A 143,743-nucleotide genomic window follows, 5' to 3' on the forward strand; every position below is an offset into this window, starting at 1 on the left:
TCCACCAACATTGAAGGAGTGTTCCTCTTTCTCTACATCCTCGACAGCATCTGCTGTCACCTGAATTTTTGATCTTAGCCATTCTGGCTGGTATGAGGTGGAATCTCACTGACTGCTTATTTTTAAAATTATATGTCTATGTGTATATTTGAATGTGGGTTTATGCACTTAAGTACCCACGAAGGCCAAAAAAGATCATTGAATCTCCTGGAGCTGTTACAGATGGTTGTGAGTCATGCCATGTGGTTGCTGTGGTTAAAACTCAGGTCCCCTCCAAGAGCAGTGAGTGACCTTAGCCACTGAGCCATTTCTCTAGTATACAAGATAAGTCATTTTCTTTAACAAATGTGATGGATTGGGTAGTTTAAAATAATAGAAAAATTAATTAAATGTATTATGTATGTATTTATGTATGTATGGTTACAGTTGTCAGAGACAAGGGGCAGACGATGGCACCCTGCGGGCTGAGGGGCAGCAATAAACCATGATGGCAATAGAGGATCTGAGATGATGAGGACAGACACTTGAGCTGAGGAAGCAGTGCTATCCACTGTGTTTCTCCTCTCAAGGATGTAGGTAATGTGGGAAGATGGAGGGCTGACAGGAGATGCTTGTAGGAGATTCCCAGGGAGGTGTCCTAGAAACACTTTCAGCTACTTTCCCAAAGCTAAGTGTTTCCAAAGATGCTTGAAACAGTTGTGTAGAGAACAGGATGGACCAAACTGGGAGATGACTGAGCACCGGATGTCCCTTGTGATTCTCAGAGTGCCATGAAGTGAGCCCTCTGTGACATCACAGGGTAAATCCCTGCCTTAGTAACTGCAGAGTGCTTAGCCTGAGGATAACTCAGAGTCCAGCAAGGAGGTCTGGGATTCACACTGAGCACGTGTGTCTGCCTAGGCTTGGGCTGTTTTCTGGGATGGACTACCTGAAATTCATCACGTGAGTAGCTCACTCAGTGCAAGGCACTTCTTCACTGGGGTCTTAAGCGGGGGAGGCAGAAATAGGGAGAGGAACTTAAAATGTTTCTGAGTGAAGACAGCTCTAAGACTTTCTTCAAGAGAGCTAAGGAGAGCTAGAAACAGAAGTCTCACAGTAGTGGGAATGGCCACTCAAGACTGTAGGAAGAAGAACCCCTCACTCACCAGGAGGAGAGGCCTTGGAAAGAAGATACACACACACACACACACACACACACACACACACACACACACACACACATATATATGGACCTGGACTTGAGCCCCCAGCCTAGGCCAGGAAGGACGGAACAGTGCTTTTGCCATGCCCACATTTGACCATTTAACCATCATACATAGCTTGTCCAGGGAAGGAGGCAGAGCATCCCTGACACTGGTGTCTGATCTTCCCTGGTGATTTCAGTCCCTGGCAGTAACAATCTTTGCATGTGTACTCAGAGAGCTGCCACGATGAGTCAAACATCAATGCCAGTATCACGGGAAATGCCATGACAGCACCTTCCCCTCTCATTCTGTATATAAATACATATTTTCACTTTGTAGGTGTGTTGTATATGTTCTTATGTATGTGCTCATGTCTGCAGGTCCACCTCCATATGTGTGAAAGTGCATGAGGAGGACATGGAATTATGCCACATATCTTGCTACAAATATGTATAAACAGTTGCTGTATCAGCAAGGTGTGTGTGTGTGTGTGTGTGTGTGTGTGTGTGTGTGTGTGCATATGCGCATGCTAAAGACCTTGCCAAACAAGTACTCAGGGAGACAACACCTACAGCTCACCACTTGTAGTTACACAAGTCGGGGTACTTTATGTTAAGAGAGAAAGCATGGTCGTTCCCCATGTTACATCTAGGCACATGGGAAGAAGCTGGAGAGAGGTGTGGTCAGCTCTGTTACCTCATATAGCCTGTTGCCATGGTTAAAGGCTGTGGTGTTGGTGTGAGGGAGCTCAGGGATGGGCTGGGATCTGGAAGGAACTGCAGGTTTGTTGGGCTGTATGTTGGGAGAATATATACAGATCTCCATGATGAAGTCCTGCCTAAACCTCAGTGTGCTATACTGGGAGATAGGAGTGAGGAAGTGTATGAAGCCTAATGTGGTCCTTGAAGTGACCTTTAGCAGGGCCTGTGCTAAAGCAGTAGAAACTGTTGCAGTAAGTATTAGCAGGTGTGTGTGTGTGTGTTTGTGCATATGCACATGAACATGCTAAAGAACTTGCCAAACAAGTACTCAGGGAAACAACACCAATAAGCCTAGGGAATGGTCACACCCAGCTTGTACCACATGGAAAGACTCCAGGCGCCAGACTAGTGCAGGATGAAGCTCTGCTGTTGTGCCCTAAGCCATGGACAACTATCAGCTATGGCAGCCCATTGTGTCCAGGGCAGGTAGGAGATGGTACAGAGTCCTACTGTCTGGGCTTCTGAAGGGACTTTGCTTCTTCACAGTAATAATCTTGTCTTGTATGTCCAGGGGTTGTCTCCAGCATGACCGAAAGCAGGTACTCAACAGGTGTGGGAACTAAAAGGGAGGCTGGGGAAGAGGGGGAGGGAGGATAGCCCACGTCCAGCCAGAGTTCCACCTATGCTCTGGGCAAGCAGACATGGGAGGGCTGCCAGACGCTTTCCACTCAGCCCCGGGTAGGCATCTAAGCCACTGACCCCACTCAATGGGGGGCGGACAAGGGGCAGCCCCCAACCGGGAGCCCTGGAATGACACCCTGTAGCCCCGGGGTTATGGGAGTGAGGGCTGAGGGAGAGAGGTTCCCACACAGGTGAGAGTCTGTGCAGTGGGCCTTGATGAGCAGAGATAGTCTATGGTTTAAGAGCTAGAGGGTAAGAGGGAGAGAGACGAAAAGAGAGGAAATGAGAGAGGATAGTAAGGGGATTAAGAGCAAGAGGAGTGAGAGAGTGAGGAGAGGTCAAACAGCCCTTTTTATGGTATGCTGTTATCTTTACTGTTGCTAGGTAACTGGGGAGGAGTCTAGCCTGAAGGTCAGAAGCTTGGGACATTGCCTATATGACTACTAACCATGCTTCTCCTGTGGGGGCTGAGGGGAAGGTAACTTTGACAGGAGCCATAGTTCCAGGAGACATGAGAGAACTCCTTCCGTCCCATGTAGGTGAATTATCACCACTGGGTCTCAGAGTTCAGACCTCAGCTTGACTGGAGACCAGACTGTCTGTGTATAGCCCATTGCCCCACAAACAGGACATATTATTCTAGCACTCTACCTAACCCTGCACACTATACATAATTATATTTAAATTGTATGTTTAGTGTGCATGGTCTGGGAGTGTATATATGGGAGTACATGTGCCTTCAGGTATAAAGGCATGCAGGAAAGTGCAGGAGCAAGGACCTGAATGGCAGTGACAGGGGCTCTGTGAAGTTCTTGAGGTGTTCCTTATTTAACACAACAGGAGTTCTGTTAAGCCAGAACAGCAGTAAATACAAGGGTGCCTGCCGAATGGCATGCTATACATAGACTCAGGAAGAAGACACCATACACGTGCCAGGAAGGGAGGCCTCTGGAAGAAACTGTCAAGTCAGTGCCTGCTTTTAAGACTCAAAACTCACGCAAGTGATCAACTACTTACACTGCCCCCTATGTCATTATTTCAGGGAACATATGCTACACAGGTTCATAAGGAAGTGCTTTCCCAGGACCTTCTCTGTGTTTTCTTTTAAACATGAACCTTCCTAGAAATCTTTATTTTCAACTCAAAGGCCCTTTCCTGCATGGCCACAGACATTGATATCACATCCCTTCTTCATCTACTTAACATATTTATATTTATGGCTGTTAATGTTTTTGTGAATGAATGTGTGTGTGTGTGTGTGTGTGTGTGTGTGTGTGTGTGTGTGTGTGTAGGATCATATCAGTTGTTTCTTTAGTGACATTCTCAGAAGTCATCGACTATCATGATGAGGCCAGGGAGGGAAACTTCCTGAAATGCTGCTTGCTGGGAAATCTTACTACAAGTTGTGTTTAAAGGTGGTGAAGAGACAGGTTAGAGGCCAAAATTTCAATCAATTTGATACCAGTCCAAAAGGCACCTGTGTGCCTGGACACCCTTTGAGCTTTCCTAAAAAGAGTGAGGCTTGGCCTCTGTGACCTCACAGAAGGGGTCACTGTCATGGTTGTGGGTGTACCCTAGTTCTGAGGGCAGCAGAGTCCATGATAGGAGAAGGTGGCAGAGATCCTTTCTAGGTAAGTCAATGTAGGAAAATCTTTGGGTAAAGACCTGATCTCACATCAGGACATGTACTTGACAGAGGGCTTTTTGTGAAAGGGGTGACTAAGGCACAGTTCAGTATCTGAGGGCTTTTGATGGACAGGACAGACGTGGTAATAGCAAGGACTAGAGGAATATCCTCACAGAGCATGGCCATGTACAACACATAGAAAGAAAACCCATCCCATATAGGAAATTGTGAAGATCTGCACAGCCTTCAGTGCCTTAGCAAGACATTTGGAGGACTAACCTCTATTGTTTCCCCTAACTTTCTGTGATATTAAGTCATGAGACCTCCGGAAGGAGGGTTATGCATCATGGGGCCTTGGTGAGACTCTCCTGTGGCTCTCACAACTTAGAAGCAACAATCTTTCCACATGAGTTCATGGGTACTCTCTACCACAGGCATGGACAGCTATGCAACAGGGATCTTTTTTTATTAATCTTTCTAATTGTATAGTGTATAATGTGTTTTACCTGGACTGTACGTAAGCTATGAGTGTAAAGTCTGAGCATGTTTCCTAGTGGATAGGTCAATGATGATCTGAGTGTATTTGAGATGCCAGAGAAGAATACTAAATATATCAATCAATATCTGTCTCCTTTTTCCCCAAAATATTGACCAAGATCAAGGCTAAAAACAAAGAAGCTTTGGACAAATTTGAACTCAAAAGAATCCAGTACTTCAAACATAAAAAGAATCATATACCCTGATAGTGAGGTTTTCTGGACCTAGATAAGTAGGACTGAAAAGAAAGAGGCCTGGCCAAACAAACAGGAAAAAAAAAAGAGTGTGGGCAATGGGAAAATCTGACCTGGAAGGAAGTCAGGTCCAAACCAAATAGAGATATGGGCCTAGGCCTAACCCTGCCCCAGAAGAGGGCCCAGGCCAAAAGCAAAAAAAGTGATGTGGGCCTGGGCCTGTCCCTGAACCTTGAAGAGGCCTGGAACAAAAGCAAGAAGTGATGTTGACCTGGGCAAATCCCTGACCTTTGAAGAGACCTAGCATAAAGAAAGAAGTAATGTGGGCTGGGCCTATACCTAACTTTGAGAGGCTCAGGCCAAAAGCAAGAATTGATGAGGGCCTGGGCTTATCCCAGACAATTGAAGAGGGCCGGGCTGAAAAACAAAAAATAATGTGGGCCTGGACCTAACCCTGACCCTTGAAGAGGCTGGGGCTAAAAGCAAAATGTGATGTGGGCCTGGGCCTATCCCTGAAATTTAAAGAGGCCTGGGCACAATACAAGTTATGAAGAGGGTCTGGGCCTATGCCTGACCTTTGAAGAGGCCCAGACAAAAAGCAAAAAAATGAGGGACTGAGCCAAAGGCAAGAAGTGATGTGGGCCTGGGGCTATCCCTGTAATATGCCTGACCCTAGAAGAGCCTTGGGACAAATGGAAGAAGTGATATGGGTATTGGCCTATCCTCCCGATCCATGAAGAGGCCTATCCCTGACATATGAAGAGGCCCGGGCCACAAGAGAGAAGTTAAAAGTGCCTGATCCTATCCCTGAAGTTTGAAGAGGCCCAGGCCTAAAGAAAAAAGTTTTATGTTCCCGGGCCTATCCCTGAACATTAAAGAGGCCCAGGCCAAAGTAAATAAAAGATGAGGGCCTGGGCCTAACCCTGACCCTTGAAGAGGCCCAGGCCAAAAAGAAGAAGAGATGTGGGCCTAGGCCTATCCCTGACATATGAAGAGGCCCGGGCCACAAGAAAGAAGTTAAAGTGCCTGGTCCTGTCCCTGAAGTTTGAAGAGGCCCGGGCCCAAAGAAAGAAGTGATATGAGCCCGGGCCTACTCCTGCACATTGAAGAGGCCCGGACTAGAAGCAAAAAAATTGAGTTCCAGGGTCAAAATCAAGAAGTAATGGGGGGCTGGGCCTATCCCTAAAGTTTGAAGAGGCCCGGGCCTAAAGCAAGAAGTGATGTAGGCCTGGGCCTATCCCTGACAGTTAAAGAGGCCTGGGCTCAACACAAGAAGTGAAGAGGGCCTGGGCCTATGCCTGACCCTTGAAGACAAAAGGGACAAAAGGAAGAAATGATGGGGGCATTGGCCTATCCCCAACACTTAAAGAGGTCTAGGCCTAAAGAAAGAAGCGATATGTGCCCAGGCCTATTCCTGAACATTGAAGATCCCGGGCCAAAAGCAAGGAGTGATGTGGGCCTGTGCCTATTCCTAAAATTTAAAGTGGCCTGGGCCTAATGCAAAACGAGAAGAGGGCCTGGGCCTATGTCAGACCCTTGAAGAGGTCCGGGCCTAAAGAAAGAAGTGATGAGGGTCTGGGCCTATCCCTGACCCTTGATTGAAGAGGCCTGGGCCAAAAGCAAGAAGTGATGTGGGCATGGTCATCTACTTACCTTTGAGAGGCCTGGGGAAAGGGAAAAGGGGAAAGGGGGAAGGGGGAAGGGGGAAGGGGGAGGGGGGAAGGGGGAGGGGGAAGGGGGAGGGGAAGGGAAGGAAAGGAAAAAGGAAACTTCAGGGATAGGCCCAGGCCCCTTTCACTTCTTGCTTTAGGCCTGGGCCTCTTCAAGTGTCTGGGAAAGGGGGGAGGGGGAAAGGGGGAAAGTGGGAAGAGAAGGAAAGGCACATCACTTTTTGTTTTTTGGCCTGGGCCTATCCCTGACCCTTGAAGAGGCCTGGGCCAAAGGCAAAATATGAAGTGGGCATGGGCCCATCCCTGACCCTTGAAGAGACCCCAGGCCAAAAGCAAGAAGTGATGTGGGCCTGGGTCTATCCCTGAAATTTAAAGAGGCCTGGGACCAATGCAAGATGTGAAGAGGGCCTGGGCTTATGCCTGACCCTTGAAGAGGCCCAGGCCTAAAGAAAGTAGTGATATGTCCCCAGGCCTATTCCTGAACATTCAAGAGGCCTGGACCAAAAGTAAAAAAGATGAAGGCCTGGGCCAAAAGCAAGAAGTGATGTGGGCCTGGGCCTAACCTTGACCCATGAAATGGCCCAGGCCAAATGCAAGGAGTGATGTGGGCCTGGGCCTAACCCTGAACGTTGAAGAGGCCCTGGCCAAAAGAAGTGATGTGGGCCTAGGCCTATCCCTGACCCTTGACGTGGCCCTGGCCAAAATGAAGAAGTGAAGTGTGCCTGGGCCTATCCCTGACATTACAAGAGGCCTGGATTAAAAGCAAAAAGTGATGTAGGCCTTGATAATCACTGGCCCTGGAAGAGGCACAGGCCAATAGAATGAAGTGATGTGGGCCTGGGCCTATCCCTGACATTTAAAGAGGCCTGGGCCTAACAAAAGTGAAGAGGACCTGGGCCTATGCCTGATCCTAGAAGAGCCTTGGGACAAAAGGAATAAGTAATGTGGGCATTGGCCTATCACTGACCCATGAAGAGGCCCAGGCCTAAAGAAAGTAGTGATATGTGCCCAGGCCTATTCGTGAACACTGAAGAGGGCCTGACCAAAAGCAAAGATGAAAGCCTGGGCCAAAAGAAAGAAGTTATGTGGGAATGGGCCTCTCCCTGAACTTTGAAGAGGCCTGGGCCTAAAGAAAGAAGTGATGTGTGCCCGGGCCTATTCCTGAACATTGAAGAGGCCCGGACCAAAGGCAAAAAAGATAAGGGCCAGGACCAAAAGCAAGAAGTAATGTGGGCCTGGGCCTAACCCTAACCCTTGAAGAGGCCCTGGACAAAAGCAAGAAGTGATGGGGGCCTGGGCCTATTCCTGGAGTTTGAAGAGGACTGGGCCTAAAGAAAGAAGTGATGTGGGCCTGGGCCTATCCGTGATATTTAACGAGGCCTGTGCCCAACACAAGAAGTGAAGAGGGCCTGGGCCTATGCCTGACCCTTGAAGAGCCTTGGGACAAAAGGAATAAGTAATGTGGGCATTGGACTATCCCTGACCCTTGAAGAGGCCCAGACCTAAAGCAAGAAGTAATGGGTTCCTGGGCCTATCCCTGAAGTTTGAAGAAGCCAGGGTCTAAAGAAAAAAAGTGACATGTGCCAGGGTCTATGCCTGACCCTTGAAAAGGCCCGGTCCTAAAGAAAGAAGTGATATGTGCCCAGGACTACTCCTGAACATTGAAGAATCCCGGACAGAAACTAAAAAAAAAATGAGGGCCTGGGCCAAAAGAAATAAGTGATGTGTACCTGGACCTATCCTTGAAATTGAAAGAGGCCTGGGTCCAATACAACAAGTGAAGAGGGCCTGTTCCTGTGCCTGACCCTTGAAGAGGCCCGGGCCAAAAGTAAAAAGTGATGTAGGCCTTGCTCATCACTGATCCTAGAAGACACCCGGGCCAAAAGCAAGAAGTGATGTAGGCCTGGGCCTATCCCTGAAATATGAAGAGGCCTGGGCCCATCCCTGAAATTTGAAGAGGGCCTGGGCCTACGCCTAACCCTTGAAGCAGCCCGGGCCTAAAGAAAGAAATATGTGCCCAGGCCTATTCCTGAACATTGAAGAGACCTGAGACTAAAAGCAAGGAGTGATATTGGCCTGGGCCTATTCCTGATCCTTGAAAACACCCTTGCCAAAAGCAAATTTGTTGTGGGCCTGGGCCTGTGACCCTTGAAGTGGTCCGGGCCAAAAGCAAAGAGTGATGTGGGCCTGGGACTATCCCTGACGTTTGAAGAGGCCCGGGACAAAAGGTAGAAGTGAAAGAGCCTGGGTATATACCGAGCTTTGAAGAGGCCCTGGCATAAAGAAAGAAGTGATGTGGGCCTGGTCCTATCCCTGACCGTTGAAGAGGCCTGGGCACTAAGCAAAAAGTGATGTGGGCCTGAGCCTTGAAGAGCCTTGGGACAAAAGCAAGAAGTTATGTGGGCCTGGGCCTCTCCCTGAACTTTGAAGAGGCCTGGGCCTAAAGAAAGAAGTGATGTGTGCCCAGGCTTATTCCTGAACATTGAAGAGGACCGGACCAAAAGCAAAAAAGATGAGGGCCTGGGCCCTTATGCAAGAAGTGATGAGGGCCTGGGCCTATCCATGAGGCTTGAAGAGGCGTGTCCAAAGCAAGAAGTGATGTGGGCCTGAGACTATCCCTGAAATTTAAAGAGGCCTGGGCCCAATGCAAGACATGCAAGCCTATGCCTGACTCATGAAGCAGCCTGACTCTTGAAGCAGCCTGGGCCTAAAGAAAGGAGTGATGTGGGCCTGGGCCTAAACCTTATTCTTGAATGTGGGGCAATGGGCTATGTACAGACAGCCTGGTTTCCAGTCGAGGCTAGATCTTGAACCCCGGGACCCGGTAGTGACAATTCACTTACATGGGATGGAAGTTCTCTCATGGCTCCTGGACCCTCCTCCACAACCCCCACCAGAGAGGCGTGGCTATCAGCCACTTAAGAACAGCACGAAGCCCTCTCACATGCAAATAAGGTTTCCCCCAAACTCTCAGCCCAAGCCAATGAGAGGGGCTTGCTGTCAAACTCTAAATCACTGCCAGAACTGTGTATAGGAGAGCCATGCAGGGAATTAAAGGAATGTGAGAACTATTCCTTTGTCTGACCCTTTTGTTCCAAGAGCTGTAACACTTGGGAAGAGATCTCTCCCGAAGAGCTGTGCCTGAGTTCTGCTGCATTCCTCACTGGATTGTAGGCTTTTCACAGACCCAGGCTCAGAGTTACTGAGCAACCCAGAAGGCATGGCAGAGGCTTCGTCTGTCTCCCTGCCTCCACTCACTTCCCTTGCTGTGGCCTTCCCACCTTGCTTGGAGAGGGGTCTCCGTGGAAAACTTCTGGTACTTAGGCCCACATCTGGAGACCAAAGTGGGGCAAGAGTGAACAAAACGACCACACAGAACTAATACTCCGGGAAGGTGATCACATGGATTTAGACAAGCTAAAGGGACAACTGAAGCCTTCTGGCCAGAGCTACTCTCTGGTGTTGGCCGAAGGTTCCTCTGGCCTCTGTCTAAATCCAATGGCGTTGGCAAAGACTCTTAACTTCTCCTTAAAACAAAGAAAACCTGGTAATGCAGCAGCCAATTAAGAGCCACAGGGTGGCTGCCAGTTCTTAAATCTGCAGAAAGGCTTAGCATTTGGACCAATAGGCCAAGGGAACATTCCCATTGGACAAGCGTTTTTCATCTTTTCTACCATGTGAAACTCACCATCATATAAAAAAAAACCACCCCAGCTCAGGGAAATATGTGCCCTACTAAAACACAGAGGGATAAAGATAGACAAAAAAAAAAAAAAAAAAAAAAAAACCCAAGCCTCCTTATTTTGGGAGGAAGTCCTTCAGATAGCACCATGTATGGCCAATGATAATATTTATAGCCCAGACTCATGGATCAGAGTCGATTCTCTTATCAAAAACAAAGATACCCGAGAGGGTAAAACGCCCTCCCATGAGTTTTTGCCAATCTTAACCACAATTAGTTAGTGCATAGGGCCATCTAAAATAGGACAAACTGACAGCAACTCAGCTGCTGAGCCCCCTCAGTCAGATGAACCCAAAGGTCAAGGTCCTAAAAACCACTCCATTTCAGATCTCACAGTCCTTACTCAATAAGAGATAAAATCCATCTATCCACCCTATGCTTCAAAGGAAAACTAATTAAACCACCACCTTAGAGACTCTAGAGGGTCCACCCTCAAAATAGTCAGACCAGAAAGGATGCTACACAAATCCAATTAGAAGGGTGTGACAGGAGACTGAACTAGGGCTTTACTGCCGTGTGTAAGGTACAAACTTGAGACTAGCATCTGTTTTTAAATGGTGGACTATTAGTATCTTAGATAGCGTTTTATTGCTACAAAGAAACACCATGATCAAGGCAACTCTTATAAAGGCAAACATTTAGTTGGAACTGGCTTACAGTTTCAAAGGTTCAAATCCATTATCATCATGGTGGGAAGCATGGCAGTGTGCAGGCAAACATGGTGCTGGACAAGGAACTGAGAACTCTACATGGTGAACCAAAGGTGTCCAGGAGGAGACTCTGATCCCACTGACCAGACTTGAGCATATGTATGAGACCTCAAAGTCCCAACTCCACAGTGGCACACTTCCTCTAAAAGGCCACATCTCCTCCAATAAAGGCCACACCTTCTAATAGTGCCACTTGCCCTGGGGCAAACACATTCAAACCACCACAGCAAGCTACCTTTACTATGATAAAAGATCACTGGCAATCAACTTTAAAAAGGAAATTTTATTGTGGGTCACAGTTTCAAAGGTTTCAGTCAAAGGACTCTTAGTCTTGTTGCTTTGAGACACAGCAGATAGTTCATCATGTCAATGGTACATGACAGAGGATGTCTGTTCATATCTGGGCAGCCATGAAGCAGAGAGAAATAGGAGGGGGCAGGGTCCCGATATCCTCCTTCAAAGGCACACCTGCAGTGATCTAACTTCTTTTCAGCTGCAGTAAAGAACACGGACTGCTCTTCCAGAAGACTTAGGTTCAATTCCCAGCACCCACCTGGTGGCCCACGACTGTAACTCCAGGGCTAGGGATCTGAAACCCTCTTCTGACCTCTGTGGACATCAGGCACATGTGTAGTACACGTATATACATGCAGGTAAAACATCCAAAGACATAAAATTAAATTTTAAAATATTTTTTAAGGAGTTAAGGCTATACTAAGCTAGCTCCTTAAAGAAGTAGTTCTGGCAGAAGAGACAGCTCAGTGGTAAAGAGCACTTACTGCTCCATCAGAGGGCCCACAGTGGATGTTACCAAGCTCTGATACCACCAACTCCAAGGAATCTCATATCCCCTGCTAGCCTTCCTGGACCACACACACACACATACACACACACACACACACACACACACAAATAAATAAATAAATATTTTCAAAGAGAGAACGATAGATGTTCTGAAACAGAGCCCAACCTTCATCAGTCCCCACCAGCTCCTGATGATGGGCTGTTTCTAAGTCTTCAGTGAACACAGCAACACCTCTCTGACTACACTTCTACTGTTAGTGTTCATGCTAATTCCCCAAGCTTCCTTTTCAGTGATGGAGATGGAACCCCAGATTCCGTTGTGGCTAGACTCTCTCTACCTTCTGAAGGAAGCATGTTCACATACCTGTATTCAGCCATATCTTAGGAATCAGGTAGTAAAAAGAACATGCTTCCAGCTCCACTTCTGGAGTGAGAAGTTTAACCCTCTGAGAAGTCAGGCTGTCCTTGAGAACTTTGCTAAGAGTAGGTACTTCACTGTGAGAGGTAGGGAGAACATCTGGATAACTGTAGGCATGACAAAGACCGGGGAACAACTGAGTCGGAGAAAGATCTCTATGGAAGATAAGGAAGGAGCAAAGGGGAGCACGGAGCTGAGTTAGGAGAGAACACCACGGTCTTGTAGGTTCGAGGTAGTGAAGAACTCAGCCTAGCCAGAGAACGAATTAGGGAAGGAAACACAAAACTGTTAGGGTCACCAGTAGGCCTTAGGAAGTGATGGAAAGAGCACCCTGGGACTCCAAAGTGACAGAATAAGAAAAAATGTACAGATAAAGAAACAAAACAAAACAAAACAAAACAACTAGCGTATATGGTATATATGTTTGTATATGCATATGCATTCACACCCCCTTGTATATATATATGTATGTAATGGTCAATGCAGTGTCTCCCTTGATCACTCTCCATGTTACTTTCTGAGACAGGGTTTCAGCAAACCTGAAGAAGCTCCTTGGTTTAGCTAGGCTAGCTGACCGACAAGCCTATGGGATGTCCCTGTCTGCACCTCCCAGCTCTGGGGCTCTGGGTTTTCACTGTGATGTGTAGCTTTTATGTGTGAGTTTCTGTGCATGCAAACTGAAGTCCTAATGCTTGTACAGCAAGCACTTGACCCCCTGAGCCATCACCCTGATAGAGGGAAAGTGTTGGGGACTGTATGTATAGTGCATCCGAGGGTCCCAAGACCATAGGGTATGAACATTAATACAAAGTTCTGGAATTTGGGAGTGAAGTTGGGGCTACAGACATAAACTCTCAAAACTGCCACATGTGACCAGAGGCTACATGCTGGTGTGCAAATGAGGGCTGTAGAAAGTGAAGTGGGGAGAGCCATCACAGTAGCCTCTGCTCTCAGGTACAGATGACCACCCTACAAGGACAGAGTCCCCACTCCCAGGCGGCAGAAAACTGCCTCTTGTGTTGGCTTTTATAGGTCCTGTGACACAGAATAATTTAGTTTCTTCAGATCTTAAACTGATGAAATGAGGTTGTTTTAATTACTGATATGCCTGTTACTCCAGGCAAAGTTTCACTGGTAGCCATGCAGAAACAACTATTCTGAGTACTCACATATGCAGAGGACACATTGCTAAAATTAAAGATTCAGCTGTGAGGCTACCAAAAAAAAAAAAAAAAAAAAAAAGAACAGCTCAAGCTTGAATAGGATTAGAAACTCAAGGGCAGGCGTACCAAAGCCTTGAAGGTCACACATAAAAACGTCAGGCTAGATGGCTTGGTGTGTGGGTTGATGGGTAAAGTGTGCTTACACAGCCTCAAAGAGCTCTGCGTAAGCCAGCTATGGTGGCACATGCCTGTAATCCCAGCACTAAGAAGGTTGAGATAGAAGGATGAGAAAATCAAGGTTATCCTTGGCTACATAGTGAGCAATGAGGCTAGCCTGGGCTACATGATAACGGGGTGTGGGGGTAGATTTTTTTTAAAGAAGGAAAAATGGTGACTGGGATTAGAAGTCCTAGGAAAATTGGTCCCTAGGATGCCACTGAGCTGGTCTCTAGTTCCCATTTTCTCTCTCTGCACTCCAGATTCCCGCACCATAAATACTAATACAGCAGCCTTGAGTAGAAACTTCAGTGCTTCTGGCTGTGGGAAGGAAAGCATGCCCCACCCCCACCCCCCACCCCCACCCTGAGGTTACTATGAGGAACATGCTAGCAGTAAGAATGGTTTTCCTCAGGCTAGCCCAGCTCAATGCCCTTCAATGCTTCCAAGAACTTTCACATCCTGGCCTCCTGCGTTTAGACTCCACATTCTCCAAGGAACCCTCTCCTACTTACTTGCCTTCCTCAGAGAGGTCCATCTGCAGTGGAAGGATGTGAGAGCTCAGAGAGAAGGATGAGAGCACTCCAGTCACACATGGTCCCAGTGCCCTCAGGATTCCATAGATTGGCATGGTGGTTTCATGCATCAGCTCCCATAGCGTAATTAATTAGAGAAAAAGCTGCAGATGGATCTGTGTCTGCTGTGCTGAAAGACTCGGTTCTTAAACTCCAGAGACCTAGACCCGGGCAGAGGCAGTGTAACCCCGTGCGGTCCCTGAGATAAGTCAAATGCTTGTTGCCTGATACCCCACCCGGCCTTAGGCAATGGGGTTCCTCTAAGCTTTCTATGTCTCTGATGACTCTGAGAGTGTTAGATTCTAGAGATAGGATGATGTGGACTGGCAAAGCTCTGATCCTAATTAGAGAGAAGGAAAAGCCATAAATCAGGGAAGCAGCTTCCCTTTCTGGCCAGACTGACTGACGACTTTTGTGTGTAGTCTGTGGCTGAAGGTAGTATTTGGTCCCAATCCACTTTCAATTATCTCTAGTCCTGGAAACGCCATTTGTGTCCCAGGCTGATTAAGTGTGTGTTCATAGCTGTCTGGACTCTCCGATTCACAGTGAGTTAAAAGTCTCCATCCTGTCAATGACTTATTAATCACTCACACCTGCAAGGTGAGATTCACCACGTCAGGCACACTGGTACTTGGGGACACTAAGATGAAGAGCTTTGCCTTTTAATTGGGGAAAAGAAAATGTAAATCAACTGCATGAGTGTATTTTGCTACTATGACAAAATATCAGAGGTTGGGAAATGTCAACAATAGTTTGAAAGGCCAGTGAGTTCAGAGTCAAGACGCTAGCTGATCTGGTTCAGGTGAGGACCCCCCTTTCTTGTTGTGCTTTCTCAGAAGAAATGGGAAAGATTTGAGCTAGCCCTATAAGTCCTAATCCTTTAGGAACAAGGTTCTACTCATAAAATCCCTCATCTGACCTTAATTCCTAGAAGTATAAAATTTACCACCGAGGATAGTCAATTGAGGGTTGGCATTCCAACATATAAATTGAGAAGAGAGGGCACACACGCTGTGGTGATGGCAAGAGATTCATTAGTATGCTACAAGGTGCTCTGAGATGCAGAGAAGCAAAGAAAATTCTTTCTGGGGTAGGATTCAATGAGATTCCCTCCCTGGTTCGTTACCCACTGTAGTGGGCCATTTTGAAAGTCCAGGCGATGCACAGAACTGTCTCCCACGAACTTACTTAATTTGTTCTTCCGAACTTTCTATTCTTTCCCATAAACTTAATTCCCAGCCAAACCTGCAAGTAGAGCTCCCCGTTGGGATACAAATTTGATCCCAGAGACTCCTGCAGTGTGCGCATCCTGTAGAGAGGCTCCTGCACTTCTAATTTGAGAACCCACCAACTCCACTGTGTCCCAGCTGATCCCGGAAAAGAGTAACCAGGGCAACCGTGGCCTCTGGAGCTGCGCACCAGCCGCTCTGGCTGCTAACGGAAGTCAAGTCCGCAAGGTATTGTTCCTTCGGTGACGTCAATCTCAGAGTTTTGGGGTTTTTTGTTTTGTTTTGTTTTTTGTTTTTATTTTATTGTCTTCCCGGTTTGAGGAACCTCGGAATAAATCCACTTAGACCACCTAGGTCTTCCCATCTAGGGAAGAAGTGCAGACTCATTCTACTCAAAAGGGGTTGTTTATCTATTCAGAATGTTTATCTATTTAAAACTATCCAGAACGTTCGGCACTGCGGAGGGCACTCTCACCTCTCGCCTAGCTTCTCAGCCAACAGTAAGCAAGCAGTTGTGGACTGAATTGTATCCCCCCCCCCCACCCAAAAATATTCAGAATGAAGTTTATATCAGAAGTGTATAATTTGCTTTTTTGTTTTATTTTGAATCTTACAGAGGGTTACAGTTAAGGCTCAGAAAAGATCTGGACCTTGGGCTTTTCAAAAAAGTTGTGAAGTTGGATTAAATGCATTTGCATTATGTTGTGATCAAGAGACTAGGGGACCAAGAAGTGGAATGTGGTGGCTTGAATGTCCCCATAGTCTAGGACATTTGAATACTTGACCCCTAGCCAGTGTTGCTATTTGAGCAGTTAGGAGGTGTGGCCTTGCTGGTGGAAGTGTGTCCACTCCCTGTGGGCTTTTAGAGTTTAAAGACTCCACTTCTTCTAGTTTTCTCTCTCTGCTTTGTCAGCTGCTGCTCCACCCGCCATGCCTGCTGCCTGCCCCTCTCTGCTCCTGCTTCCACCTCCACCTCCTGCCCCCTACCCCGCTGGCCCTGCCTCCACTCCACCATCATGGAATCTAACTCACTAGAACCATAAGCATAAAACCTCTTTTCTCCATAAGTTGCTTTAGTCCTGGTGTTTAGTCACAGCAACAGAAAAGTAACTACTACAAACTTAACTTTGTTCCTTAGCATGTGATCTTCCTTGGAAATGGGCTGTTTGAGGGGAGCTTAGGTTAAAATGAAGCCATTAAGATGTTCAGCAAATAATCAACGTCTCAATAAAAGGGGCAACTGTGGAGACAGACGTGGGAAGATGAACAAGGCTACAAGAGCAAGATGATGACCACGTGCAAAAGGAACCCATTCCCTCAGTCCTCAGACACAGCCAGCCCTCCCAACACCTCCACCTCAGATGTCTAAACCCTAGAACTCTGAGTCAACTCAGTCCTATGGTTTAAGCCACCAAGTTTGTGGTATGTTCTTACAGAAGCCCCAGTAAGTGAACGTGCCCGTGTTCCAAGCCCAACTTTACCAGTAGTGTACAATCTGCCAGTTGTCCCTGTGTACCTAGGATGTCTGATATGCCAGGATTCCTGAAATGTTCCCAAGGGTTGCCCCAGTAACTACAGGAAAGCCACTCTTCCCCTAGGGACTAAAGATCAAATTTGAGTCTTTGGAGAGACCCAGTGATTCTTCATTTCCCAAAGGCTGATTAGTCATAGAACATCTCAATTTGAAGAACTTGAGAAATGTCTGGAATTGCAGAAATTCAGATCTAGAGGGGCCTAAAGCATCATTTAGATAATTCTTTCTTAACTCTTCTTTTCCAAATCTCTCTTCATCCCATAATATTCCCAGCTCTGGTCTCCCTCCTTCTCGCCCGGTCTTCCTCAGCCTCTTTGGAAGCTTCCCTCTCTTCCCAGAACTCTGTCTTCACAGGATTTGCTCACTGCCATTTCTCCTCAGGTGACATCACCCTTGGCTTTGCAGACTGTCTCTATACTGATAACTCCCAGATTTATATCTCTGGCCCCAGAAACATTTCATTAGGGCTGGCTTATAGGTTCTGAGGTTCAGTCTGTCGTCATCAAGCCTGCAACAAGGCAGTGTCCAGGCAGGGCGCAGGAGTAGCTGAGAGTTCTACATCTTCATCTGAAAGCTGATAGGGAAAGATTGATTGTCTTCCAGGAAGCTAGGAGGAGGGTCTCAAAGCCCACTCCCACAGTGTCACACTTCCTCCAACAAGGCTACACCTCCTATTAGTGCCACTCCCCAGGGCCAAGCATATTCAAACCACTGCACCCAGGGACATACTTTTTCCAGCAAGGTCACACCTTCTAATTGTGCCACTCCTTATGAGCCCCTGGGGGCCATTTTCATTAAACCATCACACCAGTCCATCCTCTTTATCTCTGAGGCCAACATCCTTGTCCAAGCCATCACCGGCTTCTTTTTGAACCACTCCATTCATGTCCTTACCGGGGTTTTGGTCTCATCTCAAGTCTAAGGGCAGCAGCTGGAACAGTCCTACCAGGATACGAATGGAGGGCAGAGAGAAGGCTCAGGGATTAAATGTTTGTCGCCCAGGAATGGAGGCCTAAGTTTGGAACCCCAGAACCTATGTAAATGCCTGGTGTGTTATGGCAGCCCATCTGTAATTCCAGAGACAGGAGACCCCAGAGTAAGCTGACTAATGAGACAAGCCATATTGGTGAGCTCTGGTTTCGTTGAAAGACTCTGCCTCAGTGAGTAAGGTGGAAGAGCCACGAGGGAGGATGATTCCAGACATCAACCTTGGGCCTCCACATTCTAACCATATAGCGCTCCACAATCGCTAACAAGTTTCCATACACGGGCAAAAACAAATGCCATATACAATGAATATACAAACAGAAAGATACAAATATATAAACCTTAAATCTTGCAATATCCCATCTCCTCCCCCCAACACACACACATACACACACACACACACAGAGAGAGAGAGAGAGAGAGAGAGAGAGAGAGAGAGAGAGAGAGAGCACAAAATAAAATCCAGGCTCCTGTAACTACCTGATAACAGCTTCCAGCTACCTCTAACATGATCTCAGATGTTCCTCTTAGCTTGCTGTATATGACAGGATTTTCCCTGTCCAATTACATTAAATTATTAGTGCAGCAGGAGGCCTGTGTTAGGACAGAGTAAAGGGAAGCGGAGCTAAGAGTTGGGGTGACAGCATCTTGGAAGAGAAGGGAAGCCAAGATGGAGGCAGATGGACAGGAAGAAGATCCTGATCCCATGTGGTTTTAAATAGCCACAGGTAGTTATGACCATCATGTCGGGATAGAATAATTGCAATTACTTGTCTGATCTAGGTGGGCAGCTTGTATCATTATCAATTGGCTCCGAAATTATTGTGTAGGCATCTTGAGAATTGGGAATTTATTGATATATAAATCTGACTTGTTAATTATAAGCTTCTAGAGTTTTGTTTTACTGGGTTCCTGGAAGGTGGGACCACCAACCACAGGGGGATTATGGCTGAGACGGTATGGGCAGCTATGAGACAAGGGAACCAGAGTTGGGTAGATGGCGATTGGTCGCTGGTGAGGCTACTCTAGAGGCAGAGATGGTGGGAACGCACCGAAGCAGAGTTGCCAGCAGGAGTGCAGGAACTCACTGGTCTTTTTTAATATTTCCGGCAACAGCTGTATTGCACCCTTAGTGCCCTTTTCTTCCTTAAACACATCACTCATTGCCTACCTTCAGAGACTTTATTTAGCATCTCTCCCTGAAATGGTATCACACACACACACACACACACACACACACACACACACCCCTTCTCCTTTAGATCATAGACAAAAGGCTTTAAAATATGTCCTCACATCCCTTGAATTTATTCTACCAAAAGGTAGCTTCTAGTTCCTTTCCCCTCAATGATGCAGTGTCTTGAGTGAGTTCGTGAATAAAATACTGTGTGACTTCTAAGACTAAAAGCTGCTATGGCTTCCATCTGGCTCTTTTATTGGAAGACCCACGCCTACAACTCAGCCACCATGCTGTGACAAAAACAAGAAGCTGCTTGCAGGTGTCTCAATTGACTCTTCAGCCTAAGATCCCTATTAATAGGCCACCACCAATGGACTCAACATACCAAGGAGAAAGCCCTTGGATGTTTTGAGTTCCCCCATCAGTTGACTCTGTCACTCTGTACCCTCCCCTCTTCCCACCTAAGCTGAAAATTCTTGGAGAGAATAATAACCATGATTACCTGAAGTCATTATGTGTCGGGGTGGATTGCTAAGGAGCAATAAATAACTAGAACACAGCCAATGAGTCCTCATCGCAAGAACTGCCCTCTCCCCCACATGCCCTCTAATGACTCCTTGACTTCATCTACAACCAGTGAATTACTATCTCTAGTAACCTCAACACTTAGCCTACTACTTCCTGGCAAACAAGAAGCACTCAATGGATATTTGTAGACTGTACAAATGAATGAATCCTCTTGTCACATTAGACTCATTAATGAGCTGGGGGGGGGGAGTATTTAAAATTTTTGTAATGATATTTAATTTAATAAAATTTTGCAATTTATATTTAATGCAATGATAGTAACAAATACCAGTTCAAGCCAGATATGAGATTATTTACCTGTAATCTCAGCACTTGGGAGATAGAGGCAGGAAAATCATGAATATAAGACCTCTCTTGGTTATATAGCAGGTTCGAGGCCAGCCTGGGTTACATGAGACCCTATCCCAAAGAAACAAAGCAGAATTGACTGGAGGGATGGCTCAGCACTTAGGAGCCCATGCTGTTCTGGCAAAGCACCCCAGCTCACTTCCCAGCACCCATGTCCAACAGGCTACAACCCCCTGTAATTCTAGCTCCTGAGGACCCTCTTCTGGCATCCTCAGACACACACACTCACACACACACACACACTCATAAAATAGAAATAAAGACAATACTTTGAAGAGAAACAGAACGGAAAGGGGCATGAGAGACAGGGAGGGAAGGAGGGAGGGAAGAAGGGTAAAGAGTAGTTATGGAACAAGCTTCCTCATTATCACTGCCCAGAGATGTTGGGCAGACTCGGTGACCACTGTCTGGGAGCCAGAAGACACTAGGACCTGGGAAGGTGGATTGGTATCCCCCCACCCCCAAAGGATTTGAGTCCCAGGACCAGCACAGCAGACAGCCTGTCTTATTTGTTGGGAAATAAGCAAGCACTCTTCCTGCTGTTGGTCACACCTGCCAGAACACGTCTCTCTGGGGTGAGCAGATTTTCAATGGGGGAAGCTGCAGACGGCAGGGGGTTGGGCCGGGGAAGTTGTGGAGAATTGTTCCTTCTACACTTGGGCCCAGTTGCAAATGACAGACTTGTCAGGCAACTGAGTTTGTAGCTGGTTCCTGGGGGCTCTTTTCACTGATGCGTGGTTTCCTTGGTGACTGGATGGGCTGCTGTGCACATACACACAGCAGCTTTTTGGGAGACACTTGACTGGTTCTGATGCTAACTAGCTCTGACAGCTTTGATTGGGGTAAGAAGAAAAACGGTCTCTACTGGCTTTCTCAAATTAAACATTCCTTCCATGCTCATATACACTGTTTCCTTTACCTGGGAGACTAACAGGCTGAGCATACCAGCAAGGATTCTGAGACTGGGCACCCTGAAGCACCCCAGAGAAGCAGCACCGTGGTTCTCAGGTGATGCCTTCGGGGGCTGCATTAGCCATAAGTCTATCGGGGTTAGGAAAGCAAGAATGGCCTGCGTTACTTCAATAAAAAGGATTTAATCTAGGCTGTTGTTTGAGCAGGCGCTGGAAAGGCAAAAAAGGGGAAATCAAGATAAAGAGAGTCTGGGGAGATGCTCAGCTGGTAAAGTGCTTTCCTTGTAAGCATTAAATAGATGTAAGCATCTATATTTGAAGTCCAGAACCCATGGGAAAGGGACAGCAGCCACAGAGGGGCTCACCCACAACAGACTCTGTCTACCATGCCACGTTCCAGGTAACAGGGCAGGCACTCTGATCTTCCCGAAAGATGGCAAGCAAAGCTTGGGAAGCAGGAAGAAGCCAAAAGAGCTGGGAACAGTGATGGTGATGGGCTCATGGAGAGGGCCAAGGGGACAGCAGATGACCCTGGAAACTGTGCGAAAATTCAAATGCACCTTTAGGATCAGAGACTGTGACCTGGGTGTGTGGCCTTTCTGGGTGTGTGACCTGAGCTATTAACAGGCTTTCTCCAGCAGGAAAGTCTCAAAAGTGTGAGTGGCTAGGGGGAGGTGGGTAGGTGTGTGTGGATTAAAGTGGGGTTTTGGGTTCTGGGGTGTGTTGGGGGGGGAGGAGTTGGTTTACATAGGCATGTGTGCAATCGCACAGCTGTGGATGGCAGATGTCAACCTCACAAGTCCCTTAGTTACTTGCCACCTTGGGATTGCTGTGATCTGTCTTTACATTTATTTGTTGTGAGCACCTATACTCAGCAGTCAGAGTCAGTTCTTTCCTTCCATTGTGTGGGCTCTAGAAATAGAACTCGTGCTGTCAGGCTTGGTGGCAAGCCCTGTTACCTCCTGTGCCATCTCAAAGGCCTCACTGTGGTTGTTTGTTTGTTTGTTTGTTTGTTTGTTTTGAGACAGTTTCTCACTGGTTTGGGGAACACCAAGTTGGCTAGAATGAGTAGCCTCTAAGTGGCAAAGATTCACCTGTCTCTACCTCCGCAGTACTGGGATTACAGGTGAAAAGGTCAGCTCAGAAACTTTGGGAACGTCATGAAACACTTGCCCCTCTGGAAGGAAAAGGCTAATTAACATTTCTCAGACCACGGGGGTGGGGGGCACATTCCACATGGCTAACCCTGCTCACCTTCAGACAGGGAAGTCCTTGTCACCTCATTCCCTAAAGACCAATCAGTTTAAAGGGTGCACTGTTCCACCAATCATATTGTGCCTAGTTGCTGATGCTCTATTTTGGCCCTGGAAACCATATAAAAACTGGCCGAACTGCTGCTGGTGGTCGCTGCCTCTCCTTCAGGTCTGGGACGACCCCAGTGCACTGGAACAATAAGTTCCTCTTGCTTTTTGCATCAACCCCAGCTCCACATGGTTCACTCAGGGGGTCCCCAGTAAGCTAAGCTTCCCCAGAGTTTTATGCAAGCATGTGTCACCACATCAGGCTACAGATTCTGAAACATTTATTTATTTGTTTGTTTGTTTTTCGAGACAGGGCTTCTCTGTATAGCTCTGGCTGTCCTCACTCTGTAGACCAGGCTGTCCTCGAAACTCAGAAATCCGCCTGCTTCTGCCTCCCAAGCACTGGGATTAAAGGTGTGTGCCACCACTGCCTGGCTCCGAAACATTTTTTTAAAGATTTGTTTTAGGGCTGAAGAGATGACTCAGCAGTTAAGAGCAATTGCTATTCTTCCAGAGGACTCAGGTTCAACTCCTGGCAACCACATGGTGGCTCACATTTGCAGGGATCTGCCACGTATACACTATATATATGTGGCTGGTGCACATACATACATACATACATACAGGCAAATCACTCATATGCAAAAATACATTTTTAAAAAAGGTCTATTTGTGTGTTGAGTAGGGGTGGCTGCACACGTGTAGTTGCTGAGAGAATCCAGAAGAAAGTGTCAGGTCCCCTGTAGCTGGAGTTACAGTGGTTATAAAGCTATCCACTGAGGGAAGAGAACTTTGGTCTAGTGCAAGAGAAGTAATGCTCTTACCCCTGAGCCATCTCTCCAGCTCGAACTTTTTAAACGTTCTAATCAAGGACCCTGAATGTTAGTTTCACACTGGCCTCTGTCCTCCCGGCACAACCAGCCAACTGAATTCCAGGAGGCGTCCAGGGCAAGCCAAGAGAAGACAGAGGCAGCTGATGGAGAGGTTGAGGGGCTTATAAGAAAGGGCATGTGGCTTCTCCCCCTCTATCCGACCCCACTCCGGTAACTGTCAGCTGAAACAGCTACCTCGTAAAAGACTGGCAGGTGTACCACCATCATCACCACCATCACCCGGGCCCCCGGCCCCCATCCCTGCTTCCCTACTTCCCTGCCCCCAAGGAACAATCCTAACACACCTGCAGAATACAGTCAAAGGAGGTGCAACCGGAACATAAACTGCGCATCAGTCAGCCAGTCATGTCTGGCCCGTGGTTCCCAAGGGCTGGTTTCTAGCGCCTGTGACACTGCACAACACGTGTAGCTCCGCAGAGCTCTTTCAGCACCTCCGAGGGGCGGGCGCCACCTGGTGGTCACTCTGAGATCTACTCGAGGCCACGTGCTCTTAAGAGCAGGGGAGCTAGGAAGGCCAATTCAGCACTGGGGAGGTGGAGGCAGGAGAATCAAGAATGCAAGGCTAGCTTTGGCTACACAGCGAGCTTGAGGGCAGCTTAAGCTACACAAGACCCTGTCTGAAAAATAAAACAAAACCATCAAACAAAAAACCAAACCCAGTAGCTAGGGAGATGGCAGAACTTGTTAAATTGGGCTAACATGAGGACTTGCATTGAGATTCCCAGCATCCATATAAAAGCCAAACAGCCATGGCTGCCTATATAAATCAGCTAGACCCCAAAGCTAGCTGGCCCACCACATTAGCCTAACCAGTGCCTTCTAGGCACTGAATAGTGAGGCTAGTGCCCTGCTGCAATATTCAAGATGGAGAGCAAGAAGTTCCCAGGGCAGACATACACACAGCCACACACACCCACATACCTGTGCACACACATGGATGTGAAGAAAGAGAGGAGGGAGGAAGAAAGAGAAAAGAGGAAGAGGGAGCCAGTGGTGGAGCAGAGATGGTGAAAGTGAGGCACCAGGTGTGGATGAGCGAACTTCCCTCAGTTCTGCATTTGCCCAGGAGGAACAGCTTCATTGAAGAAGCACAAAGAAAAGGCAGCCGTTGAGAAAGGGAGTCTGTGTCTGCCGTGAGAGGATCAGAGACCTGCGGGGACACAGAGCAAGGCAGGAGTTCGGGGCCAGCAGAGAAGAGCTTGCTCTCACCGGTGAACAATGTGGCCTTGTTGGGGCTGGAGGAATAACTCAGAGGGTGAAAGGCAAACCTGACAACCTGCGTTCATCAAATATCCCCCAACCACAGATTTGCACATACATAGGCCCTCACCCATCCACAGGTAAATCATTGGGTTTTTTATAATAGTTTGACCTTGTTCACCAGCACAGGGAACAATACTGAGGCTCTAGAGTATAGACTTGAGACCCTTGTTGCACTGGGTACTTAATACCTGTTGTCCTGCTAATTAAGGTCAAAGTCTACCGTTGTCCAGATAGCCTTCTGAGCTCAGCACAAAATGGGAGACTCCCTTTACCAGCAGAGATTCTCCTTCTCTGACCTTGTCTGAGGAGTTCAGAGCCCCCACCCTCTACCAAAGGTTTGTCACATTCGTAGCCTTGATTAGCTCACAGTTTCAGCTGCCTTTCTTCCACCACAGAACCCATTCAGCAAGCACCTGAAATCCCCCAAAAGCCTCTCCATGCTAATGAGGCGTCTCAGTTCCTTATCCTTCAGCCAATGACCTTTGCCCACCCTCGATATTCCTACAACCTTCCCCAAAACTATACAACCCAAGAAAAGTTGATCTGTCTCCCTGAAGCTGATCCCGGAGATAAGTCTGCTATTTCTGTTGTACTCACAGGCTCTTCCAAACCTGCCTGTTGACTCTGCTTCCCCCAGGAGAAGGGAGACCCAGACACCCACTTTATTTATTTAATTTTGAGACAGGGTCCCTCTGTGTGTCCCTGGCTGGCCCACAACTCACTGTATAGACCAGGCTGAACTCATTCACAGAGATTCTCCTGCCTCTGCCTCTCGAGTGTCACCAATCCTGATTAATTTTTTTTGCCCTTGCTGTTTTTGAAGCAATGTCTTATGAAGCCGGGTGGACTTAGTCAGGGTTTCTATTGCTGCAACAAAACACCATGACCAAAAGCAAGTTGGGAAGGAACGGGTTTACTTGTCCTACACTTCCAGATCACAGTCCATCATTGGAGGAAGTCAGGACAGGAACTCAAGCAGGGCTGGAACCTGGAGGCAGGGGCCGATGCAGAAGCCTTGGAGGGGTGCTGCTTGCTGACTTGCTTCCCCAGGCTTCTGAAGCCTACCTTCTTATAGAACCCAGGACCACAAGCCACAAGATGGCATCCCCGGCAATGCGCTGGGCCCTCCCCTCATTGATCACTAATGAGAAAATGCCTTACAGCTGGATCTCATAGAGGCATTTACCCAACGAAGGCTCCTTCCTCTGATGACTCTGGCTTGTGTCAAGTTGGCACACAAAACCAGCCAATACCCAGGCTGTCCTGGAACTTAGTACGTAACTGCTAAGGCCTACTTTGAATTCCCAGTTCTCCTGCCTCCACTTCCCAAAAGCTGGAATGACAGGCACGCACCTCCACACTAGAACCATCCACTATTACTTTAATACTCTAAATGGGTCAGGAAATAAGAAACTATTAGCCCCGTCTTAGCAAGGGACAGTACAACCTAAGTCAGTCACTTACCTGCCAACTTTGGAACAGGCGGTCATCAAATTCCCACCAGACTCTACTCAGTTCGAGTCTGGTCAGCCAGGAGCCATGCAGGCGCCCTTTGCAGGACAAAGCAGAACCGCTCAGCAGTGAGGTGAACCTGACTAAAGGGAAGCCCGTATTGGTCAGCAGCCCCTGTGACTTGATGCAGAAAAGGCTGCTTCACTACTGTGGAGAGTGTTTTATTGTCTTGCAGTGCTGGAGAGCAAACAGGAAGTCCTCGCCATGCAGGGGGAGCACACTGCCATTGAGCTGTACTCTCCACCACCACCCCACCCCCTTTGTTTAAAGATAGTTTAAGACAGGAGTTGTGTTGAGGCTAGCTTTATTCACTCAGTAGCATAGGTAGACTAGGGGCTACAGGGCTGTGTCACTAGTCCCAGTTTGACAAGATTATTATTGAATTAATAAATTTTGGGACCTGAGAAATATCTGCACCTTCCATAATCCCCCTCCTACCCAGGATCACGGGGTCCTAGTGGGCCAAGGACGTTTCTTCTCATAACTCTGCTTGCTGGGAAAAAGAGCTGTGGTTCTCCATATATGCCCTGCACCTTGACCTGGATCACTGGAGGGCATGGTTTCCTTAGCTAGTCCCTTTCGGCTTTTCTCATGGCTGTGAGACCACCTGACAGAACTGGCTTAAGGATAGGAGAGTTTATCTGGGCTTGTGCTTGCAGGGCACCATCCACCGTGCTGAGAAGGCACAGTGACAGGAGTGTGAGGTGGCCATGTTGCATCTGCAGTAGGAAGCTGGGCAAGACGGATGCTGGTCCTCAGTTCGCTTCTTCCTTTTCATTCAGTTTGGAACCCCAGTCCGTGGAAGGATGCTGCCCACATGCAGCATAGGCCTTCCCTCCTTGGTTAGTTCTCTTTAGAAACTCTTTCCTAGACTTACCTGATGCTGTATCTCCTAGGTGACTTCCAAATCTACTCAGGCTGACAATCGAGATGAACCCTCAGGACGTCTCGTATTTATGAACATTCTTCTATCTACTGGATCATTCTCATAAACATGTGTGGCACGTGCTACAGTTTTGCCGTCCTACAATAAATAAATATCTGGGAAGATGACTCAGTTGGCAAAGTGGTTCAAGTTTGAGGACCTGAGTCCATAAAAAGGTGCACACAGTGGCACGTGCTCACAAACCCAGGACAGGGGTGGCACGGGCAGGAGGATCCCTCCAGTTCTCTGGCCAGCCAGTCTAGCTGAACTAGTGGACTCCATGATTATCAAAAAGCTGTCTCCAAATGTAAGGTGACTGTGGGACCCTGAAAGGTAGCATGGTTCCTGGTTGAGCTAAGGCTAGAAGCCCCGGAGACCCTGAAGGGACGGTAGGAGCTCTGCCTGCTCCCAGGCACAAGGCCCCTGTCACTAGACACAGCTCCCACACCCCAGATTTGTGGCCATCAGTCACGTAAGCCCCTCCACACATGGAGGACACGTAGGCTCAAGATAGAGATCGACATTCTAATGAGGTACCTAAAAGGCTGAAGGGCTTAGCTGATAAGCTTTCCTTCCAAGACATCCTTCCCTGCAAAAGGCATTTAATCTCAGGCCCACCCGGAGAAGTGGGGTACGACTTTACACAATCACTTTCTGCCATAACAATAAACGCCTTAAAACCATGGACTGCCTCTTTTCAACACAACCATCGGTGGGGAGCCACGGAGATGGCCTTCGCCTACAAAGCTTCTGTCTAATCTCCCGTAGAAAGCCTCTCTGTGTCCCAACCACAGCTGCCACCAAGCCAAGTTCAAGCCCTCTACTGTCCAGCCAAGGCCTCTTTCCCATGGCACCAGCTGGAGCTCCCCAAGGCCCCGGGCTAGATCCAGCCCTCGGGCCCCCACTTTGTTCTCAGCTTCCTCAGCATCCAGTGGCACCTGGATGGCCAAGAGCCTGAGGACCAGATGGCCACCACCCTCTTTACAGGCCTGGGGACTCACAAGCCAGCTCTGGCTGTCCCATACCTCAGACTGTGCTTTCCCAAACCCGGAGCAGTGCCCCAGGGCTTCCCTACAGCCCAACACCTATCTGAGCAGCCGTGCCCTGTGGCAGAGCGGACCCAAAAAGCATAGGACTCTTAATCCCAGGGTCAGGGGTTTGCCCCACGGTGCTGATGGAAAGAGACAGTAGCTGTGCTCCATCTGTGTTTCGGTAGCCCGCTAGCCAGTGCAAGAGGGGATCTAGCTTTTTGGCCCACAGAGACCTTGGTCTAGGGTTGGCAGTCAAAAGAAGCAGAGAGCTCGAGGCAGTGGCCATCTGCCATGCAGCTCTGTTAGCTGTGTAGTAGGCAAAGCTCCCACCGTCCTTCAAGGTCTCCAGGGCTTCTAGCCTTAGCGCAACTGGGGACTACACTCGTTTTCACGGTCCCACAGGTGACAGTATCTGAAAAGACAACCAACATCTCTGGCTTCCACATTCATTCATATGTACAGGTACCTACATACACATGCACGCTCGCTCACACACACACACACACACACACACACACACACACACACACCAGTAAATACCTCCTTGATGTGTTCTTCCCTCTCCCTGTCAGCTCCACAGCTCTCCTCAGAAGGGTTCTTTATCCAGACACTCTCTCTCCTCCCGAACCGTCTCAAGCACACTTTGATTTTATGCTCTCCATTCTGCCACAATTGCTCTCCACCTTCTCTTTGCATCACTACACTTAGGACCAAAACAAAGGCCAAGGACACACACACACCCAGAGGTGACCTATAGGCTTTGTTCTCTCCTGAGTTTCTTGCCTGATAGCTGCTGTGCCTACTTTGTGGTGTTCCCACCAACTCTCACACACTTCTTTTCTGCCTGCCCTCTCTGAACATCAAGCCGTCAATCCAGCATGTGCCTGTGTGCCTGGCCTCAGCCCATCATTCTGTTCTCTGTCACTGACAGCCTTAGCTGTGAGGATGGTGTTGGGAACCACGGGCCCACACTCCTGATGGCACCAGAATTGCCTTTCTGACCGCCAGTGAGAGGAGGTGAGGAATTTGCTGAGAAAGTGTGAGAGTTGCCCAAGAATGTGATTTTGTGTGAACTTGTCCTGGGCCAGCATGGACCTTACCAAGTGCCTTGTGCGGGTCCTTGAGCACCACACCCAGTGGGCCTTAACCTCATTTCCCTTGCTACTCCCAGAATGGCCATGAGGGCATCAAGGCTGTACCAATGTTTCAAATGCTAAAGAGACCACAGACAGCCTCTCTCCTCTGTCTTCCAGAGACCCCACTTCTCGGGGTTCTTCTCTGGACTACCTAAAACATTTCTGGTCCAGGTGACCAGTGATCTAACCCACACGCATGTCAAAGGCACCAGCTCTCAGCATGAGAACATCTGACCCTACAGCACTTGACATGGGAGCCACATTGTCCCGTGTGCCAGTGTAACCTCAGAGTGCCACTCTCTCTCCTCTCACTTCCTGGGGACACTCTCCCCTTTCTGCCTCTCACTTCCTGGAGACACTCTCCCCTTTCTTCCTCTCACTTCCTGGAGACACTCTCCCCTCTCTTCCTCTCACTTCCTGGAGACACTGTCCCCTCTCTTCCTCTCACTTCATGGGGACACTCTCCCCTCTCTTCCTCTCACTTCATGGGGACACTCTCCCCTTTCTGCTTCTCACTTCCTGGAGACACTGTCCCCTTCCTTCCTCTCACTTCCTGGAGACACTGTCCCCTCTCTTCCTCTTACTTCCTAGAGACACTGTCCCCTCTCTTCCTCTCACTTCCTAGAGACACTGTCCCCTCTCTTCCTCTCACTTCCTGGAGACACTGTCCCCTCCCTTCCTCTCACTTCCTGGAGACACTGTCCCCTCTCTTCCTCTCACTTCTTGGAGACACTCTCCCCTTCCTTCCTCTCACTTCCTGGAGACACTGTCCCCTTTCTTCCTCTCACTTCCTGGAGACACTGTCCCCTCTCTTCCTCTCACTTCCTGGAGACACTGTCCCCTCTCTTCCTCTCACTTCTTGGAGACACTCTCCCCTTCCTTCCTCTCACTTCCTGGAGACACTGTCCCCTTTCTTCCTCTCACTTCCTGGAGACACTGTCCCCTCTCTTCCTCTCACTTCCTAGAGACACTGTCCCCTCTCTTCCTCTCACTTCCTGGAGACACTCTCCCCTCTCTTCCTCTCACTTCCTGGAGACACTGTCCCCTCTCTTCCTCTCACTTCCTGGAGACACTGTCCCCTTTCTTCCTCTTACTTCCTGGAGACACTCTCCCCTCTCTTCCTCTCACTTCCTGGAGACACTGTCCCCTTTCTTCCTCTCACTTCCTGGAGACACTGTCCCCTCTCTTCCTCTCACTTCCTGGGGACACTCTCCCCTTTCTGCCTCTTCTTCCTCCCTTTTTCAGTTTTGAGGACCTTCACAGTTTAGTCTGTAATGTATAAAGTTCTCATTTCACACATATGTCAATTTTACATTTTCATACATGTAAATAGCATGTTTTGATCATGCTCACCCCATTATCCTCCTTCTTCTTATAACGGTCCTCGTTCTACTTTCATATCTGTTTTTAGACCCAGTGAGTTTCCTTAGGGTTGCTCACAGGACCATGGGCACCTAACCTACATCGCTGACAAAAATGCTTTTCCCTCTCACAGCAACAAGCTACCTGGAGGTCCCCAGGAAGGACCCCCTACCTCCCCGTGTGACACAGAGAAGTCCCATCTTGGTTGTCTGGGTTTTTGAGACAGAGTCTCAACCCAGGCTGCCCTCAAACTCACTGCATAGACAAGGATGATCATGTTGGCTTGCATGCTAAATGCCTCCCATAGTCTCCAATGTCTGAGGACTTGCTCCCCTACGGACAGCATTGTTTGGATGAGTTTAGGAAGTGCGGCCTTGATGGAGGAAGGATGGTGGGCTTTGAGTGTAAAGATCCTTGCCTACTTCTGGGCTGCTCTCTCTCTCTGCGTCTCTTGCTTGTAATTCAAGATCTGCACCCCACACCTCTGCTCCAGGGGCTGTGCCTGCTGCCTTGGGTGGAGCCTCCCTGCCATGATGGGCTCTCATCCCTCAGGAACTGTAAACCCTCATAAACTTTTCTCATGAAGTGTCCCCTAGCCTTGGATTTAGCTGAATGTGTCCCGTGGCTCCCTGGAGCCAAGCCCATCCTCCTCTAAGTCATCTGCAAGATGGTCTTTGGACTCTTGGTGGGGGTGTAGCTTCTTGTCGGGGGGAACTGTGTATGCTTGTCTCTGTCGAATGCAGGGTTCTTTCTGCTCCCCGCCTGAGCCCATCACCTCAGTAAGACTGCCAAACATCATGGTGGTGACCAGCAAACTGCATTCCCCTCCTCTCACTCATTGGCAGGGGTACCACAGTCAAGATAAATGTCTGATGTCAGCTGTTTCTCTCCCTTCTGCACAGTATGCATAGCAAAAGCAAAATAAATGTTTATTCTTTCCCTCTAAACCACTAGCCTATTTTCTGAATAATGAGCCCTACCCCTGTAATTCTGCAACAGAGGCTAATTACAAGATTAATTTTAATGTCATCAGAAACTCTTGGGATTCAACACATATGGTGATGACGTGGTCTCCTGTAATTTATCTTCATCCAGGACCAGATCCTGGCATCTTTAGCAGGCCAGGGACAGGGATTGAGGAGCTGCAGGCACCATAACCGTCTTTGATTGCTTCCTTGGCTGTGTGGGTGGGATACCAAGCAGACCATCTTCAGGTTCCTGCTTGAGTTCTCGTCCTGACTTTCTTCAGTGGTGACTGCAACCTGTACACTGCGATCAATCTTTCCACCTCAATGTGTCCAAGTGTGTTATCACACTAACAGATAGGAAGCCAGAATACCAGCTATTCCATAGTTTGCTTTGTGTCGTCTCCATCACTCCAGGATGCCCAGCAGAAGTGCGTCCACTTCATTGATACCCAGCAGAAGTGCATCCATTTTATTCACCAGAAGTCCTGAAGAGTTTCTCAGCCAAGATTTGCTGAACCAATGGGTGCTTTGGAGCAAAGACAGAGTAAGGATCAAGTAGAGAAGATAGGTGCTGGGTTTCCAACCCTGTAACAAACACTCATCTCACAGGTGATCAAGCCTATAGCACATAAACATGAACTGAAGATCTCCGAGGGAGAGAAAACTCACACCAAAGTTTAAAAAATTGTACAAAGCTGACTGACTGACTGACTGACTGACTGGATGAATGAATGAATAGAAAAAAAAAACCCTCTATGTTTTCAAACATAGTTGGAATGTCGCAGGTCTAGAGCTGAATTATCTTGGGATACATTTAATAAGCACGCATTGACCATTCTGTATCTGATCCTTGTGACCAGATAAGAGCCTTTGGAATAATGTAATAAGCTACTAACTTCTACCAACCCCAAACACTAAGAATGCCATCAGACAGCATCTGTAACCCATGCCAGAGAGCATCCCACTTTTCTAAAGCCCGCTGTTATGATTTGAATGTGAAATATACACACAACACACACACACACACACACATGTGTTTTAGCATTTGGCTTCCATCTGCTAGTGCATGTCTGTGGGGTCATCTCTGCTGTTAACTGATATAGGAGGGCCCAGTTCACTGTGGGCAGCACCATTCCCTAAGCACACAGTGCTGGACTGTATAAGAAAGCTAGCTGAGCCAGAGCCCATGAGCAAGCTGGCAAGCAGTGTTTCCCCACAGCTTCTGCCTTGAGTTCCTGCTTGAGCTCCTCCCCTGACCCCCCCGAAGCTGCTTCTGGTCAGGCTTTTGATCATAGCAACAGCAACAAAGTAACTAATACACTAGCCTACCTGGTATTTCTACCAATGTATTAGAAAACCACCTTGATGTATGACTTTCTTTACTCTAAACTATTAAAACTTCATGAAATACTTCCTCGTGGGAAAACATCATCTGGGGAAACCTGAATCTGTGTTCCTAGGCCATGGTCACTCTTATTTGGCTCAAGAATAAACCATCTCTTATTCCCTGTGACTTGAGAGCTGAGTCTTTACTCAACAAGCCTTTGGGGGCTTTATAGAGCCACACCACAGCAGGACTGGGCTTCTGAGGTGCTTTGTGGCGTTCCCAGGGAAGGCTGAGGGGAGGAGAGGTGTGTGATGAGATCAGGGAAGAAAATACAATAGACTGTGATGTGGCTCCTCGGGCAGAGCACGTGCCTAGTTGCACCAAACCCTGGGTTCAATCGCCAGCACCACATAACACAGACACAGTTATACATGCTTGTAATCCTGGAACTCCAGAGGTAGGGGCAGGAGGATCAGGAGTTCAAGATTAACCTCGGCTATGCTGTAAGTTTAAGGCCACTCTGGGGCTACGTGAGACACTGGATGAGGAAAAGAAATCTACATTTCAGTCTGAGGATTCCTATGCTGTAAGAAAGGAGAGAACTTTGGGTCTCCTGAGGATGCTAAGCAGGGCCAGGCACTGGCCCCAGTGGTCTGAAGCCTGAGCTCAGCTGTGGAACAGGCCTTCTGCCCAAATATGGGCAACTTCCAGGACAGCCAGGGGCCCAGAGACCTCTTATTAAGCTTCAAAGGGTGGTTTGGATCTCTGGTTCCACTCACCTGGCAAGGCATCACAGACATTGTTCCAGACTGTGCTAGTGATCGATCACCTCCTAGTCCCCCACAAAGCCTGTTTCATCCGATCTACAGTCAAGTCAGGAGGCTGCCCTGGATCCTATGCCCTGGAACGGCTCTTCCCGAGAGCCAGAGAGAGACATGAGAAAACAAATGCTCAGAAGCCTGGGCAGCTGCTAAGATGCCTAGCCCAGCCAGCCTGACCTCTTCTCCCACAGCAGGGCTTAGGCAGAGACAGACATGACTGCTTTCCGGTGAGCCTACCAGACAGCTTGCTTTCCAGTCAGATGGACAACTTACCTGGAGAAGTCTGGCCATCTCTTTAGGCTATGAGCTCCTTCTAAGGGTAGACTGGAACTCTGTGTGTGTTCGCATGTGGTCACATGTGAACATGCAGGTGTACGTGGGGCTCAGAGACGGATATCAAGTATCCTCCTCAACAGATCTACATCTTGGGGTTTTTTAGACAAGGCTGTCCATTGAACTGGAGTTCACTAGCTGAGCTTGTTTGGCCTTTATTATTCCCACATCTCCAGTGCTGGGATGTTGGTTTGGATGATCCAGCCTTTAGAATGGGTGATGGGGATTTGAACTTGGGTCCTCATGCTTTTGTGCCTGTCTCCTCTACCAACTGTGCCCAGCCACTAGATTAGGACTTTAGAGGGTAAAGAAGTGCAAAGAGAAACGGGACGGGCAGCCAGGAAAGAGGTTGAAGTGAATGATGGCATTCACTCACAGCAGCCGGCCCCTGTTGCTGGGATGAAACCTCACTGCGCTCAGCTATCTTCCTGAACCAAGAACAACTCCATCCTAGGAGATGGAGTCATGGGAGGAGGGACTTGGGAAAGAAAAGGGGGATCAAAAGAGGAGAGACTCCAGGGACCCTGTGCATACCAGCCTGGAGTCCACCAGACAGCTTTGGAGACCCCCACTTTCCCCAACAGGATGTTTCTGCTCTTCGCTTTCTGCCACATTAAATGCCTGTTTTTACCTCGGTGAGTCTTGTATAACTCTGGGAACAATGCCCACACCTGAGCAGGTGGCACACAGCACTGGCAGTCCTATTATGTAATATGACAGAAGAGCCATCAGGTGTAGTCTAGACACACCCACCAATGCACTGGTTCCTGCCCCTCCCTCTAGAACAACGGTTCTTAGGTTCTCAGCTTGTAGATCACAACCCCTTTGGGGGTCAAATGACTCTTTCACAATGGTCGCCTAAAAGCATTGGAAAGCATAGATATTTACATTACAATACATAACATTAGCAAAATTGCAGTTATGAAGTAGCAGTGAAAACAAGGAACTGTATTAAAGGGTCACAACTTTAGGAAGACTGAGAACCACTCCTCTAGAAGGATGTCAGCCATCTTAGCAACTTATATTTCTCCTCCCCGCCCACCCCATTGCCTTCCTACTTTCAGTTTTTCTTTTCTCCATTTTCCCTCTTTTTCCTTCCTCTTCCCTTCAAATATTACATAACCTTAGGAAACACACATGGCTTTAAACGAATATATTTGTTTTAAGAATCAAAAAAAAAAAAAAAAAGGAAGGATCTAGTAATAGCTAAGACTAGGACAGCCTTCTCTGTTTTCTCAGCAACATGGGTTGCAGTGTCCACCAGAGGCCACTGGAGGGAGCCTCTGAGTCAGAGCTACTGAAGGGCACCGAGAAGGGAATTTATTTGCCTTATGCAGTGTTGAGGGCTGCCTGCAGGGCACCATCTCTCCAAATCTCTAGGCTAACAATTGGGTGAGTACCAACTCCTGATGAGCCAGAGAGGATGGGGCACAAAAGCTGGCAAGCGTGGGGAGCTCTCTAACATCTGGCCTTGGGAAGTGGTGGGGGCCATAATAGGTTCTGGACTAGAGTTCCATCCTCAAGTGCCATGTCATTTGGCAGTGGGGGGGGGGGGCTACCTGCTCCACCGTGAAGAATCTGTTGGACTTACCTTCCCCGTGGTGAAGAAGGCCTCAAAACTCGATTTAACCAGATCTCTTCATTGTCACGTTCCTTGCAGCCAATTGTTTATGCAGGAGTTTCATAGTCACCTCATGTGTAATATATACAAACTGAATAAAGCATGCGCCCTTTCTCAATACTTTCCTTCTAGGGCCTTTGGTTAAATGCTCTACAGACAACATTGGAGCTTAGAAATATGTAGACCACTGCCAAGAAAGGAGTCGTCTGGTCCTGCCAGAAGTAGGACTCAGCACAGTAGAACACCTGGTGCTGGCCTCCTAGGGCAACTCCGCAGTCTCAGGCCAAAGACATTTCAAGCACCACTGAGCAGTGGGGAAACTGAACCATTCAGAGGCCCCAAGTGCTTGCCTTCGTAAGTCCCCCGGGTTAGCAGGAAGTACAGGTGGTTCTGGCATTTTCCAGTGCTTATTAAGACAGAAAACATTTAATAAAACACAATAGATGTTTGTCCCTCAGAGAACCCAAAGTCCAGAAGCCACTGGGGATTCAAATTTTCTATTTATTTCGACACTATGATTGGTGTGTTTCTTGCCTGCTTTCCCTGGAAATGGGTTCTCAGCCTGGAGAGCAGAGTGTGAAGAGAGAGTTGTGGCTATTGCTCCACAAGGCAGGGAGAGGCATGTCAGCTCCTGAGCACACAATGGAGAAAGTCTCACTCCCATCTGCTTGGACAGCACCACCAACTGCACCTGGAGCCAGCTCTGTGAGCAGTCCCGGCCTGCCGGCACACCGCTGGCCCACATCCCAGAATTCCCCGATTTTCAGGTAAGTATTCCAGCAGCAGATGGAGTTTACAACTAGCAGAAGGGTGGATGTTCAAGCTAGGCCTCTCAAATCCCCTTGTTCTTACAGTGCAGGGTAGCAGGCTTGGAAAGGCTGATGTCGCACTTTGGAAATGGTTAATGGTCTGTGTCGGAAGCTTGCCCCCCAAAGAAATGGCGCAGAAAAATGGAGGAGCTTTAAGAGAGGGGATTAGGTCATTGGAGAAGCACCAGCAGAAGGGATTAGCTTCCCTCATATCTAGCAGACTGGCAGAAAAGAGCAAATGCAGCTTCTCCCCGCCCCCTTACTTCCTCTTTCTCCATCTTACCCTTTGTACAAGCTCCTACTATATGATGACATCACTGTGCCATGACCCAGCAGAGCCCCTTGGCAGGTGTGGTCACTCAGTCTAGCTGTCAGGACTGTGTGCTGAATAAACCTTTTCTCTATATAAGGTGTCTTGACTCTGGTATTAATCACAAGGGCAGAAATGAACTAAGCCAGCTGTAGACTGAGCTTTTTCTAAACTTTTATTTAGAAACTTTGTTTAGAGTTCTAAAATGCTTCAACCTCCCTTCTAGCCCACAGACCAAAGGTAGGGGGAAAAGAAGGTTTATAGGAAAAGGGAGTTGTGGACCTGTTTAGAAATAGTTCCTTGGAACGGTTTCACTCTTCACTCTCAGAACACCAGCAGTCTACTCCAATAGCAAACACCAAACATGAATTAGCAGCAGCAGTCTGATCCAGCAGAAACCACAAAGTTCTGCCAGATTGGCATGAGTCAGCAAAAATGGCAAGAATCAGCCAGAATATCACGAGAAGTTCCCTGGCATGTCTCTCTCTCTACACAGTGAAGACCAGCAAAGAAACAGTAAAGAAGAAAGTCTGGCAAAATGTCGCAAGGCATAGCAATGTAAGAATGCTGTTCGTTGTCTGTGGGGTTGTATTTATAGTCTTTCCAAACATCACACACCCTCTCACATGTCTCCTTCAGCAAAACATCTTCTCACGAGTCTGCTTGAGCAAAACATTCTCTCACAAGACAACTTCCAGAAAAATACCACATGACACAACTGAGTTTCCAAAGAACCCAAAACTTTCGACTTCAGTCAGCCATCAGAGTGCTCTGCAATGGTGCATGTTAGCCCTGGTCCAGATCATTCCTTTCAAATTTTCTGAGATAATTCTCAAAAGCATTTGCAGACATAGGTAAGTAAAGACTATGTCTATCGGGGCCAGGGAGATGACTCAGTGGGTAGAGCGCTCGATGTACAAACATGAGGACCTGAGTTCAAATCCCCAATACCCATAAAAGTCAGGCTCTGTGGCAGGTATCTGTAACCTCAGTGTTGGGGAGTGGAGACAGGAGGATTCCAGGAGCTGGTCAGCCAGTTTTGCTAACCCAGTGAACTTCAGGTTCACAGGGAAATCCATCTCAAAACAAAGAAAGATATCCCAACATCAACCCAGGGCCCACATAAGTGCCTGCACAAACACCCTTGCATTTGCATACACCATGTGCACACATGTGATGGGCACACTCACATGCAGCAAAACACTACTGCCACCAAAAATAATGCAATAAGTTTTTATCTTATTATATTTTATTTCCTTGTATTTTGTTATTATCTCTCAGTAGTCTGTTTTTTCCTAATGATAGAGAGAAGAAAAGCAGATCAGGATGGGAGGGGAGGTGGGGAGGAATTGGGAGTAGCAGGAGGAGAAATGGCAATCAGGATACGTTATCTGAGGAAGTAATCTATTTCAGTAAAAGGAAAAAAAAATACAATAAATTATCTGGAATTCCAGTGTTAAGAAACTCAGAAATAATTTGTTAACAGTCCAGAGTACGGCCACTGCCCCGGGGCTTGTCCTTCCCTCTTTCTCTAACACTGTGCCCATGGTGGTCTTCAAGTACACACAGTAGGACTACACAATAGGGATTGGAAGGGGCTCAGCAGTTAAGAGCACTGGCTGCAATTCCCACAGACCTGGGTCTGCTTTCCAGCACCACCTTGGGCAGTTCACAATTGCTCAGGGGATCAAATGGTCTTTTGGACAAGTACCCACACAGATGTGGCATACACACACACACACACACACACACACACACACACACATCTTCTTTTAAGGTTTGCAATGCATTCCATGTACCAAGCTACAAAAGAGTACCTGATCAGTTCCTGGAGATCAATGTGGATCATTTCCTTGGAACAAATGCCAAAAAGTGAGACATGCATAGCAAACTAGTTAATAGGACATCTGTCAGAAACAAAGTGGGAGAATATTAAATTTAAGAAAGGAAGACAAAGAAGGAGGAGGGAACACCAAGTTATAAATTGTTGTGTGTTTAGAACAACCACAAAATGGCTGCCTATCCCACAAGATGGGCGTGAATGCGAATCACTGAAACAGAGCGACAGAGGGCCAGAGGCTGTAACTTTCCGTGTGAGTTCCAGAAAGTGAGACAGGTGCAAGGAAGCAAAGTAACAAAACACCAGGAAGGAAAAAATAAAAGTAATAAACTAGCCAGCTGGTGACGGCATAGCACTCAGGAGGCAGAGGCAGGGGGATCTCTGATTTCCAGGACAACCAGGGCTACACAGAAAAACTCTGAGTAATAATAATAATAATTAATAATAATAGTAACTTATTTTTAAAGACTGACATGGAGAAAGAAAAGGAAAACAGACAAATGACAATCAAAAACAGGTTTTATGAAAAGATTAATGAGATACTATTCTGGCAGGATTGGCCAAGAAGAGAGGACAGAAAGGAGTCGGGGCTAGTACACCACAAAATGGGAGAAAGAGCTACAGACAGACAGATGAAGGGTAATGTCACTAAAACACCCTTCCTCAGGGAAAGACATCATTCGAGTGTCACCCAAAATCTGATCAGACTCCAGACCTGAGTACCGACTTATGGAAAGCAGGAGGCAGAAGAGCAGAAAATGTCACTAGAGATGTCACCCAGGGCAACTCCAGGCAAGTAATCCAGTTTCCTCAGAGGAAGAGACAGCTGGAGGGGACCAGAGGGCATGAGAGATGAGAAAGCCCCAGAAAGCCCCTCTGGCCACTGACCCAGTCAAGGAGGAAGCCCCTCTGGGCACTGACCCAGTCAAGGAGGAAGCCCCACTGGGTGCTGATCCAGTCAAGGAGGAAGCCCCACTGGGTGCTGACCCAGTCAAGAAGGAAGCCCCACTGGGTGCTGACCCAGACAAGGAAGCCCCACTGGGTGCTGACCCAGTCAAGAAGGAAGCCCCACTGGGTGCTGACCCAGTCAAGGCTTTTCAAGGAGACTTCATTTTGAAGTGAGCAGATGCTTAAACACCTTGGGGGCTCTGGACCTTGAGCAGCAGTTCTCAGTAGGAGATAACTACATGGCAGACAGGGTCTGCTCTGACAGTGTAGTATGAATCAGGTGAGGTTTCCCAACCAATGCAAGGACGATTCATAAGAGGCAAGGTTATAGGCCGCCATAGAGAGTAAAGAGGAAGGGCATGCATTACTGCAGTAAGTACAGACAAGTCACCCTTCCTCAGGGAAAGACATCATTCGAGTGTCACCCAAAATCTGATCAGACTCCAGACCTGAGTACCGACTTATGGAAAGCAGGAGGCAGAAGAGCAGAAAATGTCACTAGAGATGTCACCCAGGGCAACTCCAGGCAAGTAATCCAGTTTCCTCAGAGGAAGAGACAGCTGGAGGGGACCAGAGGGCATGAGAGATGAGAAAGCCCCAGAAAGCCCCTCTGGCCACTGACCCAGTCAAGGAGGAAGCCCCTCTGGGCACTGACCCAGTCAAGGAGGAAGCCCCACTGGGTGCTGATCCAGTCAAGGAGGAAGCCCCACTGGGTGCTGACCCAGTCAAGAAGGAAGCCCCACTGGGTGCTGACCCAGACAAGGAAGCCCCACTGGGTGCTGACCCAGTCAAGAAGGAAGCCCCACTGGGTGCTGACCCAGTCAAGGCTTTTCAAGGAGACTTCATTTTGAAGTGAGCAGATGCTTAAACACCTTGGGGGCTCTGGACCTTGAGCAGCAGTTCTCAGTAGGAGATAACTACATGGCAGACAGGGTCTGCTCTGACAGTGTAGTATGAATCAGGTGAGGTTTCCCAACCAATGCAAGGACGATTCATAAGAGGCAAGGTTATAGGCCGCCATAGAGAGTAAAGAGGAAGGGCATGCATTACTGCAGTAAGTACAGACAAGTCATTTATCAAAATCTAGCAGCTCGGGAGAGACTTTGGCTAAATATTCAACAACACTAAATGCTGTAGACTCAATGTGTGCCTCTTCCCAGCCCTGTTCCAAATTCGTACATTGAAACCTAACTCCCAGTGTGATGGAGTTAGGAGGTGGACCTTTAGAAGGTGGTTAGTTAGTTCAGTCCTCGATGGGACTGAGAGACCAGAGTTCCTTTCCCCACATAAGGACAAAGAGATGATGTTGGGTGTGAATCTGGGAGGGAGCCTACACCAGTGGGTTCTAATCAGATCTAAACAGCAGCTTGACCTTGGTTTTCTCACTAGAACGGTAAAAAAGAAAGTGGGTGTTCAAGCATCCTGTACAATGGTTCGGGGACATTCACCAGCCTCTCCTGGCCTTTAGGGACACTCACATACATACATACATACATACATACATACATACATACATACATACATACATGCATACATAAAATAAAAATGGCCACACAGACACACATGTATTTTAAAATGGTAAAATATAAATCTAAAAAAGAAATTCCAATTGTTTTTAGGAAGGAGTCAAGGCAGCGCAGCCTACCTTCAAACTCACAATACTTCTGTTTCAACTTCCAGAATGCTGGAATTAAACACCCAAGCCACCACGCCTGGCTTAGCTGATAGTCGCCTCATAAAGGGAAGGGAGGCATATTCCCTTCAAGATTAGGAATGAGACAAAATGTGTTATTACCACTTCCACCTGACCTGGCACTGAAGACCCCAGTAAATGTGGTAAGCTAAGTAGGAAAAGGTAGGGGCTTTGTTTGTTTGTCTGTCTGTTTTTTGTTTCGTTTCTTTGTTTGACTTGAACCAGGGTCTTACTAAGTAAGTAGCCTAGGGCATCCAGGAACTCAATTTGTAGACAAAACTGGCTTCAAACTCATGGAGATCTGCCTGCCCCTGCCCTTGCCCTTGCCCCTGCCCCTGCCCCTGCCCCTGCCCCTGCCCCTGCCCCTGCCTCCCCAGTGCAGAGTCTAAAGGCATGCACCACCACCACCCGACAAAAGGGCAGGTTTAATGATTTAAAAGTTAAAACTTGCATTCGTTGTAGAACTATGACCACCTACATGCAAAACCCAAGAGAACAAACTACCTATTGCAATAATAGAGGTCATCAGGGCATGACAGCTAGTGCTCATAATCTCCGGAGTCTGAGGCAGGACCTTGCTGTGAGGCTAAGCTGTAACATCATGAGTTCTAGGTCAGCGTGGGACACATAGTGACACCGTGTCAACACAACCCATGGCCCAAAATATAGTTTTAAAATCAATTTCAAATGTTTAATATTTCTCTGCAATAGCAGTTCTTGACCTGGAGTGATTTTCCCTTATAATATATTTGACTTAGTTAGTAAATAAATATGATAGATTCAGGGGGCCAGAGAGATGGCGCAGTGGTTAAGAGTACTTGCTGCTCTTACAGAAAACCTAAGTTCAGTTTTCAGCACCCACAAAGAGCAGCTCACAACCACCTCGAACTCCAGATCCAAGGGGATTGGATGTCTTCTGAGGGCTGCTGAGGGCCATGCACACACATGGTATCTCTCTCTCTCTCTCACATACACACACACACACACACACACACACACACACACACACACACACACACACACACACATCCCCAATGTACCATTAGCAAGTTAACAATGGTTAGAAAACTAGATACTGTCAGGGTATTTGCTGCTCAGGGAAGTCTGGACAGGGGCAGCCTGTCATCACAAGAGCCCAGTATAGCACACATGTGCCCCATTAGCCATAGTGAAGTTTTGAGTGGATGCCCAGAGAAGTGATTACAAAGACATTTGAGGGACATCCTGGTTAGGGCAAAGGGGCTGGCGGTGTCCCTCCCTTCACATCACTCCGCCTCCCTTCGCATCTCTTTCCCTTTGTGATTGTCCTCTGCTCAGCTCCAGCATGGCTGGAGTGGGGCTGGGCAGAAAGGGGATCTTGAGAGGCAGGCAAGTATGTACCTGGTGAACCTTTGCTAAAAAAAAAAAAAAAAAAAAAAAAATCTCTTCTGATGAAGTTCTTTGCCCTGAACAGTCATCAGAAGAAAGGCTTATCCAGGACTTCAGCAGGGTTCCAGAGTGTTAGATCAGAGTCTATCATGACAGGGACACCACAGCAGCAGGCAGCCAAAGCATGAAGCCAGGAGACCACACTTTCAAATAGCATAGCTCAGGTAGTCTAACAATGCCGGTCTTACAGCGGAAAGACCGATACTCTGGAATTGCTCAGACCACAAGAGTAGATGTCTTAGCAGATCCAGGCTGTGCTGGAGTCCTGGGAGACTCCTGGAGAGCTGCTGAGTTCCAGCCTACATTGGAAGAAGTTGAGCTTAGTCCTGGCTGTAGCGACTGCGTAGATGGGCATCTCGGTGAGAATGGGGCAAGCTGGCCAAAGGGAAAGCTTCCCTGCACCCAGTCCTGGACTAGAAGGTGGGATTTCCTCCTTCAACTAATCTGATGAAGAAAACCCTTCACAGGAGAGTGCTGGACTCTTGGGGTCTAGTTGGTTCTAGATGTAGCAGAGTTGACAACCAAGATTAGCCATTACAAGGGGCTTAAAGCCACGGTATCTGTGTAGCCATTGTTGAGTCAATAGTACATCTTCACCCATGAGAAAACAAATGGGCAGACAGGACATACACAGAACAAGACATTTGTAGCTACTAGAAGTAATGAAATAGATGCAAACACAGCAATGTCTATGGGCCTTAAAATGTGCCAGACAAGTAGGGAGCCCAGTGGGTGGAGATACCTGCCTATGACTCGAACAACATGAGTTTGATCCCAAGACCCACAGGATGGAAGAAGGAAGCTGATTCTAGGTTTTCTTCTGGCCTCCCCATGTACGTACACACACACACACACACACACACACACACGATAGATAGATAGATAGATAGATAGATAGATAGATAGATAGAGATAGATAGATAGAAATATGTAAACAAACCCTGCTTTGAGAGAGGACACAAGACTCTAGCCAACTATGTTTTGTGTGTTTTTATTAAAGCATCACAGAGAGCTAAGGATCTATCATTTAGTTTAGAGCACACAGCATTTTCAGGCCCCTGTATTTCATCCATGTCCTTAGAAAAGGAAATAAAGAAAACCAGAGACGGCACGAAACAATGTATGCCTCATCCAGACTCGTACAGAAACGAGGTGGCGTCAAGCAGGGTGCTCAGACTGCCGATGGTGAGGGAAGAACAAAAGAGACATGGCTCAGAGGGAAATTGGAAAACAGAAAAGCAAAAGCGGATTGTGCAAAGGCTAGAAAATGCTCTCAACACCGGAGTGCCTGTGTTCCAGCCTGTGGCACCTGGGGCCCAGCCGAAGAAAACAAAACAGGGAGACAGGCTGCCTGGGGTTTGGCTGGGAAACTGCTTTCCAAGCTGGGAGCAGTGTGAGTGCAGTCTGCTTGCTTGGAGGAAACTAATTTTTCCTTGGGAGGATGGGGAGTCAGCCTAGGAAAGAGATACACGTGCTATCCGGGACATTGAGGGCCTCACCGCAGGTAAATGTACCCTAAATCGCACTAAAATATTCCCTGCTAGTCCAATGTTAGGGTCTGTGCGGAGCTGTCTGTGCCCCAGCCCCATCCATGGGACATAACGAATGTAGCTTTTCCATCCCGCTGCCAGAGGCCAAAGTGACCTGGGGAAAGAGGTGCCCACACTGTGCTGAGCAGTATGGCTGATGTTACAGACAGGAACAAGCCAGCTGCAAAACTCAAGAGGCCCAGAGTGGGGAATCTGTAAGAATCTGCTTTGAGGCAGAAAAGCCAAAGAGGCCTCTAAGCTGGGGGGTGGTGGCACATGCCTGGAATTCCAGCGCCTGGAGGCAGGAGAGTCACTTCAAGGCCATCCTCATATACTTAAGTCAGTGGAATGAGCTTTAGAAAGCCAGGCTGGAAGGGAAAACAAAGGACCCACGTGTGCACCAAGAAACGCAGTCCCGCTTGATCATGGACTCAGATTCAGTGTAGGATAAAACTGGACCTCCATGTGTGAGTGGATGTGTGTGTTGTGTAGATCAGAGGACAACTTGTGAGAAACCAATCCTCCCCTTCTGTGGTGGGCTCCAGGGATCAAATCAGATTTGCATATCAAGTTCCTTTATGCTCTTAACTATCTTGCCAATCTTATCACTTTTTTAAGGCAGTGTTTTCTGAAATGTAAAGGCTAGAAAAGTCCCAGACATGCACTCACGGGTGCATGTGAGAAAGTGAAAGGATGGGCTTGGCTGTTTTTCCTCAGCTGTCCACCTTGTTTCTCAAGACATGGTCTCTTATGGCCTGGAACCTGTTGGGTAAGCTAGGCTTGCAGACCAGTGACCTCCAGGGATCCACCTGCCTCAGCCTCCCCAGCCCTGGGATCACAAGGGCAGACCGTCTGGACCTAGTCTCACCGTCCTGCTCCTGTCACTTCTTTAGCTTGTAGTGGCTCCTACCTGTAGCTCCAAGTTCTTGGAAGGATAAAGAGGCCTGCCAGGTTTATGACCAGCCTGATCTACATAGCAAGATGCGGGTCAGCCTGGGGGTACATAGTGAGCCTGTCTCACAAAAGGACTGTCTATAAATGCATCCTCACAGGAGGGTTAAGAGTGCAAGACCAAAGAGCGCAGAGCATGCTGGGCTACAAGGGGTTCAAGTCTACACACTGAGCAACCCAGTGTTTTATACTCAAAAAAGTATAAAACAAGTGTGGTCAGGTGTGGTGGCACATGCCTGTAACCCCAGCATATGGAAGGCTAAAACTGGTCCAGGAGTCTGAGGCCAATCTGGGCTACATGAGACCCCATCTGAAAGTGGTGTTGGGAGAACCAGGGGTGAAGTCCACTGAACAGGTGGCCCTGGGTTCAAGGCTCAACACTAGTCCCATTCTCTCTCTCCCATCTCATGAGTATTTGGTCCCCGGTTAGTGCTGCTGTTTGGAGGGGCTTAGGGGGTGTGCCTTTGTTGGAGGAATGTGTCACTGGGAGCTGCAGAGGGTTTAAGGACTCACACCACTCTGTCTTTACTGCTTGAGGCTCAGCTTCTGCTCTCAGCATCTGATCGTTCACGGCGCTTATCTCCGCCATAGAAAGCAATCACAGGATCCGACCCCCACAGGCTTCAGAATTCCAGAATCCGTCTCCACGGACACTGAAAGATAACAGGCCACTCCAAATGTATCGACCCCATCAGTGATTGATCAGACTGACCAGGAAGTCCTAACTTGCCCCACTTAAAAGATCCAATCACACACTGAATATTTTGAAAAAAAAAAGTTAAAATTTATTAATAATAGTTAACATCACATGGTTAATTCAACTAGTTCTCTACTGTACATGATGACAAAACGCTCACTAGACCGAGTGCCCAGGGATATGAGATGAGTCAAAGGTTCACTGAAGATCACACAAAGCAGCATTAGCAGAGAGAGCTGTCAACCTAGTGCTGGCAGTAGCCAGCCTAGTACTAGGAACACAGCACACTGTCTCATGCTCTGGATTGAAAGCCAACTTCCTTAAAAGTTAGACACACACACACACACACACACATACACACACACCCCTTTTTAAAAAAAAGTCCTTTCCTAGATGGTGCTTGATTTTAAAGTTTAAAATTCAAGATTCGAAAATTTAGTCAGAATCCATTTGTACTCCGTGGCTACCCTCTAGTGCTGCACACATCTATAGGTGGCTACCCCCTAGTGCTGCACACATCTATAGGTGGCTTCGGCTTTCAGTGGTCTGCTTCGGTAACTGCAGGTTGAGGGAGCTACACCAGACAGGCAGTATCAGGCAGGAATCACTCGACCTTCCCTCTGGGCATCCCGGGAGGACCTGGGCAGCCTTCATTTCACTGTACACCAGCTTGTTCGGTTGTAACTAGGCTCTGCTCAGCACAAGTCTGAAAGATGTTCAAAACATGGCTGCCACGATGCTGAGCTTTCTCTTGGTCTTTCTCTTTTGACCCCCGTATCTTGTTTATTAGTGTTACAAGGCTGTTTCCTCTTTATTAAACCTATCCAGGTTTAACATTGGTGGTCAATTTAATATTTTGAAGGGAGAAGTGAACTTTTGAATTCAGAGCGAACCGTGTTGGTAGAGCAGAGAACAGGACATTGGTGTCTTCCCGTTCTTCAAACAGTCTGGAATAAATAACTCGTATAAAAAGGCTAGTCGGCAGCTCGATGCAGCTCAGTCCAAGGAAGCAGACAGACAGCGTGCATCTCGTGTAAAACACGAGACACACCGGAGGTGGGATCTGCTAGGAGGGCAAATAAATGTACAAACACCCCGAGACGCCCCTGAGGTTTGGTCGAGTTCTCTCGATGCTTCATGTGGTCTGCTCCAACGATCTGATGTGACTTTAAAAACATTTTCGCTGGCTTCCTGTAACTTGTCAAACCATTCTGAAACGCCGACTGACCTAAAAATCACATCTTCTATGCAGTGAGAACTTGAAACAAATCCTTTGGTTTTCTTTGCCTAACATCCCGGGTGAGACCTCACTCAGGAAAGCTTCTGGACGGAGCAGCCAGGTGTTGTGGCTTCTTTCCCTCAGCGAACCACCCTGTCTCCATCCCTGCCTCGCATACACCTCACGGAGCAGAGGAAGGTGAAGCCCGGAGGCTGGTGGCGCTCTGCCCATCACTCACCAAGAGATTCCGAGTCTCTCTTCTTCCCGCGGGTGAATGAGGTATTTCTAGAGCCAGTCAGTGTCTCCACCTCATATCCTGAACTACAATGATCTATCTACTCACAAGGCCGAGTCAGAGGAGACCCTGGCCAGCTATATACAGAACAAAGGAACATATAAATACATTACTTACATAATTAACCATTACACAATGAAGGAGAGGACCTGCTTCAAACTAAATAAATTTCAAACATAAATTAAAAAAAAAAAAAAAAAAGAAATTGAAAAGCTACCAAAGCCACCCCTAGCCCCAAGGTCTGCTGCTCATAGATGACCCGTTCAGCCGTGTGAGGTAAAGCCACAGACACTTGAAGGGGGTGTCGAGTCTAGCTTTGGTTTGGGTTCCTCTATTCCAGGACAGCAAATGTTTAGAACCAGCAGGGTGATGCCTACAGGTTGAGCTGAAGAGGGACAGCCATGTAGGCCAGGGGACGTTCCATACTGCTCCTCCTCCTCCTCCTCTTCCTCCTCCTCCTCCCTCCCTCCCAATGCCTGATCTGATGACAGAAGTATCAACATTTCAAGATGTTCTCCACCTATAAATGTCGCATTCAGCTCCAAGATGAGGCAACCATATTCGCAAGACTGTCCCCATCCCATAGGACTGTACAGGAAGTAGAACAGGGGAGGGAACATGCCAGGAAGTGACCAGCAGGAACAACTTGTGAACAATTCCTTACTTCTGATTCTCAGGAAGGCCAAGGATTGGGTATCAAACTCTACAGTGAATATCGGGACAAAAGTCCCAGTCTCTCGGGGTCCTCTCTGCCAAGGAAATGCCAAGAGGTCCATCTCCTCATAATTTAAAACAGGGAAGTGAGGAAGCAGGGAAGTCCCGTCTGCTCCAAGGTTCTATCTCTGCCCGGCCTCCCGGATGCGACAGGCCACAGCAGTGATGAGAGCCGCTCCCTTCCCACTGCCGTCCTCGGATTCCAGGAAGGACACGTCACATTTCGGAGCCAGATCTCTCACCGTCTCATGCATGACTTTGGCAAAGCTGGAAAGATAGAAAAAGGGGATGTGAGTGGCTGGTGTCCTCAAGCAAAGCTTGGAATGAGGAATGAGACGTGGAGCACGGCACCTACAAACTAACAAACAGACAGGCTTGCAGGGGCTAGGACCACACCCAAGCCTTATACCACACCACAGTGGCCAATCGCAAGAGTAGAAACCTCAAGTTTTGGCACAAATGTCTTGAGATGCTGGTGAATTTTCTTCAAAACAAATCAGTTGGTCTGGGGATGTACCTCAGTTGATAATACTTGCCTAGCAGCATAAGTGAGGACCTTGGGTTCACCCCCCGCCCTGCCCTCCCGCCCCAGCATCTACCGAGCACCGTAGCCCACCCATGTCTGTAATCCCAGCAAACAAGAAGCAGGGGAATCAAAAGCTCAAGGTTACCCTTGGCTACATAGCAAGGATGTGCTATGTTGTTAAAGGCCAGTGTGGGATACAAGAGACTCTAGTTTAAAAAACAAAGCAAGGGGTGGGATAGATGGCTCAACACCGGCTCAACACCGAGAAGTACAAAACCCCTTCCTTGCAGGGGACCAAGATTCAGTTGCCAGCCCCTACATGGTGTTCACACAAACAATGTTCACAATACCCTGCAACTCCAGCTCCAGAAAACCCAATGCCATCTTCTGCCCTCCGTAGGCACTGTACCCGTGTCCACGACTTCCCTACCCCCCCACACCTCTACCAAATAATTCAAGTAACCTTTAAAGGGAAACTTTGGGCTAGAGAGATGGCTCTGCGGTTAAGAGCATCTATTGTTCTTTCAGGAGCCAAGTTTGATCGCCAGTAACAGGTCAGGCTGCTCACAACTGACCAGTGCCAGGCAATCAGGCTGCAAGGGTACCATCACTCTTGTGTAATACCCACCACAGAGACGAAAACATATCAAAACGACTAGGCATCACATCATTACAGAAACATCAGTGATACGATCACTGAGAAATACGATCTCTGGTAGTAGTGAACTCCCGTGGTCCCACCCCAAGAGACAGATGATTTGGAATCAGCTACATAATGAATTCAAGGCTATCTTGGCTCAAAACCAAAAGAGTTGTGATCCAGCCTTGAAATTAGCTAACTACACCTGCACAGAAACTCTCAAGCCAGCAAAAGGGTCATCACCACTAATCTAGAAACTAAGCACTAAACCCTCTTTGGAGTGGCTGAGAGAAGGGCGAGAAGAGAAATATACAAGGAGAAGAAGGAAGACAGGACAGCCCCAAGGTCAGGCACTCACTGAGGATGAAGCTTGTACAGTGTCCCGTCCACGCCCACCGTCACTTTGAGGTTGTCCAGTCCACGGTTCTCTCTTATCTTGTCCACCACGGCGGCCATGCCTGCGCCACAGAGCTGGGCCGCGCGCCGGGCGACCACAGTGCACACCTCCTTCACAATGATGCTGTCGTCACACGTGCTCTCCAGCCCTAGGTGGCGCAAGATGGCTCGGACCTGTAGCAGGGCCAGGCAGTCACTGCGTGGGAGATGGACAGTGCACGGTGAATAATGCGCAGAGAGGCTTAGTGGCCTGCAATCCCTAAGGCCCCTCTGGTTCCACGGGGGTCAGCAGGGCAGGGGTGGGGGTGGGGCGGGAGTGGGGTTGGGGAGGGGGTCTCATTCAGTTGCTCTTCCTACAAACTACTTCCTACTGAGCTACAAACAAGCGGCCCTTCATTCAATTTTACATCCGAGGTAGGGCATTGTTACTACAGGCTGAGGCTCACAGGCATGGTGAGTCAGTCACTCTGTAATCTCAGCTGTCAGGAGCCTCAAGCAGGAAGATTGCAACCAATTCAAGGGCAACCTTAGTTAGCTACACAGTGAGACCCGCCTCAAGAAAGCCAACACCAAACTATACTGAAAACAAAAGACAATCCACATCCTACATGGAGACCACCCCCATCCTCAGAGTGGGTCTTTGGGGAGTGTCAGTTAGGAATGGGTCACTCACTAGGGACAGACCTGCATCTGCATCCTGGCTTCAGAGGAGCTGCAGAAACCCTTCAGCTTGCCTACTCATTATAGAAGAATAAAGGCCATGGCTCACCTCCCTCCCAAGCCTCTCATCCTTACCTCTCGATCTGAGACAGGAACTTAGTTTCGAAGATTCCCCTTGTCTTGAGGCGCTCTGAGATGCGGCCACGGAAGAGCAGCCCCCGCTTTGTGAAATCGATCAGGATGTTGCGCACAATCTCGCCCAAGTACATGCCGCTGATCATCTTCTCAAACCTGCAACGGGACGTTGTCCACGGAGGTTATGTCCAGGCTGGGGGCGGGGACTTTGCAGGGGTGGGGGGAGGGGCCGGGAGAGTCATGCAGGCAACATTCAAGAATCTTCTCAATCATTCAGCAAAACTCACCACCTGATATCTGAGGCCCACAAGGCTTAATGTTAGGAAAACACACACACACACAGAGACACACACACAACCAATTCTAGGAGCAGGGGAGGATAACTGAGTCTTCCTTAATTCCTTAACTCCACTGGGCAGCTTACGTTTTCTCTTGGACCTTAAGTAACAACAGCAGAACCCACCCCCACCCCCCACCCCCACCCACCATCCTCACTTCTGGAACCAACCATGACTATGACATAACCTGGAGACCTCTGGAATACGCACAATGCCTTTTTGCAAAGCCAAGGGTCCAAGGTGCACTGAAGACACTGTAATTGTCCTGCCTCTTTTTGTAGCCTGCTTCCTTCATTAATGCTGCCTGCCTGACTTGCAGAGGTATCTCAGTCTGGGAGATATTCTCTAATTAAGAATAATCATAGACTGCCAAGTGTATTCTGAAAATCCATGTCTTTGGCTACAAACTCAGTCTGGTAACACTAGTATAGCATCTTAAACCTTCCTACCAGGCAGATCTTAGGTCTCTGTTCAGCTCCAAGCCCCTCCGCTGTATGAGGCTCTGTAACACTCGGATGCTTGTCCCTTCTGACGATAGAGATGCTGGATGCTGAGTAACCAGAAAGGGTTCCCTCCTGTCAGAGCCACAACAGTGCTTCTTCACACTGGGAGGGGTGTGTGTGTGTGTGTGTGTGTGTGTGTGTGTGTTGTGTGTGTGTGTGTGTGTGTGTGTTTCCAGTTCCCACCCGGTTTTCCTCAATATCAGACCTAGCTTCTAATACACTCTCCAACACCTTGAGGCATGTTTAAGAAGACCCTCTTTGAAGGAGAAGCCCATTAGGCTCCTAAGAGAACAGGCATTCTGAGGAAAGCCAAGGTGACGGAGAGCCCAGTCAACTGAAGTCCCGTTCTGGGACTTAGCTCCAAACACAGGTGATTGCTTACCTCTGTTTGCCAGGGTTGAGAGAGAGCTCGTCCACAGCGACGTCAAACACTGTGCGCAGGTCATCCAGGCAGCCGTTGTCCCCGAACGCTCCCCACTCCATGTTGACACACATCCGCCCCTCCTCTCCGTCCACCAGTTCCACATTACGCATCTCCTCCATGTAGCAGGCATTGCTTCCAGTGCCTGTCAATCGGAGGCCACCAATGCTCATTTAACACCAGCCTTCCACCCATCCAGAGCCATGCAAGCCCACCAGGGGAGGATCAATAGTCTCCTTACCAACAATGAGGCCAACTTCACAGTGAGGGTCTTCATAGCCACAAGTCATCATAGTCCCAACTGTGTCATTTACCACGGCCACCACATCCAGGTCAAACTCCTGATGGCAAGAGGAAGATGTCTACTCCACAAGTCCCAATCTTCAAGACACATACGCGCACATGCAGGTGCAGACACACACGCATCCCCAAATGGTACATGCCGTGGCCCGTTCCTCATTTCACCTGCCCCAGCTCAGGCTGAGACCTACACTTCCACTGGCCAGGACATTAAGATCACCACTTCCGAGCAGAGAGGACAGATCAGTCGGCAGAGAACAGTGTTTGCTTTCCTTACAAGCATGACAACCCGAGTTTGATCTTCAGAACCCATAACAAGAGACAGACATGGTCATGCATGCTTGCAATCCCTGCACTGGGGAAATGGAGACCAAGAGACTCCTGGGGCTTGCTGGCTAGCCAACCTAGTCTAACCATTCCATCCCAGGCCAATGAGAGAATCTGTCTCAAAAACCAAGATAAGTGGGGGGCTGGAGAGATGGCTCAGAAGTGAAGAGCACTGACTGTTCTGGTCCTGAGTTCAATTCCCAGCAACCACACATGGTGGCTTACAACCATCTGTAATGAGATCTGATTCCCTCTTCTGGTGGGTCTGAGGATAGCTACAGAGTACTCATATAAATAAAATAAATCTTCAAACAAACAAACAAACAAAACAAAAACAGCCAAGCATGGTGGCATATACCTTTGATTCCAGCCTTTCAGAGGCTGAGGAAGTCCCTAAGGACTACCATCTAAGGCTGCCCTCTGGCTACACACACACACACACTGGCTACACACACACACACACGCTGCCACTTATCTGCTCACCCTTCTTTGCTCTTCCCCATTCCTCAAAGCTCTTACAGCAGCACCTGCCGCTGGAGCATGGCCTTCTTCTAGCAGTTAACCAACCACCGCTGAGTGATAAAGTTATTTAACCCCAACAAAGCAGTAACACGTGGTAATCCTCCCAGATTCCAAGATACACCAAGCCTTGCACCACGCCTCCCACCTCTCGCCGGCGAATGGCTTCCTTCAGCAAGGTGACCACATCTTCACCCTCGCAGCCGGATGCCTTGAATCCCTTTGTCCACTTGAGGAGGATGCTCTGAAAATAAATAAAACAGAAAAAAATAAAAATCACACAAAGGAGGAACATCCACCCTGGGTCATCCCTGGAGCCTGGCTCTTCTGCGTCTAGCTCTCAGCCTCGCAGAGCAGATTACCCACAAATGATCCTGAGCCTGCATCTAAGGTACTACTTACTGACTTGGTTACATCACTTGATCCTCACCACCACTTGTGAGAGCTTTATCATGATCACAGTTACTTGGTGGGAAATCAAGGCACTGAAGGGATTTGCCCAAGGTCTAGATTACACCCTGGCCCAGTGACTCATGGCTCAAGCACCATGTAAATGCTCCAACAATTATTTCCTTCAGCGGGCCAGAGTGTATGCCTTAATTCCATAGTTCAATGAACAGTGGTCTCGGTGACAACCTTGAAAGGTCCTCGGAGCTAAACACATGAAACTCAAGGAGAATGAAGACTGAAGTGTGGACACTATGCCCCTCCTTAGATTTGGGAACAAAACACCCATGGAAGGAGTTACAGAGACGGAGTTTGGAGCTGAGATGAAAGGATGGACCATGTAGAGACTGCCATAGCCAGGGATCCACCCCATAATCAGCATCCAAACGCTGACACCATTGCATACACTAGCAAGATTTTATTGAAAGGACGCAGATGTAGCTGTCTCTTGTGAGACTATGCCGGGGCCCAGCAAACACAGAAGTGGATGCTCACAGTCAGCTAATGGATGGATCATAGGGCTCCCAATGGAGGAGCTAGAGAAAGTAGCCAAGGAGCTAAAGGGATCTGCAACCCTATAGGTGGAACAACATTATGAGCTAACCAGTACCCCGGAGCTCTTGACTCTAGCTGCATATATATCAAAAGATGGCCTAGTCGGCCATCACTGGAAAGAGAGGCCCATTGGACTTGCAAACTTTATATGCCCCAGTACAGGGGAATACCAGGGCCAAAAAGGGGGAGTGGGTGGGCAGGGGAGTGGGGGTGGGTGGATATGGGGGACTTTTGGTATAGCATTGGAAATGTAAATGAGTTAAATACCTAATAAAAAATGGAAAAAAAAAAAAAAAAAAAAAAGAAAAGAAAGGTCCTCGGAGTCTTCTACAGACCCTGAGAGGGGGAAGAGAAGGGAAAGGGGTTGGAGGGGGGGGGGGGGGCAGGGTTTCTGTTCACATCTGCGCACATGCACAAAACTGTGCACATGGCTTGTGTGTGGAGGCCAGAGGCTGATGTCACACACCTTCCCCATTTGCTGTCCTCTGTATTCTTTGAGGGAATCTGCCATTATATCTGGAACTCACTGAGTTAAGCCTGGCTGGCAGGGAGCACCCAGGACCTGCCTGCCTGACTCTCCTTCCGCAGTGCTGGTGTTCCAGGCACAGCACCGCACCCAGCTTTTATATGGGTGCTGGAGATCTGAGCCCAGATCCTCATTATTACAAAGCAATCAATTTACCATCTGAGCCAGCCCCCTGCGCCCCGCTCTAGGGCATCCTCCCCTATGTGGTGGCACATCTAGGCACAGGTGCCCATTTGCTTTGTACATGGGAGAAAGAGGGTTTGTTCCTTGTTGCTCTTGATACGATAGCAGCCAGGACAAACCAGTATCCTCAGCTCCCTTTCACAAAAGGCTGGAATCGAGACCACCCACATGCATGGTGTCTCCAAGTCTTGCTCATGGTATATGCCCATCACCTGGGTATCCCATAAACCTGGGTGTGTCCCACTGTGGTGAGAGATCCCGAGAGATTTCGAACAAAACACAGCAGCACGGAGGCCTGGCTAATTACACCCACACAGCGACAAAGGCAGGCTTGTCTCTTCTACTCCTCTCTCATCTACTGCTAAGCCCTGCGCCTCTGGCAAAAGTGTTTATAACCTCATTCCAGATGATCACTATAACAAGACAACACTGGGCTTCAACAACCAGAGACTTGCCCAAGGCCAGTGGTGAATAAATGTGGCCAAAGACCTCTGGGCCTCCAGGTGTCCTTAACACCCACTGAAACCTCATCAAAAAGGTGATGTCACCAGAGCCAGGGCCACTGCTGGCTCCTGCTTTGCTTACTCTTTATACCAAACTGCACATGTTGGCATGAAAAGAGAGGGTCTACTCATGTGCACAAGGACCTCCATTGTATATTCAGCACCCACATAAAAGTTGGGGAGGTAGAGACAAGAGGATCTCTAGGGTTTGGTGGCCAGACAGGTACATAATGAGTGAGTTCCAGGCTAATGAGAGACCTTGTCTCAAAAACAAAATTGATAACTTCTACCTGAACATATATGCATGTGGCAGCGCACACACACAAATGAGTTAATATTCTTGATTGTTATCATTATTTGTGTACCCAAACTGGTACCCAATTTCTTCCAAGGTCTCCACCCAAGCTTACTCATACCCTCTTTCTCTCTTCTTCTTTTTTTTTTTTAGGTTTTTGAGACAGGGTTTCTCTGTGTAGTCCTGGAACTCACTCTGTTGACCAGGCTGGCCTCGAACTCAGAAATTCTCTTGCCTCTGCCTCCCAAGTGCTGGGATTAAAGGCATGTGCCACCACACCCGGCTCTCTCTCTCCCTCTTCTAAGAGCAACTCTCTTCCCTGTAAACTGGAGTGAGCTTAGGGTTGAGGAAGCCCATAGGAGAGCCCTCCCAGAAGGTGGCCATACCTGGTCCAGGCTGTTCTGCTGGCAAGGGAAGGAGAAGGTGAAACCCAAAGGTAGGGACACGCCCTTCATGCCCATGTACTCAAGGAAGTCCGCGATGCACTGGACAATGTGGTCGAAAAGCTGTGAAAACAAAGGGCATTGAGAGAGGTGCCCTCGACAGAGGGGGATGCCCCAAGCATTGAGAAATGCAAGCTCAGGCAGCACCAACCCAGAGCAACTCTGCCAGGGCCCTGAATCACTGCCCTCCTCAAGCCAGGGGTGAGCCGAGAAAGGCTGGGGTCTTTGAAATTCGGGAGGTCGCTGAATCATCCCAGAAGCACAACCCATCATGTCCTCCCCTCCTCCCTAATGTATCACCTCTGCCACCACCACCCCTTTTTCTCCGGCCCCTCGCCTCACCTCTTCTCCAGTGCCATGCATGACTTCCTGTGGGATGGAGTAGATCTTGTTATGCATCTCTACGCCCCTTCGCTTGCCATTACGCACGCGCACCAGCAGGACCCGGAAGTTTGTTCCTCCAAGATCCAAGGCCAGGAAGTCTCCTTTCTCTGGAAAATGAACCCCGAATAATGAGTTGGGGTGACAGAATATAGCTCCCTTCGTGGGTTGTGGAAGACACATTGTGAAACTCAAGTCTTGGGAGAAGATGGAGTGTGAGCGCCACCTGGCAGTTAAGAAAGCAACATCTTCATCACCAGATCCGAATGGGCCCATCTGGTGGAACGCCACAAGTCGGCCCTTCAGAACATGAGGAATGCCAATACAGTATACTTAAAACTCTCTAAATGTCACATCTGAGCCAAGACAAATGCCACCTAGGGTACAATTCTGGAAGAGAAGCAGAAGTAGAGGGACTCTTCAAAGAAAACTGAAGTCAGGGAAAGTGGAATGCCTGCAGTCCCAGAACCTGGGATGTGGAACTTGGGAAGAGGATCAGGAGTTCAAGGCCAGCTTTAGCCACACTGTGAGTTTAAACCCAACCTGGGCTATATATAAGACCCTGAGGCAACCGAACACGTTCCTTTTCCCTCTTAAAGGTGATCTTTGAGGGGTGCTTGAATGGAGCTAGGCCCCATATTAACAGGCTACCTAACCCTAGCTTCTGCCTCGAGAGCCGGTGCCAACCATGAACCATCACGGACCAGAAATTTTTTATATGGAGCCAAACAGGAAATACATGTAGACCCAACTAATGTAGTATTTGAGAGCTGCCTCTGGAATGCAGATTCCTAGGTCTGAATGTCAGCTGACACTGGTTGTATGAACTTGAGCGAGGCTCTCTTGGTTTCAGTTCTCAGCCAAAGAGCAAATTTTTAATAGACAAAAAAATTGGTTGGTCTGAATGTCTGCACACACGAACAATCCTAGCATAGGTTGATTCAAGGTGGTCCTGTACAGCATCCTGGACTACATTTGAGGCCAGCCTGAGCTACATTAGACCCATTTCATAAAGCAAAACTAATGGGGCTGAAGAGAAACTTTAGCAGTTTAGAGCTCACACTGTTCTTGCAGAGGTTCCAAGTTAAGCTCCTAATAAGCACATCAGGGGTTTCCCAACTCCCCCTAACTTCAGCTCCAGGGGGACTGGATATCTTTTGGCTCACGACACACAGCACACACACACACACACACACACACACACACACACACACACACACACACGGGGCGTCGATGCCACGTACCTGTACCGTCTGGAGTGGCACACACATAAGTGGGCAACATCTTCACAGGGGCGGCCTCATGCGTCTCCTTGCTCAGACCCTGCTCCATTTCCACCTTCATCCTTCTCTTAACCTCCAGCAGCTGTTCATGGCTCAGCTTCAGAGACTCCAGGGTCTTCTGGCGGGCCCGGTGTTGGTCAGCCAGACGGTAAGCCACCGCCGTCACCATAGCCGCCCCCTTGCCGCTGCCATCCTCAGAGCGGAGGAAGCGGACATCACAATCGGGCACCAGCCTCCTCACTGCCTTATGGAGACGCTTGGCAAAACTGTGACACACAGAGAAAGAGACGGGTGTCCATGGTTACAGTCTGTGGTACAAATGGCCGCAGAGCTGACCATGGCCCCTGCAGAAGCAAGTGGTGTCTGTATCTCCTCTCTCCATCCCTCCCCCACCCCCATCTTAGGGTGACTAATATAAAGGCCCAGCTATTCAATCATGGCTGCCCTAGCTGGCTTCCCCCGTGAACGCAGTCACACAGACCCACTCTTTCTCATGGAACAAGCCTCAGCTCCTCTGCTTAGCAGATGGAGCCAGCCCCTGCCAGGGCAGACGACGGGAATCAAATGTTTCTGATGCCCCTGGAGATCCAGGCTCACTTCATCTGATGGCCCCCAGGAAAACACTCAACAATGACAACAAAAGCCTACGAGTATCTTTCTCTGGACTCTGGCCTTTCTCTTTCCAGTTCCTGCCAATGGCCTCAGAAGCATCTGAACAACTGGAGACAGTGAGAATGTTTAATTAGGGAGAAGCTCTTGGGTGGCGGCCCCCTGCAGCTTCCACGGAGCGCAGACTGCTGCGGACAGCACAGCCCAGCCCAGCAATTCCAAGGCTCCTCTCCCAGACCACCCACACCCACACAGATAGCAAGCAGCCTCGCGGCAGGCCAGTCACTGTAAAAGTCAGCCTCACCCAGTCACTGAGCCAGAACCGGCCTCTTAACCACATTCCCAGGTTATCCATGTTCCTACAGCCCTGGGCTAGAATGCTGAAGATGGATCTCAGAGCCAGATGGCAGCCACCAGCTCAGTTAAAGGTGCCCTGACCTGGCACTCACACTGAGAAAATGACAGAAAAATACGGGAACACAAAAGACCTCTTCTGGATCTCAGGTGAGATATGAACAGTTTGGAATAGACGAACAAAGGGACATGACAGGGCGGGAACAATCCGACACTAAAATCAGGAGAGGCTGGCGTCTTCAAGGTTGGATGGCCACTAACAGAGGGCATGGTACCCACATGAACCAGTCAGAGTAATGGAAGAACAAGGAATGAATCAGTAACTCATAAAAAGAGGGAGGTGGCCCGGGATGATGTTGGGTTGTGAGGACGTGCTTGCCTGCCATGCACAGAGCATTCAATGGCAAACTCTGCAGAAAGGTGGTACACACCTGTGATCCTAGAACTTGGGAGGCGGGGACAGACAAGAGGATCAGAATTTAAGTTCGCCATGGGCACAGATTGAGTCTAAGGCCAGCCTGGGAGGGACTAGAGGACAAGCCTGTCTCAAAACAGAGCGGAAGAGGAGGCAGCAAGCCAAGGACTCAGCAACCAGGAGCTCTAAACAGAGGGCAAGCCATCAGCTGCCTTCAGAAAGCAATCCCACTCATACCAAGTGACTGGAGAACACTTATGCTGTCTGGAAAGCAATACAGAGCTGCCTCATGGAGTCTCCAGGGGACCCTTCTGTTCCCAGCCCCGGCTTGCTCACTCACTGGGGATGTTTCTTGTAGACAGAGCCATCCACGCCGATGGTGGAGCGGAGTCGCTCCTCGCCCTTGTTCTCTTTGATCCGCCACAGCACCGCGGCCAGGGTGGCTGCACACAGGCTGGCTGAGCGCGTGGACACAATCTGGCAGATTCGGTGCGTGGCCACACAGTCCTCCTGCAGCGGGCTCAGACCCAGGCGCACCAGGATCTGGTAGGCCTTCTGAATTCCGTCCTTATCGCTGGGAAACAGATAGGGTGTGAGCAGTGTTGAATTCACTGTGGCCAGCAGTTCAAGGCTCCTCTCCCAGACCACCCACACCCGAGTATACACACACACACACACACACACACACAGAGGGAGGTCTGCTTTCTGTCGGCACTCTTTTATTTTCCACAAGGAAAACCTCGAAGTTCCTTTGTGTGTATCTTATAAAGACAAGACCCTGGTTTCGCCGCTGCAAATGGGGAGCAAGCGAGCATGTGGGTTCCTGCTCTCTGTTCCCCTCAAAGTATATGAATGGCAACCTTTGAGTACTTGAAGCCAGTGTGGACCCTACCTGTTGGCTCTCTGCAACGGCAAAAGCCAGTCTATGTCTGAAGACACGGGAAAAGGCTGGAGGTAGGGCCTGAGCCTCTCCTTGAGGAGCCCCATGCCTCTATATCACGCGCCTTCATCTCCCTTTGGGCTTAACAAAGGGCAGGCAGAACTGCTCCGAGGGTCCTCGTTAGCAAAGTTCTTTGAACTATTTCATTGCCCTTCTTTGCCACTAAAACTACTTCCTCGCTCCATCACGTCCCTGAAACTATAAGACCCCCTTCAATCAAGTAGAAATCTCAAGCGAGAACAGCAGATCTAAATCTTTGGAACATTGTTTAGTGAAAGCCTTTGCTCCCATTCCCGAGCTCACTGGGAAAAGCAAACCCTTGGCAAACACAAGAGCCCGAGTTCAATCCCCACAATTTATGTCTAAAAGAGGAGGTGGAGGCCGGTGGGCCCTTGGAGGCTCAGTAGTCAGTTAGCCTAGCTTACTTAGTAAATTCCAGGCCAGTGAGAAGTCTGTCTTAAAGGTAGACACTTTGCAGAACACATACCCAAGGCTTAACACACACACACACACACACACACACACACACACACACACACACACCTCCAAGCCATGCCTCTTATTTCCCTCCCAGTTCCTGCCCTACTCATGGAGACTTGGTAAGCAGAGAGGCAGTGGGCCCAGACACTTACTCTTCAATATCCGAGACATCTTTGGTCTCGAAGGAGCCAGTGGTAAGGAGCTCTGGGCTGAGTTTCCCTTGGAACAGCAGCTCGGCCTTGGCCATCTTCACCAGGATGAGTCTGACCAGCTCCCCCATGTACATCCCGCTGATCATCTTCTCAAACCTGCAGAGACAGACCAGTGACGTCCCACCATCAACAGATGTACACCCTCTCTCCTCCAGAGGAGGGCAAACACGCATAGCGAGACTCTGTCTCAAGAAAAAATGTATCAAAGCAACAACAACAAGGCTTACAGAGGTTCCCAATAGGAAACAAGGTGGCTATAAGTAGATCAAGGTACAGATCTTCCCACTCATCCACTGACACTGCCTTCCCCAATTGTGAATTCAAGAAAATGGGTGACAATAACCTGGCAGAGGCTAGGAGGTGGTCAGGCACGTCTTTAATCAGCATTTGGGAGGCAGAGGCAGTTCAAGGCTAGCCTGGTCTTTAAAAAAAAAAAAAAAAGCCAGTAAGTAACCTGGACAGAGATTGGGGTAAAGTTCCAGGGCAGGCTAAAAGAGGGCTCAAAAATCTTGTGGTGAGCCGGGCGGTGGTGGTGCATGCCTTTAGTGCCAGCACTTGGGAGGCAGAGGCAGGTGGATTTCTGAGTTCGAGGCCAGCCTGGTCTACAGAGTGAGTTCCAGGACAGTCAGGGCTACACAGAGAAACCCTGTCTCAAAAAACAAAACAAAAAACAAAAAGAATCTAGTGGTGAACGGGTTGAAAGCCAAAGGAAGAAATCAGGGCCAGCACTTAAGGAAGTCCAGTAGTTTAATTTTCCACCACTAGGTGGCACTCTTCTTTAGCGATTGCTCTTTTTGCCTGGGCCCACGTGACAGAAGAAACCAAGCCCTTCGGAATATCTTCTGGGTAAAGAAAACCCCTTGATGTCTCATAAAGGATCAGAGTCTAACAGACAGGAAGCATAATGGGCTGTGTACTAACTAGGATGGGCCACACCACCCAGGAGGCCCAGCAGGGGTGTGGCACAGAACACCTAACAGAAACTGAAAACCGGGCCCTCAATCAGCAAGATGGGACTTGCTCATAGTAAAGGAGCACTGGCAACGTGGTTCCAGACACCAGCTATGCCAACATTTAGGAGGTTGAGGCAAGAGGATCAAGTTTCAGGCTAGCCTAGGCTACACGGTGAGACCCTATCTCAAACATTAGAGAAATGGTTCTACGGTTCAGAGTGAGGACCACTCTGGCAGAACAAAATTTGATTCCCAGCACTCAGGACTATGTGTAATTCTAGTTTCAGGGGCCCTCTTCTGGCCTCCCCAACATGCATACAGCGCACTTAAAGACATGCAAAAAAGTCACTGATGCTCATAACGTGAATAGATAAATGGGAGACAGGGGACGCATGCCTTTAATCCCAGCACTAAGGAGGCAAAGGCAGGCAGATCTCTGGGAATTGAGGCCAGCCTGGTCTACAAATTGAGTTCCAGCACAGCCAGGGCTACACAGAGAAACCCTGTCTCAGAAGGAAAAAAAAAAAAAGTCAAGGTCATCTCAGAAAGTGAGTCCAAAATCAGCTAGGGTCACAGGAGAAGCTGTCTCAAAAAGCAAAAACCCAAAGTTCCAACACAGCAACTATTTCTGATAAGTAGCAACCCGGCTTCAGGCTTCAGCACTGCAGAATTCCAACGTCTACATGACGCTGTCCTTCGTCAGTGGCTCTTTACAACAATGACTGCCCAGCAGGACTTCAGGGTCACCCCAGTGGATAGTTTGGAAGACTCCCTTCCAATCACTGTCAGTCATCTATGGCTAAGCCAGTGCGGTTGCTCATTTTATCTTTGGACTCTCCCAAGGACACGTGGCTCCTCACAGGGACTTGGGTTCATCCCACTGAGGGAAGAGGCACTGAGTGAATGGCTTCCCAGCTAATCTCTCAGCACCCACAGCAGACACAACCACAGGATCCTAAAGGAAGTGAAAGAGCAGAGACTCACATCTCAACACGGAGGGGAGAAGCCTGTGACTTAAGGGAAGGCTCCCCATCTCCTTTTCCAAATAGAGATCAGAACTAAGTTTTTCTAAAACACTCACGGCACCACGAGAACCACAGAGATAAATGGTTCATTGCTCAAAATGGTTTTGCAACTGCTGTTTAGCCCTTGCAGCAGCTGCCAATCCTGTTTCAAGATCTTCCACAGAGAAGTTTTGCAAATTCGAGAAAATAAGGTTGTGTAAGAGTCGAAAGGAGGGCCAGTGAGATGGCTCAGCAGGGGCTGCTCTTGAAAAGAACCCAGATCCAATCAATACCCAGCACACACATGGTGGTTCACAACCATGTGTGACTCCAGTTCCAGGGGAGCCAATGCCCTCTTCAAAATCTCCAGTCACCAAGTACACATGAAGAAGAAAAGAAATACAAAGCCTTAAAAAAAAGAGCCAAAAGTAACAAAAAATAAGACTGGTGCATATAAGATTCAGGGTACAAAATGCTAAGCTTTTGCCTCCAATTTTCCCTAGGTCATAACTGGCCCAGAGGCCTAGTGTGAATGAAGACACAAGGCCTGGGACTCTGAATAAGCGGTGATTTAAAAAAAAAAAAAAAGTCAACACAGGGTAGCACATCTTTAATCCCAGCACTTAGGAAGCAGAGGCAGGTGGGTGTCTGTGAGTTTGAATCCAGCTTTCGTCTACCTAGTCAGCTCCAGGCCACCAGAAACTAAACAGTGAGACCCCGTCTCAAACAAAACAAAAAGCCAAATCAAGGCCAGGCTTGTAACTCCCTTGGTAGTGTTTGCTCAGGGTTCAATTCCCATCATCAAATAATACCAGCTACTTGCTGCAATCTTGGCATCCAGGCAGTGATGGGCCAAAAGCCACAAAACAGTGCCTTTAAGAGCCTCATCTTGCCGGGCAGTGGTGGCACATACCTTTAATCCCAGTACTTGGGAGGCAGAGGCAGCAGAACTCTGAGTTTGAGACTAGTTTGGTCTACAGAGTGAGTTCCAGAACATCCAGGGCTACCCAGAGGGCTGCTGACCAAGACTCTGTATTGAGAAGAACCCAAGCAAAAGCATGACCACCCGAAGGGCTTCTCTCTGCTTTCAGCCCCTTTGCAGTCTTATGATCATGACCATTCCCACAACTCGTGTGCCTCCACAACCCTTTGGGGATAATGCAAAGGAAGCGTGGAGACAAGCCCTTGCTGTGTGTGGCAGTCCCCCCTCAGCTCCACACCCTATCCACTCACCCACCCACTCACCCCAAAGGAAGATGCTACTTACAGCTGCTTCCCAGGGTTCAGTGAGCCCATGTCGATCTCTCTGTCAAACTCAGTTCGGATGTCATTGAGTGTACCGTCGTCCCCAAAGGCCCCCCACTCCATGTTGATGCACATCCGTCCCTCGTCGCCCTCCACCATGTCAATGTGACGCATCTCCTCCATGTAGCAGGCATTACTGCCAGTACCTGATCAAAGGAAGAAACTGTTCAGTGCCAAGTGGGCTATCTATCGTCTTAGCAGCCTCCCTCTTCACTGCTTGTAGAAGTCTGCCTAGGGGCTGAGATTCCTCACGGCAGCCTCCTGGGACAACACAACATGATGGCCAGATCTCTTGTACACTGCTTAACCCTGTAAGTCCCGGCATGGCCTAAAGTAGCTGCATCGCTATCTTCGCACATCAGGAGAAAACACCCAAGCTAATGATTAGTTCAAACAACTATGGCCCTCACACCAGGGTCTCACTCACCCACAATGAGACCAATCTCGCAGTTCTGATCATCATAACCACAAGTCATCATGGTCCCAACCGTGTCATTCACCACAGCCACAATGTCAATGTCAAAGTCCTGCAGGGGAATCAAAGGGCCTTCATCATCACCAGGGGAAGACGGGTATGAAGACAAGTGTGAAGATGGAGAAAGAGCAAGACACACCATGCAAGTATGCTACTAACCCAATCCATGGCCACGCATGGATAGCAGTGGGGATCACCCAGGTGCCCCATCCACCTATTCTCCATTTGTCTTCACCAATAAGGACCATTTTCCAGACAGCAGAATGGATTGAATTCATCTTATTGCTTTCTCCCCCTCACACACAACTGACAGACCTAGCCTACCATCCCCTGCTTCATTCCCCACTCATGTCAATCATGCCGACATCCCTACTTGACAAGGAGAATCCTGAGGCTAAGGACCAAAGTGTGTTTCTTGCACCAAAGGCCAAAGGCCAAAGTTACTGTCCATCAAGCAAATTTCAAATCCCCAAAGGTATCTGATCACATACAAAAGTCACAGGCCAACATGGCAGGGATACTGAATACATATCCTTAAGCTCTACAAAACCATGTCCTATAGAGTCCAGAGACAGACAGGGAAGGATCTCAGATAGCCTGGGGACCCTGAGCTCCCACCCACTACTCACCCCTCTGCGCTGGATGGCCTTCCGGATCAGATCCACCACATCTCTGCCTTCCACGCCACTGGACTTGAACCCCTTAGTCCATGAGACCAAGAAACTCTAGAAGAGGGCCAAAAAATAATGATTTCCCACAGCTGCGACAGCAACATTCTAACAAGTCCTCAGCAGAGCCCTCTACCTCAGGCCTAAAGTCATGATTAAATTTATACATTGTCTCCTAACTAGCCCAGGAAGGAGGAAACTCAGCACACACACACACCCCAACCCCGCCCAAACTCCAGGACAGAAGAGTGCATATATGAGTTTTACTGTGATTCCCTGCCCAAGAAGTAGAAAGAAGCAGTAAATAGTGTGTGTGTGTGTATGTGTGTGTGTATGTATAGTGTGTGTGTGTGTGTGTGTGTGTGTGTGTGTGTGTGTGTGTATGTATAGTGTGTGTGTGTGTGTGTGTGTGTGTGTGTGTGTGTGTATCCTTGTATTTCTGCTCCTCCTGCCTCTACCTCCTGAGGCAGGGGTTTCAGTAGGTACTACTGTGGCCAGTTTATGTTGTGCTGGGGACAGCCCCCTCGGCTCTGTGTGCGCTAGGCAAGCACTCTACCAAATGAACACAGCCCCAGCTTCTTGGGTATCTTCCTTTCATCCGTGGGTCTTTCTCATAGCACTTTAGATCAAAGAAGATCTTAATTCTGCCAACATGGACAGGATACCACAAAGTATGTGGGGGAGGGGCAGAACACCACAGCCTCTCCTACTCCATCACCACCCTCCACACCTACACATAGCACATACATATAGCTTCCCAGAAGGACGTAAGTCTCAGTACTGAAAGCTCACATGCAAAATCCCCTCATCGCCACTGCCCCCACAGCTGCAGGTGGCTCAGGAGTCCCCTTCCGAGAAAGCATCTCGACCCGCCATACCTCATCCAGTTTCGTCTGGTGGCAGGGGAACGAGAAGGTGAAACCCAGCGGGAGCTTCTTCTCTTTGATCTGTAGCTTGTCCATGAAGTTGGCCAGGCATTCGGCAATGTGGTCAAACAGCTACGGGCACAAAGAGGAAGGTGAGCAGGGCGGCAGGAGAGTGGGAGACAGACTTAGGGTGAAGGGTTCTATCGACCGCCAACTTAACACAGTCTAAACAGTCTAACATGACCTAGAAGACAAACCTCTAAGCATGCCTGTGTGGGAGTGGGAAGATCTCCCCATGTATCGGTGACAGCCTTCCAAAGGCTGGAGCCACGGATCGATTAAAAAGGAGTTAACTGAGCCGAGCACCACATCTCTCTGCTTCCGGACTGTGGACACAGTCATGACCTCAGACCCCTGCTGCCATGTCTGTCCTCTTCCTTCTATGACAGACTATACCCTCCAAGTGTGAGCCAAAATAAATGCCCCCTTTCTAGTGTTACTTCAGTTACAGAAACAAGTGACTTATAAAGATGAGCTGGTAGAACTTATGTCATCTTTTGCTCTCCCAATGAAAAGGAAACGACATCGGAACTGACACTCAAAATGACATCTGGACTCAGTCATGCAATGTGTACAAAGGCATAAATAATGCTAATTAGTGCTCATTAGAGGGCATCTTCCACTTAAGACTTTTAAATTAATCTTGCTCAAAAGAACCCCCTAAATCATTGGGCGTCGTGGTTATCACAAGGTTCGAGTACATCAGAGAACAGAGCATCCTCTGCTGGCAGTCATGTTAGCCCAGCTCATCCTCCTAAACAGAAGCCCATCTCACTCCCAAGAAGTTCTTTGGCAGCCCTGACTCTTGATGGAGACTGACAGGATTCCTTCCCTTGGCGCTCTATGAACCAACTCAAGCAAAATAAACAACCTTTTTATTTTTCCTCTGTAAAAGAAAAAAAATTCCCTGAAGGCAATTCAAGGAAATTATTTTTTGGTTTGTTGTTTATCTTATTCTATTTTTTTTTAAATATGTGTGTGTGTGTGTGTGTGTGTGTGTGTGTGTGTGCGTGTGCACGCGCGCACAGGTGTATACATGCAGTCACACTTGCGGCCATGGAGAACTGCAGTTACTAGTTCTCCGTTGTGTTGTGAGTTGCTTGATCTGATCCCTGGTATACAAACTCTTGTCCCCTAATAAAACAGCAATTGCTTTTAACTAGCAAGTCATCTCCAGTCTCTATTTTTGATGTCCAGTTTCAAAACAAAAGACAGGGCAATGGCTGCAGGACCCACATAGCCACCTCAACATGCAGAGAGGTGCACTCCTGATAACTCAGGCTTCCAGTCAAGCCAGAGCCCACCAACCGAGAGGTCCCCTGTCACCTACTCCATACCCTCAAAGAGAAGCTTAGCTCTCTAGATGTTGAGAGACAGAGGGCAGGGCACGAGATATAGCGAGTAAGCAGAGGCTGGAGAGGGTAAACAGAGTCCACGGAAAGAGGGCCAAGTGGCAAGATGGAAAAGCGTGGAAGAAGGAGTGGAAGAATGGAAGACAAACAAGTGTGTTCCTTCCCAGAAAGGAGCAAAGGGCCAGCGACACGGCTCAGAGGGTTGGCATTTGGTGCCAAGCATACAACTTGAATTTAATTCCTAGAGAGAAAGCCGACTGCTCCATGCTCTCCTGAAGCCTTCACACACCCCTCAAGAGACCCAGCAAGCTCTCGAAAATCTCTCCAGATCTCAACAATAAGGGATGGGGCTAACAGGCCCACCGGCTCCCTGATGTCTGGGCGATGAGCAGCTGGTGGAGTCAGGAAGGAAGGCAGCCTAATCTAGGAGGAGGCAGTGCTGGCTGAGCCCCCATCCTGGGTCCTGCCCATCTGTCTCATCCGAAGCACGGTTACCCACAGTTGATGCTGAACTTTGAACCTCCAGTCCAAGGCAAGAGCGGTGTTTGTTAGTTTTTCTTTATTCTTTCCCTTTTTTCCCAGCGCTGAAGACTGAACCCAAGGCCTTACACATGGTATGTGAGCTCTTTGTCACCTTACAGCCTTTAGGGTGAATATCTTTATCCAAAGGAAACAAGTCACAGAAACATCAAGCAGTCACGGGAATTGGGGGGACCTTAATCTAAGGCAAGGAACAAAATATATCTTCCTAGTCCCCAGCCCTTACCTCTGTTCCTTCCCCAGCCGCCTTCCCCACAGAAGGCAAGAAAAAAAAAGCCCCTACATTCAGGAGGCTGAGACAGGAAAATGGGGAATTTGGCAGCCTAGGCTACCTCTTGAGAGCCTGATATCAAGTCAAACTAAATTCAGCTGGCTGGTCACATTTTCAGTTTGCCAGGCTTCATGTGACTCGTGGTTTCCCACAGGGCAAGTCCACTGAGAAAAGGTCTGAGTAAGCGGCAAGATCAAAAGCCTACACGCTTCCTAGAAGGAAGAGAGGAGACAGCTGCTCCCCTGAGTTGGAGGACCAACCCTCTCTTCCTGCTATCTGAGGACGGGGCATGAGATGCTAGAGAACTCAACACCTTCCTGCCATAAAAAGGCTCAAAGGGCATCGGTCTGCCAGCTCTGTGCTCCACACATTTCCTTTTCCTTATTGACAGGAGGATGTCTCACTCCTCTTGTCCTGAGATAGACCTAAAAAACCTCAGCAGGGTGTGCGGGCGCCCGCCGGGGCCAGCATCAAGAAGCTGAGGAAGAAGGGGCACCAAGTTCTCTGAGATAGAAACCAGTGAGCAGAAGATAGAGTTCTCTCCCGACAGGTTCACAGCTCTTAAGGACTGTTGCAAGTCTGAGGCTTGATAATTTAGCTTTTGATCTAATAAAACTGCATTTTAAAAATCTACTTCTTCCCCCTTTTAAAAAACTGGGCTGGTAAGATGACACTTAACAACAAGCCTGACCACCGGTGTGTGAACCCCAGAATCTACATAGTAGAGAGAATTGATTCCCACAAATTATCCTCTGACCTTCTCTCTCTCTCTCTCTCTCTCTCTCTCTCTCTCTCTCTCTCTCAATGTAGCTAAAAGAAAAAGAATAGAAATGATTTTCTTTAATTTTGGTGGTTTGAGATGTTTTCACTATTAGGTATTTTATTATCAGGTGTCACATTTTAATTATTTTCATAGGTTTGACTTTCATTTGGAAACAAGGTCACACTATATATAGCCCAGGCTGGCCTTGAACTCTCAATCCTCCAGGCTCAGTCTCTCAAATGCTAGGATTACAGATGTGTACCTGGCCCCGACAGTCTGAGATATTTCAAGGTAAATTTGAACTTTTGGGATCATGAGTGTTAGAAACAGATTCTCTTTCTAGGTGGACAGACACACTGCAAATGTCAACTCAAGTGGCAAGCCCTGGCCAGGCTCTGCAGGGAAAGCTGCCAGGACCATGGGATGCCTGTGACCTTCCTATTATAGAAGAAAGAGGTCTACGGAGACGAGATTCGCCCAACACATTGCACACACATCGCAATGTGGTTTTTCACAACCACAGCCAAACTTCTGGTGTGTTTTTGGCATTGTCTTACTTGGTTCTCAAATATTTGTCATCTGGTAGCAGGGCCCAGAACGAGACAGAAGCAATACGGAGAAAAGGCTAGCACATTCTTCATGAGGGGGAACAACACCGATGAGGTACAATACAGAGCAGGAAGACAATCTGAAGACTGGGCACGCTCCTGTGTAGAGCAGCAGGCCCCAGCAAGCCTGCCAGGTGTTGAAGTCACCACAGCTCCCCTCTCAGCCCATGACCTAACTAGCACCCTACCACCCTTCTCTACAAACAGACGACTAGGGTACTCCTGGCTGGTACCCTTTAGCTCAGAATCATACAGCGAGATCATCCCAAAACAAGATCCAGTCTTTTATGCAAACACCCCACCATGGTGCCTCGACAGTGTTCCTCCTGACATCACACAACGACCATGAGACATCTTCAGGAGAACTAAAATGCCCACAATCCCAGATACCCAGCCTCCAAAGGAGGCAAGCTGACCCTCAGGGCAAGCAAAGGATCTGATGATATCTCCCTTGCTGGCTCAGCTCACAATCAACACTCCTTTTTCCAGGACTAACCTGGTTGGTGGGAGAAGGTCAATTAGGCTGTTGAGGTCCCACCTCTTTCAAAATGTGCACGTAAACTTATTTTATTGCCAAGTGCCCTCTGGGCACAAAATATGGCAGGAATAGTCAAGGCTCCCACCACGGGAAACCTTACAGCTGGAACAGTGTCCAGGATGTCCTAGTGACTGTCCTGTGGTGGGAGAAGATGCAGGGTGTCCCACAGGCATTGGTAGCTCAGTGGCTACAACAGCAAAGCTGTACCTGGGTTCCACTGCCCCGCATGATGTCCTCGGGAATGGCGTAGATCTGGTTCTCCATCTCCACCCTCTGGAGACCATTGTCTGTCACCCTTACTCGGAGCACACGGAAGTTGGTTCCTCCAAGGTCCAGAGCCAGGAACTCGCCATGTTCTGTAGACAGACAAAGGAGGGCCACTGTCAATTTGGAAAAAGACAAGATCAAACTGACTCATGAGAAGCAGTTAAGACTTCAGAACCAGTCACTCGTGTCACTCGTGGGTGAGGGTGGGCAACTGGCTCACTTTTTCTCGATACACTTGGTCCTTCCTTCCTTCCTTCCATTCTCTTCTTTCTTTCTTTCTTTCTTTCTTTCTTTCTTTCTTTCTTTCTTTCTTTCTTTCTTTCCTTCCTTCCTTCCTTCCTTTCTTTCTGTCTGTCTGTCTGTCTGTCTGTCTGTCAGACAGTCTCCATGTAACCCAGGCTTGCCTCCAGAGTCCTAGGATTATCGGCATGTCTTATCACACCCAGCTTTATGTCTGGCTTCCTCGATGATAAGATATTTTTATTACTTTGTAATTCACATGAATCATGAGATAGTTTCATCATTCAGCTGTTCCTTTTGGCTTGTCAATGACTAAAACTAGAGTTATCTGGGAAGAAAAAACTCCACAGAGAAAACACCACCAATCAGATTAGCCTGTAGGCTTTTATCCTACCAGGAGGCTAGGCATGGGACGGGAAGCACCTACGGGAAGCACCCAGATGCGGGAAGCACCCAGATGCTCGTCCTACCACAGCTGGCTGTGGGAAGTCACAGAAAGAAAGTAAGTGCTGAAGAGCCCTGCTGCCCACAGGAAGGCCAGGATGGCAGGCTTCAGGAGCCAGAAGAGATAGCACTCACCCCATTGTGGCCTCTCCCAGCCCCCTTCTACCCTCTTCACCTTCTCTTAAGAGGAGAGGGTTCAGGCTGAAGAGATGGCTCAGTGGTTAAGAGCACTGACTGCTCCTTCCAGAGGTCTTGAGTTCAATTCCCAGCAACCACATAATGGCTCACAACCATCTGTGATGTGATTTTGGCGCCCTCTTCTGGCATACAGGCATATATGCAGGCTGAACACTATACATAATAAATCTTTTTTAAAAAGTTAAAAAAAAAAAAAGAGGATAGGGTTCATTTCTAGGTAGAGGAGAAGGGACTCACTAGTGTGCTGGCCAACACTGAGCCTCTTGTCTGGTTGGGAGGATCAAAGGTATGTTCTGACTAAAGGATTTCATCCGTGCCCAGGTCTCTTGGACTCTCCTCCCCCCACCCTACTCCCAGCACCTTGCCCCACTCCCACCCTCAAAGGCCAGTTCTTATGAGCTCCCTGAACAGTGTCCATGGTCTCTTCAATGCAAAGCAGAAACTTTGGGGTATGCATCAACCAATTGAGGTTCCTCAAGACTCACCCGTACACATTTAGTGAGGTGCAGTGCTGGTCTAAATAACGTTCATCTGAAACCCATGTTAAGTATGTGAGAATCCTTGCCTAGAGCCTCTTCTACCTCAGGCACATAAAATTTGGTTTGACCTCTGTTCTCTTTAAACAGGAGCATCATACTTCCCAGGATTGTCATGAGAGAATTGAGTAATGTTCTTGAATCACCCAGAATTAGAGCAAGAACTTAAAAGACACCGTAAGCACCAGGCCCGTGGCAAACAGTCTCACACCTATTCAGGCCAGCCTCCCAAATAGCAAGGGAAACAATAGATACCTTTCCAGGAAAGGCCTCTGCAATCAGGCCAGGTGACTTAGCATTCCTCCTGCAGATACAAATTTTCCACTCCCTACTGGGCTTCTGAAGGAGTCACCACTACTCACTCCAAATGCCTGTTCACTAAAGGCTTGCTACAGCAACACCAGCCTCGACTCAGGGACACTGTCCACCCCCTCTCCATGGCCTCAGATGACTTTTCTAGACACTCGAGGTCCAAACCTCCACGGGCCATGGGGCCTCAGCCAGATTCTAGGAAATGCTATGTGGTGGTTGTCAGGGGGATGAAAGAGAAAATCAAGGGGAAGCTGCCTCATCAGCACTCTGAGGCCCGGGACACACACGATCCGCTGAATCAGTGACCATGAGGAACGGAGGTGGCCGGCACTGCCTCTGGCTGGTTATCATCCAAGACCAGCCCAGCTGGACTCGGCCCAGCATGGTCGGTCCATCAGGAATGTGGTTCGGCTGTACTTTCTGGTGGACCAAAGGGGACTGTAAATAATGAGTGCTAGCAGGAACTGGGGGTGCGCTCCCCATTCCTTCAGAATGCACCTAACTCCTCAGCGCATATTCCACACATCCTCACGGCTCCAAGGACTGACCCTGAGACGGTGACTCCAGAAATCCTAAGATGAGCCCACAGGGCAAGGGAGGGATCCTTCTAGGCCCAATCTCTATGGCATAAGACCACTCCCCACAGAGCAGGGGTTAGGTGACAGACTTTACACATGGTGACCAGGACTCACGGATTCTGGCTCAGCAGTGGCTGGGCACTTCACCTGGCTCCCTAGCCGTGCTGCCTCACCTGCAGAGCGCACAGCTCATCCTGCTGACCTGCCACGGCACTTGCGAGGTTTCGATGGAATACAGACTAAGTTACACATGCATCGTCATCAGTAAAGTGCCACCGTCCTTGTCATCCTTCATTGTCACCGTTCCTTGGCCCGAAAGGTCTTCTAACTCTTGTTGGCCACTCTGAATCTACATGCTATCACTAGTCATAGCTCAAGCCCTACCTCCACTGGGCTTCTTCCAAGACATTCCAGAATCCCAGAATAGCTTTCATGGGAGCATGTGACAGACCATGACTGCGAAGGGCAAAAGCATCTGTGGGTAGGGCAGGAGAAAGGTTCTGATGCAAGAAAATACACCAAGAGCAGGCGTCTTAGCCCAGCTCCCAGGTGCTCCTGCAATCCCACTGGTTAGGAGGCTGAGACTGGAGTCAATCTCACCACGTAGTAAGTTTCAGTCTAATAGGGGAGAAGGAAGTTTCTTAAGAAATCATACAAGATGGGTTGAAGAGAGACCCTACTTCTGGGTTAAAACAGAAAATGAGGTGGGTTCCCAGCACCCACCCCACCTTAGAACTCCAGTTCTAAGGGAGCAGACACCGTCTTCTAGGACCCATGAGCACTATATTTACATGGTGCACATGCATACAAGCAGGCATACATACAAAGAAATAAAAGTACATTTTAAGCTGGGCTTAGTGGCACGTGCCTTAAATCGGAAGAGGCAGGCAGATTCTCTGTGAGTTTCAGGACAGCCTGGTCTAAATGGTGAATTCAGAGACTGTCAGTTACAGAGAGACCCTACTTCAACATTTAAAATAATAATAATAATAATAATAATAATAATAATAACAATATAAATTTTAAAATAATACACAATAAAATACACTTTAAAAAAGATATATCAAACACTACAGGTAAAGAACCCAGTAGGTTCACAGAGACTGCTTCTCTAAGTAACTACAGTTGGAATGTGATGCAACTTACCACCTCGTGTTGAATCTGTTCTCTAATAGATCACTCAGTAAATAAGACGTCTGACTGGGTTTTATATGATCACGTCTCATGACTTTTTCTTACTGCTAACCGTGCGGTTATCACTGGATCCTAACTTTCGATCTTTAAAAAATAAAATATGAGAGCTGATGAGTTAGCTAACTGGGCAAAGGTGACTGACACCCCGTCTGACAACCCGAGTTTGATTCCTGGAACCCACATGATAGAAGGAAAGACACTCCTGCAAGTTTTCCCCGGATTTCCATATTTGCTCTGACACACACACACACACCAAACAAACAATAAATGTAATAAAAACTTTAACATATGATGGGAGTGGTGTCAAGCGCCTTCGATCACAGGAAGACTCAGATGCAGGGCTGGCTAGCCAAAGGAGTTTTCTGTTGAGCAATGAGGACTGGAAAGCTGTAAGCCCTGAGAGGGGAAATTCTTCTCTTACAAGGCCAAGAGTGAAAAACCCGGAGGCGACAGCACCCCCGAGCTGGGCTGGGTGTCTGGAAGTGATCCCTCTGAAGTTGAGTCATTTGGTTAGGGTCACAAAGGGGTGAGAGCGCTAGGGTTTGACGCCAAGGCTCCTGACTCTAAAGCCCGAGGAACCACAGTTTCCTCTCCGTGGCTCCCATTCCTGGAAACCACGGAGCAATGAGAAAGAAAAGCAAAGACAACCTCATGTGTGCCGGGATCCCCAGCCCACGGCTTGGAAACTACATCTACCATATTGAGTGGAGGGATGGAGGCACGAGAGCGTGAAGAGTGGAAGCCCTCCGCACAGTAGAGTCTGCTGATGAAGCTTGCTGATGCGGGCTGTGTGCATAGGCCCAGAATAAACTGGCACTCTCCTGTAACTATATATATCAAGCCCCTGTACCCACCTTACAGGCCTCTCTAAGAAAGACACTCTTCATTTAAAAACACCCACACACATAAAATAATACATACAAAATAAATCAGAAAATGCTTCTGTCCACAGCTCAGATACTGGGGACAGAGGGACAGGGTGGTGGCACCCTTCAACCAATCTCCCGACAGGGAAGGGCGAAGCTGCTCCCTCCAGCGGTGTATTTGCAGACTCACTTCTCATTCCACACGACCAGCAGCACACTTTCAGTTTGCCTCTTATCAGATACATAAGGTCAGTGAGATAAAGCATTCCAACTTCTCCTGGGAACTCACCTGTCACAGGGAAAGACTGGGCACTGAGTGGCAGTGAGCCATCTAAACATGGTAGTCAGTGTCACCTGAGGTAACACGACACGGGGAATTCATCACTCCTGGGTTGTTTAAAAGCTTCTATGAGGTGATCTGGTAACTGGCGACAGCAGCTGGGTTGGTTTGATTTTTGGCTGTGTGTGTGTGTGTGTGTGTGTGTGTGTGTGTGTGTGTGTGTGTGTGTGCCCCCGCCCGCACGCATACATGCACACATACTTCGTTCTGTCTGGTTTTTAAGGTTGAGGGACAGGGGCCTGTTGAATGTCCTTGCAGGTTCTATTTTCAACCATTAGGTACTTGCCACTAATTAAAATAGATCACCACCTGCTCCTCCCATCAGGAGCTCAGCGCAGTAGGCCGGGCCAGCCCTCTTACAAATATCTTGCAATAAAAAGGTGATTGGCCTTGTATTTCGAAGCTACCTTGCCCATTCTTCTGAGGAAAGTATGTTGAGAAATGGAAGTGTCCTCCTGGGTTGGGGTTCGGGCTGGAGCATGGCTCTAAGCCCCCAACAGTAGATAATTATACAAGTGATTTACAAATGATGGGTTCTGGGAACCCCTTCTAAATAAGGGGCATCCCACAGAGCTCCCATGGTTCTAAGCAAGGTCTGTGTGGGGCAAGGGCTAGGGGAAGGCCAAATAACAAACAGCTCACCTCCTGTGCCCTTGGCTCTAGCTTTACTTCTTCTCATTCTGCGCCCTAAGATTTCATTCAGTTACAGTTAACACTGAGGTGCACCCATCAAAAACTGAGGTGGGGGTCACCCCAAGAGATGCTTGTTTTACATTTACTTATACTGTGTGGATATGGTCTTCAGAGGACAGCTGTGGGAGTGTCTGTCTTTTCCTTCCATGGTGCTGCTCTCAGGAAGCGAACTCAGTTTGATGGGCTGGGCTGCCCGTACGGACTGAGCCACCTGCCTTGGTTTTAGATTTTTGAGATGAGGCCTCCTCACTCTCTAGGCCAAGTTGGCCTCAAACTCACGGCAATCCTCCTGCTTCAGCACCTCCCCCCAAGCACCTGAGTACAGAAATTACTCAAGAGTAATGGGTATGGTGTGAGCCTCACTACCTTAACAGTCAAAAAAGCTGGGGATCATCCAGGCCCCTAGCTTTGCCCTCTTACAATGCCTCTCAGCCTGTTTAGACTCTGCTCCGCTCGCTTTGTCAATGCTCTGGGGCAACCAACAAGCCTTTTGTTATATCACTAAGAGGAAGGCAACACCTTTGTGTTTTCTGCTTTGCATATACTATTTTATGTTAGTAAAAGACTTTACAGTCATTTGTATAAAATGTACGATTAAAACTTATTTTGAGGGACTGGAGAGATGGCTCGGTGGTTAAGAGCACTGACTGCTCTTCTGAAGGTCCTGAGTTCATATCCCAGCAACCACATGGTGGCTCACAACCATCTGTAATGAGCTCTGACGCCCTCTTCTGGTGTGTCTGAAGACAGCTACAGTGTACTTACAAAACAAAACACCCCAGGGGATTATTAGAAGGTGAATGGTTAAGGGCATGCACTGCTTTCTTCCAGGGGACCTGAGTTTGGTTCCCAGCATCCACACTGCACAGCTCACAGCTACCTTTCACTGCAGTTCCAGGAACAGCGCCCTCTAGTGGCCTTCCAGAGCACTGCTCTCATGTGCTCAAACTCACACTCTAAAGCATATACATAATTATTAAAAAATAAATAAATAGAAGGGACAGGAGTAGTAGAATGTGCTATAATCCTAGCACTTGAGAGGCAGAGGCAGCCTGATCTACATAGCACATTCCAGGCCAGCCAGGGCTACTCAGTCTTAAAAAATAAACACACAAAAATGAAATTTGGAAAGAACTAACTAAATCCATCATGAATAGGCGAAATCATGTCATCCCCTGCCATCGGTTGCTACAGCAGTGAGAATGGAAGACGACCCCTAAAAGCGCCACAGTTGTTCTGATTGCCACCCAGCCACACATTGACCCAAGAAGAAAGAGAATGGTACGAGTCATTTCTGCTCTACAAGAATACCTTTCAGGTACAGGCAACAGGAGTTAGCATGAATCTTCTGGATGGAGAGAGGGTCAGCATACATGGAAGTTCACAGCATAGTTAAGTGTCAGCGTGTCGGTCTAGCATAACTATATAACATGGTACCAATTTATAGCTGCCAAAATATGTCACGTCAAAGTCAGCTACAGCATAGAGCTGATGCAATGGGGGCTACAGGCACCTAGCGAGTGTCATTGTCAAAGTTGTCACTGGGAGGGAACTGTCTGGTTCCTAGGCAGATAAGATTGTGCGTGAGTAACCTGGAGGGGATGGATGTGTCTGGGGCCAAGGAGATGCTGCAGCCCAGCCAAACAGCAGCAGGGGCCTAGGTTCAAGGGCCAGACAAGAGCGTCACCCTCCTGCATTGGATTACTCAGTGTACAGGGATAATGGGACTTCCAGTGGTGACGCTGGGGAAATCTTAACCTTAACTAAACTAGCCAAGTGGATTGCATTGGGCTGACTCACAGGACTCCCAGACCTCCTGGCCACCGAATGCTGGAAGCAGCAAACGGCCACGTGCTTCCAGCTCACCCACTAATACACAAGTAGATTCCCACATTCAGTTTCTGAACTGTCGCTTTAACAAAATCTATGCCCCTAGAAAGGGGCCTGCCCATATCTGCCCTACAGAATTATTTATTGCCAGTAGCCTCTGGGGACTGCACGAGAGCTGTGTGAGACTCTTATCTTTAAAAAAAAAAAAATCAATACAACAACAATCAGGTGTTTGACCCAACATACGTAAATGCCACCCACTATAGAGGGTATCAGTACAATCTCTGCTTAGGTCGCCAGCACCACATCATAAACCCCCTTAATTAGCTCGCTTGTGTGCTGCAGTTCACTCAAGCCTCTACTGCGTAGATGTTGGTAAAATACACAGCAACCAAGATAAGGGGCAGCTTGCACACAACCAGCCTATCACAGAGCTGGGCTCCCTTTATCACACCTCATGCTTGCATTATATGGCCCAGGATCACGCTCTAAGTGTATCATCTGCGTAAGCGTTATCTCCCTAAGGACAATTCTCACTCTTCAAAGGCAGGCCATGGGAGCTTGGCACACCACGGCCTCACAGATGGCTGAACCTAGGAGAGGATTTTGTGGATCAAACCCAATCAGAGTTCCCAAAAGAAGAATGAAGGCATTGTGTTAGTCATGTGGGAGGTACAAGGAAAATAAAACATGCTGTTGGCGGTGTGCTTCGGGGCTGGGCATTGGTTCGGGCCAGCCCGAGTTGACTGTCTCACCGCCTGCTTGCTACGGGACTGTTCTCTGAAAATTGACTCTCCTTTTCTGTAGAGTATCTACCACTGAGACCCTGAGAGGGCTTTAGCACAGAACTGTCTGTTGTCTGGTACACACGGTCTAGTTTCTGTTTCAATGGCCGTACCTAGTGCAAGGATGCTTGGAGTTTCATTTGTATCCAGTGACTTGGGGGGGTTGTGTCTTTCTCACAACTCATCATGTTGTGAGATCTGTACTTCAGTATGCTTATGTATGTAAGGGGGCATGCAGGACACCTCAGGCAAAGGTACACTTCCAGTATGGCGGCACTGTAAACAGGTGTAGAGCTGAACTGTCATATACACCACTTGTCACCTGTCACACAACCTATACCACCCAGATCTGCATGCACATGCTCACACTCGCACACCTGGTAACTTTGGCATCTTCATGTTTGACTCCTGGCCTCAGCCTATCATCAGTTGTGTGAACTTGGGCATATTATTTGACCATCCCAGCTTCATATTTTAAAAAAGGAGGATAAAAATCTCTTTAGGGGCTGGTGAGATGAGTCTGAGGAAAATGTACTTGCTGCTAAACCTGACAAGCTGAGTTCCACCGCCCAGGACTCCCATGGTAAAAGGAGGAAGCTATTCCAGCAAGTTGGCTTCCAGACTCATTGAAGTGCACACATACACACACACAAGGAAAGAAACGGAAACATATACCTCATCAAAGTTCTGTTTAAGTAAATGAATTGGAGCTAGAGATGTGGCTCGGCACTAATGCGTTCTTACTGCTCTTATTTATAGAGGACCCAGGTTCGATTCTCAGTACCCACTGTGTGGGTCACAGTCTGTAACTCCAGTTCAAGTGGACCCAACGCCCTCTTCTGACCTCTCAGAGCTCCTAGATACACACGGCATACAGGCAGGCATGCAAGCAAAAAAATACTCACACATAAAAACATAAATAAATCTTTTAAGCTTACGAGGTAGGTAGGTGCTCAGGGCAAGCCCTGGCTCCCACAATGCACTTTTTCAACATTTGAGGTGCTTACTTAGTGAGATACAGGCTGCCCTTCAGAAGTTGATACATTTATCAGAATGTCACACTGAAACACAGATGTGGTATGGCTTCCAGTCAGAATGAGACAGAGCCAATCTAGAGGGCACTGCAGAGCTCACAGGGTCCCCTCTCCCCACTTCAGGGGACTCTTTGAAGGTCTGGGAACACACACATTCATGAACAAGGACACATGCTAAGTGCTGGGCCAAACAGGCCACAAGGCTTCAACAAATATTCTTTCTTTAGGAACTGTACAACGTCTTGTTAAACCAGATCCCAGAGACTCTCAAAAGTTGTTCCTCAAGGGCACGCAGGGATCCAAGGTCAGGTTCCAACACAGACCCGCCTTCCACAGCCCCTGGCCGGCTGCTCAGCCCATCCCTCAGGCTCTCAGTCTGCTTCTTGAATCTTCCACTGGCCTGAGCTCACTCTCTCCCTTTCTCCCCAGATAAAGACCTCACACTAGTGCCCCCCACTGCTATGGACCCCACAAATGCCAGTCTAGAACATGGTTGTCGCTGTGGCAAATGAATAGGCTCTACCAATAACAGGTTGCACCTCTACCTCCAGGGATGCTACCAAAGCCACTGTGCAGGTTCAACCTCCTGGCATTCGCTTTGAGAGTTCCCTGTCCATCAAAACCCCCACCCCACCCCACCCCACTAGGCCATGACTATGTCTCCCATGTACCCAACCTGTGCTGATGAACTCACATGGGTGTGGAGATTCTGTTCATGCCCTCAGACACTTCCATCACCTCCACCATATTAGCGAAAGGTCCACGTGAAAGGCTTTCTGGGATTTAGTCCTCATTTAAGGGAGACCAGGAAGGCACAAATTCAAAAGCCTCTCCCCAAGGCTATGTAAACACTAGCAAATGCTGTGTGTGTGTGGGGGGGGGGGGGTACTCTGCAGCTCTCTGCAGTTTGGGCACCAGGCAGGCTGGATGTTTGTCTTCCCCAAAAAGTCAAATAACACTCTTTCCAATGTCAATCTTTTGCTTGGTGGCATCATAAGAGAGACTATCCAAATAGGAGATTAGACAAACCTCAACCAACAGCATCTTGCTTTAGTCTTAGGGGCTGGAGAGATGGCTCGGCACGGAAGAGTAATAATGGCTCCTCTTCCAGAGGACCTGGATTCAATTCCCAGCGCCCACCCACAGGGCAGCTCATAACCATCTGTTCCAGGGAATCTGGTGCCTTCTGGCCTCTTTGGGCAGACACCTATGTGGTGTACAGATATACACGCAGGCAAAACACTCACACACATAAGAATAAAACGAATATTTTAAAGAACTGTTACTGGAATGGACACAATGGTTCTTCACATCCTTCCCAGTTTAGTTTAACTTATAGGACTTTTCAACGGAGCCCATGAAACAATCAAAACACTATGAACGGCACTGACCAATATGCCTACAGAACGTGCCCATCAACCATGGTCGACATGGTTAACCACCACTGTGTGTTATCTATGTGGGACTGGGAAACCCGAACTGAGGCAAAAAGCTCTGCTCAGCACAAGAGCAGAAAACAAATGGCTGTCAGCGGTACACAGAGAAGGCTGGCTGACAAAGAAGAGTTTTGACTCTGGCTGCAGTCAGAAGCAGCTGTGGTAGCTTCCAAGCAGTCAGACGGCCATCCCCTCCCATCCCATAGCCTTCCATTCATCTCCCAGTGTTTGCATCAGCTTTCGTTGACTAAGGGTTAAACCTTGCAAGAGGCCTTGACTGAGATTAGTTTTATGTCTCAGTGGACTTTCAGTTCAGAGATTCTTGGGACAGTTAACACACACACACACACACACACACACACACAATACCTGTCCCATCCGGAGTTGACCTCACAAAGGTGGGCAGCATCTTCACAGCTGCTGTAGGGTGTGTGGTAGCTCCTAGCCCCTTCTCCATCTCCTTCCGGAACCGCCTAGAAATCTCCAGAAGGGTCTCATCTGAGAGACGCATGTGGTAGAGATACTGGTCAACCTGAAAGGGGGCAGGGGACAAGAATAGGTTCTATGTTATTAAATATAACCCAGCCTTGCAAAAAACTCTAGTCAGGCTTGTAACCCTAGCACTCAGGTGGCTGAGGCAGGAGGATTGCAAGTTCTAAGGCAGCCTGGGCAACACCGTAAGACCCTGTCTTTTTTGTGTTCTCTTGAGCCAGCAGTTGAATGTCCCTGTGCTGGAGCACTTCCTACCACGTACAAGATTATCTGAACCCCAGCAGTTCAAGAAACAAGACAGCCCAACAAAACCTGCCAGGCCTGGCACATTCCTAAATTCTAGAACTTTGGAGGCAAAGGCAGGATCAATTCTAAGTCATCCTTCTGACAGGTAAGTCCAATGTAGGTTACATTGGGCTGATATACAAACAAACAGACAGACAGACAGACAGACAGACAGACAGACATTTAAGTTAACTACTAGAGAATAGAGAACTGGAGGAAGACAGTGGGGAATAGGAGATTTTCAAAGTTAAATTAAAACGCCCATAAGCATCCTGTAACAGAGGCTCATGGCCTCCCTCCTCTCTTGTTGCCTAAACTGGCCTTCACCTGGCATGGCTAGTCCTGTCAGTGAGGTCACCCTCACCCCAGGGCCAGCAGCCATCACCTCCTCCCCACATTTTACACAATCCCCCGGTCTATTTTTAACTCTTCTATCAGTTTCCCAACCCCCACCCCAGACTCTTGGATTCCTGAGTTTAAAATCTGTTAGTTGTTTCCCACTCTGGTAGTTTGAATAAGAATGGTCCTCTTAGGGTCAAATATTGGAAAGCTTAGTCACCAGGGAGTGGAAGATTAGGAAGTGCAGCCTTGTAGGAGCAGATGAGGTATTATAGGAGGAATTCTGTCACTGGAGGTGGCCTTTGAGGCTTCAAAAGTCCACACCAGGCCCAGTGCCTCTTCTCTCAGCCCCGCCCTCTCTCCCTCCCTCCCTCCCTCCCTCCCTCCTTCCCTCCCTCTCTCTCTCTCTCTCTCTCTCTCTCTCTCTCTCTCTCTCTCTCTCTCTCTCTCTCTTCTCCCTCCCTCCTACTCCAGTGCCATGCCTGTCTGATTCACATCATGATGATCATGGACTAAACCTCTGAAACTGTAAGCCAAGTCCCCAATTAAATGCTTTCTTTTATAAGAGTTGCCTTGGTCAAGGACTCTTCATAGCAACAGAACAGTGACTAAGACACCATTAAACATCCTAAGCCTCACATAAGCTAACCTCTGCCCCCTCCTAACCATAGGGCACGTCTCCGGTCTTTGTGACATTCTTTCTCTGGTGTAAGTCCAAGCTGTCCTCCCTAGCATTGAGAATCCTGAATCTATAGGTACATCCCATCCTGCCAGCCCTGAAGACCCATTTCCAGAACCTGCCCTGGCCCTCCTGAAGATAACAAGTTAGGCCTCCCGGCTATTCCAAGGACTCCAGCTTTTTCTTGCCCCATACCTAGTCCACAATTTGGAAATAATGTTACTGGCCTCCCAACTTAGTTACACTCTGATAAACCTACCCAACTGGCATTTAACCCTAACTTCCTGATCACCATAACTAGGAAAAACTAGTCACATTTTGTGACTTGGGGCTGCCTAGGAGCTGACTTCCCAGAAGGGAGAGAATATCAGAATCCCTCCAACACAGACACAAACAGTTGGCCTGGCAGGTCAAAGGGGCAGTTGATCCTTTCCTGGACTTGCCACAAATGTTCAATTAGAGCCCTTACTTTATTAATTCCTAGGAGACGGGAGATCCAGAAATCTCCCAGACACCTCCTCTCCACCATTTGCCAAGGAGGAAGATGAAATGCCAAAGAGGTAGAGGAAAGCCTGCACGGCCCTGTGATGAGTCCCTCTGCCGCTTCCAAATTCTACAGAAGAGCTAATTCCCCAGCAATCTCTCTGCTTGCAGGGGAAGTAAGTGTTTTACCAACCAAGCTGTCCCCAGCGCCATCTTTGAGGTTTTAATTGCTAATTGTTCTCTCTTAACTCCAAGAAAGAAGTTAAAAGGCTGCTCTTTATTGGAGGCCCGTTACCCTTTGCTCAGCGGATCATACCTTTCAGTAGCAGATACAAATGATAAGGGCGATGTAGCCATTAACAGTAGGTAAACATTTTTAGCATAGCTTCACCTCAGGACCCACCTGACTTGCTGGCCATTGTCTTTGGTCTAGGGGTCCACAGACCTGGGTTAGAGATCCTAGGGCCACAACTTCCTAAGCATGCCACAGGTGCCCATTCATTGCTTGGCAGGTGCCCTGCACTGGATAAATGGCAACCAAGAGAAATGGAAATGGGAAACTAGGTGCAGCCTCTAGAAGTGAATGCAGATTCCAGAATCCTTCCACGTGTCCCCCAGCGCTCAGCCACGGGGAAGAAATGCATATCTGCCTGGAGTCATGGAAGGCCTGCTCCCTACCCACACACACACCTAGATTTTACTTTTACACACAGCAGTGAGACTCCAACCAGTCAAAACACATCCTTAGAAAGGGGTGCCCTAGTAGGTTGACCAGTCATTAGACTGTGTCTCTTTTACCCCAAGAGTTCCCTAACCTCACACTGAGTGCTTTCCAGTCTGCCCTGAGCCCGCTATGTCCCTCAGTCCCACTCTGGGTCAGTTTAGAGCCCTGTCTTCAATCACAGCTAATTCCGTCTCTGATTTTCTGCTTAGTCTCCATCCTGCCACTGGAGATAAGAGTTCCCAAACTTGGCTGCAATCCAGAATCATGTGAGATGCTCTCAGAAGCTTTTTTTTTGGGGGGGGGGGGGCACCAGAGGCAGGGGAGGGAAGGGTTAATTTTTTTTTTTAAACTTATATTAGTTTGGTGGGGTTTTTGTTTTGATTTTGTTTGGGGGAGAGAAAACAAAATGGGTAAGGAGGTGGGGAGGATCTGGGAGTATTATTATTATTATTATTATTATTAAAGAGGTCATAAGTGCAGGTGGTGCCAGCCTGTGATCCCTGCACTTGGGAGGCATAGGCAGGAGGAACAGACATTCCAGGTCATCCTTGGCTACATTGCAAGTTTGAGAATGGCCCAGGCTCTAAACATTCGTTCCAGGCTGACCAAATGGACACCCTAGGGTTGAGGGTTCCAGTATCCTCTCCCTTCTCGTGGGCGGGTTCCTGCCGCATCAATAAGTGATCATGGCTGGACAGGTTCTTCTAGTCAGTGTTGCTTTAGGTCATTTTCTTCTATTTTGCCAAGTCTTTTTGGCTCAAGCCTGTAATCCCAGCAGCACCCAGGAAACTAAAGCAGGAAAACCTGCAGCAAGCTGGAAGCTAGCCCCAGCTGCAGAGTAAGTTCTAGGCCAGCCTAGGCTAGAGAGTAAGAACTTGCCTTTTCAAAAGAGGAGCAGGCAAGGGGGGGGTCAGAGATAACTCCACCAGAAAAAGTGCTCTCCTTGTAAAGAGAGGACCTGAATTCCACCCCCAAGAACCCATATTTTAAACAGCCAGGGGATGTTGCACAATTCTGGCTGCAAGGCACACAGATCCTATAACATTGAGACGTGTGACAGCATTTTCACTATAAAATGGGGAGCAGAGACCCCCCGCAGCCAAGACAGAATGGAGGTGCCAAGCATAAAGCTCCCCAACTATCCCCTTTCCTCTTCAAGAAACCTCTGCCAAGCGGCACGCTGAGAGGGCCAAAGGCAATTCTCAGCACTGCTTAACCAAACTCAAGGTTTAAAATAGCAGGGCTTGTTCCCCCAGACTGTCCTCTTCTCCTTCTGTGTTGATAGGCTGGGGGGAGGGGGGAGGACAGAGGGAAGGGGGAGGTGCTTCCCTTTAGGTCTCTATCTAAATAGGAGGCGGAAAACAGAAGGCTTGCTTGCTGATGGGGGAGTCACAGGCAGGCCTGAGCAAAGCTGGCTGGGGTCAGGGAAGAAAAGGTTGCCAGGTTACCCAAGGCAAGGGCGTGTTAGAGATAGCACTTCTAACTGATAGCTGTGCAGCAAGGCTAAAGAGATTAGAACTTCCTCCTCGTTGGGCAATACAGGTCAGTTTCATTTCTCCCACGACAGGAGCCTGACATGACTCTTCCTCCAGAGTTAGAGGTGGAGCCAGGACGAACTCTAAAGAAAAGAAACCCCAACCAAAAAGGGAAGCTGGTATCATCCAACCTTTAAATTAGTCCACATCCCTCCAGAGCCACGCCAACGGAAGAGGAAGCCTGGAGCAGGCAGGGCCCTTCACATCTAGAATACCAGCACCAAGGAGGCTGAGCCAGGAGAATTACAAATTCAAGGCCAGCCTTGGCTACCTAGCGGGTCTCCTCAAAACAAAACAGAAATCTTGGGAAGGAAGAAACACAAAGATCGCTGGAGCATTTTAAATTAGCCGCATGGTTAACAGGTCTTCCTTCGGCCACTCGATCCCTGGTGTCAGGGCATTTGGCTGCCAGGGTCACCATATTTTTTGGTATGTGAGATGAAAACCTGATTCCTGAAGGGCTCTGTCCATTTTGCCTTGATTGTCAAGAAGCTCAGAGTTCTGCACTCAACTCCTGCTGATACCTCCTTGGTCAAGAAATCCTTTGACCAAAGCTAACCTAAGTCACCAAATCCTCTGAGGGCACTCCTTCCTGGCAGAGACTTGAGGAGATCAAACAGGATAAGTGACTGCACCATCTCAGGACATCAGAGCAAAGCCAGGAAAGGAGCCAGAAACACAGCCGACGCCCCCCACCCCACTCCACTCTCCAGTCCTTGGCTATTTCCATTAACATCTAGAACATTTTCCTCCAGCGGTCCTAGAAGGACCACTTCAAGTTCAAGGCCTACCTGACTTCTTATCACTTAGGCTCCTCCTGAAGAAAAAACTACATCAGCTATCTCCAACCTCAACTCCAGCCTGGCCTCCTACAGGACAGTTAGGATAGGCCCTGCCTTTTGTGAGTGGCTCGGTCTTGCTTATTTGAGATCAACAACAAAGGGATATGAGGCAGTATCACACAGCATGAGAACGTGCCACCAGCCACCACCTACCTACACAGACACAAATGTGTATCACAAGATGATCAGTGAAAGAAGCAGGCTCAGGAGGGAACAACCCACCCTGGGAGTCCACTCGCCTGAATCCAAAAGCCAGGTCTGTGGTGTTGATACAAGTCATACCGGTCCCAGGTTCAGTGGTGCCTGCCTGGAATCCTGGCACTTAGGAGTTGGAGGAGGAGGAGAATCAGTGTTTAAGGTCATCCTTACTTAGGTAAGCCTGGGTATATATAGTGAGAAGCTTGCCTAAGACCAAAGACAGTGATAGCCCTTTCAGGGTGGGGGAGGGGAAGGGGTGCCAGACAATGGGGTGATTCTGGTGATGATGAACAGATGGAGGTGTTATCCAGACCATATTTAGTTTCATATGTGTATCATACTTCAGTTTAGAAAGTTAGGAAGACTGAGACTGGTGGCACAGGCCTACAATGGCATCCAATCTCAGAGTCCTAGGTTCGATCCCCAGTACAGTACAAAAATAATTTAAAATACACCATGCTTGTAAGATAGCTTTAGTGGATAAAGGAGCTTGCTGGCGTGCCGAATGGCCAGAGTATGACCCGAGGAACCCATATAGTAAGTAAGGTGTCCTGACTCCCAAGTATGCACCACAGCATGCATACACACACACACAAGAAAATGTAAAATACATACATGCTATGTACATTAATTTTACATATAATCAATACTGTTTTATATGGCACATATTTGTAATCCTAGCACTCAGGAAGCTCAGACAGGAAGAGCTCAAGTTCAGGGCCGGCCTGGGCTACATAGAAAGAAAGACAGTATAAGACAGTAGGAGAAACAGAAGGATTTGTCCCTAGCCTACCTGCTATGCACAGTCAAAGCACCCAGGAGAATGGAGGGGTCAAGAGGACAGTTGAGAGAGGGTGCCCTACTTTAAACCTAAACACACATACACACACACACACACACACACACACACCATTTGTGTTTGCATTATTCCTTTGGCAATGTTTTATCATCAGGCTTTGACGAGGAAACCACGGCTTGGAGACATTTCCCCAGACCACAAGCCTAGTCCCTGGCAAGGCCCACATCCTCAGGTGGTCAGTTGGTCCACTAGGCACCCCAACCTGGGGCAGGCACAGGTATGTCCACCCTGGAAAAGCTGGCAAATGGTATCCATGTCCTCATTAATTACAGTGCTCACAACTCCTCCAGCAGGACCAAGGCTGTGCACACAGGGAACAGCAAATGTATGCCATGCTGTGGTCGAGGGAAGACCAAGTGTCTAATCGAGGAGGAAGGGGTGAGCCAGGGAAGACGCTGAAAGCGTTAGCTGCATCCCCAGTCTTCTAAACGCAGCTGATGGAAAATAACAGATCTGCTGAACAAACGCTTTCCTCAAACGGGGAAGAGGAGGTTCTTTGCTGGGGCAGCCCTGCCATCTTGGGGAAGACTCCAGCTCTGACTGCTCATGAATGTGGAAGAGTAGGGAGCATGCAGGCCACTCCTCCAAGATCCTGTTGCCCCATTGTGAGTCACAGGCCTTCCTGTTCATCCAGTTCTTACTCTCAACCACGTGGAATGAGACAGACCAGGTGGCAGCACTTGCCAGGAGCCAAGAGATGGGCATTGGGAATACCCAGCCTGAGCCCGCCAGTCCCTGGATTAGATATTTCATCCTGGAGGGAGGGAGTGTTGCAACAAACAACAGGTCCCAGGTGTATCTGACACTGGCTTGGTCCATTTACCCATGAACTGACTGAATAGTAGACCAAGTGTGCCAGGGCTGGGCACAGAAGACACCAGGGTAAAGGAGACGGCAGACTCTGCCAACAAGAAGCTCAGTCCATAGCAAGAGGCCTTACAAACCCAAGGTGACACACACCAGTAGTTTCTCTTCCAAGGACCACTTTTTGTTTGTTTATTCACTTGTTTGCCTGGGTTTTGAGATGGTAGCCCAGGTTACCCCTCAAACCAAAGGCAATCCCCATGCACTGGTCACTCAAGTGCTAGTATTTCGAGTGGGTGGCACATTTAGCTTCTTTAAAAAAAAAAAAAAGTGTATATTAAATCATCTTAAGAAATGTTGGGCCAGAGGTAGAGTTCAAGGTCTCAACCCTAGAAGAATTACAGCAACTAGAGAACACTGAAGTGTGGGAGATAGTATCTACCCTAGGAAAAGCACACCAAATGGTTATCCAATCCCACATGGTCAGCCCTGAAAACACACATACAGATAACAACACTATACAGGCTGAGCACGTTGTATTTGTACATTTAGGAAAATATATGTATATATCTATATACACACATAGGCACATTTACACATACATATATTTGCATGCATATATAAATATATACAAGAAAATTCATGTATAAGAAAAAAGCCATGAATCTGAAAGAAAGGGGAGGTACAAAGGGACTGGAGGGAGAAAAGCAAAGGGGAAAATGATGTGTGTGTGTGTGTGTGTGTGTGTGTGTGTGTGTGTGTGTGTGTATGATGCTCAGCTTCTATGAGTAGTTCCCGCAATAAAGGTGAATGCACAGACATCTCGGTTCCAAGCTGACCAGACATCTGTCCCTCATTCTCACTAGATCCAGAAGACCATGAGCACCAACTCAGCCTTTGCCATATTTGTGATGTAAGCAGCACTTAGTACTCATGAGCTGGTATTCAAGAAGGCTTGGCTACGGTTACCAGCGTGGGACTATGACATTAGGAAAATGAAGAGCTAGCTACTCCAGACTGACCCTGCTCTTCAGGTCACTACTCACTATTTCCTGACACCATTTCCTACGTGTTCATCTACCTACAATGCTTGGTTCTCTAGGTGACACAGAGGTGACTTTACCCTCTCTGGACAGCCCCAGGCCAGGGACCACAATCTGCCATGCAGCTTGTGACTGGGAAACTGAGTTCCAGATTCGGGGATTTGGGAGAGTTTAGACGTGTCTCCTAGTACGCAGCAGCTGGTGTCTTCTCCATAAAAGGGCTTAGATGATATCATCCCAAAGGTCCCTTTCCAACTAACACCTGACTCATAACCCAATAAAACAGCCAACCATCTCCAGTTGTCCCCGGCTGTGCCGGGAGTTAAGTGCTTGGTTCTGGAGTGAGGCTGCCTGCCTGAGTTTAAGCTCTGCCTTGGCCTTGGGCAAGGTACTGACCTGGTGTCTTCACCTGAATGACATAACAGTATCTCCTCTGCAGTAAAGCTAGAGGGTGGCCTGAGATATTTCAGTGCACTGTGTCCGACATGCCAACTTCTACTAAGTACAAATGACGTTTATCTAGAAGATCTTCATTGGAGAGCAAGCACAGGTGGCTCACACATAAAATATCCCAGGTCTCCAGAGGGAGGCTGAGGCAAAGGGATTGCGTGCCTGAATCACATAGTGGGTTCCAGGCCAGCCTGGGCTACAGTGTAAGACCCTGTCCCAACCCTCCTTCCCAATAAAGCTAATAATTAGCTTCCAATAACGAGCTTTATAGGGAAAAGGCACAGTGAGTCTCGATGGCTTTGTATAAAGCCCTGAACCAGGAAAAACTCGGGGAGTGATTAGGAGGCAGCCTCTCAGCTGGGAAAGGAAATTACTCTCAGGTGCTCTCACTGAACCCCCATTAGAGTAGCAGGTGTTTATCTGCCTTTATCCCTTCCTTTATCAGGCAATAAAGATGCTAAAAGGGAAAGTTGGATAGAAGGGCTTTTAAGAACATGGACTGCCCCCCAACCAAACCTCCACAGACAGACAGGGATGCTGGGCAAGAGACCATGAGGGAAAAGGTGGGTGGGTGGGTGGGTCCCTTACTCCAAGGACATCTGGGATAGGCTCCAAGATAAAGTTTCAAGAAAGGAATGTCCAGAGATCTGGAGACAGAAGCACTAAGCAATTATGGCCACCCATAAAATGAGATTCTCTGCTCCTCGGGCCAAAACTCTCGAATCCTAACCAAAGAAGACAAAACCTATTAAAGGCATACAAGGGCTAGGAAGGATGGGGTGGGTCACACCCAGCACTATAATGTCAGAAAACTGATTGTCATGAGTTTGGGATTATTAACCCGGGCTACATAGTGAGTTCCAGCTCAGCCTGGACTGCGTGCAGTATGAGACCATGACGACCACGCGTGTGCACATGTGTGCACGCACACAAGCAAGGGGGACTGGAGATGAAGTTAGGTGATAGAGCACTTGCCTAGGACCCTGAAATTTAACCCTTGGCACCTCAAAAAGTAATAATGAAATGTAAGGGGAGACTAACTACAACACTATGAGTTGGGGCTCCCCAAGGTTAGTAAGAAGAAAAAAGCACTCAATAGCCCACGGTCTGAATATGAGGGGCAAAATACCCTACTGTGGTTCTAGGAGACCCCACCCTACTGAACCAAAAGAATGAGGGCATGACAGCCACCTCTGGTCCCTAAGGGAAGGCCATGAATCCAGGGCAGCCACAGCTTTCATGGTCTGGTGAGCCCACCTCTAAGGTTTTCCCCAGTGGGAAGCCAGCCCCGGGGACAACGCCAGCTCCCAGAGGTGCACACTTCCCACCTGCCCTGGACATCCTCTGCCCTTTCACTCCTGGGAAAGGGAGTTACTGGAAGTCAGCTACTTCAAAGGATGCTTCAACCTGGGGTGCCCCAGCTGACAGTCAAGTCGAGACCTTTGAGTATGACTGTCACTTCCCCCAGAAAGAACACAAGTGAAAGAACGTTTCCTAATTGGCCCAAACTGCCAAGGCTTACTCTGGACTCCATCTTGCAACCTCTCCCAAGAACCACTGCCTCTGTCCCTGGAAAGGTAGCACCAGCTTCCCCCTCCCCCACCCACGCCCCACCCCCACTCATCCCCCCATCCCCCACCCCGGGGGGGGGGGGCCAGCTCGAATGTCTACCTTGGATAGAAAGCTGACAGAAAACTCCCAGAAGGAGAGCACCAATCTTCCCCAGTGGCTCCCTGAAACAAAGGCACCTCCCATAGCTTTCTAGTTGGTTCCTCCACCCCCCACCCCCCCCCCCGTGAGTCTGGTAGGACCTTCTCTGAAAGCTGTGGTCCCACAACCTCAAAAGAGGGGGGTAGGAGAGAAAAAAAGGAAGAAAAGAACGAAGAGGGTGTGGTTGTGCACATCTTTAACCCTAGCACCCAAGAGGCAGAAATATGTGGATCTCTGAGTTCCAGACCAACCTGGTCTACATAGCAGTTTTAGGCAAGCCAGGTATATAATAAAAAGAGGAAGCGGAGCTGGGGCCGCAGCTCAGTTGGTAAAGTCCTTGCCTATCATACACAAAGCCATGAGTTTGATTTCAACACCACATAAAGCAGGTTCCATGTGGGCTAAGGCAGGAGGATCAGACCAAGATTTCAAGGTCATCCTCTATGTATAGAGTTGGAGGCCAGCCTGAGCTATATGTCTCAAACAGGGAAAAGGTAAACAGAATTATTTACTGTGAATATTATTGTAGACTGCAATAGCCCCTCGCTCACAAAATTTTTCTAGCACAAAATGTCTGAAGCTCCAAGGTTGGGAAAACGGTGTGACGCCACCTCTAACCCAGTCCTTGGGACGTGCAGAGCCAGTGAGATAGGAGCACAATGAGGAGGCGTGCAGATGGAGCGGTACACAGAGAAAAGCCAGACTCCATGTTCAGGGCCTGAGAAGTGAAAGTTTCAAATTGCAAGAAAGTTGCAAGAAAAATGAAGCTGGAATGAGGGGGTAGCAGACAGGAGTGTAGAAGAAGGCTCCCGGAATACTCCAGTCTGGGTGAGACTAGAACTTGGGAAACTCTTTGGGTGTCTGCAAGGAGTCCACAGACCAACTGACAGGGTCGTAGCTGTCAGAAGAATGATGATAAAAACGAATTCAGGGCTCTGGTGGCACCGATGCCATTGCTCAAGCCAAGCTGGAAACCGGCTACATGCCTACACCACTGGGTAAAAGTGTTCCCAGCACCGTGAGTGAACACTGCACAGCCCTAATGTTCCCCAGAGGCAGGCAAGCCTGTGAGCTCAAGAACAATTTGTTCTTACCAAGGAGCAAAAGCCATCCATCCGGGTGTTCTTACAAAAATAACCTTAAGTGATCTTGGACAACTTAATCGTGACCTCAGTTCCGTGTCAATACAATAAAGAACACTCAAAACAAACGTGCTTATCTTGGGAAGTTATTTGAATATTCATGAGCTAACCTTGTCTGGAACCTGGAACAGGGCTCTGTTTGCAGCCAGAGCAGGTGCTCTCCATTAAATTACACAATAGCAATGAGCAAAAGCGAGTAGACACTGCACTTGCCCACTAGGATGCCAAGTGAAGCTAGTTGTAGCTGGTTACTATCTATGACTTCCAAGTGCTAAGACAAGAATAAGATAATCTTAGAGGAGTTCCAGAAAAGTCCCAATCAGAAAGCAGGCATGGTGGCCATGCCTTTCCTGCAGAGGCAGAGGAAAGTGCATCTCTGAGTTCAAAGCTACCCTGGTCTACAGGTGAGTGTCCAGCCCGCCAGGGATAATGAAAGGTGGAGGGTGGTAGGCAGATCTCTGTGATCTGGTCTACACTGTCTGGTCTACAACAGCGAGTTACTGAACAAACAGGCGGACTCTGTAGAGGGGCCTTGTCTCAAACCAAAAACAAAATATACCTAGCGTTTCTAAACCAGTTTCATCTTATAATTCTTCCTCAGCACAGAGACACTCCCAATATACTCTGCATCTCTTCTCAAACTTGAGGGGGATCAAACAGCTTTGCACACCTAAGCCAGATCAGGGAGTCTAAACTGGGAATCTAAATCCCTCGTGTGACACCTGGTTTTTTAAGTTACAGGCCTGATTCAATTCTGCCCCTATTGGTAACTTAGAGGAAGTACATCCAAGTGTCCTGGGGTTGGGAGTGTAAAGAAAAACGTAAAGGAACAAAAGGCTCACATCGTGGTGCCCAGTCAGTCACCATAAAATGGGATGGGCACAGTCACCTGCATCTTGTAGGAACAGGCCTCCCAAGAGGCTCTGGGTGGCGAATGAACCACAAGACAGAAGTTAGAACTCACTTTCAGATACTCTGGTTAATTCCCTTTCCATTCCCGGGAACAGACGATTCTACCGCACGTCCCTAGGGGTGTCTACCTGTCGTGCAACCACAGTCCCATCATCGGAGAGAAAGTTCATAAAAAGAATCCAGATGTCCAAGAGGAAAATTCACTCTCCCTAGGACTAGAGAGTCTTCCTCCACTTTGTGTTTTAGGAATTGTCAAGAGTTGGCTGAATCAATAGATAAGCCCAATGGAGCCTGCAAAATCATGCCAGCCTAAAGGCAAATGTCTAAACAAACCGAATTAAAGCGAAGGGCCACGTCCCAAGATATTAGAGAAAAACCAACCGATAAACTCAAATCAGGTACCTCTCTCAAATCTGAGGTTCATCTGCCAGGGCCCTGGATACATCAAAAGCAACCGACCAACCTCTCCCACGCAGTCAGGACCAAGAGAAGAGGGGGGAGGGGGCTGGAACGTGGTCAAGGCACTTTCCCTAAAATTTGTTCCTGTGAGACACTGTAATTTCAAATGTGTAACTGAGCTCTAACACAAACCTCTGGACAGCACCCACCCTCGGCCCCTGCCCCATACTAGACCATTCCCTCTCCTAAATCCTGGACTAGGGTAGGAACCAATCCCGTAATCCTGGGTATTTTAGAAACTCAATTCTCCTGGGAGTTAGAGCGCTCCGGGCCTGGCTCCGGTCCACCCCCACCTCTCTAGCCCGAAGAGGAGAGTGAGGCTCCAAGCAGGGCCGGAGGCGCTTTCTTATGTAAATGGCGCGCCGAGAGAACTGGAGTTTGCCGGGAAGGCAGAGTGAGGTGGGCTCAGGAAGGTCAGAGCGACTAAAGGTTCATTTTCAGAAACCAAGAAAACAAAACAAAAACAAAAAAGAAAAAAAAGAACTCTGGGGATCGTGGGGTGGGAAGATGAGTCCATTCCGTGTAACTTTTAGTTCCAAATCAGAACATACTATCCAAAATCCGCCCTCAACTCGGCGGCCAGACACGGGGACGAGGCGGGGCGGTCCCCAGGAAGGTCTGCTGTGAGGGGGCGCCCCTTTCGAGCCTCAGTTCCGGGCAGTTCAGTTCCGGGGAGGGGGCGCGGCAGGCTAGTCTTTCTGCGCCCTTTCCCGCTCCTTCCTGGGTGGCTCTCTCCCCCACCCCACCCCCGATCCACCCCCAAGGAGCGCCACGAGGAACCGAAGGCCTCTTCAACACATCCTTAAATTCAAGAGGGCCGGGCCCCAGCTGCTACACGCTTCCACCCCGCCTCCTCCCCTAAGCAGGATTCTTCCCCACGTGCTCCTGCCGGAACTCGGGGCTGCAGAAGGGGGCTCCTCCCACGTGGGCGCAGCAGTCTCAGACTACGTGCAGGGCGGCCGTCCCATCAAGAAATTAGGGGCTCTAAGGGTGGGGAGGGTGCGCGCAGGTCCCGGGTAGGTGGGACTATCGATGGTGAGCGGTCGGGCCACGAGGGTGCCTAGCAGACGTGGCTTCTCGCGCGCAGGACTTTCCCAGCTACCCAGACTGGTTCCACGTCTCCAGCCCCGAAGGAGGAGGAAGCAGGTCCTCTGCGTGCTCCAGATTCCGGGAGAGCACGCAACTTGGTCCGAAGCGAGCCAGAAGCTCCCGCCCGTGCCGACTTACCTTCTGCACTTGGTTTTGGTTGAGCTCCGTGAATAAGCAGGCGATCATATGCGAGGCGATCATCTTGTTGCGGCGAGTCGGGGCCAAATAGAGAAACCGAGGCTCGAGCGCTACCGATGGAGCAGGCAGCGCTGTCCGACCGCTTTGAAACCAGGCCCGGGTGTCCGGCTGGGATCGAAGACTCCAGGAGCCACACAAAGAAGCTTAACCACGATGGCTCACCAGCTGAGGGCCTCAAGTTTCCAGAAACAGGGTTTTTTTTTTTCTTTTTTTCAATTTTTTTAATCACAACTACTAGAAGGTACCCTAAGTCTCACTCCTGCCGACCGGTCTAGCTGCTTAGCGTCCCGTCGCTAACTTCACTCACTGGGTCACTAAGGCTCAACTTCGGAAAAAAATGACAGTTCTGTTCCAATCCGGCGATCGCACCTATCAGAGTCACTGGCGTGATGCTCCTGCCCTCGGATCTCCAAAGCAGAACAACTCCGGGTAGCCTGTGGTGTCCTGAGACTCCAGCACTGGAGTTGGTGCAACAATGTGGCTTATTGAGGGGCTGCCGGCTCTTTGGGCCGCCCCGGACAGTGACGTGGATGTGCTCATTGGCTGCGGGAAGAGGGTGTGTGCGCTCTTCGGCTGTCCGCCCGCGGTCCACAGCCAATCAGCGCCTAGAGCCCGCGGGCGCGGCTGCTCCAGCACCCAAGCAGGCGGCGGGAGAGACGCGCCCGAGGCTAGGGGCGGAGCTGGGCGCCAGAGTTGGGACGTGTGTTCCGTGGCTAGAGCTCGGGACTCCAGGGCGCATGAGCCACCGCCGCGTCAGGCTCAGCTTCGGGTGGGGGGCGCGTGATCGCGGACCCAAGAGATGTTGGGCGACTGGAAAGACAAGTGATCGTAGCAGCACACGCCATAATCTGGTATCTGGGGATCATGTGAGGGGCTGCCACTGCCCTGTGACAAGTCTGAAGCACCGTGATTCTCATCTTAATTGTAGCTCAACGAGTCAGCGGATCCCTGAAGCTAAGCCATTACAAAAGTCAGCCCTTCTTAATATCACACCAATATAGCATATGGATTTTACTAACCCCGTTTTACAGATTGGGGAACTAGGCACTGTGCTGTTAGTGAGTTTTGCCCAAGGTCACACCCCTAACAAATGGTAGATGAAGACAGGAACACATCTTACTCTGAAATGCAATTCCCCCACCCCCGGTATATTATCCAGCCTTTCTTGAAGCCAGCAAAGGCTGGAGAGAAACTTTGTTTGTAGCTGGGACTGATAGATGGGAGGAGAAAGGGCACCTGTAACAGCTTGATCCTAGGCTCAAGTGGTGTGAAATGGTTTATAGATGCTGAGAAGAGCCCGCCTCGACCTCAGCTCATGCCTGACACCAGACTCTAAGTTGACATTTATGAGTAGACGCCATCAATATTGAAATAGCACCTCAGATGACATGAAGTTGGTGCTGGTGGAGAATGGAAAGCCAGGAGTTTGAAAGTTACATGGAAGGAAGATAAAGCCTACCATTTCCAAATAATCTCACTCCCCAAGCCCTCTCTCCACCTCCGGAGTGGCATGTGCCACTACTGGGGATCTAACATGGGACTTTGTGCGTGCTAGAAAAGCACCCTGCCCACTGAGGTACACCCCAGCCCTAAAAAGGCTCTGCTCCACTTTCTATGATGTGGTTCATCTATTTCCTCTCTGGGTGATCCCTCTTAGCGCCATCGTCAGCAGTTACACCATCCGCACACAGGTAACTCACAAACCTAATCTACAAGCGAGGACTTTCCCCAGGGATTCTGGCTTTCTTAACCAGCTGTCATTTGTCATCCCTGTGGAGGTGACTAGTGTCTCACACTTAACATGTACTAGGCTGAACTTCCCAGGGTCACCCCCCCCCCTTTTACCAATTGTCTCCACAAATGACGTCACCATCCATGGTTTTCTCCCTGCTCTTACATCTATTCACACCATCAGTGAACAGTTAGTCTAACTTAGCAAATCAAAGAGGCCAGACCCTCATAGCCAGGCCACCGATGACTCCACCAGAGCCTGTGTAATTTCACTTAGCTGCTGTTTTTAGGTACCTCTAGCTTGACCACTGTGATCCCTCGTTCACTCAGGAGCTAAAGAGACTTGTTTAAAATACAAACCAGTGCTTCATGTAGTGGCACACACTCGTAGTTCCAGTGATTCAGAGGTGGAGGCAGAAGAGTCAGGAATTCAAAGCCAACTTGGATAGCTTGATAGATACGCTAGGTAGGTAGGTAGGTAGGTAGATAGATAGATAGATAGATAGATAGATAGATAGATAGATAGATAGATAGATAGATAAGAGATAAGATTAGATTGGTTGATAGATATATACCAGACTGTCTTGGGGTGGTGGTGTCTTAAAACCATTGTTTTTCTTCAACTAAAATCCAAACTCCTAAGAGTAACTATTAGAAATAATTTTTAAGGCTGGACATGGTGGCACATGCCTTTAATCACAGCACTTGGGAGGCAGAGGCAGGCATATCTTTGAGCTCCAGGCCAGCTTGGTTTACCAAGCAAGTAGACTTGGAAGAGATACTCAACGAAACCCTGTCAAGAAGAAGGAGGAGGAGGAGGAAGAGGGGAGGAAGAGGAGGAGGAGAAGGAGAAGAAGGAAGAAGAAGGAGAAGAAGAAGAAGAAGAAGAAGAAGAAGAAGAAGAAGAAGAAGAAGAAGAAGAAGAAGAAGAAGAAGAAGAAGTAGTAGTTGTTTTAGAGCCAGGCAACAGCACTTTGTGAGTTCAAGGCTGCAAGCATGGTCAACAAATTCCAGGACAGCCAGTGCTACACAGAGAGACCCTGTCTTGGAAAAACAAAAAAACAAAAACAAAATTGAAAACAAAACAACAACAAAAACAAACAAACAAAAATGTTTCTGCCTCAGCCCCCACACCCAGGCGGTGGGATCTAAGGTATGTGCCACCACACCCGGCTCATTTTCTAAGGGTTATCGTCCTTCTGTCCTACCTGACTGAACAAGAGTCTACATCTACATTGTTCCCTTCTATTTGCAGAGCCTCAGGTGGAGGCACTCTATCACATGGTAGGCATTTACTGTGTGAGTTAGTAGATGATTTAGCAATGACTCTTATGTCACATATGATTATAGGACACCAAAGAGAGACTTTCATTTTCTATATTAGTTCTCAAGTCCTTTCCACTGGTCTGTCCTCACAGCTCACCAGGATCTTTAACCCAGTTGCAGCAGCTTCATAACCCAGCTTTCCTCTCTTGATGCAGATAAACCAGAGGTGTCTGATACAGACTCTGAGATGCTTAAAGCAGAGACTGAATCCTCATCTGATGTGTTTCTGTAGGACAGAAGCTGCCTTCCACATGAATGGGAGGAAAGGATCAGGCCAGGGGAAGAAGAGACAGGAACTCCCAGATAAGATAAAGAAAGGGGCGAGACTAGCGTGAAGCAGGGAGTCTGATTAAGGCTTTAGGTGTTCAGAAGTCTGAGGCAGAATTGATGGCATAGGTTAAAGATAAGCAGCAAAGACAAAAAAAAAAAAAAAAGACCTATTTCCTAGACACACTTTGGGTGCTGGCAGGATGGCTCAGTGGGTAAAGGCGCTTGTTGCTAAACCTTGACTACTTGAGTTTGATCCCTAAGACCCATTTGGTCAAAGGAGAGAATCAACTCAGGAAAATTGCCTTCTGACTTTCACACACATACCATGGCATGCATACACCTACACGCATAGGCACATATGTAATAAAAATATTTTAGAGACACTTAAAAACCAATAGTTAAATCAGTATATAAAATCATTTACCTCAGACGTCTAGGATCAAAATCAGTGGGCGCCGGTCAGCTGTGATCTCCTCCCTGTGGGCTAGTTGTATTCCTTTGTTTATTTTGAGACAGGGTCTCATGTGGCCCAAGATGGCCTCTAGCTAACCATGCAGCCAAGGACCATCTTAAGCTTCCCATCCTCCTGCCTCCCCCTCCCCAGCTCTGAGGTTACAGGCACTGACCACCTCATCTACCTTCTTTAGGTCTGGAGATGGAGAGGCAAACCCGAAGATTCACACATGCCAAGCAAGAGTTCCATCAACTGGACTCTATCCACCGTATCCACACTCACTTGTGCACACACTTCGGCTCTCTCTCCAGTCTCTTTTCTGGTCCCATTTTATGAGCACTAAATCATGGTCACAGAGTGCTTTATGTGATCTCTTACAAAATTCCCAGAAACCCTGGGAGGTGGCTGGAATAAGTCCAGTGATATTCCCTAACCCATCTGTATGTGACAAATCACAGGACAGCGACCCACACGAAATGGAGGTTTGTAGCTTTGACTTTTCTGACCTCAAGATTCTTAGAGTTTATTTTCTCTCTCTCTCTCTCTCTCTCTCTCTCTCTCTCTCTCTCTCTCTCTCTCTCTCTCCCCCCCCATGAGCGCATACAGGCACAAACCTTGAAGGCCGGTCGAGCAGCTATATGACTTACACTCCACATCCCAAGAGAAAAATCAATCAGCACATGTTTATTAAGCCCTTTACAGGGTGCAGAACACTCACACAGAAACACACACACACGTACACACACGCACACACACGCGCGTACACACACGCACACACACGCGCGCACACACACACACACGCACACACACACGCACACACACACACACACATACACACAGAGGGGGAGGGTTAAGGATTACTGTTTAATTTAAGACATAAAATGAACACACAGAACAAATAATACAGACCAGAAAAATGGATCCATAAAAGCCAAGTATGTCTGTGTCTTTAGATGTAGGGGAGTCTGGGAGTGTCAACTAGAGATGGACCAAGAGATATGAATCCCATCTTTCTGATCTCACACCCGGTTGGTCCTGCTCCTTGCCCTGGCCTTGGTCCTGCATGAAATGGACCTGAGTCTACTTAATGCTACAGGAAACTCTCCTGGAAAAATCCTACTCTGCTCAAGACCTCAATCTGCAAAATGGTCCTATTTAAAAATGAAGACCTATGCCAGGCATGGCAGCACAGGCCTTTAATTTCCATACTTGAGAGGCAGAGGCAAGGGGATGGCTGGGAGTTCTAGGCCAGTTTGGTCTCCATACCAAGTTCCAGGTTAGCCAAAGCTACATAGTGAGACTGTGCATGCTGCTTTGTGTTATGTCAATTTGAAATAGCCTAAAGTCATCTGAAAGAAGGGAACTCCAATTGAGAAAATGCCTTTCTATATCAGGCTTTAGGCAAGCCTATAGGACATATTCTTAATTAGTGACTGATGTGGGAGGGTGCAGCCCATGGTGAGTGGCACCGTCCTATGCTGGTGGCTCTGGAGTGGTGGTGGTGGAGGTGGTGAAGGTGTTTTCCCTTTCTTTCTTTTTCTTTTTTCTTGGTTTTTTTTTTTTTTTTTTGAAACATAGTTTCTCTGTGTAGGCCTGGCTGTCCTGGGACCCGCTCTGTAAGACCAGGCTGGCCTCAAACTCAGAGATCCAACTGCCTCTGCCTTCCAGATCCTAGGATTAAAAGCTTGTGCTGCTACCACCCAGCTCAGTCCTGGGTTCTCTAAGAGAACAGGTTGAGTGAGCCATGAGGAGCAAGTCAGTAAGCAGCACCCCTCCATAGCTTCTGCAGGCAGCTCCTGCCTCCAGGTTCCTGTGCAGTCTGAGTCCTTCTGCCTTGGTCTCACTCAATGGACTGTGTGATTCAGCATTATGTAAGGCAAATTTACACTTTCCTACTCAACTCGTTTTTGCTTATGGTGTTTCATCTCTCACAGTAATAAAAACCCTAACTAAGAGAACCTGGAAGAAGAAGAAGAAGAAGAAGAAGAAGAAGAAGAAGAAGAAGAAGAAGAAGAAGAAGAAGAAGAAGAAGAAGAAGAAGAAGAAGAAGAAGAAGAAGAAGAAGAAGAAGAAGAAGAAGAAGAAGAAGAGAGGAGGAGGAGGAGGAGGACAGAAGATCAAGGAGGAGGAGGAAAAAGAGGAGAAGAAAGAAAGAAAGAAAGAAAGAAAGAAAGAAAGAAAGAAAGAAAGAAGAGAGAGGGAGGGAGGGAGGGAGGGAGAGAGAGAGAGAGAGAGAGAGAGAGAGAGAGAGAGAGAGAGAGAGAGAGAGAGAGAGAAAGGAAGGAAGAAAAGAACAAGCCTAGCACAGGGGTATGGGCCTTTAATCCTAGCACTTGGGAGGCAAAGGCAAGAAAATTTCTTGGTATACTTAGTCAGTCTGGTATAATTAATGAATTCCAGCATAGCCGGAGCTACATTGTATGACTTTGTCTAAAAACAAAAGAGAGAGAGAGACAGAGAGAGAGAGAGAGAGAGAGAGAGAGAGAGAGAGAGAGAGAGAGAGAAAAGGGGAGCAGGAACAAACTAAAACTTACATAGTTTGAGGCATAAGCGACAAGCAAGATTATGTAAATAAATATTTAAACAATATTCACAACTCCTTATACCTTGTGATCTTTTGGGGTTCCTTGAAGTGGGAGACCCACCCTAATGGTGGTGGGCACCATCTCATGGCCTGGGGTCCTGGGCTGAACAGAAAGGAGAAAGGCAACTGAGTGCCAGCGTTCATTCCTCTCTGCTTCCTGACTATGGATGCAGTGTGAGCCGCTGCCTCAAGACTCTGCCACCCTCCCTTCCCCACCACAAATACCCTCAAATTGTGAGCCACGATGAGTTCCTTCCTTCCTGAGTTGCCTTTGTCAGGTATTTTGACACAGTGGGCAGAGAGGTGGAGAATGAGACCAGAGATCCGGGGGAAATGGTGAAGCCTCATTTCCACCCTATCCCCCACCCCCATCAGCAGGAGGAGGTAGAGTAATGAAAGCAGTTAACAAAATACAGAATACAAACCAGACAAGGTCTTGCTAATAGAAAGGAGGGAGGTGGAAGCTCCCAAGACAGTGGCCCTCAGCTTCGGCTACTCTGTGAAACTCTTGGCTACTCTTGAGTGCCCTAAGGATCAGGGCCAGGGCCCCCCATGGATGGCAGTGAGTGGGTCTCTCCATAGAGAGTGTGGAAGCAAGTGGAAACCCTTTCGTCAGTCTGTTTTGTTCTGTTTTATTGTCATTGTCATTGGCAATTCTAAACTGACTGTGATGAAATACTCTCTTCTCAGTCCCTCCCTTCTAACCGTGTATAGCTCACTGTGTCACGATCACCTGCTGGGGCTTTAACAACACCAGACAGTCACAGCATCCCTTCCTCCATTAGAGTTTAGAGCAAAAGCCAACATTCCCAGGCATAGAAACGGTTCTAAGAGCTCAGAGACTGGGACAAGGAGGGGCCTAACAGGACCTCGGGAGTTTCACTTCCTTTTAGGCTAATCTGTGCCTCTCAAAGCAATACACCTCAACACAATGTCAAGCAAAGAGGCCGACTCTAACAGTTCTCTGAAAAATGAACAAGGTTCCCACAAAGATTCAGCAAATTATGGGAAGAAAGGTATTTGCCTACTGTATTATAAACTTGTGCGTATGTGTGTATTTGCATGTGCACATGCATGCATGTATTGTATGCATATGCATGCCTGTGTATATGTATATGTATGTGTGTATGTGTCTTGATTTTTGTTACTAAAAGTTAACTGTGGACTTCAGGGCCTGGCTCTCAGGACCTTCCTGACCTCTGTGTCCCCTGCTGGAATTGCAGGCCTGCACTGCCACATAGAGCTCCATTTGCTTTTCCTACTTTGATTCCTATGTTGCTCTTGCCTGTTTGTTTGCTTATTTGCTTTAAACAAAGCTTCACACTGTAGCCCAGGCTAGCCTCAAACTTGTGACATCCTTCAGCCTCACCCTCCGAAGTGCTAGGATTACAGATGTGAGACATCACGCCTCCTGGATTTGTTTCTTTCTTCTTCTTATCTATTATGACGATGATTATCATCATCATCATCAGTACAAGCGAGCATGTGCTATGTCCATGACATCAAGTAGAAGTCGGAGGACGACTTGCAGGGAGGCAGACTTCTTCCACCACATGGCTCCTGGGCTCACACTTGGGTTTGGCAAGGGCATTTACCCACTGAACCATCTCACCAGCCCCTCATTCGTTTTGTAAAGAGAAAGTGATGGGGCCCTGCCTGAAAAAGACTAAAAGGTGCCATAAAAGAAAGCACCATAGAGGAATTCCTCTAGCTGGAAAAGAGCCTATACAAAATTATACCCAGGAGAGCCAGGGAGATGGCTCAGCAGTTAAGAATACCTACTCCTCAATTCCCAGTAACTACATGGTGGATCACAACCATCTGTATTGGGATCCAATGCCCTCTTCTGGGGTGTCTGAAGGCAGCTACAGTGTACTCATACTCATATACCTAAAATAAATAAATAATTCTCTTAAAAAAAAGAAAAAGAATACCTACTCCTCTTGCTGAAGACCTGAATTCAGCTCCCAGCACCTACAGATAGTGGATCACAACTGCCTGTGAACTACAGTTTCAAGGGATCCAACACCCTCTTCTGGCCTCCATGGGCACTGCATTCACATGTGGACATACCCACTCACAGACCTAGACACACACATGCAAATAATCAAAGTGAATCTTTTGAAAAATTTACACCAGATACAGAGTATCATCTTTTATATAAAGAGTATCTGCAAGTCACTAAGAAATACCCAACCCTCCAGGAAAGGACACAGGGACTTCACAAGACAACAGCAAATGATCAATTGGATGTCTGAGAAGAAGACTGCCATTAGCCACAATATTGAAAATGCAAGTTTAGGGCTGCAGAGATGGCCAGCAGTTAAGAGCACTTGTTGCTCTTGCAGAGAACATGGGTTCTGTTCCTGACAACCACAGAGCAGCTCATATCTGTCTGGAACTCCATTTCCAGGATATCCGATGCCTCTTCTGATCTCCAAGGAATCCTGTATTTATGTGGTACAGGAACATACATCCAGGCATGCACAAACACATACAATAAATACTTTACAAAAGAAAATGCAAAATATGAGCCAGGTGTGATGGCTCCCATCTATCATCCTTTTAGGATGGCTCCTTTCAGGAGGCTGAACCAAGAAGATGGTCATGAGTTCAAAGCCAGCCTTGCTAGAATAAGATCCTATCTCAAAAAAAAATGTGGGGGAGACATTCAGAAGGAAAGGAGAGAGAGAGAGAGAGAGAGAGAGAGAGAGAGAGAGAGAGAGAGAGAGAGAGAGAGAGAGAGAGAGAGAATTCTCCCCAGCTGCATCTCCCAGGTTACAAGGTTATGAGAGTGCATCACCACACTTGGCTTATAGATTCTTGTACCAGGTGCATGTGTATCTTACTCACCCAAAACAGGAATTACCCTGGGAAAAAACTTCCTGCCATGAAGGCCTATAATCAAGTCGAAAGGCTTTGAACTGGGAGTGATGACACTGTTTCAAATGTTTTCTGCATTAAAGAAAAATGCAACCCCCCAAACACCTCAGCCCTCTTTCATCAGAACCCATGAGACAGGAGACAGGACTCCAGGGGCTCCGAACTGCACGCCAAAGGTAACAATTAGAATCCAAGAGACTCTGTGTGTGTGGACCCCCGTGTCTGGCCGTTCAGGCAAATGTGCTGGTCTCGGTATCTACATGTGACACCTGGACTGGGGCTGTCCCTCAGTTGGTAGACTGCTTGCCTAGCAAGAGTTAAACCCTGAGTTTGATCCTTAGCACCACATAAATTGGATTTGAGTGCACCTGTAATCCAAGCACTCAAGAAATGAAGTCCAAGGTCATCTTTGGATACGCAAAAAAGGTTAGCGTGCAATACAAGAGACCCTGTCTCAAAAAATAAAATTAAATAGTAAGTAAATGCATACATAAATAAACCTGACCCTTGCAACACCTCAGTGCCAGTTTGACCCCTCTGCCAGGCTGAACTTTTTATCTCTTACTGTCCCAGAAGCACAATTGGCCCTTGCTTCTACGGCTGCCCTGATTCCTACCCTCTGACAGTAGGAGCTCAGGATTCTTTGGATGAAGTTGCAAAATCCCCAAGTATCCTTACTAACCTCCTGTCATCTCAATGATGGGAAATGTGCCCCCCTATAATTAAGACAGCTCTTGTCCCAGCAGGCATGAGTGAGGCCCTGTTCTTAGCAGCTCCTGCAAATCACTGGTGTCTCTCTGTAGGCCACACTCTCCCGGGGACTTCAGTCAGGATGGTTTCAGATGCAAGTAACAAAATACCCTTCCTCCAACAATAAGGAGATTTGTTGTTTCAATTCAAAGGCTCCCCAGTGGTGGGACAGGCGCCAGGCCCATGCGTCAGGGCTGTGTCCAAGTTCTCTGAGGATCTCTTGGCCCTGCTTCCACCCCTGAGTTGACTTCATCTTAAAACTGATGGTAAGGTGATGTCAGTATATCTGGGTTCTGACCATGAATGAGATTCGAAGAAAAAGAAAAGAACTATCTCTCCTTTTAGGTGTAGGGTGTACATACATGCTTGGTGTCTGTGTGCCTGTGAAGGCTTACTTGAGTAGGCCTCCCTCTCCCTCTCCCTCTTCTCCTCTCCCTCCTCCTCCCTCCCTCATTTGGCAGCCCCTCATTTATGTAGGCTTGGCTGTCCTAGAACACCAGATTGGCCTGGAACACACAGAGATTCACCTGCCTCTGCCTCCTGAGAGCTACAGCATTCCACCACGAAGCCCAGCAGTTGTCCTGCTTTGTTTTGACACTGTCTCTCACTGTTAGATCCCTCAAACTGGACTTAAGAATGGTTGTGAGCCACCATATGGGCACTGGAACCCAAATTTAGGTTCTCTGCAAGAGGTAAAAGTGCTTACCTGCTGAACCATCTCTCTAGCTCCACCCCCTGTTCTTTTGAAGGCCATACAAAGAAAGCCCAGACTCCCCTTGTGGGAATTTCTTCTCCCATCTTCCATCTGCTAGGATTAGTCTAAGGGGACTTGGATCTTGTTCTTCTGACATCAAAAAGAAAAGATATTTCCTGAAACGTCTCAGTTATCTCTTTTTCTTCTTAATCTTATTGGCCATGAGGTTGGATACCAAATCTTAAACCAATTCTATAGAATGAGGAAGGGGATTACCACAGTTATTTTACATAAGATAGGATAGAGTTGCTTCCCAGGAGACATTTGGCAGTAGGGGGTTTTATTACTAGAGCTTGAGGTGTTACTGGTAGGGACTCTGCTAAACAGCCTGAAACACCAGATCCCCATGACAAGGAACGACTCAGTTTTAGTTTGGTTTTCTGTTGCTGCGATAAAACATATTGACCAAAGGCAACTTGGTGGGTGTTACATCCTCTTACACATTACAGTCCATCATCAAGGGAATCCAAGGCAGAAAGAACCTGGGGGCAGGAACCTGGGGGCAGGAACCTGGGGGCAGGAACCTGGAAGAATGCTGCTTACTGGCTTGCTTCCAGGCTTATGTTCAAGCTCCACTTCTTACACAACCCAGGCCCATCTGCCTAGAGATCATCCCACCTACACTGGGCTTGCTCCTTCTACATCAATTAGCTATCAAGCAAATGCCTCAGAGACAAATCCACTAGCCAGTCTGCTGGAGGCAGTTCTTCAGCTGAGGTTCCCTCTTCCCAGGAATGTCAAGTTGGCAACCCAGATTAGCCATCAGAAGCCAGCATCTCAATAGTGTTGAGTCTGAGACACCTTGGCTTAAAAGTAATCACCACTCTCTTCTAGAGCTGATGACGGGCACCTACCTCTTCTCAAGTAGTGGATGCATACTAAAGAGTATCAGGGTTTGGGGGGAGGAAGTATGTGGTAGACAGTCATCGTGTCCCTACTGCCTCACCCATGATGGGGGCAAGTACCTGCCTCCTACACGGTAGCCTAAGTAGGCAATTTAGTAATTGTTGATCTAGCTGAATGGGAAGGGTCATGCTTTGGGATTGCTATGAACTCAAAGTCAATCTAGTGACAACATGAGATTGTATCTCAAGCAAAGAGAGAAAACGAGCCACTGATCTATTCACAATAGGCTATATGAACAAGGTCTGGAGGCCTGTAAAGCTAATAGTCTTTATTGAAAATCTACTGCTTTTCAGGACTAGCAAGCTGTCACTCAAAAGAGCTACCAGAGACTACTTGGCCCACCTGAAAACCATATTATTCCCTTGGGTTACTTTAAAGAGGAACACATGACAACACACTGTTAGGAGCTGGTCCAGGTGGGAAAATGTGGACTTGGCTCCTCCCCATTGGCACGATTGGCTGGTATCTCAGGACACAGAGGAGTTCACACTCCAAAAGAACAATGCATCTCTGTTATTTGTCTTACTGAGACAGATATTTATGTCATATAGCTCTTTAGGAGAGAGAGAGAGAGACAGACAGACAGAGAGAGAACAAAACGTTAGTTAGAGAGGCAGATGTGGGGTGCAAAGGTCAGGGTTGACATGCCATCTTAGGAACTGAGAAGTTCTGATGATAAAGTCAAAAAAACAAACAAACAAACAAACAAACAAAAAACCCTTGAGGGTGTAACTAGATCAACAGGGCCGGTGTGGGTGGCTAGTGTCTTCAGTAGAGCATCCCCCAAGAGAGACATCAGCCATTTTTGAGCCAATGTAGCTATATCTTCCATTTCTGCTCTATTTGTTTCTTTCTTTGTTTGTTTTGAGACAAGATCTCATTTAACCTAGGCTGGCCTCAAACTTTCTCCGTAACTGAGGATGACCTTGTAGTTCTGATCTTCCTATCTCTACCCGTCTCCCCAGAACCCCAGTGCTGGGATACTAGCATGCATCACCACAGCCAACTCTATGCAGGGCTGAACTTGGAATCCAAGACTTCATGTATGTTAGGCAAGCACTCTACCAAGTGAACTTCATCCCTGCACTGGTTAGTTTTTTGTCAACTTGACACAAACTAGTGTCTTCTGGGAAACGGAACCTCAGCTAAGAAAATGCCTCCATCAAATTGACCTGTGGGAGAGTCTATGGGGCATTTCTAGATTAATGAATCATGCAGGAAAGCCCAGTTGGCTGTGGGTAGTACCACACCCCGGGCAGGTGATCCTGAGAAGGATAAAAATGGTAACCAAACTTGAGCCAGATGAGCAGGCCAGTAGGATGCATTTCTCCATGGTCTTTGTTTCAGTTCCTGCCTTGGCTTGCCCCCTTGATGAATATGACCAGAGGGTTATAAATTAAAATCACCTTTCTCCTCTCTAAGTTCCTTTTGGTCATGGTGTATATTATAGCAATGGGAAGTAATTAGGACAATCCTCACCCCTATTTCAAAGGTGGGTTCACTCACCCTGTGGCTCATATCCTATAGGTGGTGGTAATCATTAACTCAACTTACCAGAGATATCCTCTCCTTCAGGGGAAGATGACATACCATGTCTCTTTAAGATCACACTTTGTAATGTGACTTCCATTGACCAATGAAAACTTTATCAAGTGACACCCAAAAAGATGTATTTTCTAAACACTCCAAAAGAGGTAACCATTTCTTGACATTGGGCTTTTGTTAACTTATGGTGTCCAGTAGGGGCATTGTTGCCCTGTTATAGGTTGTTCCATTTAAATTCTTCGTGTGTGTGTGTGTGTGTGTGTGTGTGTGTGTGTGTGTGTGTGTGTGAAGCTTCTAAATTAGTAGGTTTCTACATGGCTTTCTTGAGTGTTAGTTGTCCCTCCCTGAATTCCTTCCTCTGCCTGCCCTCCCATTCTCCACCCTATTGGACCCGTCCTATTCAATTCCCCTTTAACCCTTTAGCCCAGTGCATTCCACCCCATCCCCTTGAAGGGCTTCCTATGGTCCCTTACTAACTTCTGTATGAGAATGGAATATGGAACCTACATATCTAAAAATTCAACACTAGCATCTACATATGAGGGAAGATGTATGGCAGTTGTCTTTCTAGGTCTTGTCTTCCTCACTCAGAATGATGTTCTCATCTTTACCCATTCACCTATGAATGTCACTTTTGAGATTTTTTTCCTTCCTTCCTTTCTTCCTCTTTCTTTCTTTCTTTCTTTCTTTCTTTCTTTCTTTCTTTCTTTCTTTCTTTCTTTCTTCTCTCTCTCTCTCTCTCTCTCTCTCTCTCTCTCTCTCTCTCTCTCTCTCTCTCTCTTTCTTTCTTCCTTCCTATATTTCCAAGACAGGGTCTCTCTGTGTAGCTCTGGCTGTTCTAGAACTTTTTCGGTAGACATCAATGGGGCACTGGAACTCAGAGATCTGCCTGCCTCTGCCTCTGCCTCTGCCTCTGCCTCTGCCTCTGCCTCTGCCTCTGCCTCTGCCTCTGCCTCTGCCTCTGCCTCTGCCTCTGCCTCTGCCTCTGCCTCTGCCTCTGCCTCTGCCTCTGCCTCTGCCTCTGCCTCTGCCTCTGCCTCTGCCTCTGCCTCTGCCTCTGCCTCTGCCTCTGCCTCTGCCTCTGCCTCTGCCTCTGCCTCTGCCTCCCGAGTGCTGGGACTGAAGGCATGCACCCAACAGTTCTAGTTTTCTTAACAGTTGAATAATATTCTGTTACATACATATACCACATTGCTATTATTCATGTGCCAAATAATGGACTTTTCTGCTCCAACTAAGTTCTTTCCATTCCCTGGTTATCTCTTTTGGAATTGTTGGCCAGTAAGGTCCTATAGACCCTTAAACATTTAACGCTCTGGCCAATGTTCTTGGTTTACTTCCAGAACTTGACAATAAGACCTCATTGGTGGTTGGACATGGTAACACCTGCCTTTAATTCCAGCATTTGAGAAGCAGAGGCAGGAGAATCTCAGTGAGTTCTAGGACAGCTGGAGACCTACATAATAAGACCCTATCTCACAACAACAAAATAAAACAAACAAACAAAAATACTATTGCTAAAGACATCACATACTTAAGGCACAGACCGTACAATCAAACTGGTACTGACCTGAAAGCGCCATCCCTACTGGAGAGGTCTCAGACTGCTGGGAGCTTCTATGTATGTTGCTGGAGGAGTAAAATAATCACTAGTTTTACCCAACTGTGAACCCAGCAAGTTACAATAATAACTGGCCTGACAAAGCATGCCCACTGGTACAGGACTAGTATGAAAGTCACAGGAACCAACAATAACTTTCTCATTGTATTTAGGGCCCATTTTACAAGTTTAAACTTACACCCAAGAACCTGTGACTAGGTGGTCATAGGCTCTAGGGGAGAATTTAATACTCTGTCAAACGGACATAGTATAAATTAACTCCTGATGACTTAACACTGTACCCATAGACCACTGCATCTTCATCAAAGAAGCTTCCTTTTTTTTTTTTTCAGTAGATTAACAGAGATCCGCAGCTTGTCATGATATAGAGACTAAAAGACTCTGGAATACTCAGACCTGAATGAGACATCTATAGAATATCCTCTCCTCCCAAGGCTCAAGAAGCTAGCCAGAAGAAAGGGTGGAAAGATGGTAAGAGCCAGAGGGACAAAGAACTACAAGGAATCAGTGTTTGGGGGACCTAATAAGGCAGTGTGGTATATATGAACTCAGAGCAAGTTTGATAGCATTCATAAGACCTATGCACACTCAAGCCAGACAAAATCCAGTATGGAGAAGAGTGTAGGGCATGAAGTCTCATCCGTAGCTAAGACCCTGTGGGCAACTGAGAGCTTCTGGGAGAAGGAAAGTCAAGTTTCTTTAAGCTTCTGGTAGGTCAACCATATTCCAGCAGAAGACCACACATCTAAGAGTATATAGGCAATACAAATTACTTTAAAAAAAAGAAAGACACAGAGTTGGGTAGGTAGGGAAGGAAAGGTGGATCTGGGAGGAATTGAGGGAAAAGGGGATATAAGCAAAACACATTGTATGAAATTAACATAAAGTACAAAAATGAGCAAATGTATTATTATTACTTTTCTTTCTTTTTCTTTTTTTTCTTTTTCTTTCTCTCTTTTCTTCTTTATTTTGTTTGTTTGTTTGTTTTTGTTTTTTGAGACAGGGTTTCTGTGTATAGCCCTGGCTATCCTGGAACTCACTTTGTAGACCAGGCTGGCCTCAAACTCAGAAATCTGCCTGCCTCTGCCTCCCAAGTGCTGGGATTACAGGTGTGCGCCACCACGCCCAGCTCTCTTTTTTATTCTTTTTCTCTTCTTTTCTTTTCTTTTCTTTTCTTTTCTTTTCTTTTCTTTTCTTTTCTTTCTTTCTGTTTTTTTGAGACAGGTTTTCTCTGTGTAACAGTCATATCTGTTCTAGAACTCACTTGGTAGACCAGGCTGGCCTTGAACTCACAGAGATCCTACTGCTTCTGCCTTCTTAGTGCTGGGACCAAAGGGGTGCGCTACCACACCAGATAAGGAAGATATTACTCAGATCTCTGAGTTCAAGGTCAATCTACAGAGTTCAAACACATGACATAATAAACAGCACATTTAGTCCAACTTCCAATGTCCCCATAGTCTAGAGCAGTTTCAACAATATCAAAAGTTCAAACAATCAAGACAGGAAACCAGCTGGGCAAACTCCAAACTCTGGATCTCCATGTCTGATGTCACAGCAGTTTTCAGATCTCCAACTTCTTTTTCATCTTTGTTGATTGCAACAAATTTCTTTTCCTGGGCTGTTCCTACTTCCTGTTAGCAGCTTTCCTTAGGAGATATCCTATGGCTCTGGTATATCAAAAATCTTGGCGTCTCCAAGACAACTTTAAGTTATAGCTTCTTGTTTCAGTGTCTGGGATCCACACATGATCTTCTGGGCTCCTTCAAAGGGCTGGTGTCACTTCTCCTGCTCTGCTCTCTTTAGCACTCTAAGCTCAGTGATTCACTCCACTGCCGCTGCTGTTCTTGGTGATCACCCATGGTACTGGTGTCTCCTATACACTGGGGTCTTCTTCTTCAACTAGGCTTCACTAATAGCCTCTCATAGGCTCTCTTCGTGGTGCCACGCCTCAAATCCTTTGCATGACCCTTTCAGACCTGGGCTGTTAACTACAACTGAGGCTGCACCTTCACCAATGGCTTCTCCTGGCCTCTCACAGTGCCAGGCATCAGCTGTTCTTCATGACCCCTGTATGCCTTTAAAACGAATACCACCTGGGTGACTTACATATTATCAAGTTGGACTAAATGTGCTTTTTAATTATGTCATGTGTTTGAGCAAGTCTATAGGGGCCAGGGAGTGGAATGTCATGGTTTGAATATGCTTGACCCAGGGAGTGGCACTATTTGGAGGTGTGGCCTTGTTGGAGTAGGTGTGTCACTGTGGGTGTATGCTTTATGACCCTCATCCTAGCTGACAGAAGTCAGTATTCAGATGAAGATATAAAATTCTCCACTCAGCCTGCACCATGCTTGCCTGGATGCTGCCACGTTCCCACCTTGATGATGATGGACTGAACCTCTGAATCTGTAAGCCAGCCCTAAAAAATAAATGTCCTTATAAAAGTTGCCTTGGTCATGATGTTCACAGCAGTAAAAACCTAAGACACTTAGCTTGGGGCCTTAGGAAAGTACAACAGGAAGCAGGGTCCCTCTCAGTCTGAAATGAATAAGTCCTATAAGAGATGACCTAGCAGTGCTATGCACTGAAATGAGGGGATCATTTGTCACTACAGTAGAACCTACTTCACCCTGACTGATACCCTCCTGGAGCTGTTAGCTCTGCTCTAGTCATCTGCTTTCTCCTGTATCTCTCCCTTCAGGGGTCCAGGCTTGCTTTCCTCCATCCAGTGCCCTACCGCTCACTTCTCAAGTCTTACATTCTGGTGTTAACGGTTTTTCTTTTTTGCTTTTTCTTTCTTTTTTGGGATAATATTAATATTTTAAATAATTTTTTCTTTTATTAATTATTTTACTTATTACATTTCAAATATTGTCCCCCTTCCTGGCCCCCCTACTCAAGCCTGACACCCCATCCCCCATCCCCTTTGCCTCTAAGAGGGTGCTCCCCCACCACCCACTCCCACCTCACCGCTCTAGCACCTCCCTTCTCTGGGGCACCCAGCCTCCACAGGACCAAGCGCATCCCCTCCTGCTGAGGCCAGATAGGGCAGTCCTCTGCTTCATATGTATCTGGAACCACAGACCAGACCATGTATGGTTCTTGCTAGTGACTCAGTCCCTGGGAGCTCTGAGGGGTCCAGTTAGATGATACTATTGTTCTTCTTATGGGGTTGCAATCCCCTTCAGCCCCTTTAGTCCTTCTCTTAACTCTTCCATAGGGGTCCCAGGGCTCAGACCAATGGTTGGCTGTTAGTATCTGCATCTGTTTCAGTCAGGTGCTGGTGGAGCCTCTCAGGAGACAGCCATGTCAGACTCCTGTCTGCAAGCATAACATGGCATCAGCAATAGTCAAGGTTTGGTTCCTGCACATGGGATGGGTCCCAATGGCTAAGATAAAAACTCAAGTGAGAGCAGATGCTGGCGAGGATGTGGAGAAAGAGGAACACTCCTCCACTGCTGGTGGGATTCCAAGCTGGTACAACCACACTGGAAATCAATCTGGCGGTTCCTCATAAAATTGGAAATAGATCTACCTGAAGACCCAGCTATACCACTACATATATCCTGGGCATATATCCAAAAGATGCTCCACAATATCGCAAGGTCACATGTTCCACTATGCTCATAACAGCCTTATTTATAATAGCCAGAAGCTGGAAACAACCCAGATATCCCTCAACTGAAGAATGGATACAGAAAATGTGATTCATTTACACAACGGAATAATTAAAAGCAAGAACAGTACGAATTTTGCAGGAAAATGGATGGAACTAGAAAATATCATCCAGAGTGAGGTAACCCAGACCCAAAAGGACACACATGGTATGTACTCATTGAAAAGTGGATATTAGCCAAAAAGTTCAGAATACCCAAGATACAACTCACGGACAATATGAAGCTTAATAAGAAGGAAGGCCCAAGTGTGTATACTTCAATCCCATTTAGAAGGGGAAGAAAATAATCACCAGAGGCAGAGGGAGTGGGGGGACTCGGGTAGGAGAGGGGAGGAGGGGAGAAAAGATGGGCAGGATCAGGTAAGGGAGGAAACAGGGGAGAAGCCCAGAGGACCAGGAGAATGAATAGAAATATGTAGCAGTGTGGGGTGGGGGCCAGGGGGAACCTCTAGAAAGTCCTAGATACCAGGGATGTGAGAGGTTCCCAGGACCCATTGAGAATGACATTAGCTGAAATGCCTAACAGTGGGGAGATGGAAGCTGAAGAGATCATCTCCAGTAGATAGATATGGCCCCCAGTTGACTGTTGGGGCCACCTACCCATCTCAAAATAATTGATCCAGAATTGTTCCTGTGTAAAGGAAAATCAGGGACAAAAATGGATCAGAGACTAAAGGAAAGGTCATCCAGTGACTGCCCCACCTAGGGTCCATCCCATGTGCAGGCACCAAACCCAGACACTTTTTCCTTCCTTCCTTCCTTCCTTCCTTCCTTCCTTCCTTCCTTCCTTCCTTTTTTTCTTCCTTCCTTCCTCTCTCTTTCCCCCCTCTCTCTTTTTCTCTCTTTCCTCTCCCTCCCTCTTTCTTTCTTTCTTTCTTTCTTTCTTTCTTTCTTTCTTTCTTTCTTTCTTTCTTCCTTTCCTCTCCCTCTTTCTTTCTTTCTTTCTTTCTTTCTTTCTTTCTTTCTTTCTTTCTTTCTTTCTTTCTTTCTTTCTTTCTCTCTTTCTCTCTTTCTCTCCTTCTCTCCTTCTCTCCTTCTTTCCTTCTTTCCTTCTTTCTTTCTTTCTTTCTTTCCTTCCTTCTTTCTTTTTTCTATGTGGCAGGTATCATGTAGCTCAGGCCTACTTGGAACTTGATGTGTAGCCAAGAATGACCTTGAACTCCTAAATGTTCCATCTCAGCCTCCTTAGGGCTGATTACAAGTGTGCCCCACCACACCCAGTTTTATGTGGTTCTGAGGACGGAACCTAGGGTTTTATGCATGCTAGACAAACACCCTACCAAGGGAGCTATATCCCCAGCCCTTGACTTATGTATATCCTTGTGATATGTATGCATGAATACCGTAACACATGTGTAGAAGTCAGAGGACAAATTTTATGAGTCATTTCTCTCCTTTGACTATGGGTTCCAGAGATCAAACTCAACTCATCAGGCTTGCCCAGCAAACACTTTGGCTGACTGGACCATCTTGTGCCAGACTCCAGAGTTTAATTTTAAAACACCCCAATATAAGTGGATCACTATTGTTACATAGTACCCTTTTATCCATCAACATAAGATCCCTATGTGGTTTGGTGGCTTGTTTGTTCTATTTTTTGAATCAGGGTCTTATGTAGCCCAGGCTGGCCTCAGACTCATTATGTAGCTGAGGATGACCCTTATGTTGATGTCTCCCAAACACTGTGATTACAGTAGACATGTCATCGTTCCCAGCTTGTCACTGATGTCACCTCTTTTCTTTTTCACACTTTGCCCCCAGTACCTGTACCCTCTTTCCTGCCCAGTGCTGGTCACAGGTTGGCATTCTAATATTTTCTAGAGGTCCTTAAATATACCTGCATTCAAGCTTATAAAAGGTGTTTTATAGGCTTATGTTTTTTAATCACACAAATAATGTGTAACATACAAAAACAAACCTCAGAGACCTTCCTGTGAGGTCTGGCCGCACCGGCCCCTCCTGAAACAGTGACTGGGATTCACATCTCCAAATATAAACACGCTCACAATGCCCCTTATTATCTAAAGCAGCCTCAGTGAATCTGCTTCTCGGAATCAGCATGACCCAAGGAAGCCACGACCACACAGGGAGTTTGTGAGGCTTCGTCAACACCTGTAGGTTTCTAGACACCCATAGTCCAGTACTCCTGAAAAGTGTCAGAACCTGTTTTGAAGTAGCTGGCCCTGGGATGAACAAAGATTTGTTTAGGCCAGAGTTAAAGAGTCTGTCTCTGTAGGATCTAGTTAGCTTTGCCAGATGCAGGTACTAACCTAAAGTAAGGTTATAAGCTCTTTGGAAAAACAATACTTGTGATAGAACTTCTAGCATAAAGCCAGACAGAGCAAACAGCCCAGACACACACAGTACATTGATCACAGTGCAGGGGACAAAGGGGACGTTAACCAAGAAAGGAGATCATCTAGGAGTGAGGACTAATGTGGTCAGGAAAGTGCTCGCCCTGATCACAGAGGACCTGGGTTCAGTCCCCAGAACCCACATTCAAAAAGCCAAAAGTGATGGTGTGTTTGAAATCTTAGCACTGGGGAAGCAGACTCGGGGCTTGCTGTCCAGTCAGCCCAGACTACTTGGGGAGTTCTAGAGACTGAGGAAAGACACTGAATGAAAGTTGTCCTTTAGGATACACACAATCTCTATATACACATACACACACATGCACACATAATCTCTATACACACACACATGCACACACAATCTCTATACACACATACACACACAATCTCTATATACACATACACACACATGCACACATAATCTCTATACACACACACATACACACACAATCTCTATATACACATACACATGCATAGACACACACAATCTCCATATATACTCCATATACAATATACACACATACACACACATCTCTATACACACACATATATACATGAGAAGATTAACTTGTATTTTCTTTTTTAAAAGATTTTATTTATTTTTATTTTACATTCATGAGTATTTGCCTGCATGTTTATCTATGCACTACATGTTTGCCTGGTGCCCACAGAGGTCAGCAAAGGGCATCAAGTGTCCGGAACTGGAGTTATAGGCAGTTGTGAGCCACCACATAGTGCTCTTTAAAAAAGTGCTCAAGTCCTCTTAAAAAAAAAGCAGGCAGTGCTCTTAATCACTGAGCCATCTCTCCAACTCACCCCACCCCCAATCCTCTTTCTGAAACCTTGTCTTCCAGCTCCCAAGGTTCTGAGACCTCAGGCATGAACCACCACACTAAGCTTTGGGTTTTTGATGGTGATATTAATGGTTTTTTTGTTTGTTTGTTTGGGTTTTGGGTTTTTTTGGTTTTTTAAGACAGAGTTTCTCCGTGTATCCCTGACTGTCCTGGAACTAACTCTTTAGACCAGGCTGGCCTCGAACTCAGAGATCTGCCACCAGAGTGTTGGGATTAAAGGCATGTGCCACCACACATGGCATAGCTGTGGGTTCTTGCCGTTTACGGCAAAATAAATCACAGTCAAAGTTCAGAATGAAATTATTAGGGAAAGATCATAGAAGAACTTTTGTCATTAGAGGTTTTCACACAACAAAAGCCTGATGTCTCCAAGAAAGGTGAGCTTGGTTATGTTAAAAATCTCTTAAATCCTCAGGATAAACCTCTCACAAACATTTACTTAACATGTGAACAGCTGCTACACACCAATGAGAAAACAACTGTTGTTTCATGTGGGGAAGAAATGGTCAAAACATGAAAAGATCATAGAAAAGGAGACAAATTCTCTGGCCATACAAATACATGCATGAGCCAGGCATGGTGGTGCATTCCTATAATCCAAGCACTTGGGAGGCAGAGAGAGACAAACTAATCTCTTTGAGTTCCAGGGCAACCTGATCTACATAGGGAGTTCCAGGTCAGCCAGGAAAGTAAAATAAAATAGAAATAAATAAATATGCTTAAGAATTCTTGATGCAAATTTGAATTACAAGGCACTTTCAATTCAAATGAAAAAAAAATACAATATTGAAAGCTATATTGAAAAAGATAGTAGTTTTGTATATTCTCACAGAGGGAAATTTAACAATTTTTTTTTTATTGAAAATGGGGCCAGCAAGATGGCTCAGTGGTGGGAACCTGCCTTGAGTTCTATCCCAAGACACTTATTGAGACCTACAAACTGTCTCTTGACCTCCACAAACATACAGTGACAAACTTGCATCCTCCTAGCTACCCATCCCCACACCAATAAATAAAAACAAAGGCTGTTTTAATTAAAACTAAAACCATTTTAATTCTTAAGATTTTATTTACAAAATTACTTGAATCTGTGTAATGTTATATATTCCATTTTCTTTCCAGACAAGGTGACATACACATCTCATCCCAGCAATCAGAAGGCATGAGTGGACAGCCTGATCTACATAGTGAGTTCTAGGCTAGCCAGGAATACTTGGTAAGACCTTGTCTCAAATAAATAAATAAATAAATAAATAAATAGAGAAAGACACACATACAGAGAGACAGAGACAGAGACAGAGAGGGAGAGAGAGGGAGGGAGAGACAGAGAGAGATGGAGAGAGATTTGAGAGGGTGTCCAGGGGAAGTAAGAGGCAGAAGTTAAAGATAGAAATGATCAAAATATATTGTTTCTATGTATAAAATTATTGGTGAATAAATAAAAGGTATTCTAGAAAACATATTTTACTCTAATGTGAAGCAGAGACAGAGGTAGACAGGTATCCATGAGTTCAGGCTAGCCTGATCTACATAGTAAGTTCCAGGCTAGCCAGAGCTACAGAGTGAGTTCTAAGCCAGCCTGTGTGGCGCAGTGAGACCCTGTCCCAGCAACAAAAGCTTGGTGTCAACTATGATTTGTCCAAATGATAGAACATTAGATAGCTGTTAAGTTAGAAAGGTTTCAGCTTAATGATACAGAACGAGTTGTTCCAAGAGCAGAATGAGATTATAGACACTGCAAAATGGAGGAGGGGACAGTTGTGCTCCTGTGTTTGGAAACTTGCAGACGGTCTTTGAAAGGTTGTGCAAGACGCAGAGGGAAGTGTGGCAAGGCAACTGAAACTCCCTGCTTAGCTTTTATACCCGCTCAATCTTGTGCCCACAGATAGGAGCTACAGAATTTCTGGAGAACAGTAATCAATATGTGCACCCATCCACGTATCAGCAGTCATTCTGTTGTCTACTGAGTCACAGTTTTAATTGGTGCTGATTATACACACAAATCAAAACAGGCATTTTCAAAAGGGAAGTTTAATGAGGAAGCAGAAAAGGGCTCACAGAGAAAGGAGGTTTTCTCTTGTGAAAAATGTTTTTCTAAGCATTTGGGATAAAGTAATGTCTGACTCCTCAGATGACAAAGACATGAGAAATGAAAAAGTCCTCCATTGAGAGAGAAAGAGAGAGAGAGAAAGAGAGAGAGAATCACTGCATAAAGCCTGAGGGAATAGGTATCTGGCTGAGGAGACAGGCGAGTCATAGGAGCTCAAGCTAGGCAGAGGTCAGGGAGCAGTGGGGGGTCTCCAGTCTCCAGGACCAGAAACGCAGGAGCCTGGAGCTGAGATGACCTAGACAGGGACCAGAGTGTTGAAATCCTTCTGGAATACAGAGGCCATAAAGAAAAAGTGTCCTCTGGACATAGAGAAGAGATAGTGACTGAGAGTGAGACCTAGACAGAGACACAGCGTCACACAGACACACAGAGACAGAGGCAGAGACACAGACACGGCACAGGCAGACATAGAGAAAAGACAGAACCAAGGGAGACAGAGACACAGATAGACAGACAGACACACAGACAAAAAGAGAGACAGGGGTAGAGACAGAGAAAAGACAGAACCAAGGGAAGGTGGGTGGGGGTGGGGGTAGGGGCAGGGCCAGGGCCAGGGGGGCAGGGACTGAAGACAGAACTCAGGAATTTGAGAGAACAGAGAATCAGAGGACAGAGTCAGTGCTCAACAAGGAGCTGGCCAAGAATCCTCATCTCTCGTTCACATTTCTAATGATTATATCAACAGATAAGGCCATCTGTGCAGGGTTCACCTTCAGGGCGAATGTGCTGTGTTAATATTTATCCCACTTGAAGAACAGTGAGCACACAGTTCTGGGGGCTCTGATGGCTGGGCCTCTCAGAGATACACTTGCTGATCCTAGAGACATCTTTCCCTGACCCTGTAAGGCCGGCCCCCTTCCCCTGGTCCTGTAAATATTCATTCATCTATCCACTCCTGCATCAAGGATACAGAGAGTGTACAGACTGTATCCAGTTGACATGCAGAGGTTAACAGGCAAGTCCAACCCTTACCTCTGTGGAATTCATAACAAAAGGAGGAGACAGACAGACACACAAACAGAAAACACACACACCAAACAACAACAACAAAATCCAACCAACCAACCAACCAAAAAAATGTACATTGCCAATGAGAACTCATGCTCTAAGGGGGAAGGGCAGGTATGTTCAGAATGGGAAGTTGGCAGTGTCTTCAGGTTGCTTTAGGTTGAATTGTCAGGAAAGAGGGTTGCCTCAATGCCCACCTCCAGGTGCAGTGCTCATGAATAACACAACATGCAGGAGTCCCAGATGCTGGCAAGGCAGGAGACAAAAGCTGGGAGGATACCTCAGGAGAGACAGTGTTTACCTTGAAAGAGGACCTGATTTTTTTAATCCTTCTTACCCAGAACTAACCCCAGCACTGGAGAGACTAGAGCAATCCCTAGGACTCCCTGGCCAACTAACCTGACCTACTTTCTAAGTTCCAGGTCAGTAACAGACCCTGCCTCAAAAAACCCAAAGGGGCCAGGTGTGGTGGCCCCTTATCTCAGCAATCAGGAGACAGAGGCAAGCAGATATCTGTGAGTTACAGGCCGGCCAGTCTGGTTCGTGTAAAGAGTTCCAGAGGCCAGCCTGATCTACACAGTGAGTTCCAGGCCAGCCAGAGCTACATAAAGATGACCTGTTAAAACAAAACAGAACAAAACAAAACAAAACAAAACAAAACAAAACAAAACAAAACAAAACAAAACAAAACAAAGGCTGCCCTCTTGTCTTACCATGCACAGGCACATATGAACATGCAGACCCACACACACAGTGTGGTGCTGTTGAGGGGAAGGGAGTATAAGATATGGTTAGGATTCATGGGGAACCTAAAGGATAAGGCAGGAAAGGGAGATCTTTATTCCTGTCAGTGGGTTGATAGAGGACAGACACAGACAGAAAGATACAAACACACAAGACACACAGGTGTCTTGCAGGTGATAACATGGTTCAGAAAGATAGTATGCATGTGTTGTTGCTATTGTTGTTGTTTGGGGAGAGGGGTCTCATTTTGAGATAGGGTCTCACTATGTAGCCCTGTGCAGTCTGTGGACTTAACTTCCTATTTAGGTCAGACTGGAATTCATAGAGATTTCTGCCTACTGTGTACTGGGATTAAAGGAGTGTACCTCAATGCGCGTGAACACATTGGAGTACATGAGCAGGTATGTGTGTTCGTGCACTTGTGTGTCTGCATGCACATATGTTTAAGCACAGTGAGTTCTGTCTGGACCTCGAATTGGAAGGGAAGACAGTGAACAGTTAAGAAGCCTGTAAGACAATGAGACGAAAGATGGAAAAAGCTTGGTAAAGGATGATGCCTGCAGACAGAGAAGTAGATAGAGTCAAAACAATGTCTTTAAATGAGGGACATCATGCACTGATTGGCTGGAGGTAAAAGGGTAAGAACACTCCAGAGTCCTGGCTCTGCAGGCAGGTAGTAGTGTATGCTAACAGGGGAAATGGCAGGGAAGATAGAGTAGGTGACTAGATGCAGATGCCACTTGAGACATGTGACCATCCCTGTGGATCTGATGTTTATCCTTCTCAGATTGGTAGATAGTGCTCAGGCCTCCTATCCAGTGTAGATTGTACTGAGCTGACTCTTCAAGGGCTCCTTCACAGTAGGCTAGGCTCATGATGTGCAGTTTGTCCCCAGTGATCTTTGGTGTGGTGCTGATTCCTGGCTCAGTCATTGTAATGAAACTATTATTGGTTTCATTTAACATAGATAGCTAGATCACTGCTGTAAGATGCAACTTCTACATGAGGCCTCTAGCCTTGGGTGGAACTAAGGGTGACTCTTCCTTTAGGGCTTGGCTTGAAAAAGATACAGTTCCTAGATAACTCAGTCATTTGAAGATTTCAGATTATCACTCTCCACTGCCTTATGATTATAGAGTAACGAGGCCCATGACCTCAGACAGTCGTTTCCAACCTGCAGGTCACGACCCCTTTAAGGACTGAATGACCCTTTTACAGGAATTCCTAAGACCCTGGGAATTTTATAATACCACACCTAACAACCACAGATATTTACATTATGGTTCACAACAGTAGCAAAATTACAGTTATGAACTAGCAATTGAAGTGTTTATAAAAAGATACGGGGTGGGGTGGTGGATATGTCCTGTGGAGGTGTGGTGAGGTATGGGGGAAGAAGGTACCTCAGTGGGCCCATGTCAAGGCACCCCTTCCTCCTGAGGGACCAACCACATGACAGTATAGTACAGAATAGAGTTTATTTAGGGCCTGGGAAGGTGAGTCAAGAGGGTAGTAGAGGCAGAGAAAGGCAGAGAGAGGGAGAGTAGAGGAGTAGAGGCCAGCCATATGCACGTGGAGAGAGTGGGGAAGGCGATGGGGAAGGTGCAAGGAGCAAGAAGGCAAGAGACCAAGAGGGAAAGAGAGGGAGGAGGGAGCAAGCAGCCCTTTTTACAGCCAGGCCTACCTGGCTGTTGCCAGGTAACTGTGGGGTGGCAGAATGCTAACAGCAATGAAAATAACTTTATAAGGTTGGAGGTCCCCACACATAAGAACTGTACTAAAGGGTCACAGCATTAGGAATGTTGAGAACCACTGGCCTAGAAGAGCCTTCAAGATGAAGAAAGTTAGGCACTGGAGAGATGGCTCAGTGGTTAAAATCACTGACTGCTCTTGAGAGGATCTAGGCTTGGTTCCCAGCACCCACATAGCGGCTCCCAAGTGTCTGTGGCTCAAGTCCTAGGGGATCTCATCTCCTCTTCTGGCCTCTGAGGACACCAGACACAAATGTGGTGCGAATATACACATGCAGGCCAAAATGCAAGCGAAATCAAAGTAAACAAACCTGGTTTGGTTTTTTTTGGTTTTTTGTTTGTTTGTTTCTCTGTTTAGCCCTGGCTATCCTGGAACTCACTTCGTAGACCAGGCTGGCCTCGAACTCAGAAATCCGCCTGCTTCTGCCTCCCAAGTGCTGGGATTAAAGGTGTGCACCACCACCGCCCGCCCACCCGGCTCTGGTTTTTGTTTTAAGGCTGCCAGGGACTTGGGGGTGGGGAGATAGTGCTGCTGCTGCTGCTGCTGCTGCTGCTGCTGCTGCTGCTGCTGCTGCTGCTGCTACTGCTGTTAAGAGGTAGGTTGTTTTATCTTCCTGCATGTCTGTGCCTGGTGCCCATAAGAGGTCAGAAGAAGAAGTTGGATTCCCCAGAATTGGAGTTACAGACAGTTGTGAGCTGTACCAGTGGACGTTGGGAATGGAACCAGGTCATCTGGAAGAGTGGCCAGTGCTCTTAACTGTGCTTACTAACCCTTGGGAAATTCTATTTATTTGTTTGTTTGTTTGTTTGTTTGTTTGTTTGTTTGTTTCAAACCTGACAGACTCTTTAGGACATACATACTTTCCATACATTCTTTATACATCCCTTTATCATGAGCTCTCATCTGGGTCCATGGAAGTAGAATCAACGTACTTTTAAATGTTCATTTATTTGTCTTCTTACATTTATTTATTTATTGTCTCCTTTTTTTAGGGAGCATGTTTGTTATTGTTGTAGACAGACCCTCACTGTGTAGCCCTGTGTGCCTTCCTCTGCCTCCAAGTGCTGAGGTTAAGGGAGTCTGTACCATGCCTGGCCATACTTGAACCCTGCCCCTCTAGGCTCCACCTCCAGAAAGCTGGGATTATAAACTCGTGCGCCACCATATTTGCCTCAGATTCAGCTTTACAATGCTTCAATCTAGTAAGGCAGCTGAGGCTCTGATGCAGAAAGGCTGGAAACAGCGTGAAGAACCCGCTCTGTGAAGGATCCCCAAACCAGATTTGTACTGACAGGTACATCTTCCCCTTAGGTTAGAACGTCGGGCCCCAGCAGCCATGTCTGGAAGACACTGCACAAAATGCCCGTGTGATGGAGGACTTGACCTTTCCAAACAATTGGGAAAGTCACCGGTGAATAATGAGTTGCACAAAGTAAATTTACCATCCTTTCAAGCTTGTGTTAGGAAATGATTCTTCAGCTAGTGCTGCCCCACCCCCAACACATCTCCCTCCCTCCCTCCCTTTCTCTCTCTCTCTCTCCTCTCCATATCTTGGGTTCAGAGCACCATCAAGGACCACTGTGTAGGAAACTGTCATGGAAAACAGAGATGGTATCCCCCTCTAGAGCAAATACAGGCTTATTTGCTGCCTACATAGTAGCAGGGTCTCTTTGTGGCAAGCCCAAGTATCTTAGTTACTGTTCTGTCGTTGCGAAGAGACAGCACGGCCAAGGCAACTCACAAAAAAGTGTTTAATTTGGGCTTCCAATTTTAAAGGATAGTAGAGTCCTTTACCATCGTGGTGAGAAGCATGGCAGGAATGGCACTGAGAGCAGTAGCTGAGAGCTTACATCTGATGGTGGGGGGGGGGGGAAGGGGGAAGGAGAGGAGGGGAGAGGGAGAGGGAGAGGGAGAGGGAGAGGGAGAGGGAGAGGGAGAGGGAGAGGGAGAGGGAGAGGGAGAGGGAGAGGGAGAGAGAATGAATTAGGAATGTGGGAATGGTATGGAATTTTGAAACCTCAAGGCCCACCCCCAGTGACACACCTCCTCCAACAAGGCCATACCTCCTAATCCTTCCAAAACAGTTCTGCCAACTGGGGATCAAACGTCTAAATGTGTGAGCCCGTGTGGCCATTCTCATCCAACCATCATATTGAAGTAGGCTTACTGAACTTTACAGAAGCCTGGGGACCTTAAACTTGGGGGTCAGCTCTTGTTATGTGACCCAGTACATGTACAATTATTTGGCTTTTACATGCCCTCTTATAGCAACTGGGATTTGAGGAATGAATACAAAAATATTAATGCTCTGGCTACTGCTGTCACAGTATAAGAGCCACTTCTTGTGGCTATGATGAATTACAGCTTAAGGGCCGATGGCTCAGTGGGTAAAAGCACTTGACATGCAAGTCTGATGTCTAAGTTGGGGTTTTACTGCTGTGAACAGACACCATGACCAAGGCAACTCTTATAAGGACAACATTTAATTGGTGCTGGTTTACAGGTTCAGAGGTTCAGTCTGTTATCATCAAGTTGGAGCATGGCAGCATCCAGGCAGGCATAGTGCAGGAGGAGTTGAGAGTTCAATATCTTGTTCTGAAAGCAAACAGGAGAAGACTGACTTTCAGGCAGCTAAACTGAGGGTCTTAAAGCCCACACCCACAGTGACAAACTTCCTCCAACAAGGCCACATCTACTTCAACAAGGCCACACCTCCTAATAGTGCTACTCCCTGGGCCAAGCATATACAAACCACCACACCTGATGACCTGAATTTGATTCCTAGAATCCTTGGTGGTAGGAAAGAAATGACCATCAAAAGTTGTTCTCTGAGGACCTGTGAGATGGCTCAGTGGGTAAAGGCACTCACCACCAAGCCAGGTGACCTGAATTCATTCCTTGGGACTCACATGGCAGAAGAAGAAAACCAGCTTTTGCAAATTGTCTTCTGACTTCCACATTGGTGCTACGGCAGAATGCTTCCCCCACCAAATCTGGGGTGGTGGTCCATGCCTGTCATTTCAGCCCTCATGAGGTGGAGAAGGAGAATCACAAGTTTATGGTTATCCAGCATAGTGAGTTCAAGATCAGCCCTGGCTACAGGAGGCTTCGTCTCAATTTTTTAAAAATTGAAGTTAAAAATAAGGAAGAGAAAGAAAAAGAAAGAAAGAAAGAAAGAAAGAAAGAAAGAAAGAAAGAAAGAAAGAAAGAAAGAAAGAAAGAAAGAAAGAGAGTAGCCTAAGAGATATCATCACACCCTCTAGGTTATCCAAGGCCCTTCACATTTCTGCCACTCTCCTCACGTTCTTTCCTCCCTCAAGCACAGCATCTTTAGCCCCATCCTACACATGTAAAACCTTCACAACACTCCTGCTTTGATCAAGATCCACCACCCACAGGTCAAGTGCAAGCTTCCCAAATGGGGATTCCTTCATTAGCTACCTTTCCAATACAGCTCTTTCCCCATTGAGTCTAGTCTCTTCCCAGTGAATGGAAGAGATGGAAGAATAGGGTTCTCTAATCCTTTCTGAACCTTTGTTTAAAAATGCTATAGTGCAGGCTTTCTCGTATACATGCATATGTGTCTCATTTCACTCACACACACACACACACACACACACACACACAACACGCACACACACACACACACCCCTCCCCCAGTCTTCCATCCCAAACACATGCATAATTGCAGTAGACAAAGACACCTCTAATCACACCAGGCCACGGAGAACAGCTTTCTGTTGTTGGTCTTTGTTTTTCAGTTCAGGATGTGTGTACACTGTCCCCACACTCTGACTTTTGTCTCTAAGCTGAGTAAGGAGAGACTGAAGGCCAGGGAACTGTGCATTGCACAAACTTTCTCTTCCTTCCTATTCATCTGCACAAGAGACAGGATGGCACAGTAGAAAGGATCTGAGAATGCTTCGTGGTTGTTTCTTGATCCTCAAAATACTTTCTTTAGGGCTGGGGATGTGGCTTGGTCAATACAGTGCTTGCCTTGCAGGCCTGAGGCTCTGAGCTAAATGTTCAGAAGTCAGACATTTAAAAAAAAAATCTGTGGGGCAGTGGTGGCGCACCCCTTTAATCCTAGCACTTGGGAGGCAGAGGCAGGCAGATTTCTGAGTTGGAGGCCAGCCTGGTCTACAGAGTGAGTTACAGGACAGCCAGGGCTATACAGAGAAGCCCTATCTCGGAAAAAAAGAAGAAGAAGAAGAAGAAGAAGAAGAAGAAGGAGGAGGAGGAGGAGGAGGAGGAGGAAAGAAAAAAGAAAAGAAAAGAAAAGAAAAGAAAAGAAAAGAAAAGAAAAGAAAAGAAAAGAAAAGAAAAGAAAAATCTACACATGGTGATCCACACTTTCAATCCCAGCTATGGGGAATGCATATATACATGTACACACACATGCATGCATATATATATACACCCATCCATGTACACATACACATTTGTACAAATAATTTTTACATTTCAAAAATTTTCTTTCTTTTTTTACTTTAAAGATTTTATTATATATATAAAACAAGTACACTGTCACTGTCTTCAGACACACCAGAGGAGAGTATCAGACCCCATTACAGATGGTTGTGAGCCACCATGTGGTTGCTCTATGCTTACTTTGCACTCACTCTTCTTCCTTCTCCCCACCTCCTCCCCTTCTTTTTGTCCCCTATGGTTGGCCATTGACTCATTATGTAATGGATGGCCTTGGGCCCCTGGTTCCCCAGCCTCCAGCTCCTGGGCACTGGGATCAAAGGCTTACACCACTGTACCTGGCTTCAGGTTTCCCTCTTGCTTTACTGGACTCCTGGCAGTCAGGAGTTTGCCGAAGTCAGGGCTCATGGGACATCACAAATGCTCTAAGCAAATGACACACCCAGAAACGGCAGACATGTGAGAGGCACAGACCTTTGTTGGCACTTACATTGCATCATCACATGGGAGTAACCAAGCCCACGTTAAATAGAAAGTATTACCTGGGTATGGTGGCACAGGCCTGAAATCCCAGAATTTGGGATATAGAGACAGGAGGATCAGGGATACAAGGCCAGCTGTCACTTGAGTTTGAATCAAGCCTGGATTACATGAGATCTTACCCCCTCCCCCTCCAAAAAAAAAAAACACCAAGAAATAGAGAGAAAATATAAATTTTAAGAATTATAAAATAGCAGTGTCCTTTTTGGAACCCCCCCCCCCCCACTCTCAAGGCCTCTCACATTTCCTTAGTAAATCTACATTCACTCTGCTAGGAGAGAAAGGAGGAGTAAGGTGGGGGTCCGGGAAGATGGCTCCCTTTGTATAGTGCTCGTCTTGTAAGCATAGGGACCTGGTCTAGTTGCCCAGCACCCAAGTGAAAGTGCTGGGTGGGGCAACAGGCACATGTAATCCCTGAACCTGAGAGGCGACAGGCAGGCACCAGGGCTGGCTCTCAGCCAACCTATCCTACAAAGACAGTTCCTGAGGAATGGCAGCCTGACAACCAAGCTTGTCCTCTATCCTGTGTGAGCGAGCGCACGCACACACACAGACACACACACAGACAGACACACACACACACACACACACATGAGGGGAGGTAGGGGTGAGAGAGAGAATTGTAAGATGGCATCAGCAAGATATTAAATCAAGCACAAGGTCCTCCGCAGTGCATGCAGCCTGTGTGACTCCCAGGTCACATGTCTATGAAGTTGGTCCTCTCTGGAAAGCCATCAATATCCCTATGAGACAAGGTGAAGTCAGGTGGCTCAAGTGCTGTCCCTTTTGCCACCACTATTTTCTTCAGATGAGTTCTTAGGCCCCGCTCCCAGAGCCAGGAATTTAATACCCTCCTCTACAGCCTATGACAGCTGACAGCCTCTGCCAAGGGGGCAATGAACTCTCTCCGACTGACTTCTAGTTCCAGTCAGGGCCAAAACACTTGAGTAGAGAGAGTCAGGCTCGACATGTGCCCTGTAGGGTAAAATGACAGCCACCCCTGCCTTGGGCAGCAAGTGTCCTGTGATGATAGTTCAGCTGTGACCTCTTGCCAGGTTCTCAGCTAAGTTCCCACTCAGCAGGACACATCTCTTGGGAGTCACTTGTCAGAAGGTAAACAAGCCCGTGGAAGGGAGAACACTTTTTCAGGACACCCTGTCATGGTTACCTGTCTCATTGCTGTGACAAAGTGCCCAGTGGAACCTGCATAAGGTGAGAGGGGCATGCTTTGGCTCCCAGTCTGAGGTCCACAGTCCCTTGTGACAGGGAAGGCATGAGGGCAGCTGGTCCCTCGGTCCCCTCAGTTAGGAAAGTGGGGGAAGCTGGGGTCAGCCACTGCTTCCTCCTCCCTTTTAACCCAGCCTGGGGTTCCAGGCTGTGGAGTGGTTGTTGGCTTACAGGCAATTCTGTTCAACTCCTTCCAGGGACATAGGAGTGGCTTACATCATCTGTCGCCATTACCTGCCACCAGGATCAGGTGACACAGAAAAAGGACTCTGCCACCCCAGCTCTCCTCCCTCTCCCTCTCCCTCTCCCTCTCCCCCTCCCCCTCCCCCTCCCCCTCATTTCCATGTGTTTCTGGCCTGCTTCTCTTTCTGTTCATCTCTGTCCCTGCTTCCCTGCCCTCGTGGCTCTTCTTCTGTCTATCTTCCTCTGCCACTTCTCCAGGTCCTCATGTCCCTCCCTTCTCCCCCAAAATAACCCCCCCTTATACCAGGTCTGACACATGGTGTGATTTTTCAGGGGATGTCTTGGCATGGGCCTGCCAGGTACTCCCACCCAATGCCACATTATATTTCATAATAATAATGCTATTCATGTGCAGTGTGGGTTTTTTAGACTGCAGTAGGTTGTGTAGACAACCCTAATATCCCTTCCCCCACCCAGAATGCAGTTCCCCTCCTCTTCCCCATTTGATAGAGAGTAGTAACAGCAGTGTCAGGGCCTATCATGCACTGGGCTCTTAACCATAGGCTAGGCACTTCCAATTGCCAGGAGGGTAAGATGCACAGGCCCAATCACTACCCAGAAAGAACTTAGGAATCAGAAAAAAAATCGGCTGAAGCAGAGACCTGGGCTGAGGGCTCTGTTGTCAAAGGAAGGAGAGCAGGCCCAAGGGCCCAGCATCTTAAGCACCCAGGCCTCTTTGTTCTTTCTGAAGAGGAGGCAGGGTGGGAGGCTCTGTCCTTGAATAATGGGAACAAGCTGCAAGAGCCTTGCAGTGAGGGAGAAGCCGCAGAGAACACACTGTAACAACCTGGACTGGACCACCCGACCCGGCACCTTCTGAGTGCCTCATTTCCAATTCCACGTCTTCTTAACCCGAAATGAGAAGAAGCTGGGCTTTAAGATTTAAGTATGAAACCTTATCGCTTTCTGGGCTTGTCCAAGGACACATAGTTCCAAAGCCAAATCCTTCCTGCACTGCCATCATGGCTGAGAAAGACAGAAAGGCACTTCAAGGCTGGCCTCACATGAAGCATGCGCTGTTATACCCTCAAGGTGGATAACTTTTTTTTTTTTTTTTTTTTTTTTTTTTTTTTTTTTGCCAACTTGTCAGGTGGAGAAGGTGTTGTCCCAAGTACTTTGAACCATTGGTTTCAATGTGCATCAAAAATCATCAGGTGGAGCCAGATGCAACCCTAGCACTTGGGATGCTGAGGCTGTAGACTGCCACTATTTACAGGCCAACTGGATACATATAGAGATTCCCCCCCCCCCCCCACAAAATATGGCCATCCCAAGCACTGAATAAGCCTGTGTGGTGGCACACACCTATAATCCCAGCACTCAGAAGATGGAGGCAGGAGGAAATGGCAAATTCAAGGCCAATACGAGCTACATGAGTTTCAGGACAGCCTAGGCTATAAATTAAGACTGTACCTTAAAAACAAAACAAACAAACAACAACAAAAAGGGAGAATGGTCTGAAAGAGAATGCCCACCCCCCAGATTCATGTGTTTGAATGTTTGGTCCCTGAGGAGGGTGAGGAGGTGTGGTCTTGTTGGAGGAGTGGGCTTTGAGATTTTAAAGCCTGCATCATTCCTCTCTCTATATATATCTATCTGTCTGTCTGTCTATCGGTCTATTTATCTACCTATCTTTCTCCTCCCTCTTTCTCTCTCTCTCTTCCCCCCACCCCTTCTCCTCTCTTCCTCCTTTTGCCTCCTGGTTGAGGATCAGATGAAAGTACTCTTCTAGTACCGCGTCTGCCTGCTGCCATATTTCCTGTCATGGTGGGCATAAGCTGTGCTACTCTCTGGAATTAAAATTAAAATCTTTCGTTTATAAGTAGCCTTGGTCATAGTATCTCTTCACGGCAATAGAGAAGGAACTAAGACAAAACCTAATACTAGTATGCTAATTAACTTTCTTAGATTTATTTATTTACTTTTATTTTATGAGTGTAGATGTATTGCCTGCATGTCTGTCAATGAGCCATATGTGAGGCCAGAAGAGGGCATCAGATCTCAGGGATGGTAGTTAGAGATTGTGAGCCACCATGTGGGTGCTGGGAACCAAACCCAGGTCCTCTAGAAGAGCAGCAAATGCTCTTAAGCACTGAGACATCTTTCTAGTCTCTGATCATGTTTTAAAATTATCTATTTATTTTTATTATATGTGAAGCTGTGTATGTATTATATGTATATGTATTATATGTGCATATCTGTATCTATGTCTGTGTGAGGTGTTGGATCCCCTGGAACTGAAGTTACAGATGGTTGTGAGCTGCCATGTGAGTGCCGGGAACTGAACCCGACTCCTCGGGAAGTTAAAATACTTTTAACCTCTGAGTCATCTCTCCAGCCCACATTTGTTTTTTTAACTAATAATAAAAAAATAAAAAAATTAAAAAACAAAGTGAGACTGGTGATACGGCTCAGTCGGTAGAGTACTTGCCTAGCATGGAAGAAACCCAAGCCAGACCCCAATACCACATGGTGGTGCACACCTGTGATCCCAGCACTCAGGAGGTGGAGGCAGGAGGATCAGAAGTTCAGGGTTATTCTCAGCTACATAAGGAATTTGATGCTGCTTTGATCTATGAGACCCATGTCTCAGAAATAAGTAAAAATTTAAAACCCTCACTTAGAGCTCAGGCCTGTCCCTTTAAAGCTAATCTCTTAGCCTGGGTCTTGCCACACCTCCCTCCCTGTAGCTCTCTCTCTCTGGGACAGAGTTAAGAAGCAGACTATGCTGGGTCATAATAGCTTCAATGTATGGTCCCTGGCTTCCCTGTGCTCCTTCTCACATACACTATGGTGGACTAAATCTCAAGAAGTCAAACTGCCTACCAACGCCCAGGGTTATAAAATCAGGTGTTGCCCTTGTTCTGAGGAATGGTCCAAGACTTCTCAGGGATTTGGCTTGGCAATGAAGGCTGCTCTCTGAAGATGCTCCTCTGCATCTACACCGGCCATCCCTCTCTTCTCCCTCTCCCTCCCATGCCTTCTCTGTCTCACTCTTAAACATTTTTTAAAATTTATGTTATTTGATATGAATATTTTGCCTGAATGCTTATATGTGTACCACACTCTTTCCTAGTGCCAGCAGAGGTCAGAAGAGGGCACCAGGTCCCCTAGAACTGAGGTTACAGATGGCCCTGAGCCCCCATGGGGTGACCATGGAATGGAATGGTCCTTCACAAGAAGAGCAAGTGTCCATCTCTTTGGCTCCTTGCTCTCACTCCTAATGAAGCGCCTCTCCCGGTTTTATTTATTTGGGGTGGGGTTGAGACTGAGTCTCACTATGTAGCTTTAGCTGACCTTGCACTCCCTCTGTGGGCCAGGCCAGCCCTGAACTCCTACACCTGCTTTTGCTTCCCAAATTCTGGGATGAGAGGAATACATGACTAAGCCCAGGATTCCTCTCCAGGCTTTCTATTTTGAATAAACTCCAACTCTGCTCATACCAACTCATCCTGAAACGCTTTTTTTCTGGAGTGGCATCAAGGATCCAGCCTTTCTTGAGTGGACATCAAAGATTAAGGAAACTCCGTAGGCTGTCGACCGTAGTTCTGGGTGGAGACTCCTGCTGACAAGATTGGGGCTAAGCACTGGCAAGCACTGTAGCCATGAGCATATTAGGGAAGCCTTGTCTTTTTCGGTAAGCATTTTTAATATCTTTGACATCTTTCTGTGAATAATAAAGCTTTTAGGCTTTGCTTTCAAAGACCTGCCTCCCTTTCTATTTGGTTCACAGCCTGTGCCAGTGCCTAAAACCTTCATTCCAGGCAAGACAAGACCTGGTGGACTTCAGATGACCTCACCTCCAACTGTGACACCCCCAACTCTGGCTGCTCAGCCCTGTTGACCGTCTTGAGTTAGGTCTGAGAAAGAATTCTTCCTAGTGAGTCTTTCTATCCCACCCCGCCCTCATCACCCTGAGAAGAACTGGGTCTCTCTGATCTTTCTCTCTTCTTGGGGTTTTGATACAGCATCTGAGCAGAGACTAAGAATTTGCATTTGTTTGTTTGTTTGTTTGGTTGGTTGGTTGGTTGGTTGGTTGGATTGTTTTGTTTTGTTTTGTTTTGTTTTGTTTTGTTTTGTTTTGTTTTTTCCAGGCAGGGCTATTCTGTCCTGGAACTCATTCTGTAGACCAGGTTGACTTCAGTCTTAGAGAGCTGCCTACTTTGAGCTCCTGAGTACTGGAGTTAAAGGCACAAAGGCATGCACCATCACTTCCAGTTGTTGTTGTTGTTGTTGTTGTTGTTGTTGTTGTTGTTGTTGAAACAGGGTCTCCCTATGTAACTCTGGCTATCTTTGAAATCACTGTGTAGACTAGGTTGGCTGGCTTCAAAGAATAGAGCACAACCTAGTATATGAGTGTGAACTTCCTGGGGGCTTGGGGCTTTGGTTTTCGAGGCAAGGTTTCTCTATGAATCTATGGCTGTCCTGAAACTTACTCTCTAGACCAGGCTGGTCTAGAACTAGAGATCTGCCCATCTTGGCCTCCTGAGTCATGTGACAACACCACTTGAGTGTGAACTTAAAGAGTCACACTAAGTGTCCTCATAGTGACTATATGTAGGTTTTTGTTGTTGTTCTTGTTGTTAACTTTTTGTATTTTACTGCTTAACATTTGTTCTATTGAGCACCCAACCCCATCTCTTTCTTCTTTTGTTTTGTTTGTTTGATTGATTGATTGGTTGGTTGTTGGTTGATTAGTGGGTTGGTTGATAGGTTTTGTTCTTTGTTTCTCTTCCTTCTGTCCGTCTGTCCTTCCTTCCTTCCTTCCTTCCTTCCTTCCTTCCTTCCTTCCTTCCTTCCTTCCTTTCTTTCTTTCTTTTTTTCTTTCCTGAGGCAGGGTCTCACATAGCCCAGCCTGAAGTCAAATTCACTAATTAGCCAAGATAGCCTTGACTCTCTGCTCTTTCTGCCTGGAATTACAGGAATTACAGGCATGTACTGCCATGCCCAGCTTTATGCTGTGCTGAAGCTGAAAGCCAGGAGGGCTTCCGTGCCTGTTAGGCAGTGAATCTTCTGATTGAGTTACACCCTCAGCTCACCTACCATTAAGTGAGCTTGGGGAACAGCTCCAGGGGTAGTTGGGATAGAGTTGTGATCTGAGAAGATAAAACTTTGGTTCTTTAAGATTGCACAAGAAGGTTAAGACAGATCTTCTGCTCTACATGAGGTGTCTGTCGAGATTCCTAGAAAATCTCAGGTTTAGGGCCAGGGAAGGAGAAAGGTCTATAGACTGAGACCTTCAGGTCAGTCAGTTACTAGCCTTTTTTATTTGGAACATCTTCCTGTAAAAAGAAATACTGTTCTGTTGGTGACTTTTACAGCAACACTGTCAGTCATGTCCTTAGTTCTTGACTGGTAACAGCTTCAACCAGGTGACAGAGTAAGAGACACTTCTTCCTTCCCATGTCCCTTTAACCAGGTGACAGAGTGAGGCACACCTCTTCCTTCACATCTCCTGTAGCTTTCCCTATCTTTCTTTTTTAAAAGGATGGGATTTTAAAATTATAATTTTATGTTCACCGATGTTTTATCTGCTTGTGTATATATGTGCACCATGTGTCTGCAGTGCCCTCAGGGGACAGAAGAAGGCATGGAAGCCCTAGGAAGGGAGCTACAGATGGCCGTGAGCCACCATGTGGGTTCTGGGAACAGAGCTAGGGTCCTCTGGAAGACCAGGCAATGATCTTAACTACTGAATCATCTCTCCAGCCTGTCTCCCCCATTTCTCTATCCTGTCTTAGGCTCAATACCTTAAGAAGAGCTGGATCTCTCCGATCATCTTCACCACACTGAGTTCTGGCCTACTGTCTAGGATGGAAACTTTTTCCTTTTTTCCCTCTTTCTTTTTTTTCCCTTTTCCTTTTTGTTTTTCTTTTCTTTCTTCTTTGTCTTCTTCTTCTTCAGCAAGAGTTTCCTTCTCCACCCTCATGTGTGTATGAGAAATTGTGTGTGTGTGTGTGTGTGTGTATCACACACATGCATGTGTGTGGCAGCCAGGGGTCAGTGCCAATATCTTCCTCTACCACTTTCTTATTTTATGTCCTAGTTAGGGTCACTCTGTGATGAAACAAAGCAACATGGGGAGGACAGGGCTGGGTGTTCACTTCCACATCACTGTTCATCATAGAAGGAAGCCCAGACAGGAACTCAAACAGGACAGGAACCTGGAGGCAGGAGCCGATGCAGAGGCCATGGAAGGGTGCTGCTTACTGGTTTATCCCACCCCCCATGGTTTGCTCAGCCTCCTTTCTTACAGGGTCAAGGACTACCACCCCAGGGATGGCAGTACCCACAAAGGGCTGGGCCCTCTCTCATCAGTCTCTAAGAAAATGCCCTATACAGCCTGATCTTATAGAGACATTTTCTCAATTAAGGTTCCTTTCGTTCAGATCACTGTAGCTTGTATCTCGTTGACATTAAACTAGCCAGTACGTTTTATTTATTTTTAAACAAGCTCTCAGTATGTTACCTTGGCTAGCTTGGAGCTCACTGTGTAGACCAGGCTGGCCTCAAACTCACTTCTGAATTCTGGGATTAAAGGTGGGTACCACAATACCCAGTGTTCCATATTACTTTTTTTTTTTTTTTTTTTTTTTTTGACAGTGTCTCTCACTGAACCTGAAGCTCAGATTCCACTGAGCTGGCCAGTGAGCTCCAGGGCCCTCTTGTCTCTGCCTCCTCAGAACTAGAGCTGTATGTGTGCACAACCACACCCAGATTTTTGTATGAGATCCTCACACTTGTGTAGCAACCACCACTGTGACAGAGCCAGCTCTCTGAGCCTTTCCTGAACAGTGCCAATCCCCTGAAAGGACTCACATTCGTGGTTACTCTTGGGTTCTTTCTCAGCCTCTGCTACTTCCACTCACTCCAGCCACGTTGAACCTCGGGTCATCTCCCAAGCTCACTCAGCTAGATCTTCTCTCCAAGCCTTTGCTTTATAAAATGCAGAGCCAAGGCTGGAGTGTAACTCAGTTGTTGAGCACTTGCCTTGTCTGTGTGAGGCTCTGGATTTAATCCCCAGCACTAGACAAATAGCTATAAATAAAACACAAACACATGTTTAAAAAACAGAAGACGCATCAGCTATAATTTGCTACCCAGGTGTAAAACACTGCTGGCCTCTGAGTGTGGCTGGGAAGAGAACTGAGGGAAAGAAGCCATTAGACAAGTTACCCACGAGTCAGAGCACTCTAGGGAGAGAACTCTTCCGGTGCTTCCTCTGGACGTCTTGGTACACTGTTCAGTCATGAGCCTTTGCCTGAGGAGGGGCGGTAGAAGCTTTATCTCCTGTCCCAAGGACTTCCCTTCTGATGGTGCCCTGCTGACTTCAGTAATAACCCTGGTACCCAAGAAGCACATTACAAAGCATTCTGGGGAGGCATCTGTGGGAAAAGGTTCTGACTAACTCAAGATCTAACCACCTCACATCAGGACAGAGCTTAAGTCTAGGCCCTGACAGAGCTCTTCCCACCAGGCAAGGTTCTCCTTCCAGCTTGGGACCACAGTGAGATCAAAACCCCCTGAGGTGGTTTCTTGGCAATATCAGCCACAGCCAGACATGGTGGAGTATGTCTGTAAACCCAGCAACTGGGAGACTAAGGAAGACTACTGTGAGTTCAAGGCTAGCCAGGTCTACATGGTAAGTTCCAGTGCTACTTGAAACAAAACAGAAACCAGAGGTCCCCAAACCCTCATCTCCAAGCTACTCCCTTGGTCACTCACGTTCCCTGTCACTGGCCACCACCCCTAACTCTCTTCAGTGAGAGGTGGTCACAAAAGCAATATTAAGAAATCAAATGGGGGTGGTGGTGGTGGGGCGAAGTAGAGGATTAGGGTTCCACCTGGTATGGGGGACTCTGGGGCTAGAGGCTGGGACATCTCTCAGGTGAGAGAGGCTTGCCAACACAGAGACCTCACTTTAGAAAGTGGGCAATCTGCCAGGCAGTGGTGGCAGATGCTTTTGATTCCAGTACTTGGGAAGCAGAGGCAGGTGGATCTCTGTGAGTTCCTGGCCAGCCAAGGCTACACAAAAACCTTGCCTAAAAAAAAAAAAAAAAAAAGGAAGTGGGCAATTTTGAGAGCAGGACCCTCCCTAAGGCCCTAAGTCTCACCACCCAGAGACAACCTGAGTCCCACCCATTCTCAGCACAGTCACCTGTCACTGAGCTGCCGCCAGCTTTGGACTGTGCTTTCCTGACGAGCCCTGAGTGGCCTGAGAGAATTCTTCTTGAAGTTGTCTGGGTGCAGAAGTGCACACCCCTGCAATCCTAGCACCTGGGAGACCGAGGCAGAAAGAACGGGTATGTTCAAGGTCAGCCTGGGCTACAAATCCAGACTTGTCACAAAACAAACAAATGAGTTGGAGGGAAACAGAGGAAGCTCAAACAGTTGTTGCAGCTGAGTCCTGGATTCAGGCTTGGTTCCTGTCATTATATGAGTTGCTTTTATTTGTTGTTTCTTTTCTTTTCTTTTCTCTTCTTTTCTTTTCTCTCTCTTTTTTTTTATTTCTTTTAAAACAGAATAACTAGAATAAAATAAATCTCTTAGACAGGAAAGAATGGAATTTCTCCAGGTCATTTTCTCTCTTCTGTTCTTACCTCTCTTCTCTCCTCTTCTTTCCTCCCTTCTTCCTTCCTTTCTTTCTCTCTTCCTCTCTCTCTCTTTTTGTTTTGTTTTGTTTTGTTTTTCGAGACAGGGTTTCTCTGTGTACCCCTGGCTGTCCTGGAACTCACTTTGTAGACCAGGCTGGCCTCGAACTCAGAAATCTGCCTGCCTCTGCCTCTCAAGTGCTGGGTGTCTGCCACACTGCAACTCTAAAGCAGCCACAGCCCATGTGGGAAGGAGTGCAAGCTAGACAGAGCATCTGATTTTACTTTATTTTACTCTCGAATGTGTCTCACTCTGGAGCCAGGCATAGCCCTAGCAAAAAACACATATCAAGCCCACAACTTGTAACTTTGCTGTCCATCAAAACTGTGGGTGAGCTGGATGGTCGTAGGGCACGCATTTAATCCTAGCACTTGGGAGGGAGAGGCAGTTGGATCTCTGAGTTCGAGGCCAGGCTGGTCTACAGTGTGAGTTCCAGGACAGCTAGGGGTACACAGAGAAACCCTGTCTCTAAAACATAAAATAAAAAGAGAGAGAGTTCCCAACCCAAGTCAGGAACACTGAGCAACAATGCTTGTCTCAAATAGAGGGGCAGAAGATTCTACTATCTGCTGTTTGAATCCAAGAAACCTATTAACACCCTGTAATGTCCAAGACCACCCTCTACAATACAAAATTATCCAACCTACATTGTGAAGAGAGCCAGCTCTCTTGAGTTATTGGGAAATATGTTGCAAGATGACTGTGCTTTGGAAAGTTCAACAGAAGGTCTCATTCTTAGTATTATAAAAGTTACCTGGATATTTTTGATATTTTTTTATTCTTCATAGCCATGTTAGGCAAATGGTCACAACTCTTTGAAGCCTTTCCAGATAAAATATGATGTAGTCACATGCTTTGGGCTGAAGCACCACTGACATGTTGGAGCCTGAATCAGGACACATCCAATACAAGGTGTTATTCGGAATGAAATCATGGCCTTCTATGTATTCCAAGACATGTCTTTCCTCCATTAACCTTGGTTTGTAGACCCACCCTTAATAAGCATTAAAAGTCTCCTCTCAACAATGTCACTGGAGCCCACCACAGATTTGAGCTCCTTTTCACAGAGGCAGGGTGGCCAGGTGATCCTTATCAACGTGTTTCCTAGATGCTCCCCTTGCATCTAAATGTGGTCCTGAGGCTACACAATGTGATGGTCAGTTTTCACTGTCAACCTGATGGGTATAAAACAGTCATAGTGGGGGCTGGAGAGATGGCTCAGGGGTTAAGAGTACATGATGTTATTGCAGAGAACTGGGGGTGTAGGCTTATATTTTTCAAAACCTACTTTAATAAGGGTTCTTAAATGCTTTAACCTTCCTTCTCGCCCACCACCTACCAGAGGTAGTGGAAAGGAAAGGTTAATAGGGCAAAGGAGGATGCGAACCTATATATATATATAATTTGTGCATACACAGATATGTGTAAATTTGTGCATGAATGCACACACACACACACACACACACACACACACACACACACACCTATGAGAATTTGGAGGCTGGAGTGATGACTCAGTGATTAATAGCACTGGCTGCTCTAGGTTTGGTTCCCAGAACCCTTATGGCAGCTCATAACTGTCTATAATTTCAGGTCCATTCTATTTAACGTCTTCTTTTGTCTTTGCGGGCACCAGGTATACATCTGATAAATATGCATACAGGTTGGTAAACATTCATACACCATAAAATAAAACAATCTTTAAAAAAAAAACAAAAAATAGGAATTTGAATGGTGGCGGGTGCTCTGCCTGGGTGGACAATGCTGTTCCTAGAATCTGGCTGTGAATTACTGAACAAAAATTTCAGTCTCAGGTATTTTACAAATACCTCTTTATAAGTTACTGGTCAAGGAGCTCAAAGGCTCTCAAAACAATACAGGCTACTACCATTGCTCTTGATTGCTCACTAGAATTAGATAATAATTCCCTATTGTAGAAGACACCACACGTTTTAGTTGGAAAACAGAGAAATCAAGGTTGAACCAACCAGCAAGCTTCCTCCCTCCTGGCTAGGAGACAAAGGGAAAAACACAATAATGTATGCCAGACTAGAGTGCCAATGGGCTTCCAGGGCAATGCAAGCATGGCCATGCCCGGGGTCTGCATCATTTACACTCCACGGGGTGACAAGCCAGACTGAAAAGCATTTTTGGTGTCACCCTTTATTTCTAGGATTGCTCCAAGAGGAACAAGTTGCTTTGGAATGACTGAGGTCAGCCAGTGAGGGTGATGGCTTTCCTGATGCTAAACACTAGAGACAGACCTGGAGAGATGGCTCCACCCACAAAAGCACTCACTCTTCTTCCAGAGGATCCAAGTTCAGTTCCTTGTGATAATGTTGGGCACCACACAAATGCCCATAACTCCACCTCCAGTGCTATCTTACACATGTGTGCATATCCCTACACACACTCAAATACAAGAGAGTGCACATGCACACACACACACACACACACACACACACACCCCACAGAAGAAGGAAGAACTTCCCTGTTCCAAACAGATCAGTTAGTGCTACCATACCCGGTCATGGATGCTGGTCCCACACTTCCTTAGGTCTGTGTGGCCTGCCTCTGGGGTCCTGGGCTTATTGGAAAACCTCCTGTCCTCTATGTCATGTGCCCAGAACTCATTCCTGGACCCCAGCTCCCATCTGCCTTTTGTAGTCCTCTGCAGAAGCTGAGGCCCATGTGACAGAGATTAACCCGCTCCATCCCTAACTTTGAGTTAGGTTGACACTCATCTCAGGTTGACCTCAAAGTGGCTATCCTTTTGTTTTTTAAATTAATTTTGTTCTTAACATTGCATCCTCATGACTCTTACACAAATCCTTTCTCCATACGCTGCCCTTTTTGTTTTGTGACTCAGGAAGTTGCACCAAGGCTTTCTGTGTGGCTGACATCGGTTCACCAGTACTGAACTAGTCCACAATACAACTGTATATGTAGTTTTCTCTTCTCCCTGCTGGGGCCACCATCAGTCCAGTCAGAGAAACGGGGCTGGGGTGGGGGGGAGCGGGAGTGGAGGGAGGGGTAGGTGGGGGAGAAGATATTTGGCAGCCTGGGTTAATAGTCCTCTATACTACCTTCCTGGACATCCTCATGGCACCTTTATTTTTGTTTATTGTTTAAATATTTATTTATTTTATTTTTATGAATACAGGGTAACTGTCTTCAGACTCACCAGAAGAGGGCATCAGATCCCATTACAGATGGTTATGAGCCACCCCATATGGTTGCTGGGAATTGAACTTAGGTCCTCTGGAAGAGCAGTCGGTATTCTTTACCACTGAGCCATCTCTCCAGCCCTATTTTTATTTTTAAAAGATCTATAGCTTTATTTGTTTGTGTTTAGGACATAAGAGTATGGGGTCTCATGTAGCCTAGGCTGATGTGAAGTTAGCATGTAACGGAGGCTGGTCTTGATCCCTGGTTCTTCTGCCTTCACCTTCTAAGCAGGCCTGGCTCCCCAAGCCATCTTTAGAACATTCCTAACACTTCAATGCTCTTTACTCTGCCTTCCACCACACCCTAGTACCCAGACATGCATATGCATCCAATCAGTATTTGTTGAATAATTAAACAAAAACCTGAAGAGTCAGAGAATACAGAGAGAATGGCTTCATTGGAGCAAGGTTTCCAAAAAGCATCAGGTAGATCTATAAGAACAGCTTAAGTTTGATCCCCCAAACCCACATGGTGAAAGAGAAGAACTGACTCCAGGTAGCTGTTCTCTGACCTTCACATATACACCATGGCCTTCACATTCTCTCTCTCTCTCTCTCTCTCTCTCTCTCTCCCTCTCTCTCTCTCTCTCTCTCTCTCTCTCTTTATTATTTTATGTGGATAGATGATTTGCTTGCATATGTCCGGAGACCAAGTGTGTTCAGTGCCCACAGGAACCAGAAGAGAGCGTCAGATTCTCTGGCATTAAAACTACAGATGGTCCTGAATCACCGTGTGGATGCTGGGATCCTAACCTAGGTCCTCTGGAAGAGCAACAGTGTTCTTAACACTGAACCACCCCTCCAAGCCCCAGGTGAGTTTATTTACTTGTTTGTTTACATTGATTTATTGGAGAAAAGTATGTGTGTGCCCCAGTGAGCGTATGGAGGTCAGAGGACAGCTTGTGGGAGCCGGTTCTCCCCTTCACCCTTCAGGTGGTAAAGGATTGAACTCAGGGTATCAAGCTGGGCTGCAAGAACCTTCATTCTCTGAGCCATCTTTCCACTCTAATAAAAGTAATTTTTAAAAGTTAAAACAAAAGAAAGCGTTCCATACTCTGCTCTCCACCCCAGCTCTTGCAGCACTGAGTGGCAGCTGGCAGGGCACAGTGTTTCTGAGAGGGTGGTAGAGTAGCCTTCCATTCCTGAGTCTAAAGGACACTTTGAGGTCTCGCCTGCCTAAGAGGGTTTCTCTAATGGTCTTTTTTGTACGATAAAAGGTTCTGTACAGTGAGATAAATGGCCTTACTCTGTAAAGGCCTGGGAGCCATCAAATGACAGGCTCAGTAGATGCTGTTCAATTCTTAACTGTTCCTGCCTTTATCTCCACTTCTGATTCATAATTCTGGTGTGGCTCCTCTCCAAGTGCCCGAGTTTCAACAGATTCTCATGCTGAAATGAATTTACATTTACCTTACTACAGATTTCCATATCCCATTCAGACATTAATAAAACACTCTGGGTGGAGAACTAGACATTTGCATAATGCTTCAGATAATTCTTTGGTGGTGGTGGTGGTGGGCCCAGGCTGGCTTCAAACTGGCTATGTGGCCAGGGATGGTCTTGAACTTCTGATCCTCCTGCCTCTGCCTCCTGGGCTGCAGCATAGATCACTGTGCCTAGTTCATGCTGTGCTGGGGCTTTGTGCATGCCAGACAAGCACTCTGTGAACTAAGCTACATCCCCAGGCCCCTCACACAATTATCTAACACTTGGAAGTCATTCCATCCCTCCCACCTTCTGGAGGGGCAAAGGAAGCCAAAAGAACAGAGATTCATTGTCTGTGGTCATCCTATACTAGGATAAGACCCCAAATCTAGGACCTTTATTTCCAATCTTGATGCTTTCTCAGTGATACTTTGTTGACCCAGGGTCTGTAGACCCTTCTACCTGACTTAGGCAAAACTAAATAAGACTTAATAACCATAAATTCTGTCTGCTTCATCTGACCTTGTTTCCACCCACCATGTAATCTGAGGGAGCAAGGAGAAGAGAGGACAGTAGGGCAGCTGCCACTTGATCTGAGAAGGAAGGAATTTCCCACCTGAACAGCCCAGGTACTAGGTGAGACACCTAACTGCTAAACGCTCCACCCAACTGCAAGAAGCCCCAGTGTGAGAGAGGCTGTTTTCTTCCCAAACCTCTGTCTCTGTTTCTCCTCCTCAGCTGTTTCCGGGGATGAGAAGAAGAGAGAAAAAAAGCTCTAGAGTATACCTTTCAGACCCATAACACAAACAGAGGAACCTAGAGGTTGTGAGTGGAAAGGACACCCTGATAGTTGCCATGACAACACCTCTATTCCCTGCCCTAGCTGCTACGTGCAGCCTGACATGTGTACTCTTCAGGTCTCTTGGAAGGCGCTGCTGCCTCTCACTTGCCCAGGGTTTGCAAGTGAGAAGCTAATCCAGGGATTCAGACAAGGACATCCAAAAGCAATTGTGGGACCTTACATCATCTGGGGCTGGAGGCTCCCTCCGGTCTGTGGACCCTCAAGGAGAGGCCTCTGCATTCTCCTCCCACTTCAGGGCCAGGCTTTTGGAAAGGGCTTGGACTCCAGAGTGACTCAATACAGGAAGTTGTCTCTCAGGCTCCTAGAAGCTTGTCTGTGGGAGGAAGTGAAAGGAGCAGAACCTGGTGCTGGGGGGAGGGGGGCATTGTTGGGGGGGTGAGGAGAGGGGCTGAGGGATGGGGGGTGGGGGAGATAGAGAGGGGTGGGCCCTGGTTCTTCAGGTGGTTTCTGAGAACCCCTTCTTCATTTCTCTGAAACCTGTTGTCCACTGGTCTGCTGGGCCCCAAACTGTAAGCCATCAAGGTGTTTAAAAAGTGGTAAAATTGTTACCAGCACTCACTGATGTACCAAAGGACTAGAGTTCAGTTCCCAGCATCCACATCAGGTGGCTCACAAGCCCCTGTAAGGCCAGCTTCCAGCTTCCTTGGTCTCCACTGGCACCTGTATGCATGTGCACATACCCACATATATAATCCAAAATGATAGTAATCTGGTGTGTTTTATTTTGAGACAGGGTCTCTCTACGTAGTCCTGGCTGTCCTGAAGCTCCCTAGGTACACCAGGCTGGCATCTAACTCAAAGAGATCCTCCTGCCTCTGCCTCCTAAATGCTTGGGTTAAAGGTGTAAGTCACCACATTCAGCCTAAAAATAAATAAATTTTTAAAGTGAGAAAAGAAAAAAAGAAAGGAAGGAAGAGAGAGAGAGAGAAACGCTCCAGTCATTGGGCTGGCACTGCTCTTGCAGAGGACCTTGGTTTGATTCCAGAGCCATGTCAGATGGTCCACAGCAGCCTGTTACTCCAGTTCCTGTGGGACCCGTGTCTTTAGCCTTCATGACTACACATGCACACAGTTAAAATAAATGCTTTTTTAAAAACTGTGA

At 47.5% G+C, this 143,743-nt stretch overlaps 1 protein-coding gene and 4 long non-coding RNA genes across 7 annotated transcripts; 2 read left to right on the plus strand and 3 right to left on the minus strand.

Moving 5' to 3' along the window:
* Positions 1–414: 414 nt before the first annotated feature.
* On the plus strand, positions 415–27,021 carry Gm32425. The gene is made up of 3 exons (XR_377779.4): positions 415–942; positions 24,260–24,533; positions 26,865–27,021. It is a non-coding gene; the product is annotated as a predicted gene, 32425 (long non-coding RNA).
* A 4,497-nt stretch (positions 27,022–31,518) lies between these two features.
* Positions 31,519–35,668, minus strand: Gm32534. Its single transcript, XR_377781.3, has 3 exons — positions 35,463–35,668; positions 33,497–33,629; positions 31,519–31,916 (listed from the first exon to the last, which is right to left on the minus strand). It is a non-coding gene; the product is annotated as a predicted gene, 32534 (long non-coding RNA).
* Positions 35,669–35,943: 275 nt separating this feature from the next.
* On the plus strand, positions 35,944–36,707 carry Gm32480. The gene is made up of 2 exons (XR_003956455.1): positions 35,944–36,259; positions 36,347–36,707. It is a non-coding gene; the product is annotated as a predicted gene, 32480 (long non-coding RNA).
* Positions 36,708–45,762: 9,055 nt separating this feature from the next.
* Positions 45,763–95,192, minus strand: Hk2 (hexokinase 2). 2 transcript variants are annotated; one of them, NM_013820.3, is made up of 18 exons: positions 94,656–95,192; positions 80,842–81,004; positions 69,927–70,075; positions 65,600–65,719; positions 64,683–64,778; positions 64,006–64,105; positions 63,541–63,724; positions 60,257–60,412; positions 59,025–59,258; positions 57,268–57,572; positions 55,985–56,133; positions 55,586–55,705; positions 52,839–52,934; positions 51,786–51,885; positions 51,506–51,689; positions 50,283–50,438; positions 49,450–49,683; positions 45,763–48,192 (listed from the first exon to the last, which is right to left on the minus strand). In NM_013820.3, the coding sequence occupies exons 1-18, from the start codon at positions 94,716–94,718 to the stop codon at positions 48,048–48,050; spliced, it is 2,754 nt and encodes a 917-aa protein (NP_038848.1). In that variant the 5' UTR covers positions 94,719–95,192; the 3' UTR covers positions 45,763–48,047. The 2 variants fall into 2 exon arrangements, with proteins under 2 accessions (NP_038848.1, XP_017176890.1); XM_017321401.2 differs by lacking the exons at positions 80,842–81,004; positions 94,656–95,192 and adding an exon at positions 74,644–74,789 and having other exon boundaries at positions 45,768–48,192.
* Positions 95,193–124,592: 29,400 nt separating this feature from the next.
* Gm38843 lies at positions 124,593–125,917 on the minus strand. Of its 2 annotated transcripts, none has more exons than XR_869195.2 (3): positions 125,742–125,911; positions 124,947–125,063; positions 124,593–124,632 (listed from the first exon to the last, which is right to left on the minus strand). It is a non-coding gene; the product is annotated as a predicted gene, 38843 (long non-coding RNA). The 2 variants fall into 2 exon arrangements; XR_869196.1 differs by having other exon boundaries at positions 124,598–124,632; positions 124,907–125,063; positions 125,742–125,917.
* Positions 125,918–143,743: the final 17,826 nt, after the last annotated feature.

The sequence above is a fragment of the Mus musculus genome, chromosome 6 (assembly GCF_000001635.26).
Source record: "Mus musculus strain C57BL/6J chromosome 6, GRCm38.p6 C57BL/6J".
In the NCBI taxonomy this organism is placed as follows: domain Eukaryota; kingdom Metazoa; phylum Chordata; class Mammalia; order Rodentia; family Muridae; genus Mus; species Mus musculus.

Excerpts from the sequence above, each read along its gene's own strand:
- Hk2 (NM_013820.3), bottom strand. The coding sequence starts at position 94,718 with ATGATCGCCTCGCATATGATCGCCTGCTTATTCACGGAGCTCAACCAA. Across the intron at positions 52,935-55,585 it reads AGCAGAACAGCCTGGACCAG|AGCATCCTCCTCAAGTGGAC; the intron begins GTATGGCCACCT and ends ATTTATTTTCAG. Across the intron at positions 51,886-52,838 it reads AAGCCATTCGCCGGCGAGAG|GAGTTTGACCTGGATGTGGT; the intron begins GTGGGAGGCGTG and ends TCTTGCCATCAG.